The sequence below is a fragment of the Talpa europaea genome (assembly GCF_964194135.1).
Source record: "Talpa europaea genome assembly, chromosome: 5".
NCBI lineage: Eukaryota > Metazoa > Chordata > Mammalia > Eulipotyphla > Talpidae > Talpa > Talpa europaea.
In genome coordinates this window covers 70,417,051-70,528,311 of record NC_140071.1, presented here as the reverse complement: position 1 = coordinate 70,528,311, position 111,261 = coordinate 70,417,051, and the positions used below count along the sequence as shown (strand labels likewise).

Below are 111,261 nucleotides of genomic sequence, written 5' to 3'. Positions count from 1 at the left end.
CTCATGCTCATGGATTTACTGATCTTACCATTAATTCTGAAACCACAGAAGTCACAATTTGGTGAGGCCAGGCTTGATGGTACTTGTTTTGTTCATGTAACATCAAAACATGTATAACACACTCATAGTCAGAAAAAAAAATATATATACACATATATATACACCCATACACATATTACCATACATTTATCTTACCATTAACCCTGAAACCACGGAAGCAAATGATCTAATAGATTCTATTTACTACAGAGTCAAATACGTTGATAATGCAGAAACAAAACCTTAAGTACATGGATATGTCTTATAAAATAATATATATTGTAATTCGACAGTCAATACATGGTAATGTTTCTCCCATAATCAGAATTTCTAAATTTGAGACTAAAGTGGTGGAAGCAGAACTGACCTATTACACTTAAAAATGCTTTCTCAGAGTTTTTATATCCCTTTACATCAAGTTTGAGCTTGACAAAGAAGGCTTTCTTTCTAAGAGAGGAAGAATTCCTTAAGGGAAAAAATCAAATTGGTTTGAAAGTTAAGACTTGATTTACTTTCCTTGTGCCACTGAACAACAGGAAAAGCAGATAGAGATGCTCTATTTTCTCAGTGATTTCTTCTTATTACCAAAGGAGAATTGTATAATGGCTGTTTCCCTGAAGGTACAGACTAGGATTCTCTCTTGTACAGCAAGTCTTCTTTGATCTAGAAGCAATGTTAGTTCCAGTTTGCAGTTTTTCTAGGCTACTATATTCTCAGTCTCATAGAATTCACTCAGAGCAACCAGCACTAGTGGGCCAATGCTGCTTCTTTATAGATCTAGTCCCATCTCCACATGTGAGACACAAGTACCATACAAGAAACATTACTGTCCTCAGAATCCTGAATCCCAGATCCAGAAAGCATCTGTAACATTTGGACAGGATTATCTCCTCAGTTATGTGCCTCCAGCCCTTCTCCAAACTTCAAAATTTTAACAATTCCAATATTTACTCCTTGTTTTACTGATCATACATGTGGATATCTTTTGAATGAAATTTGACTGAATCACTTGTTAGTACAACCAGACAAACAAGAAACCAAACAAACAAGAAAAAGTTCAAGTACTTTTCTAGTACTTGACCTCCCCAAAAAGATATGGAAAAAGGAGCAAAGAGAAGAAAATCCACAAAATTAATACACTACAACCAGAACACTTTTAGTGTTTGACTAAAGACAAAAAAAAAAAAACCCCTACAGTACATATACATATATAAGGAAGCACATAATAACAAAATCTTTGAGGTATTAGTATCTAACTTTGCATTAGGCCCCAATCCTATAAGCAATTCAGAATTTTCATATTTAATTCTCATTGTTGGGAATAAATATGAGGTAAATTATCTTAAAATGTGCTGACATTTTTAAATTAGTATTTGTAGATATGAGTAGACAATCCAAGGGTAAAATCATATACAAAACATAGAAACAGGAAAAGGAAAAGAACAAGGACTGTTAAAAGACAGACAAATCAACAGGTGTTGAAATCAACTAAAGGACAATGGAGGCAAATGATAGAAATACTAGAGAACTCGGAAAAGTTAATCAAATAGATACAACAAAAATTAGAAAAAAAAAATGAACCAAGAAATAAAATCAATGGACAGCAGAAAGTGAAACTTTAAATAAGAAAGTAACAATTCAGGGCCTCCCCAATGGCGCAGCGGTTGAGCGCTGGGTTGCGAAGCTGCCTGCAGCCTCTGCAGTGCCAGTTCGATCCCAGGCCACTGGGTGAGGGTCCCACATGGCGCGCAGACCTCTCCTGCTGCCCGCTGCTCCCCTCAGCAGTGTGTTTTATCAGTCTGCCTGCTCTACTCTCCGCTCTGACTCTGGTGAATCCTCTTACCCTCCCACACTTCTGACTGTACCCAGTGCTTGTATAAATAAATCCTTTTTTTTTTTTTTTAAGAAAGTAACAATTCAGAGTGTAAAGAATTTGACAAATGAGATCAAGAACTCTAAAGAAATCTATGAGGTATAATAGAGTAAACAGAGGATCTCTTTGTAATCCACTACAGACCCTGGTGAAGAGAGAGAAATATTACAAAAGATAAATATGAAGAGTAAATCTGGGCACTGACACCAAGAAAAGTCAACATAAGAATATTGGGTATCCTAGAAAAGGATGAGTGAGCAATAAACAGAAAATTTATTCAAGGCAATAATAGAGGAAAATTTTCAACATCTGGAGAAAAAATTAAATATCAATTTTGTGAAGGTAAAAGAACACTTGCTTGCCTAAATGCAACAAGACCTACCACAAGACACATAGCAGTGAAACGAGCGAGTGTTCAGGACAAAGAAAGAATACTGCAGGGGGTGAGGGGGGAAAAAGCAGGTAACTTATAAAGATATTTCCATCAGACTTTCACCTGACTTCTAAGCAGAAACTCTGAGAATGGAATGATGTATTCGAAATAGTCAAAGATTAAAAAAAACTGCCAGCCAAGAGCATTATATCCTGAGACTCTCTTTCACATATGAGAACTAAATAAAGGCCTTGCAGACAAATAAAGCTCAAGTAGTTTGCTAACACTTGACTACCCCAATAAGATATGGTGAAAGGAGCACTTGTATCTATATCAAAAAGAAAATCCACAAAATTAAATCATAGAACCAGAACACTAAGGACAAACAATAAAAAAAGCAGCAAATCCCCGATATCAATAATTACCCAAAATATACATGGACTGAACTTTCCAATCAAAAAGCACACAGTAGTGTTAGAAAATAAAACCCTATATTCTGCTGTCTCCAGGAGATCCAGTTGAGCTCCAAATATAAACAAAGCCTCAAAGAAAATGGTTAAAAGTAACATTGTAAGCATATGGGACCCTCAGCCCTTCATTCTCCCCCCCCCAAAAAAAATAGGGACAGCCATACTTATACTAGATAAACTTCCAGTGGAAAAAAGGTAATGAAAAGGGGTAAAATTATAAAATGATTAAGGGGATAGTACATCAAGAAAATGTAATATTCTCAATATATGCACCAAACAATATGACAGCTATTAACAAATATAAAACCAGACATTGGCACAATAATTTGAGGGGATTTCAACATCACATTTACTTTAATGGATAGATCAATAAATAGAAAGTCAACAAGGAAACAGTGAGGAATTAGACCAGATAGGCCTATAAGACATTTATAGGGCATTATACCCCCCAAAAAAACTGAGCACACATTCAAGTACACATGGAACAGTCCTCAGGAAAAATCACACATTGGGTTACAAAACAGCTGTCAATAAATAAATGAAGATTTAAATCATATCAAATATCTTTCCTGATCATAGCAACCATACACAAGAAAAGCAGGAAAATTTCTAATATGTAGAAACTGAGCAACATAATTCTGAATGACTATTAGATAAATGAGCAAAACAGAGGAGACATTAAAATATATCCATATACAAACAAGAATGAAGGTACAAGCTACCAGAGTGTATTTACAAGCTACTGATGGGACACTGAAAAATGTAACAATAAGAGGGAAATGTATAGTAATGCAGGCCCACATCAAGAAACAAGAAATAATCCAATAAATAATCTAACCTTACACATTAAGGAACTAGAAAAAGAAGACCAAATGAAAGTAAAAGTCAGTAGAAAGAGGGAAAGAATAAGAATTGGAGCAGAAAAAGTGAAATAGAAAAGGACAATTCAAAAGATCAGTGAAATCAAAAGCAAGTTCTTTGAAAAATATAGACAAACCTCTAGATAGACTAAGGGAAAAAAGGAGAAATACTAAAAAACAGAATCTGAAGAGAAAAATGTCTGTGTTTTAGACATCTCAGAAATACAGGGGATCATGAGAGGCTGTATGAACATCTTTATACCAACAAATTGAAAAATCTAGAAGAACTGGATAAATTCTTGGAAGCATACAACATTCCAAGGCTGAATCAAGAATAGAAAAACCTGAACAGACCAATTATAAGCAAGGACACTGAAACAGTAATGAAAAGTCTCCCCCAAAAAAGTAAAAGTGTAGGACCAGATAGTTTCACTAGTGAGTTCTATCAAATCTTCAAGGACAAATTAATACCTATCCTCTCAACTTTTCCAAAAATACTGAGGATGAGGAAATAGTTCCAAACACATTTCATGAGGCTATCATTATTGTGATACCAAAAAAAGGACTTCACAATAAAAAAGAAAACCACAGACCAATCACTGATGAACATAAATGCAAAAATCCTCAACAAAATATTAACAACTGAATTCAACAGCATTTAAAGGACCATATATGATGACCAGGTGGGATTTATCCTTGGGATGCAAGAATGGCTCAACACGTAGAAACCAACCAATATAACTCACAGTATCAACAAAAGGATGAAAATCAAGTGAGCATATCAATGGATACTTAGAACACATTTGACACGATTCAACATCTATGATAAAAATTCTCAGTAAAATGACAACATAATAGAGGTTATACATCCCTAATCCACAGGTAACATCATACTCAATGGTATAAAACTGAAAGTTTTTCCTTTAAGATCAGATATACAAGGATGTCCACACTCACCATTACTACTCAACATAGTATTGAGATACCTAGTGTAGTGGCGGGAAGGCCACAGGGAAGGATCTCTATGAACCTATGCAAACGGGTAAAGGAGGAACCCTTGGTGGCTTTTTCAGGGTTTTATTGGGATTTTACCAGATACATGGCAGGCAGGGGTGGCAGGGTTGGGGGTGGGGTGGGGGCAGGGACAGGAGTCTGACAGGCCTCCTATCCCCCAGTGAATCTTTACTTTCTGGACTCTCCAGCCTTCTCTCATGGCATCTGCTTCCCTGCTGGTGCTGCTCTTGTTCTCTTCTGGTGGTTCCATTCCTCCGGCATCCCCATGATGCCGCATTTATAAGACCAGTCTCACCCAGGTATACCCACCTGTGTATGCCCACACCCCACTCCAGGTGCCCGCCATCAGGCATGCAGGCATGCAGTGATCCATCATCAACACTAGTGGTGGGAGGGCAGTAAATCCTGATAATAACTTACCCTACACCTACCTAGAGAAGTTAGGCAAGAGAAATACATACATATATATAAAATCAAAATATATACATGTATATATGTTGTAAAGGCAGGAACTGGATCACAGTGCAGGTTTTCTGATCCCATGCAGACCGGGTAAAGGAGGAGTCAGAGTCCTCAGTAGTTTTTTTACAGGTCTTTTATTGGGGTTCACCAGGCATATGCCAGGCAGGGGTGCTGGGGGGCAGGAAGGCTGGCAGGCCTCCCAGCCCCCAGCAAGTCTTCACTCTCTCTGGGCTCTCTGGCGTTCGCTCTGCTGCTTCTCGGCTTCTCTTTCTGCTTCGGCTTCAGCTTCAGCTTCTACTGCTGCTGCTGGCGTCCCCGTGATGCCGCCCTTAAAAGCACAGTCTTAGCTCAGCTGAATCCCATCTACCTATGCCCACACCCTATTCCAGGTGCCCGCCATCAGGCATGCATTCAGGACAAGGATCCATCGTCTATCCTGATGTCGGGAGGGCAGAAAAGCCTGATATTTTCTTTACCCTACATATCTAAAGGCAGGATTGACCACAGTGCAGATTTTCTGATCCCATGCAGACCGGGTAAAGGAGGAGTCAGAGTCCTCAGTGGTTTTTGCAGGTTTTTTTTATTGGGGTTCATCAGGCACATGGCAGGCAGGGGTGCTGGGGGGCTGGGAGGCTGGCAGTCCTCCCAGCCCCCAGCAAATCTTCACTCTATCTGGGCTCTCTGGCGTTCTCTGCTTCTGCTTCGGGCTTCTTCTCTTTCGGCTTCTACTGGCGTCCCCGTGACACCATCCTTAAAAGCACAGTCTTAGCCCAGGTGTACCCACTTCAGGTACCCGCCATCAGGCATGCATTCAGGATCACAGGGTTCCCTCATCTATTCTGATGGCGGGAGGGCAGAAAAGCCTGATTTTTTACCTTACCCTTCAATATATAATCAAAATAAATATATCTATAAAACCCTAAGCAAGCCACTAAAAAAGTATTAGAAATAATACATCAGTACAGTTAAGTGGCAGGCTACAAAATCAAGTGCAATCCTGTATGTAAATAACAAAGTGAAAGAGAAAGAAATCAGGAAATCAATCCCACTTACAGAAGCATCAGAATGTATTAAGTACCTAGGAATAAACCTAACAAAGGAGATTGTAGAGTCAGGACTGGACCACAGTGCAGGTTCTCTGATCCCATGCAGACCGGGTAAAGGAGGAGTCAGGGTCCTCAGTGGTTTTTTGCAGGTCTTTTATTTGGGGTTCACCAGGCATATGGCAGGCAGGGGTGCTGGGGGGCCGGAAGGCTGGCAGACCTCCCAGCCCCCAGCAAGTCTTCACTCTCTCTGGGCTCTCTGGCATTCGCTCTGCTGCTTCTCGGCTTCTCTTTCGGCTTCTGCTTTGGCTTCTGCTGCTGCTGCTTCTCCTGGCGTCCCTGTGATGCTGCCCTTAAAAAAGCACAGTCTTAGCTCAGCTGAATCCCATCTACCTATGCCCACACCCTACTCCAGGTGCCCGCCATCAGGCATGCATTCAGGACAAGGATCCGTCATCTATCCTGATGGCGGGAGGGCAGAAAAGCCTGATATTTTCTTTACCCTACAGTCCACCCCCTCAGGGTTTTCTGCCATACAGTCTATACATATATATATATACACAATTTTCTAAGCAAACAAAAAATGCAGCCATGGCCCACAAAAGCAAATACATCAAATAAAACACAATACAATATAACAAAATACAACAGAACACAAATAAGTCCAGGCAGGGCACCAACCTAGTGCAAAAGACAATTATTGGTACCAGCAGATGAGCCACCAAATCTGCTGCCGAAGGCACTGCTCATATGAGGGAGGGGAAATCACTCACGGCATCTACTATATCACACCAGGAGCCATCAGGCTTCCTGGCCTTCTCTGGCTGTAGTCAGGGCTACAAGCCACATACAGCACTAGCTCTGGGATTGGCAATTTTATTCTGTTGGGGGTAATCGCCAACCCTCAGGGTTTCTGTCTGCAGTCGCTCCAACACTCGGCCTTCACGGCCACCAGTGCGACTCACAGACCCCTGCACTCAAGCCAACCCACTGCACAAGCACATGGGTCAGGGATCCAAACTGCATTTGGCTTGGGCTCCACCCCAAGCCACGTTCCCCACCCGTCCCCCAAGGACAGGTTCCTCAGCTCCTCACCCTCACTCAAGAATGAGCAGGGCATCACGCACAGGTGATTTTACGAGACTCACAGGGCTTCAGCATACCCAGGCTGCTTAACAGCTGCTTAGGGCTTCTCAACTTAACATCAGTACCAGCTTTTGCTGCCTTAGTTGGCTTTTCTCCTCCACCTGGCTGCTGGGCATGCACAGGCTGCTTTTGGCCCACTGGCCACCCCCACATTCTCAAAAAAAAAATCACATAACCTGCCAAGGTCCTCCGTCTTCTGGCGGGATTGTCAGTCCAAGTTCATCAGTTCATCAGTCCAAGTCCATTAGGCCTCTCCCTGCATCAGCACCGGCGAGCTCTGAATCATGGTCCACTTTTCCCCGATGATTCTGCTGCCTCAGGGGTCGTTGGCCAGTCCTTTTGGGTGTCATTGGCTGGTTCTCTCGGGCGTCTCCTTCACACCAGGTCTCGTCCTTTAGCTCGTGGATGTTGTCCATCTTCTGTGCCGCCATGGCGCCTCCAGCGTCATCACAGGCAAACAGTCTGTTCTCCTTAGTCCCTCCAGGTCTTCGGAGGGCTCCAATACCCATCTGCATGGATCCTACCGACTATGCCAATTGTAGAGTCAGGACTGGACCACAGTACAGGTTCTCTGATCCCATGCAGACCAGGTAAAGGAGGAGTCAGGGTCCTCAGTGGTTTTTTGCAGGTCTTTTATTGGGATTCACCAGGCATATGGCAGACAGGGGTGCTGGGGGGCAGGAAGGCTGGCAGGCCTCCCAGCCCCCAGCAAGTCTTCACTCTCTCTGGGCTCTCTGGCGTTCGCTCTGCTGCTTCTCGGCTTCTCTTTCAGCTTCTGCTTCGGCTTCTGCCGCTGCTGCTTCTCCTGGCGTCCCTGTGACGCCGCCCTTAAAAAGCACAGTCTTAGCTCAGCTGAATCCCATCTACCTATGCCCACACCCTATTCCAGGTGCCCGCCATCAGGCATACATTCAGGACAAGGATCTATCATCTATCCTGATGGCGGAAGGGCAGAAAAGCCTGATATTTTCTTTACCCTACAGGAGATAAAGACCTTTTCTTTTTTTTCATTCCCCATAAAATTGCAACCCCCTTATTTTGACCCCAATCCCTCCCCTCCCCACCCGCCACCCCCCCATAGAGTGTCTCTGGTTCATAGTTTTTTGTTGATTTTGATTTTCACTTTCTTATAATTATTCATTTTCATGGTCCCTTATTTAAGTTTTCGAGATTCCTGCTATGAGTGAGACCATCCAGTATTTTTCTTTTTCTTTCTGGCTCATTTCGCTGAGCATGATCCCTTCCAGCGCCATCCGTGTTGCTGCAAATTGCATGTGTTTATCTTTTTTGAATGCTGAGTAGTATTCCATGGTGTATATGTACCACATCTTCTTGATCCAGTCATCTATTTTTGGGCATTTGGGTTGTTTCCAAAGCTTAGCTATTGTAAACAGTGCTGCTATAAACATAGGGGTGCAGGTGTTCTTTGGAATTGATGTTTCTGTGTCCTTTGGGTAAATACCTAGGAGTGGAATTGCTGGATCATATGGAAGCTCTATATTTAGTAGGTCAAGAAATCTCCACAAAGCTCTCCATAGGGGTTGGACCAGTTTGCACTCCCACCAACAGTGCAGGAGAGTTCCTTTTTCTCCACATCCTCGCCAACATTTGTTGTTGCTAGTTTTTTTTAATATGTGCCATTCTCACTGGTGTAAGATGGTATTTAATGGTAGTTTTGATTTGCATTTCCCTGATTACAAGTGATGTTGAACATTTTTTCATATGTCTGCTGGCCATTTGCATTTCCTCTTCAAAGAAGTTTCTTTTTAGCTCTTCTGCCCATTTTTTGACAGGATTATTTTCTTTGTTGTTGAGTCTCATCAGCTCTTTGCAGATTTTTTCAATTAAAACTATAAAACATTGTTTGGGGCCTCCCCTGGTGGCACAGCAGTTGAGCACTGGGCTGCGAGGCTGCCAGCACACTCTGCAGCACTGGTTAGTTCCCATGCCGCCTGCGAGGGTCCCACAAAAAAACAAACAAACAACAACAAAAAAAATTGTTTGAAAAAATAGAAGTCACGTAGAAATAGAAAGCTATCTTGCATTGAAAGAACTAACATTGTTGAAGGGAGATCTTACCCAAAAAACATATTCAGTGCCATCCTCATCAGTTTCAAAGGAGTTCTTTAAAGAAATAGGAGTTATACAAAGCTACTAAAGTTCCCAAATAGCCAAGGCAATCTTCACAACATTTATTTTTTGGCATGTAGCACTTTTTCATAAAGTTGTCATTAAGATGTGTTTAATTCAGTGTAAACCACTGGAAAACATTCTAAATTTTTCCTAAGTGCATTCTTTCTAATTTTAGTTCATTTAATATTTTTAGATGACAAAAAAAAGAACTAGCTCTGTTTACCATCACTTGGTTAAAATGCCCTTTTAATCCTTAATTTTCATAGGTTGTTGCTACTGACAGATGAAATGCTTAAGACTTGCTCATCATCACTTTTCCCACATACACTGGACTAGAACTGAGGTTGCCTTTACTTCTTCCTGCTGAATGAGGATGGGATTCTGGGAATCAGCAGAGGGCACTCTGGTCTAGTCATGACTGTGGCAGATGCTATCATGACTATATCCATGTATCCACAATGTAGGGTCAGGAACGGACACGGTGCAGGTTTTCTGATCCCATGCAGACCGGGAAAAGGAGGAGTCAGAGTCCTCAGTGGTTTTGCAGGTCTTTTATTGGGATTACCAGGTACATGGCAGGCAGGGGTGCTGGGGGGCCGGGAGGCTGGCAGGCCTCCCAGCCTCCAGCAAGTCTTCACTCTATCTGGGCTCTCCGGCCTTCTCTCTGCTTCTCTCTCGGCTTCTGTTCTTTTTTGGCTTCTGCTGCTTCTTTGCTTCTGCTGGCGTCCCCGTGAGGCTGCCCTTAAAAAGCACAGCCTTAGCCCAGGTGAATCCCATCTAACCTATGCCCACACCCAACTCCAGGTGCCCGCCATCAGGCATGCATTCAGGACCGCAAGGATCCACATCTACCCTGATGGCGGGAGGGCAGAAAAGCCTGACATTTTTTCCTTACCCTACACACATCCATCAAAATATTTACTGATTGTTGTGCTGATTGTTTTTGGTTTTGGTTGTTTTTATATATATATCTATATATATAATTTTTATCATAATTATATATCAATTTTTATCATATATTATATGTATCAATTATATCTGTATATATCAATTACACCAGGGGAAGAAGGGCAGGTGAGAGCAATGAAACCATTTGGTACCACCCATTAAGTTAGAGGAATTCTGGAATTTAGGCTGCTATTAAAAACCAAATTTATATAGATCACAATCAGAACTTGTCACAAATTGGCTTTAAATCTTACCTTCTATATTCTTTTCTAAGGGCCATATCAGAGCCAGTTCTAGAAGTGTTGTTTTCAAAACTCATAACTATTCAGTGATAATATAACTACCAGGCCAACAAGCAGAAAATGTTGGAGTATTTTGTACCATCTCTCATTCCTTAACATCCATGCACTTTCATTCCATGCTGAAATAGTTAACCATTGTTAAATAATACACCAAATTTCTTTAATTTAAATCATATTTAACTCATAACTCAATTTAAAAAAAAAACATCTCTAGCAGACGATGAATGGGATAGGGGGTTTTTCTTTGGTGTTATGACCATAAAACAGTGTCCATTGCCAATGTGATAGCAACGTCTGCCACATATTCCCTTCTGATATTTTCCCCATTTCATCTTCAGGTTGTGCCCATTGATCTCTTGTGCCCATTGATCTCTCATTGTGCCCAGCCCCTGGGAATCCATCATGTTTGGTCTACATTAATCATTTCTATTTATCATGATTGGCCAAATGGTAGTCAGGTGAGCCATTTCTGCTCAATGATAGTTAGGGAGAAGTCTGCTTGGGTCAGTTGAAGTTCTTCCCAATTAAAGCAATAAAACCTTCCACAGAGATATAACACTTTGCACTCCGAACCATTCTGGACATTGGCTACCAATGTCCCCTGAGAGGGGACAGCAGAGTGCAAAGGGATAAGTTTGCCTCCCTTCTTCCTTCCCTCCCTGGGATGCATTGATGAGTCCGATGTGACAAACACAAGGAGCAAAAGGTCCTGTCCTAAAAATGAAGCTGGTAAAGTGGGGAAAAGAACTTTTATTCTTTACAGCATCATTGAATAATTGAACCAATATGAACAACCTCTAGACATCTTGATATAGGACAAAATTAAGTCCTGTTTAAATCATGGTCGTTGAAATCATGGTTAGTTAGGATTTTCTCTTACTTAATCCTAAAACCATTTTTTTATGTTAATGTATTTTATGTTATATAATTCTTCCATCATTTTTCGTTTGTATACAATGTATGTATGCATTTTCATTTTGGTTATATTCCCCATATAATTGCACCCCCCTTATTTTAACCCTAATCCCTTCTCTCCTCTCCCCCACCCCGTAGTGTGTCTCTGTTTTATAGTTGCTTGTTGATTTTGATTTTTTCTTTATTATATTTAGTCTTTTTTCCTGATCCCTTATTTAGGATTTTAAATTCCTGCTATGAGTGAGACCATCCGGTAATTTTCTTTTTCTTTCTGGCTTATTTTGCTGAGCATGGTCCTTTCCAACTCCATCCATGTTGCTGCAAATTGCATGAGTTTATCTTCTTTGATTGCTGAGTAATATTCCACCGTATATATGTACCACATCTCCTTGATCCAGTCATCTATTTTGGGGCATTTGGGTTGTTTCCATAGCTTAGCTATTGTAAATAGTGCTGCTATAATCATAGGGGTACACGTGCCCTTTTGAATTAATGTTTCTGTGTCCTTTGGGTAAATAGCTAGGAGTGGAATTGCTGGATCATATGGAAGCTCCATCTGTAGCAGGTTGAGGAATCTCCACACAGCTTTCCATAGTAGTTGGACCACTTTGCAATCCCACCAGCAGTGAAGAAGAGTTCCTTTTTCTCCAAATCCTTGCTAACATTTGTTGTTGCTAGTTTTTTTTTAATACGTGCCATACTCACTAATGTAAGGTGGTATCTCATTGTGCTTTTTACTTGCATTTCCCTGATTACAAATGATGTTGAACATATTTTCATATGCCTGTTGGCCATTTGCCTTTCCTCTTTGCTCTTTGAAGAAGTTTCTTTTTAGCTCTTCTGCCCATTTTTTGACAGGATTATTTTCTTTGTTTTTGTTGAGTCTCATCATTTCTTTGTACATTTTTGTGATCAGTCCTTTACCATTAGTGTTGTGTGCAAAAGTTTTCTCTCAGTCGGTGGGGTTTCTTTTTGTTTTGGTTATTGTCCCTTTTGCTGTGCAGAACCTCTTTAATTTGATGTAGTCCCAGCTAAAACCATTTTAAATGATACAAAATTATTTCTCCTTTTAGGAGAGTGGATGTGTTTTAATTTGTATGACATATACTATTTTATTATTGTTTCAACTGTTATTGTTGGTGGGAAATTTAAATATGTTAGGAGGGTGTGTGTTGAACAGCCAAGGATGTGTGTGAACTACGGGGACATCTGTTCTACTTTTTAATTATTTATTTATTTTTACTTTCTTTCTTTCTTTCTTTTATTTATTTATTTGTTTGTTTTTGTTTATACATGCACTGGGTACAGTCAGAAGCGCGGGAGGGTGAGAGAATTCACCAGAGCCAGAGCGGGGAGCAGAGCAGGCAGAAGGACCGAAGTACACTGCTGAGGGGAGCAGCGGGCGGCAGGAGAGGTCTGCGCAGCATGTGGGACCCTCCTCCGGTGGCCGGGGAGCAGCCGGGGATCGAACCGGCGCCGCAGAGGCCGTGGGCAGCTTCGCAACCCAGCGCTCAACCGCTGCGCCACTAGGGAAGGCCCTGTTCTACTTTTTGACACCCAATACTGTACGAACATTCTTTCTTTGATTGGAAAATTTCCCACTTTGTCTCTTCAGCGGTAACAGAAACCAGAACCTCACTCTCTCCTCCTCCCTTGTAACTAAGATAAAGACATAAGCTTAGAGACTGTTCCAAATGGATGTACAGCCATGGCAATAGAATTGCAAGTCATGGATGTGGAGAAGGATGGACTGTGTGAAACCTATTCCAGCGAAAGTTGTGTGCAATACTCCCACCTTCAGAGGCACCAGGAACACCTAGCACCCAGGACCAGTGTTGGCCATGCAAGTTCCTTGGGATGATCCAGACCTGGTTCTCAAGTCACACAGGCCACAAATGGTTTGTAAAAATTCTTAATGCTCTTTAATGAATTTTTCTTCTGCTGAAAATAGTCAAAGCTGATTCTAAACACCCATATTGATACATTTCACTGCATTAATAATTTAAACATCCTTGTTCTATCACTTTGTTGTCTTATCCCCAAGTCTTCCAGCTAGCTCTAAGTGAACTCAATAGACCACTAATGCCAGCTAAGTCTGAGGTTGATTGAACACAGGTTGTGTGCACATCACTGAAATGGACTTTATAGTAAATATGGAGCTAGGGTGACAGCACAGCAGATGCAGAGCCACAGGAATGTGACTGCCATGTTGGTAGAAGAGGAGGAAACCCACCAGGATGAAGTTTTGCAGATGAGGGAAAACAGTGAGATACCCTTTCCCATATGCCTAAATTTACTCTAAGAGCATCTGGGCACTACTGTTTGTTCAGAGGGCTTGCTACACAAAATACTAGTCATCTCCTGTTATCAAAGGGGATACATTCCAAAACGCCCAGTGAAACCTCGAATACTGAACTATACATATACTCCGCTTTCTCTCTCTCTTTTTAAAATAATTTATTTATGCATGCATACAAGAACTGGGGTACAGGCCAGATTCGCAGGAGGGTGAGAGGACTCACCAGAGACAGAGTGGGGAACAAGAACAGGCAGATTGACTGAAACACGTTGCTGAGGGGAGCAGCGGGCGAGACAGTAGAGGTCTGCTGCTCACGCCACTGCCTGCACCACCACGGAGGCCCTCTGCTTTCTCTTAACTGTGATAAAGCTTAATTCATAAATGGAGCACAATAAGAGATTTAAAATGATAAGGAATGATTCTAATACACTGTAACAAAAGTTATGTGAATATGCTCTCTCCCTCCCTTTCTCCCTCTCTCTCTCCCTCCCTCCCTCCAATATCTTATCATCGCCAGGATTTTCCAGCTGCTGACTAACTGAAACCACAGAAAGTGAAACTACAGATAAGGGGGACTATAATGAAGGAAAAAAAAAATCCTTTCATTTTAAAATTTTTTTTTTTTTTAGGATTAGTATTTTTGAAAAGATGAAACTGGTTTCAAGTGATGCAAGTTGTGGTATATTTGTTGAATGGATGTTATTTCCCAGCAGGAAGAACAGTAGGTAATTTCCTTTTTTGTGCTCTGGTAAAGGGTAAAGAGATAAGCTAATGTGAGACTATGTCTCTCTTTGCCATTTAGTTTATGTGGAATCAAGTGGATTATTTCTGTTTACTGTTAAAAGAGAGCAAAACTCTCCACCCAAATATTCCTCACGCTTACTGGGAAAGCACAGGTATATGCCACACCATTTTGGTGAGGAATTTATCTGCCAAAATCTTCCCTTCCCACCACTTCCTGGAGGAGCTCCAGACTTGGCAAGTGCCAGGTGACTCAGGGCCACTTCCAAAGGTCTCCTACCTCCCAGCTCAAGTCAGCCAAGTACAGAACAGAGACTGAACCTGGAAACCACTCACTCCTCCCGAAGTGCTGACGCCAGGACTCACATCCCCGGGAAATGTGGTCAGGTCAAAGAGTGCTTGGAGGTGTCTTGAAAGGTCCAGTGATTAAAGCAGCAAACACAGTTGTAGTTCCTGAAGCTGTCTTCCAGGAGGAAGTGCAATTCTTGCCAACAACAGAGTATGTATGTATATATATATATATATATATACATATATATATATATGTATATATATATATAACACATAATAGGATATATGTCATCTGGATGGAAAGATGGTGATATATATATGCACATAGCTATGTACTTACATATGTAGTTATGTTTATATAACACATACATATACATAATTTGAAAAACTATTAAAATGTATACGTAGCAGAATCAAGTTATCCTATTTTGTCTAATTTAAAATAAGAATTATGGGGACATCCCTGGTTGTGCAAGGAATTAAGTCTCAGCACTATGAAGCTATTGGCAGCCACTGCAGCACAGGTTTGATCCCCAGCCAGGGAGGTGACCCACATGGCATAGCAGACCTCTCCTGTATTGACCACTGCTCCCTTGGCAGTATATTTCAGTAGATCTGCCTGTTCTACTGCCCGCTCTGTCTCTGGTGAATCCTCTCACCCTCCTGCACCTCTGGCCTACACCCCAGCTCTAGTACATCTTGTACATCTTTTAGAAAATAAAATTATGAATGAAAATTTAACTTCCTTTGTACCCAGTTCCAGGTCCATTTGCTCCACATCCCAGGAGGCAAAACTAGCATGAATTTAGCCATTCTTGACTTCTAATTGCCTTTTTTATTTTCACTTGGTCTCTGAATTCAAACTCTCCCCACCACCACTATCCCCTGCCACTCACTGTCAAGGGCTACATTAGCCCTGCTCTTTTCCACGCAGCCTCCCCTAGCTGCACAGAGCAGGGGTTGTGCTGTGTAGGGTTCATCACCTGGAGTAGAGGGTCAGACAACTTACTCATTTGCATTATTGTCTCCAGCAGTTTTAAAGACCCACACAGGATTTCTGAACGAATCACCAAGGAAAGCCTTCAGTATGCTGAGAGATGCACATTGTTCCAATGTGTACTTACTTCCTCACCCATTCATAACTGCATTGGGCAGTGTCCTTCCCCTCACCATCTGGTCACCATAGCAACAGGCATGAAAACTCAATCTATCTGGCTCCAACTTCCCATTGAATCAGATCATGTCCAAGGGACCAAAGCCAACACTGCCCTCGTCCCACCAGCCCATGGGGCGTGATCATCAGCTAACAAGGATCACTTGTCAATTCCTCGTCTGTCTCCACAAATTAGCCATTATACCAATCCATTTCCATCAAGAATGGAGAGGTGGTATCTGCCAAGAAAAAGAGGTGTTTTTACTCTCCCTAATTATTTTATCTCTTCATACTCATTGCTTTTCAGTTATAATCAAACCCTTTATTTAAACAAGAACAGCAGCAAAGCAGCATGAACGTGTTTCGTTATACTTCAGCATAATCTTTCACCAGGTATACTCATACATTTAGAAGCTACCTGAGACCTGCAGCAAGTACGTATTCACACATACTTGCCTTCCAAGCTTTCAGAAACTCCTGTCAAATATGCCTATTGCAACAGAAGAAGGCTTGGAAACATTTTCTCTTTGCTCTAAAAGAGAACAGAGACAAATGGTTAAGCAAACATATATAAAAGGATGAGCTCTGTATGTTTTATTACATATATGAAGAGCATAAAACAGCATCCGAGATGGTATGTGATGAAAGAATAAGTCAATGGTTGAAGGAATACAAATGTGTTGCTGTCACCTTTTGACATCAATCCACACGGTAAAGGTGAATCTAGGATGGAAACCCACTCGTCCTCCAATCACTAGCCCACTGGGCTTGCAAAATATTTACTCTACAGAGCAGGGTGTGCCCAGGAGTGAGCAAGGGCAAGAGTTATGGGATAGAGGCCAGACTTCAAAAAAGTTGTAAAATAAATGTTGTAATAAATGTCATAAAGACTAAATGTTGTAAAGACTAAAATGTAAATGGTAGCAAAATATTTTGGAAATATCCTTTCCTGATTATAACAATAAATTACCAAAAATTATCTGAGGATTATGCCATTCTTTTTTTTTTTTTTTTTTAAGTTCAGTCACCATGTATCTTTGGTATAAGCAAGCCAAATAGAAATAAAACTAAGAATCAAGTATTTATATATACCTCTTTAAGAGACATTTAGTAAAATTCAGCTGGAATTTTAAATTAGCAACTTTGGAATTGGAAATTCATCAAACAGTACAAAAATCCCTACAGAATTCTTTACATGACAAAATTTCATAATTAATCATCATAATAATAAATTTCATAAACCATAGCACAGCAATTGTGCTAATGGATTGAGAAGAGGAAAAAATTACTAAATAAATATACTAATACTTCAGTCTCTTTCATGTTAGCTTAGCTCTTGAATGTTTAGTGAAATTTTATGTTCAATTTATCTAGTAAGGCGGTTTCTTTCCTCTCAGTGGTTCTTTCTACACACTCCCTTCTCCTTCTCAAAATGGCATGTGGGTAGAGACAAAGCTTTCTATGTTGCCAGATTCTTCCTTGTCCTGCCCTCTAAGTCTGTGCCGTGAGTGTAAGCCAGCCCTCTCACTGGGCTCTGGGCTAGGCTGGTGACACTACACTGCTAAAGATCTCCACTCACTCTGCACAATGACTCTGTAGATAGACCATTGCTGCTCTACTCTCCACTTTCCATTTTCTCCAGGGTGCAGATGGAAACTTCTAGAGCTCTCCAAGACATCCCAAATCATTGAAAACTATATGTGATCTGCCTAGCTATACCACCATACAATCTCGACTCAATTGTTTCAAAGTTTGACTTAGACTTATTGGGATTCCATTCCTGAATTTAAGGCAATCACTTTCTCATTAGTTTAGAAGGAAAATATGTAAATTCAGAACTGCTGGCAGCTGCACTGCTTCAAGTTTTGATCACTTGTAATCCTCACACAAGATTCCAGCACTTAATAAGGTCTCTACGAATATCTGGTAAGTCAGGGAATTAGGAAACCTCTTAACTGAAAAGGTTAAGGTCACCTCCCAACATGGGAGACCTCTCCTGTCTCACCCGCTACTACCCTCAGAAGTATATTTCAGTCCATCTGCTTGTTCTGTTCCCCACTCTGTCTCTGGTGAATCCTCTCACCCTGCAACCACCCCCTCCTTGTGCTTCTGGCCTGCACCCCCCTCTTGTATGCATAAATAAATAAATCAATAAAAAAATCAAATGGGCAAAAATTACCATGTAACACTTTAGGCAAGACATTTCTCTCCTTTGATTAGGCAAGTTTTAAACAAATATCAGACACAGATAATTCCATTAACAGACAAATTAACTCATTTCATCTTACTCGTAAACAGCCCTAACCTAGGAATAAAATAATTCAATATTAGGAGTTTTGAATTTAAAAAAAAAAACTATACTATACCAATTAAAGAAAATAATCCTCCAATATGTTATGAAAAATCACTTGTTAGGGGCCTCCCCTGGTTGAGCACTGGGCAGCGGGGTTGCAAAGCTGCCCGCAGCCTCTGCAGCGCCTGTTGGATCCCCAGCCGCGGACAAGGATCCTCGTGACAGACCTCCTGCCGCACCCGCTGCTCCCCTCAGTAGTGTATTTTGTCGGTCTGCCTGTTCTGTTCCCCACTCTGACTCTGGTGAATTTTTTCACCCTCCCACGCTTCTGACTGTACCCAGTGCTTATATAAATAATTAAATAAATCTTTTTAAAAAAATCACTTTTTAAACCTCTGTACTTTACTTTAAGTAGTATAACTAAATTAGAATTTAGCAAAGGAAATTTCCGAGAAATTCGGAGCATACATTATTGTTCATGGTGGAACATTAAAAGCATTTCTACTCAAGGGCCTCCCCTGGTGGCACGGCGGTTGAGCGCTGGGCTGCAAGACTGCTGGCAGCCTCCACAGCGCTGGTTTGCACCCTGGCTGCTGGCAAGGGTCCCACAAAAACAAAACAAAACAAAACAAAAAAAGCATTTCTACGCAAGACCTGTTCTGCTGTATCATGAGAGATTTGTATATAAAAATCAAACAGCTTTTTCCATCACAGCAGTAACCAATTTTAGATAAAGATATATTTCACTATAGCAACAAAAATAAATTCCCAGAAATAAATTTATCCAAAAAAAAGACAATTTATTTTATTTTTTTAAAATAATAAATTTTATTTTTATATTCCCCATACAATTGCAAACCCCCCATTCTGACCCCAATCCCTCCCCTCCCGCCCCCCACCCCCCAAAAAGTGTCTCTGGTTCATAGATTTTTGTTGATTTTGATTTTCACTTTCTTAGAGTTATTCATTTTCCTTGTCCCTTATTTAAGTTTTCTAGATTCCTGCTATGAGTGAGACCATCTGGTATTTTTCTTTTTCTTTTTGGCTTATTTCGCTGAACATGATCCCTTCCAGCGCCATCCATGTTGCTGCAAATTGCATGTGTTTATCTTTTTTGAATGCTGAGTAATATTCCATGGTATATATGTACCACATCTTCTTGATCCAGTCATCTATTTTTGGGCATTTGGGCTGTTTCCAAAGCTTAGCTATTGTAAATAGTGCTGCTATAAACATAGGGGTGCAGATGTTTTTTGGAATTGATAAAAGACAATTTAAAGAAAACTTATGAAACAGAAAGTAGAGCTGATTTAACAGAGACATAATACTTCCCCTGGAGAGAAATACTACCATAATTTTCTCAAAACCAATTCTATAAATTTTGTGTAACCAAAATCAAAACAAAAATAGATATACTCACCAACAGTCAAGAAAACTTTGAAAAACATTACAAAGATTTAATCCACCAAATCTGAAAACATACCATGGAACTATAGTCACACCAATGCATTATTTAGTAGAGATACCAACAGTTCAAGAATTTAGAACAAGGGATCAGAGGAAGGGAGGGAGGAGCATGGGGGACTGAGGTGATGGTGCATGGGTGCATTGGTGAAGGAATCTCTATGGGGACTCCACCTGAGGTGGTGGGGGAAAGCAAATATTGCTTAAAAATGAACAATGATGTAAAAAAAGAAAGAAAAAAGAAAAAGAAGAAGAAAAAGAATTTAGAACATAATGAAACAGCATTTCAATTCAGTCAGTGAGACCTGGATTCACTGAACATAAACTTCAATAAATGATTCTGAATAGACTTTTGAATAAAGGTTACATCTATACTTTACACTTTTCACAAAAATCAATTGCAAATGAAGAGAGATACATGTGTGATAAATGCTAGAAAATAGGGAATTTGCTATTTTGAAATAAATCATAAAAGAATCAATTTATAAATACAAATAAAAAAAATAATTGGGCCTCCCCTGGTGGCTCAGTGGTTGAGCCCTGTGCTGCGAGGCTGCCGGCAGCCTCTGCAGCGCCAGTTCATTCCCCGGCCAATGGCGAGGGTCCCACACACACACACAAAAATACTAATCAGTTCAGTTAAAAACATTTTACCATAAGTAAAAGACAAGTGATGATAATAATATCTAAACTGTATGAAAAAGTAACAAAACTGGGCCTCCCTGGTGACACAGGGGTTTGGATACCGCACTGTGAGGCAATCCACAGCCTCTGCATCACGAATTCAATGCAGGCCGGACAGAGAGAAATCTACATGGCGAGGCAGACCTCTTCTGTCTCACCCACTGCTCCCCTCACCAGTGTATTTCAGTCAGTCTGCCTGTTCTCTTCCCCACTCCATTTCTGGTGAATCCTCTCACTCCCCACATCTCTGGCCTGTACCCCAACTCTTGTATGCATAAATAAATGGATCTTTGATTGGAGAAAAATAAAGACTCCCAGGAGACCTACAAACAGCCCAAGGCCAGCCAGTAAGCTTGTGCGGAAAAGCAGCGTGCTTGAAAAGCATACGCAGATCAGGGCTGCCCAGTCCCTGCACCTGCGACCTAGGCTTGCGGGGCGATGTGCGGGGGCCCTCACTGAGATGAATATCCCTCACTGAGTAATCAGAAGCCAGGTGCCCGGACACGGGAACTGGGTGCAAAAGGTGCCATTTCTGTGGACACTGAACTGGGCTACAGCCCATGTCCTGGAACTGAGGGCTTTGGGAACTGAGAGTTGGGGCACGAAATTTGGGGCGTGGGATCCCCACGATGGTGGGGCACAAGGCAGACACAGCATCCCCACGCCGTTGAGGCTCTCCACACCACTCCCACTCTGTTCCCCAGGACCCACGGGCTTGAAAACAGTTCCCAAAGGACTCTAGGAAAGATCTCTGGTGCCACCTAGCGACCAGAAAAAAAATCACCAACACCCTATAGTTGGAAACCAGGGATCAGAAAAACACCCTCTGGCACTGAGAAAGGGTGGGCCATGCAAACGGGGGTAAAGAGGGAAATAAGGCATGGAGCAAGACCCCATCCTGGAACTGATAGCTAGGCACAGGATCTGGGGCATGGGATGCGCCATAGGCAGCGGGCAATGCACAGGATGACAGCCAGTGTTTTGGATCTGATAAGCCCTGGAACTGAGACCTAGAGTGCAGACTTTAGGACATGGGATCCATACAGCTGCGGGCATGACACCTGGTGAACACAGGTCAGACACAGCACCTGGCTTGAATAATAGCCCTGTGTTGAGGGGCTCCCCTGAGCCTCCCCCTCTGCTACTCAGAGAACAGCTGGGAAAAAGCACAGATCAGCAAGTACGGGTCTCTGGTGCTACCTTATGACCAGAACTAAATCACCAACTAGCTGGTTCCCTGTTGGAACTGAGTAAACACAGAGGGAGGGAACTGAAAGAGACAGAGCCCAGCAACACAGCATAAACACCCTGGTGGAGTTTGGGTCTACCAGTGCTGGTCTCAGCCTGGTAAACACTTTCCAACACCCCTAAAGGAACACTCCAAAGAGATGCCCACCAACACCAGGGGCACAATGTCCCAACGCATAGAACTAATTTGAAAGCAAACAACAGGGAGAAGAAAAAATATAAATAACCAGGAAAGCCCGCAGAAGGACACACCACAACAAGAAATACAGTCACCAGAGCTCAACAATGACATGGAAGAACTTTTCAGCTTATCAGATAGAGAATTAATAATCATCCTGATTAAAAAGCAGAAAGAAAACGAAAAGGAAAAAAATGAGTTGAGACAAATAATCATTGAACTGAAGAATGAAATTGAGACCTTAAGAAAGGAAAGAAAAAACTCAGGAGATAAAAAAGATTACTAGAAGAGATAAAGAACTCTGGGAAAATCAATGAAAATAGGATCTATGAAATGGAAGAACGGATCAGTACTATAGAAGATACAGAAATAAAAAGAGCCAAAGGAGAAAAGGAGAAAGAAGTGCAAATGAAGCAGTTTGAGGATACTCTTAGACAATTATCAGACTCCTTGAAGAGAGGAAATGTAAGAGTTATAGGCATTCCAGAAGGTGAGGAGAGAGACAAAGGAACTGAGAAATTATTCAAGGACTTAATTGAAGAAAACATCACAAGCATGATAAAGGAGATGAATATATACATACAGGAAGTGAGAACTCCCAATTACCATAATGAAAAGAAAACTACAACAAGACACCTAACAGTAAAACTTGCAAGAGTCCAAGACAAGGAAAAAATAATGAAACTGGCAAGGGGAAAGAAACAGATAACTTATAAGGGAAAATCAATCAGGTTAACTTCAGACTTCTCCGAAGAAACATTACAGGCAAGAAGAGAATGGAGTAACATATTCAGCAAACTTCAAGACAGCAAATGCCAACCAAGAATACTTTACCCTGCAAAACTCTCCTTCCTCTACAAAGAAAAAATATGGACCTTCTCAGACAAAAAGAAACTCCAGAAATTCATTACAACTAAACCCCACTCCAAAAAGTTCTACAAGAAGTTCTAAAGTCAAAACCAATAGAGGAATGAACAAGAATAACAGAATAAAGCAAGGAATAAAATCACAAAAGAGACAAACAAAATGGCAAACACAGATGCCAACATATCAATATTAACTCTAAATGTAAATGATTAAACTCATCAGTAAAAAGAAACAGGCTTAAAAAAACAAAATCCAACCCTCTGCTGTCTCCAGGAAACACATTTAACCACAAAAGATAAACACAGACTGAAAGTAAAAGGTTGGAAAACAATCCTACAAGCAAATGGACCAAAAAAGAAGGCAGGAACAGCCATACTTATATCAGATGAAATAGACTTCAAATTAAAAAAAGTAAAAAAAGACATAGATGGACACTACACTATGATCAAGGGGACAATACATCAAGAAGATATAACACTCATCAACATATACTTACCAAATGAAGGGGCACCAAAATATATTAGGCAATTATTATCAGCTCTGAAAACAGATATTAAAGAAAATACATATATAGTGGGAGACTTCAACACCCCACTCTCACCAATGGACAGATCAACGAGACAAAAAATAAACAAAGACACTAGAGTCCTAAATAAAGACATAGAACTAATGGACTTAACAGACATCTATAGGACAGTGCACCCAAAAAAATCTGAGTACACATTTTTCTCAAGTGAGCATGGATCATTCTCCAGAATCGATCACATACTGGGCCACAAGACAAACATCAACAGACACACGAAAATCAAAATTATTCCAACTATCTTCTCTGATCATAAAGGTATCAAGCTAGAAATAAATCATGAAAAGAAAACAAGGAACCTTCCCGCTTCATGGAGATTGAAATCCACACTACTGGAAGACACTGGACTAATGAGGAGATCAAAGAAGAAATTAAAAAATACTTTGAGTTGAATGACAAGGAGCACACCACTTTCTAGAACGTGTGGATGCAGCAAAAGCAGTAATAAGAGGAAAATATATAGCAACAGAGGCTCACATCAACAAACAAGAAAGAACTCAAAGAAACAACATAATCTCACATCTCAAAGAACTAGAAAAAGAACAACAAAAAATCCCTAAAGCCAGTAGAAGAAAGGAAATAATAAAAAAAATCAAAGCAGAAATAAATGAATTAGAGATCAAAAAAACAATCCAAAAGATCAATGAAACCAAAAGTTGGTTCTTTGAAAAAATAAACAAAATAGACAAACCTCTAGCAAGGCTCACAAAGGAAAAAAAGGAGAAAACATATAAATAGGATTATAAATGAAAGTGGAGAAATCACAACAGACTCAGTAGAAATCAAAAGAATAATAAGAGATTACTATGAACACTTATACACAAACAAATTTAACAACCTAGAAGAGATGGACAAATTCCTAGAAGGATATAATCATCCAAAGCTGGACAAAGAAGAAATAGAACAACTAAACAGACCAATTACAAACAGTGAAATTGAAGCAGTAATCAAAGCACTCCCCAAAAATAAAAGCCCAGGCCCAGACGGCTTCACAAATGAATTCTACCAAGCGTTCAGCAGTGAATTAGTGCCTATCCTACACAAACTCTTTCAAAAAATTGAAAAAGAAGGAATACTACCAAATACATTCTACAAAGCCAACGTTACACTAATACCAAAACCCAACAAAGACAGCACAAAAAAGAAAATTACAGGCCAATCTCCCTAATGAACACTGATGCAAAAATCCTCAATAAAATCCTTGCCAACAGAATCCAACAATGCATCCACAAGATAATTCACCACAACCAAGTAGGATTTATTCCAGGGACACAAGGATGGTTCAACATCCGAAAATCAATCAATGTAATCCAACACATCAACAAAAAGAAATATAAAAACCATATGACAATATCCATAAATGCTGAGAAAGCATTCGACAAAGTACAACACCTATTTATGATAAAAGCCCTTGAAATTCTCGGGGCACAAGGAACATACCTCAACATCATAAAGGCCAACTATGACAAGCCCATAGCCAATATCATTCTCAATGGTGAAAAGCTGACAGCATTCCCATTAAGATCTAGAACAAGACAAGGATGTCCACTCTCACCACTGCTTTTCAACATAATACTGGAAGTCCTAGCCAGAGCAATAAGACAAGAGAAAGACATACAAGGAATCCAAACAGGCAAGGAAGAAGTCAAACTATCACTATTTGTGGATGATATGATAATATACATAGAGAACCCAAAACTCCACAGAAAAACTAATTCAACTAATCAATCAGTTTAGTAAAGTGGCAGGATACAAAATCAATGCACAAAAATCAGTAGCCTTCCTATACACAAACAATAAATCTGAAGAAGAAGAAATAAAGAAAACCATTCCTTTTATTATTGAAACAAAAAAAAAATCAAATACTTGGGAATAAACCTAACAAAAGAAGTAAAGGACCTATACAAAGAAAACTATAAAACACTGTTAAAAGAAATAGAAGTAGACACAAAGAAATGGAAAGACATCCCCTGCTCATGGATAGGAAGAATTAACATTATCAAAATGGTCATCCTACCAAAAGCAGTCTACAGATTCAATGCTATTCCAATTAAAATTTCAATGTCATTCTTGAAAGAAGTAGAAAAAAATATTGATGAAATTCATATGGAGCCACCAAAAACCCCGAATAGCCAAAACCCTCCTGAAAAAAAAGAAGGGAATGGAGACATCACTTGCCCAGATTTCAAACTATACTACAAAGCCATAATCATCAAAACTGCATGGTATTGGAATAAGAACAGACACACGGACCAATGGAACTGAATAGAAAACCAAGAAATAAACCCACAGATTTATGGTTAACTAATCTTTGACAAAGGAGCAAACAATATGCACTGAAGCAAAGAAAGTTTGTTCAATAAATGGTGCTGGGAAAACTGGGTTGCTACATGCAAAAGACTGAAACTTGACTACTACCTCACACCATGCACAAAAACCAACTCAAAATGGATTAAAGAACTAGACATAAGACCTGAAACCATAAAATATATAGAAGGAAATATAGGTGAAACACTAAATGACATGCATCTCAAAGACATCTTTACAGACACATCACCCAAAGCAGTGATAGTGAAGGCAAAGATAAACAGCTGGGACTACATCAAATTAAAGAGCTTCTGCACAGCAAAAGAGACAATAACAAAAACAAAGAGAAACCCCACCGACTGGGAGAACATTTTTACACGCAACACTAATGATAAAGGACTGATCACAAAAATCTACAAAGAGCTGATGAGACTCAACAACAACAAAGAAAACAATAATCCAGTCAAAAAATGGGCAGAAAAGCTAAAAAGAAACTTCTCTAAAGAGGAAATACAAATAGCCAACAGGCATATGAAAAAATGTTCAACATCACTTGTAATCAGGGAAATGCAAATCAAAACTACCATGAGATACCATCTTACACCAGTGAGAATGGCACATATTAAAAAAACTAGCAACAACAAATGTTGGCGAGGGTGTGGAGAAAAAGGAACTCTCCTGCACTGTTGGTGGGAGTGCAAACTGGTCCAGCCACTATGGAGACCTCTGTGGAGATTTCTTGACCTACTAAACATAGAGCTTCCATATGATCCAGCAATTCCACTCCTAGCTATTTACCCAAATGACACAGAAACATTAATTCCAATGGGCACCTGCACACCTGTTTATAGCAGCACTGTTTTCAATAGCTAAGCTTTGGAAACAACCCAAATACCCAAAAATAGATGACTGGATCAAAAAGATGTGGTACATATACACTCAGCATTCAAAAAAGATAAACACATGAAATGTGCAGCAACATGGATGGAGCTGGAGAGGATCATGCTCAGCAAAATAAGCCAGAGAGAAAAAGAAAAATTCCAGATGGTCTCACTCATAGCAGGAATCTAGAAAACCTAAATAAGGGACCAGGTAAAAGAATAACTATAAGAAAGAAAAATTCAAAATCAGCAAACAACTGTGAACCAGAGACACACTTGGGGGGTGGGAGACAGGGAAAGGAGGGATTAGGGTCAAAATAAGGGGGTTGCAATTGTATGGAAAATACAAAAATAAAATTTAAAAAAAATTAAAAAAAAAGCTAAATTGAAAGTCATTGGAAATTTTATGATGTTGAAAAAGTTTAATTCTGCACTGTCTAGTAGAAAGGATACTAGCCACATGTGGCTATTGATTTGTGCAACTGAGAAACTTGATTCTTCATTCCACTTAATTTTAATAAATTTAAGTTATATAAATAAAAATATAAATGGATCTTTAAAAATTCAATAATAATGGTAAAAAAATAACAAAACCATGAGATAAAAAGACAAATTATCCAATATAAAAATATAGTTAGGAAAATTCACATCAAAATAGATTAAAATATTCATATGAAAATATGCCCATCTTCACAAATATCAGGAGCATTTTAATCAAAAGAAGAAAAAAATATTTTTCATCCATTAGATTAATATAACATTTTAAGTGTAATGTCAGTAGCCCTTAACAATGAGAAGCATGCACTCTTTATTACTGAGGAGAAACTATAAATTGGTAAGTCATATTGGAAGCTAACATAAGTAACTCTTTAAAATTGTTACCTTCTGTCCCAGAAATTTAATGCCTAAGCATATACTACAGAGAAATATATTACAAAGGGTCCACAGGATGTTATTCTGTCCTCATTGTTTGTAACTAGAAAAAAAAAGAGTAACTGTCTTAAGTATCCTTTATAGGTAAATGGATTGTGGAAGTAGAGATTAGGTGTGGCTGTAACTGATATAAAGGTACCAATTAGAAAAGTTTCAAATATTTATTTATGCAAAAACTGAAGTTACACATTTCATGTAGCTATATGTAAACATTCATAGAAAAAGGTATAGATGGAAAGTTAACTGGTACATCCAGGAAGGGTGTTGAGAATGAAGGTGAGACTTATCTCATATTTTTACAAATAAAATATAACCATATAGTACCTTTGCAATTTACATTTTTTTTAATAGAGGCATATTTTATTTATTTATTATTTGTTTGTTTGTTTTTTTGTTTATACATGCACTGGGTACAGTCAGAAGCGCGGGAGGGTGAGAGAATTCACCAGAGCCTGAGCGGGAGCAGAGCAGGCAGAAGGACCGAAGTACACTGCTGAGGGGAGCAGCGGGCCGCAGGAGAGGTCTGCCCGCCATGTGGGACCCTCCTCCTCCGGTGGCCGGTGAGCAGCCGGGGATCGAACCAGTGCCCCAGAGGCCGCGGGCAGCTTTGCAACCCAGCGCTCAACCGCTGCGCCACTGGGGAGGCCCTGCAATTTACATTTATAAAAAAAGCATTATGCACAGCTTGATACACTTTAAGAAAAAATACATATACAACACTATCCTTTGTATGTTATTTTTTTAAGATTTATTTATTTATACAAGAATCAGGGCACAGGCCAGATGTGCGGGAGGGTGAGAGGATTCACCAGAGACAGAGCGGGGAGCAGAACAGGCAAACGAACAAAAAGCATTGCTGAAAGGAGCAGCGGGCGCGGCAGGAGAAATGTGTCATGTCATGTGGGTAACTGCGGCAGACCAGGATCGAGCAGGGCGGGAGTTGAACCTGGGCGGGGAGTGAACCGGCACTGCAGATGCTGGGACACCTTCACAGTGCTGCGCTCAACCGCCTGCACCACCAATGAGGCCCTCCTTTGTATTTCTTTACCCTTCCTTCTTTGATGGCAAACACACAGGAATGGTACTGGAAAAGTACCTGCCAAAACAATGCTGTGACATTATCTAAAGATATCTCCAACAAAAACAATGCTCACCTTTTGTATTCTCATTTAAAAAGAGAAGAAAATCCAGTTCAAGATGTATCAAAGCAGGGCCTCCCTGGTGGCAAAGCGGGTTGAGTGCAGCTGTGAAGCTGTCCGCAGCCTCTGCAGCACCAGCTCCATTCCTGGCGGGCCAGGTTGATTCCCACATGGCAAGCAGACCTCTCCTGTGACGCCTGCTGCTCCCTTCAGCTGCTCCCTTCGGTAGTCTGCCTGTTCTGCTCCCTGCTCTGTCTCTGGTGAATCTTCTCACCCTCCTGTGCATCTGGCCTGTACCCCGGTGCTTTTATAAATAAATCTTTAAAAAAAATCTATCAAAGCAATACAATTTCAATTTAGAAGATTTATTGTTTTAGTTATTTACAAACTTTGCATAGGACATGATTGTATATCAGAATCTTGCATTTCTTTATAGTATTTGGGGCAGAGAGAAAAAGTTTTTAGAATTAGAACTTGCCTGTTAACAATCCAGTAAATGGCTTTAAATTTATAACACTTCTAAAAGAAAAACAAAACTGAGAGTATACCAGATAATTTCCTTAGTTCACTAATTCCATTTTACACCATTAAAAACACTTCCACATTTAAAACCATCATTGATCAACTCCTTGTGAAGACTGTTCATTCTGGAGATTGTTGTGTAAAATCATCTGACCCTAATGAGCGAGGTATTGACATTTAAATACAACCATTTTATGAATGATACTACTTTTGAGTGTACAAACTAAAACTACTTCTAGATCACTACTTTTAAGAATTGCTTATTTTTAATTCATATTACTGAAGTCTTGAAACATGAGAAGATGCTTGAGAAATGATAATAGAGAAATTCCCAGAGCTATTTTGTTTCGCAATGGTGGTGAGAGAACGTATAGTCAGAAGTTTTTTCCCAAATATAAAGGTCATCATTGAGGAAGAAGAGCCTCAGAATACCATCTATGTAATTTGGAATTTCCCTCACCTCTCTTAGGTATCTAATCAATTGTCTCCTACAGCAATTTGCCTTGTAAAAGTGCCTCTCAAATTCCTAATAAAAGAACTCCCTTTATAGAAAGGCTACAACAAAGAAAGCACTAAGGCAGTGTTAAAAAATCCAGGTTGACATCAGCAGCTTCCTTCTCGGCAACAAGAGGAAGTGCCCATGTCAAACACGTAGTTAGTTCTAAGTGTCAATAACCCATGTTTTCATCAAAGGACAAAAAACAAGGGGACACACACACATCCCTTTGTGTGTGTGTGTGGTTTTCCTTTTTTTTTTTTTATTTTCTTACATTGTTGTTGATTCTTGTACAGTATTTGGTTTCTCTCTTCAAGTGTAACCCGGGGAATTCTCCCAGCACTGTATCACCCATGAACTGTCACCAGAGTCCCTTCTGTTCTTCCCTTTCCTGTTTTGATCCCTCTCTTTGCCCCTCCCTTGCTGTAGGCCTCAGATCTAAAGTGCTTGCAAGTTTTGGGGTCATTTGTTTCTCTTCAAATCATTAAAGTACTTTTCTAAGTATACTACATATCAGTTTGATCTTCGCTTTCATTCAGCAATTCCTGACACAAAATACTCAGCTTCTCAAACAACCTAATTTGGTGATGACAATTCAAAAAAAGTCATAGACAAGTAATTAAAGCAAAGAGAATAGGTAAATAATTTATTTGAGTAGATTCTTTAAATCCTAAGACAAATGAGAGGTGTAATTCCATTTGCAGAAGGGAGTTAGCATTTAAAGTGGAGAATTACTGACTAGTCAGTAATATAACATTTACTTTTTCACACTGAAACATGGAAAACAAGATATGTGTTAAATTGAACTCACTGAAAAGTTTTTTTTATTTATTTAGTGACTAATTTTATAACAAAGCACTTTTTATATAATTTAAAACACACATGTTTTGATTGAAGAGTGATTGTAAATGGATCCAGTTTTCTTCCACCTGTGGTAACAACTCTGTCATTTCTTCTAGGAGTACTGGCTCTGAAGGAAGCACTTTAAGGTGTAACTAAAAAGAAAAAAAAAAAAAAAAAAAAACATGATAGCCAAACATACAAGAAAACAAAAATTTTGTCTATTCTGGATTCAACATCTCTACCAAGGAACCTCAGAAAATATTTTCTGATAATTTTTCTTAAGTGCTGATTTAATGCCAGCTCTCATTTCCCTTTTCTCAATCAATTTTTGTTAGTATGAATTCCTTTGTGGTACTGTGACTTGCATAGTAGAACTGAAATGAAGATGACCACTTTCCTCAACCTAGGGCTGTCCTGATCCAGATTCAGAAGCAAGGTTGTAATTCTAACCTTATTCCTTATTTCTTCTTTCATTGTAACCCACTGGTAATGAACAACAAATGGGCCCTTTGTTGTATTTTCTAAAGATTTAATAAATAAATACACATTCAGGAAGTAAGTTTGGTAAATATGCAAAAGGACGCAGAAAAAACTTGATATTTGTTTTGTTAACTCTGTATGCTATTACCTAAATACAATTATATCATGAAATTCTATTCTAGGTATTAGTAGGCTAGAGGGAGAATCATATCTAATATCACTGAAAATCAGTATCAGCTACTTTCAACACACACCACACTATTAAACCATTAAATAAACATGAAGAGTACATCAGTCAGTCATAAAAGCAGCTCTGTTATTGTCCAATCACTTCAACCAGGACAAAACTACCGAGAAATACTTTGATTTCATCAGCAGAACAAAACAAAATATGTAAAATCTGACTTTCTCTTCACGATTATAAAAAAAACTGCCAAAATGTTACTTCAAAAATTAATAGTTTAGTATTCTGGATCAAATGGATGATACAGGAAAGTCAGAGGATTAAAACAAAATTGCAATGAGTTAAAAATTCACATAGCAATCATATAAGCCACATTTCAATTTCTCTGCAGCTTATGCAGCCAGTGGCTTCCACACTGAAAAGAACATTTCATTCTTTGTAGAAAGCTCTACTAGATAACACTATAATTGGGAGGCAAGCTAGAAAGTACTGTCTTACGTTAGACTTACCTTTAAAAACAATGCAAGGTATGCCTGTGCTAATTCAAAATCACGCTTTTTATCCAACATCATCCCGATCATTTTTAAGAAGCTCTGCATGATTTCTACAGACCCACCACAATCAGGAGACAAGCTTCGCAGCTCTGTTTCAATTCCTGAAGGGCCTAATTCTTTCAGAAGGTTAACAGCAGTCATATCTGCATTAAGTTTTTAAAAAGAATCCAGTTATTACCTACAATCACTACACTTGGGAAACTCTAGCTGTCATTTCATATCTTAAGCAACATGTATTTAAATTACATAGGAAATTATTTTTGAGGCTTCATTTATCCTGCTAAGTAGTAGAACAAACCCCAAATTAAATAAAAATTACTATAAAGAATGAGAGCAATTTTAAAAGCACTAAATATTTTGTATTTTCTGTGATCTAACTTTTTCCTGCTGTTAAAGCTGAAGAAAATCTAATTAATGCCTTCCATTAGATATTTAAAACACACTCATAAATCAGTAAGAAAAAAATCCAAATATAAGAATATAAAGGTGCATACCAAACTATTAACAGTAACTAACCACTGGAAATACGATGGGGTGGGGAATTTTTTCTTTTTTTTCTTATTATAAAAGTTATAGAAGTACTACATAATCAGTAAGAAACACTAACAATAGAAATATATAAGAAGGGAAAGAATCCACCATATTCTTACCTACCCTAAAATGACTTCTTTTCCTTAAATCACGCACTACTATAAGAGCATCCTACAAATACATTATCCATATACTTAACTACAATTTTTATATGACGAATTTATATTACAATGGGAATAACTGTGCTTTTGGCTTTCTGAAAAGAAACCTAACAAAAGTCTAAGAAATCTTACTTTCTATCCTCTAGTATATACTAAAAAGTGTTTTTTTCTTTGTGTCCCTCCCCCATAAATATAACAAATTCCTCCTTCTATCGTCCTGCTATTCTTTAGTCATGTACAATGGCCCAATGGCACCATTATTTCACTTTACAAAGAGATACTGGTACAAAAACAAAAGCAATTGGATCAGAAAGCTAGATAAGTTAAGCAGAAGAGTGACTGTGATTTTGTTAACTACTATTTATCATTATTGGCTAGAAACTATTTCATTATTTATAATGAATAATTTATCATTATCCATTTATTGTAATAAATGAAGAATACAGTATAGCTAAAATGATATTTTATTAGCTACAAACTACAAAAAATTTCCTTTTTTATAGAATTTGGGACTATCCAAAATTTCTTGCAAACTCTATTCATAATCAAAAAAGAAAAAAAAAATTCCATACATAAAGTGAAACGTTCTTAATAGATTGTAATATCTCTTCTGAGTATGGAGTCATTCATTTAACATACAAAAGCTAAAGTTACTTCAGAATAAAACCAAAAATTCAGTCCTTTCAATTTTACTACCTTCTTTTAGATACAGAAAAATCTTCCACTACTTCATTTGATTTCTCTTTATATAAAATAAAATAGCGAGAGATACTATGTAATTGATAATTTAACTTACATTCATTATTTACCAATCCTTCTTCAAGTTTCAAGCAGAAATCTGATTTTTGAGCCAAAAATCCAATATTTACCACTTTAGACTTAAACAACAAAAAGATAGACATTAGTCAAAGAAGACAAAAATGTTTTTTATCAAAAAAGGTTTACTTTATAATTAAAAGCAATCATTAACTTACTATAATCATTAATTTATTATAACTTCTGTAAAACTGGCTATTGGTAAAGAAAGAGAAATACACAACACAAAAATATACCAAATATACTTAGAATGTTCCAATTGGTTTTTACCTGTTGGGGATCATTATTTTGCTCAGGTGCAGCATATCTAGGCACAAGACCAGGAACCGTTGGGATAAAAAATGGTGCTGATTTGGGTACTTTGGGTGGTTCCTTTGGTTTATTCTTTTTCTGATAAAGAAAAAATGAGACAAATATTTCAAGTAAGTAATAACCTTATCGGTTTCTAATATTAAATTTCAAATCAATTTTAAAACAACACCTAAAAGTAAAAAAGGAAGGAAAGTTTTTCAGATGAGAATACAAAAATAAAATCTCATCAGACCAGTACCACAGATATCCTTAAAGTGGGCTTACCAGTGCAGCCCTCCAGAAACATTAATATTTAGTTGAAGAATTAAGTCAATCTGAACTTTTACACTTTAAATACAACTTTTCTGGGCCTCCCTGGTGGCGCAGCGGTTGAGCGCTGGGTTGTGAAGCTGCCCGCAGCTTCTGCAAAGCCGGTTCGATCCCCGGCCCCCGGGCGAGGGTTCCACATGGCGTGCAGACTTCTCCTGCCACCCGCTGCTCCCCTCAGCAGTGTACTTTGTCAGTCTGCCTGCTCTGCTCTCCGCTCTGCCTCTGGTGAATTCTCTCGCCCTCCTGCGCTTCTGACTGTACCCCATGCTTGTATAAATAAAATAAAATCTTTAAAAAAAAAAATACAACTTTTCTTTTCTTTGCAAAATGAGCTAGAAAGCAAAATTAACATAACTCCTCAACAGTTTTTCAAATTTCTTTTCTCTGAAAGAAATTTGGAGTCAGTAGACTTTGCCATTAGAAGTAAACTAGGGCCTCCCTGGTGGCAAAGGGGCTAAAGTCTCAGCGCTATCAAGCTATCACCAGCCACTGCGGCACGCGTTCAATCGCAGGCCAGGGAGCTGACCCATATGGCACAGCAGACCTCTTCTGTCTCACCCACTGCTCCTCTCAGCAGTAGATCTCAGTAGATCTGCCTGTTCTGCTCCCTACTGTCTGGTGAATACTCTCACGCCCCTCCTTGCACCTCTGGCCTACACCCCAGTCCTTGTATGCATAAATAAAATAAAATTAATCTTTAAAAAAAAAAGTAAACTAGTGAATTTTTTTTTTTTTGTGAAGCATACTGCATTTTTTTCCTTTGCATTTCTAAGAGAACACTATTGCTATTTTATAAAACATCTCAAGTTTTACTAAAATTTTATCAGGGACACCTCCACTGAAAGTTTCCTTTTCCATTCTTTAGTAGTTCTATAACCCCACGGAGATTTTATGAAAGAAAGCCAGGAATACCTGTGACTTCATGAAGGTACAGCATAAAAGACATTATATGAAAGCAAGATAAACTGCTGCCAACTGCAGCAGTGTAATCATGTCCTTTGGAATAGAAGAAACTATAAAATTTACACTGTCCTTCTAACTCACTGATCTTGAGTTTGAAGGGGAACAGTCACTGAGTTGTAAATAAAAGCATCTGGAGAAGCACCATAGGCCTCTGAAAATTATTTATATATAAAATATATAATTCCTTAATGATATAATTCCTTAATGTAAATTCCTTAATGATAAAGAGGCTGTCCCCCCCCCCCCCAAAGTTCAGAAACATTATCTAGTGCCTAGTACAGGGAAAATACGAAAATTCTAACTTCTTTCATTTAGTAGAAAATTAAAAGACTACAGGTTTTAGCAGACTTCTTTCCTAAAGATCATCCACTCAGGTTTCTATATTAAGATTTGGTGTAGAACAAACTATATTTAGCAAGAGGCAGAGTAGTCCAAAAACTTAGCTCAATTAATTTAAGGGCATTATTCTGATTGTTCCCTTCATACTCATATACTTGTATTTCTTAATGCACTGCTTTTTTTTTTTTTTTTATAAATTTTATTGTTATATTCCCCATACAATTGCAGCCCCCCATTCTGACCCCAATCCCTCCCCTCCCGCCCCCGCCCCCCTAAAAGTGTCTCTGGTTCATAGTTTTTTGTTGATTTTGATTTTCACTTTCTTATAGTTATTCATTTTCCTGGTCCCTTATTTAAGTTTTCTAGATTCCTGCTATGAGTGAGACCATCCGGTATTTTTCTTTTTCTTTTTGGCTTATTTCGCTGAGCATGATCCCTTCCAGCGCCTGCACTTTTAAAACTATTTTAGAAGTATTCGTTTCAGACCTGACAGGTCAGACAACATGATGGAGATACACTATGCTTTTAGACAGCATATCTTTTTTTTTTTTTTTTTAAAGATTTATTTATTTTTATACAAGAACCAGGATACAGGCCAGATGCACGGGAGGGTAAGAGGATTCACCGGAGACAAAGCAGGAAACAGAACAGGCAGACTAACGAAACACACTGCTGAGGGGAGCAGCAGGAGAGACAGGAGAGGTCTGCCACGCCATTCGGGATTCTCACCAGCTGGCCGGCCGGCTGGGATCGAACCCGCGCTGCAGAGGCTGCAGACAGCTTCACAGTGCAGCGCTCAACCATCTAGGGGGCCCCTAGGCAGCATATCTTTATGTTGACATCTAATCTCTCAAAAAGCAAGCAAAAAGAAGTATTTCTATGTTCTGTGAGGAAAATTAATATGCCACCTTCTTTATTCTTAACCAAGACACACATTATCTTTTCTGGTACTAAGTTTAGCTTGAGGAAACCAAAACTTACCTTACTAGAGGAAGGGATAACCTCTGAAATTGTCTAGTCTATTCCTCTCAATTGCTTTTGCTACTCACAAATGGGGATCATGAAACTTGCTTTGAAAACCACTAATTTATGCCATAATCATCCTTTTCTCATGTAAAACTGTAAATTCCTTAATGATAAAGAGGCTACTTAGAACTAGATGACTGGTGAAAGTCATCTAGTTCCCAAATGCCTAAGAATAAAAAAATCCCATATTATGGCAGCAATCCCCCCACCCTGTTTGATAAGCTTAAAAAGTAGTTCAATAGACTAGATTTGAAACATCCAATTTCTAACAGTTATGCATTACAAGCTGGACTTTTGCTTTATTTATAGGTCTGCTGAGTGCTTTCAAGGTCTCTATATAAATATAAAACAGTGATAATCACAGTTCAATTAATCACATTCAATTAAATGGTGTTCTTGCTACCCTAGTCATTAATTACGCCTCTTCTTAAGCCCTCTAAGTAGGGGAAGCTACTGCTGCTAAAGAAATGCTTCTGAAATGTATCTTTAGGGGCCAATTCTAAGTGCACTATAATATTACCTTAATAACATCCAGATTAAGAAGGTTTTTCCACCGTGACTCAGGGAGAAGTGATAATGTCACCAACTGCTCGTTGAGTTGTTCTGGGGAATCATACGTCACCATTTCATCATTTTGTTCTATAGTTTCTTCTGATAATTCTACATCTTAAAGAAAAAAAAATAAGGTAATTAATGAAAATGAGATTTTTATCATAAAAGCAATATATTAATAATTCATTTCAAATCCATTTGTATTTCATAACATGCTCACTCACTACAGTCTTATAAATTCCAGAAATATTTCCTTACCCCCTCCTTTTATACTTATTTTTTCATATACATGACAACTCCCATTCCAAGACCCAAAACAACTCTCTACTGGGATATGACTAGCTATCAATACAAAATCAGTAATATTTTTGTATAAGTTCATGAAATGTTAAAAAGTACTTTAAATGTACTTAACTTTACCTTCAGTAACAATGTTAGGTAAATGATATTACATCCAAAAATTATTTTACTATTTTTGATTACCTTGTGTTTGACAAGTACCAGGTAGTGTCACTACTGAAGGAACATAATCTACAGGAAGTGGCCGCAATGAAACAACTGAATACAGGGAAATGTTGGACCTGACAAATAAAAACATAAGCAATATTTTAATTAAAAAAGCTTTTTCAGAGACTTCAATTAGTAATAAAGTGCATAAATCTTGAATTTAACTACAAATTCTAAGCATAAGAAAAGACCTCATAGATAGATAGCATTAATTTGAAAATGCTTTAACTCATGTCACAGATGTTATCACAAGAAAGATGTACATAATAATGAGTCTTTATTTTGTATCATTTGAGAGCAAAGTAGTAGATAATACTTAAGTGAATAAGACTTCTATTAGTTCCATATAGATTATTGTTTTAACAAATGTCAACTTTCGTTCAAATAAATCATCATAAAAGATGAACTCATTAGATCTTCAGGGTGACTGAATAGTCATAGATTTCCCTTTCTCTAAAATGGTCTCCTAACTGGCCATGTTTCTATTATTTGACCCAGCATGATGGCCTTGGATGATTAAGATACAAATGCCTATCCCAAAGCTGGCTAATCAAACTGTCTCTCCCATCCAATCATGAATCTGGAATGGAAAATAAAAATTGGGAATCTCAGGTTCTAAGTTATATTACTATCAGTATTATATACTTGTGCTGCTCAGGTCCCATAGCTACTATTCTTATTTTGACCAATCCTCATGAATTCTAGGATATACTCATTTTGCTTATTAAGAGCACCAAAAGTTATTTCTCATATATTGAATCTACTTTTTTATCTTAAAAATCCAATTATAAAATTTTATAGTTAGAAAAGGATTAAATTTTTTCTCTACCTCAATAAGAGCTAAAACAATTAAGACATCTGAACTGAGGAAAGACAAAATTTTTTCTAGATCAAGAGGATATGACATTTATTTTGAATGACCACAGATTCTTACAGGCTTATCAGTGGAATTAAAACATTACCATAAATATAAAGGTATAGTCATGAATAATTATGTAATTAGAATGAATCTTAGAAAGCACTATCCTACATTTGTGCCTGATTTTATAGAAAAAGTAGGTTGAAGTTGAAAACCGACAGGCCATGATCATAAAGCAGTAAGTAGTGGGGAGATGGCAGGAAAGTCAAGGCCTGGCTATGGACTCCTCTTTTCCTTTCTGAAGCTTTAAATTCACTTACCCTTTCAGAAAACAAAAGCCAAACAAATAAAAACAAACTATGTGTTTTAGGATATGACTTGGCAAAACTAAATTGGAAAGCAGATGTTGAATCAGTCATAGACTGAATTAACTTTCAGGGTTAACTTTGACATTTCCATTTTATACATTTTTTTTTTTTTTAAAAACTTAAATGAAGACAAGCTCTCCTGCCCACCTGTGGGCATTACGCAGGTGCTTCTCTTCATCAACCTTCTCCCTTTGCAAAGCAGCAAAGGCAGCTTTCCACCCAAGACTGCCCACCTGTCACTATGCAGGCCTCTCTTTTGGCAAACCTGTCCCTTTTAGGGGGCAGCTCTTTCTGCCCACTTGTTTCTGTGCAAATGTCCTTTACCTCCCTTTCCTTTTTAAGTGAGCCTGCCCTTTTGAATATTAAAAAAAAAAAAAAGCTAAATGACTATGTCAACAACTATATCTGACAATATTATCTTCCTTCTCTTCTTTACCCAAAACAGAACTGTATGAAAACACTCACCATAGATAAATTCCAAGGTGGTCCACATGGGAAGTGGCTAGAAAGTCTCCAGTTGGGGACATAGTGACATTGAGAGGAGCAGAGTCCAATAAAAAGCTGTCAATAAGGCTATACAAAGACAGAAGGCATTTAAATTCAGAAGGTATTTAAATTCTACTGAAACTGACAGAATTTACAAAATGCATTTTTGCTGAAAGAAAAATGGATAAGACATGCAAAGTATTTGTTTTTTTAATCACTAACATCAGAAAGTAATCACTAATAGCTTTGCCAAACTAATTTACTATGTGAAAATAAATTCTCTTAATGAGAAAGTCCAGAACACTAAAATAGGCCAATTAACTGGAGAAGGCATTTCAACAACAGAAAGAATACCAGAGGAAATGGGAGAATCTGAAGACATAACACATTTTAAATAAACCTAATCATCATTACTCTGTATTGTTATTCCAATTAAAATAATAAAAGGCTTAGGCATCATAAGGAAGTAGTGAAAAAGAACAATTGTGAATAAAAACAAGAAAATAGTAATGAAGAAAACTGAGTAAATGACCTGTTTTTTCATATAAGTAACAATGCTATACATAAAACACTCAATTTCAATCTATACAACAAAACCACCAAGTGGCTTATGGAAGCAGTCCCAGAGCTTTAAAATGCTACAGGAACTGAGGAGAATAGGGGGAACACGCACATTCAGATAGAAGACTCCAGGCCATCTCAGAAAACACAAATGTTTGAGATGAGCCTTAACAAATAGACAGGATTTCAAAGCATGCTGACGGTAAAAACAAAGCATTTCTTGGCTGACAAAGATGTGGCAGGAAGGCAGGGAAAACAAACGGTCTAGCGAAGAGTACGGTTTGGTGCAAAAGCAAAATGCTGTGAACAGGGTCTTAAATAGCAATTTATTGAGATTGTTTTTATCTTTTAATCAGTGAATAGTTGCTGAAGATTTGGGGGCAGATAGTGGTATAATTTTCACTTTCCTAAGAAAATTTTTCATTAGCACACAATTGAAAAGAGGAAAAGTGAGGTTATAGTGGTTGTCATCTAAAAAGATCTGGGGCCTCCCTGGTGGCACAAGGAGTTAAGACGCAACCTACGAAGCTGTCCGCAGCCTCTGCAGCACGAGTTCGATCCCCGGCCGACCAGGGAGAACCCACATGGCGCAGCAGACGTCTCCTGACTCACACGCTGCTCTCCTCAGCAGTATACTTTGGTCATCTGCCTGTGCTGTTTCCCACTCTGTCTCTGGTGAATTCTCTCACCCCCCACACCTCTGGCCTGTACCCCAGCTCTTGTATGCATAAATAAATCTTAAATAAATAAATAAATAAATAAAAAGATCTGAACTAGGAAGTTGCTGGTAGCAAGAGAAAAAAGGTGGATTTAAGGAGAAGAGAAGAAGGTCTAACATTGACATCCTTCAGGAGAGGCCACAGGCTGGCTAAGAGTGAGAATACTCTCATTAATCTGCCTTTGGGAGGGTATAATGGTTTTAACCATAGCTGATGTGAAAACTATTTCATTCACTGACACCAATACATTATCCATGGGAAAGCACAGAAAAGAACTGAAGTACATTAAATAAAACTATTTTTTTTAAAGATTTATTTATTTATTTATACAAGTACTGGATACAGTCAGAAGCTCGGGAGGGTGAGAGAATTCACCAGAGCCAGAGTGGGGAGCAGAACAGGCAGAAGGACCAAAGTACACTGCTGAGGGGAGCAGCGGGCGGCAGAAGAGGTCTGCGCGCCATGGGACCCTCGCCCGGTGGCCGGGGATCGAACCGGTGCTGCAGAGGCTGCAGGCAACTTTGCAGCCCAGCACTCAACTGCTGCGCCACCAGGGGAGGCCCCACTAATTATTTTTTTTTTAAAACTATAATAAAATATGGTAAATTATAACTATTTTTCTGAGAGAAACATTAATAAAATTCCCATTCTAAGGGATTAGTGCTTCATAGGAAGCACTAATAGGAAGTAGGAAGTAGTCTAAACACTTTAGTCTATCAATTCACCCTCAAAACCCTCACTGGGGCAGTGTTATCCTTCTTGTATCAGAACTCAGAACACATCATATTTAAAAACGTGCTCAGGGTTAAAAGCAACGAGCCAGTACTGTCACCAGAGCAGTCTGCTCTATTAATAACTATAAACTCTAGTAAAGCCACTATGTAAAGGCACAAGAAGCAGCAGGACAGCACATACACACCCAGGGGCTGCCTACACTTCTGACTCACAGAACAAGCTCCAAGCAGACTCAGTATAAACAAAGACTCTCCAGTGGAGACAGTAGGGACTTTTCAATGATAAAACATCTATCTCAATTTGTCCATAGAGTATTAAAAATGTAAATCTTAAATAATGAGTGCCAGATAGGAAGGGAAAACTAAAACAAGGAACACTAGAAATAAACTCAGGCTAAAGTAGACTCAGAACAATGACTATTACTGAATTCCCAGTTATGGGAAAAAAGATGAGGAATAACCTGATTTCTGCTCAAACCTTCAAGCAATGGTTTCCATTGGAGAATCAAGAGATCAAGGAATTAGAAAACATTAGCTAAACACTTAAATTACTTGTATAAACTCATTTACTCCAAACCATGAAGAAACACTATCTGAATATATATACACGAAGATTAAACCTAAAACACTCATCTTTGTTTTGATCAATTTCTGTTCATCAAAAGTGTAAGTATGGGAGAAATGAAACTTCCAAACATGTTTAGTAACTGTTAAAACAGAATCTACTGCTTGGGCAAATTTACTTTACTTGATACTATAATTGTCAAGTTTATTGTGCAACTTGATTTCCACAGCTGTTGTGTGGGTAGACTAGTCTTCCATTATTTAAAAACATCAAATTGAGGAAGTTGGTTTCCACACATACAGCATATTTTATACTGTCATATTAGTTCATAGAGCATATGTATACAGGCTTAATTCCAGATTAATTACCATACAGCCTCCTGCTAATTCTATAAAATGAAAAGTCACAGGTAAATTATAATTATTTTCTGAGAGAACAGAAATAAAATTCCCATTCTCAGGAATCAGTGTGATAAGCAAAGAGCCCTACACATATAGCTAAACTCTCAGTAAGTCATTTCTGATTATGTTCTTAACAAATGCAGATAGTTTCTAAAAGTTCTATCACCAGAAATGGAATCACCTAGAGAGAAATTTTTAATGAACAGAACAACATGATGCTTTCACAATACAATGTTCTACTATAATTTTTCTCATGTAATATGCCTCAGAAAATAGGAACCAGGAGATGAGAGAATAAAATAAAAAATCAATCATCTCACTCTCAAAAAGTTCAACCTAGATTTCCAATAGATCAAAAACAACCAGAAATAAAAAATGGTGGTGGTTGTAGATGACAAAGATAACTATAGAGATAAAAAATATCAACTGTTTCTCTAAGAATCCTACAAACACAAAACAATACTTAACAATTTAAAAAAAAAAAAAAAACTTTACAGGAAACAGTTCAGTACCTATGCAATTTGTTTTAAATAGGCACAATTCCAGATGGATGCACCTGTATGTTACCACACCCAATGGTTTACTCAGAGATAGTTTCACTTTTCAGGCTCTGTAATGAGTATATTCATTCCTTAAATATTTAACATGCCATATAAATGATAAAATTGCTTACTGAAGAAGACTGAGGAATCTCCAAATTTTGCTACACTAATTATGTTTAAAAAGGGGGGCATCAAAAAACCTAAATTACTATGGTTAACTCCTCACTTCCTTAATATCTTCTATATCAAGAAAATCAATTCAACCTTAGAATATATGACACAATGTGAACAAGGCTGACATCACAACTATTGGGAACTCTACTTCTGTCTCCTATACTTATTTTTGTTTTCTATTTACAAACTATACCACCTTGAGAAAATCACTGTAAAATGGGATTAAATACAGTAATACTATCTATACCTATCAGGAAATGAGAAAAGATGAAAAGTAAAAAGTATATAGCAGCTCATGATAAATGTTACTTTAGTTGTGATTAGGCAGCAGCAGTTGTGAAATACTACTTTTCAAACTTTCACACTTATTCCACTTAAAATCTTTTTTCTTTTTAAAAGATTGATTTATTTTATACAAGAACCGGGGTACACGCCAGATGTGCAGAAGGGTGAGAGGATTCACCAGAGACAAAGCGGGGAACAGAACAGGCAGACTGATGAAATACACTGCTGAGGGGAGCAGCAGGCAAGACAGGAGAGGTCTGCCGCACCATGTGGGACCCTCGCCGGCCAGCCGGGATCGAACCAGTGCTGCAGAGGGTACAGACAGCTTCATAGCATGGCGCTTGACCGCCTGTGCCACCAGGGGAGGCCCTCCACTTAAAATCTTAACCAGAGAAGTACTAATGTTTTTCTTTGGTAAAATTTTTTTTTTCCAGTGTGTATTTTAGTTTTTTAACAACTCATTTTTAACAAGTGAGTTTTATATGAGTAATTTCTTGCTCTTGCGTTTATCCCGGCTTCAAGCTTTTCCATTCACTTAAAATTGCCTGAGTGTTCACCAAAAAATAAGATACAAGAGTTGAAAATCCATCTGATTTAAATGTTTTGCTTTTTACTAAAATAAGAAACTTAGCAAAAAGGAATAATGCTGAGTCAAAAGTCAGTGTTTTTCAATGCTACTTTCAGATCCTAATTCTTCCATTCTAAAGACAAAACTCACCATATTTTAAAAATATTTTGGCAATTTTGTATTCCTAAGTAGTAATCTCTCTCCCCCATTTAACATGAACTAAAGTACACGTAAGTGGAAAATGAAAAGGGTATTATTCGGTCAACTTTATTATTTGAAGCAACTTTCCTACTGTAAAAGCAATTCAAGCTACAATGTTCATTTTTAGAAAAAGGCAAAGATCCAAGAAGCAAGGGACTACTAATATTTCTAATGGTGCCCCTAAATTCATTTTTTATTTTTAAATTAATTGCTAACTTTTGTTGAGCTTTTTGAGGTTGAAGTACACAGCCATCACACTTTATTTTATCCACACCCGTGGACAAAAGTCCCTAGTTAAGACAGCTGGACCCAACGACAACACTCTTTGCTGTGCATATTCCAAATCTAGTATGTATGTGGGTAAGTAGGTTGGTGTGCCTCATTCCTATATCACCATTGAAGGGAAATGAATACATCAGGGTTTTTCCTTTCTAAAGGTCAAATGCTTTCAGGTATGAGCTATCCAATTTCTGAGAAAGAAGAGGAAAAATAATTGAACAAAATTAATTTAGAAATATTTCAGAGAATTAAAAAGTATTATCTTCCTTCTCATTTCTTTCACCTTGCTCTTTCCTGATGCTAAGTTTCTGTTAATTTAGATGCTTTGTTATTATCAAAACATGCATTCTTTCATGCTTTAAGTAATTCTAAGTGAAGTAATTTAAAAATGTATCTATTCCAACATAACTGAACAACAAAGCATGACTGCACTCAGGTGCAAGTGGGCCCCACATACGCTCTAGGTCTCCACTGTTCAAATGATTTAATGAATTTAGATATTGTTTTCTCATCAAGTGCTATTTTAGTAGCTAGTTTCAACAAGGGAAACATTTCTGAACACAGCTTGGTATTACCCAAATCTTAAGACACATTTTTATCACTGTATTTAAAATGTCTTCTTTCAAGATTTATGTTACAGAGAAAATAAAATTTATGCAAAGGAAAGTTAGGTTTTTGATTTTTTAAACTTTTAAAATCCAGTATGAACTAACAATAAAAATTCCTCAAAACGTAAAGTTTAGTCATAAAACCTGAACTCTATTTTGTAGCAGTAAAAAGGCAAAAGAGCCTTCTTAAGATTTATGCAATACAGTTCTATATTTCCCTTTGGCAATAAATGAAAACCTAGTAAAGACTGCATTTTCCTCACTATTATTTTTTATGGTACTGCACTCTGCTGTTTTAAAGAGATGGAAAACATTACAAGGTTAAAACAGAATTAGGTTAAAAAAATTCACAAATAGATCCATTTACAAAAATCACATAAACTATTAACTACAGGTAAAACTCACATGTAAAGACAGTGACTAAGAAATCCTCTATCATCTAAGGATTTTAAAATAAACTCACCACCCAGATGGGAGATCCCAAGTTCTAATGGAGCAATCCATTGACGCACTTATTAACCAACGACCATCAGGACTGAAAGCCTTTAAGTTAAAAAAAAAATTATATATATTTATACGCATATATTTAACAGCTTAAAGAATGCCAAAAACAGACAATGCAGGCTTAATGAAAAAAATAAATTCAACTGAATAAATTTTTGATTACCTAATTTTACATTAAAAAAATACCATTTCTTATATAACACTGATTTGTACACAAATAAGGATTAGCCTTTTACATTAAAAAAAAAAAAACTTAATAGTATCACCCAATTTTTACTCCCTAATCTATTATTTATGTCTAACAAACTGTGTTTGACCACAAATCATTTTTTTAGTGCACTTTTAAAAAATATTTATTTATTTATTTATACAAGCACTGGGCACAGTCAGAAGCACTGGAGGATGAGAGAATTCACCAGAGCCAGAGTGGGGAAGAGAACAGGCAGACTGACGAAATACACTGCTGAGGGGAGCAGCGGCCACTGCAAGAGAGGTCTGCACGCCATGTGGGACCCCTGCTGGCGGCCAGGGATCGAACCGGTGCTACAGAGGCTGCAGGCAGCTTCGCAGCCCAGCGCTCAACTGCTGCGGCACCAGGGGAGGTCCGACCACAAATCATTTTTAAACATAAAACTGCTATTCTGAGAACATTAGAAATATTTTGTTAACCTAATTTCAGATATAAAATATTTGTGAAGCAATAATAGCATCATTTCCTTGAACAAGAGTCTATAAATTCAACTGGCTTTCTCAGAATTAATCCAAAATGATTTTAAAAACAAGGAGTACAAATTTTCTTAAAATATTAAAGTCATTAAATAAAAAGTCCTTCTACTTTCACTTGTAGCTTTATTTAAAAACTCCTTGTCAAGGTCAAGAAAAAGACAAAACCTGGAAGCTGGCCATATATCTGAGACATACAGCAAGAGAAGGGAAGGGAATGGGGGGGTGAAGGTAGGGAAGGGAAGAGCACAAGGGAATATGGTGATGGGTCCTGGCTGCTACGGTGCTGAAGACTATGGGGACTACACCTGAAGGGACAAACCAATTACAGTATAGAAATGAACAACAATGCAAGAAAATAAAAAAATTCAAAAAATAGGGCCTCCCAGGTGGCACAAGGGGTTAAGTACCACACTATGAAGCAATCTACAGCCTCTGCAGCTCCAGTTAGACCCCTGGCTGGCCAGGGAGCAGCCCACATGGCGCAGCAGACCTCTCCTGACTCACCCGCTGCTCCCCTCAGCAGTGTACTTCGTCAATCTGCCTCTCCTTTCCCCACTCTGTCTCTGGTGAGTCCTCTCACCCCCCACACCTCTGGCCTGTACCCCAGCTCTTAAAAAAAAAATTAAAAAAAAAAAAATCTCATTGACTTCATTAATGTTTTATTTCTAAAATGTATTTTTAAAAACTGTAATAATCAGGTTATTTTCCTTTTTAAATTTAATTAATTTTATTATTAATTTATTTATTTAATCATTGTTCATTTTTGTACAGTTTAATTTCTCCCCTCAGATGTAATCCCCATAAAATTCCCACCACCAAATCACCACTGTCACCATAGTCTCTTGAGCTTTTACCACCCCTATTTTGACCCCTCTCACTCCTCCTACACTACTACATGTCTCAGATTTATAGTTTGCCTTCTAGTTCCCCCCCGCTCCCAACTCCTTATTTGGTTTCCCTGTATTTGTCCTTTAACTGAAATAATAATAAGATTATATTCAAAATAAATTTAAATAATAAACTATGCCACCTTGAAGCCCTATGTTTGCCAATGATAAACACTAGTGCTAATTTGCTTGTAGCACATAGGTGTTGTGAGGCTTAAGTGAGACAAAACATGAAAGAAAATACAAAAGGAAAAACCTTAGTTTTAAAAGTAGATTGTCCATTCAGAAGTCTAACCACACCATAGTTATCATCTACGACCATCAGTACTAGCAAAATAAAGTATTTGTTCAAAAAGCGGTGTGATATTGAAGTTCAAACCTCAAGTTCCCCTAGAGCTCAATTTACAGCAAGATAATGAGACAGTTAAAGGAGGGGAAAAATGACTCTCAGGAGCAAAGTCATATTATAATGATCACAGATTTAACAGAATGAATTTATTACTAAATAGGAGAAACTCCAGACATATATTAAAAATGAAGTTTGAACAGGAATGAAATAGGAAGAGCAAGTTGACACCAACAGATGTTTTCAAAAATGCCATTTCATGAAAAATACTCTACTCCCACCCTCATTTCTATAGAAGCTATCACAACAAATTCTGTTGATGGGTAATTCTGCCAATCTTCCAATTTCCTGACCAATTTTTTTCCTATTTTTAAGGAAATGGGTAAGCATTGCAAATTCTGATTTCTTGGTGTGAGAATGGATAAATAAATGTAGCTATCGGGATTACCATTAAGTAGTTAACATTTATTTTTACATCTTTCAAGTAATCCAGGTATCAGCTGATGCAAAATGACTACATACTTTAAATAGTGCTAAACTGACAAATTTATTTATCTTTCCTATATTTAAAAGCATTTTTAACAAGACATGTTTTTCCAACTAGTTTACGTCACACGATATAATAGTAGTAAGCTAACATTATTAATTAAACTCTTTTGGAGTTAAGATATACAAACTCCAAAATAAACACACACTAGAATAAACATACCAATATCCCATGTCTCCTATTAATTAATTATGCACATAGAAAAACAGAAATGAGTGTTGCTTAGTCTAATATTAATTCAAAAATTATATACTCATTCATCAATGGATCATTCATTCTTCAAAGTATATTTTGATCGTGTTTAGGCTTAAGAGAAAAGATGAGCCCTGCGAATCACTCTTTAATCTTAGGGCATCAACTCCCTAAGAAATATTATACTGCTTTTAATTCTAAACTTTCCTTTAAAATCTCGTTTGAGAAAACTACTGAACATTGATAAAAGACAGAAGACAATGAAATGGAAAGACATTCCCTATCATGGATCAGCAGAATTAACATTATTAAAATGGCCATCTTACCCAAAGCAATTTAAATATTCAATGCAGCTCCAATAAAAATCTCAATGGCATTCTTCAAAGAAATAGAGCAAATATTGGTGAAATTCATATGGACTCACAAAAAATCTCAAATTGCCAAGCTCTCCTGACTAAAACAAGAAGCATGGAGGTATTACACTCCCACTCGTCAAACAAAGCCACAAAAACAGACACACAGACCAATGGAACCAATTTGAAAACCCAGACTTACAGACACATGTATATGGTCAACTAATCTATGACAAAGGAGCAAAGAATACCCACTGGAACAAAGAGAGTCTCTTCAATAAACAGTACTGAGAAAACTGGACCACTACATGCAAAAGGATAGAACTAGACCGCTATCTCACACCATACATAAAAACCAACTCAAAATGGATTAAAAAACCAACTCAAGGGCCTCCCCGGTGGCGCAGCGGTTGAGCGCTGGGTTGCGAAGCTGCCTGCGGCCTCTGCGGCGCCGGTTCAATCCCCGGCTGCTCCCCGGCCACCGGAGGAGGATCCCACATGGTGCGCAGACCTCTCCTGCCGCCAGCTGCTCCCCTCAGCAGTGTACTTCAGTCCCTCTGCCTGCTCTGCTCCCCACTCTGGCTCTGGTGAATTCTCTCACCCTCCCGCGCTTCTGACTGTACCCAGTGCATGTATAAACAAAACAAACAAACAAATATAATAAATAAATAAAAACATGCCTCTATAAAAAAAAAAAAAGTTTAAAAAAAAATTAAAAAAAAAAAAACCAACTCAAAATGGATAAAAGACCCAAGACCCAAATATAAGACCTGAAACTATAAATATATAGAAGAAAACATAGGCAAAAAACTCCATGACATAGATCTCAGAAATACCTTTGAGGACTCATCCCCTTAAGCAAAGAAAATAAAGGGAAAGATAAACAGCTGAGACTACATCAGACTAAAAGGCTTCTACAGCAAAAGAGACAATAACCAAAATGAAGAGATACCCTAAAGACTGGGAGAAAATATCTGCACTCCATACAACTGATTAGGGACTTATATCAAAGATCTACAAAGAGCTTATACAACTCAATGAAAACAAAGTAAACAATCCAGTCAAAAAATGGACAGAAGAGCTAGAAAGACACTTTTCCAAAGAAGAAATGCAAATGGCCAATAGGCATATGAAAAAATGTTCAACATCGCTTATCATGAGGGAACTGAGTATCAAAACCACAAATGAGATACCATCTCACAACAGTAAAAAATGTTCATATTTAAAAAATTGCAAACAACAAATGCTGCTAAGGATGTAGAGGAAAAGGAACCCTCTTACACTGTTGGTGGGAATGCAAACTGATCTAACCACTATGGAAAGCTGTGTGAAGGATCCTCAAATGACTAAAAATGGATCTACCCTATGAGCCAGCAATTCCACTTCTAGGAATCTATCCAAAGGACACAAAAACTTTAGTTTGAGAGGAAACCTGCACTCCTGTGTTTACTACAACACTATTTACAATAGCTAACATATGGAAACAACAACCTAAATGCCCCAAAACATAACCTGATCAAGAAGATGTGGTACATATACACAACGGAAGCCAACTCAGCAATCAAAAAAGCTGAACTCATGCCATTTGCAGCAACATGGATGGAAGTGGAAGAGATTATGTTCAGTGAAATAAATCAGAAGGAAAAAGAAAAATATTGGATCACAAAAAAAGAAAAATGACAAAATTTATAGGCAATTACAGATCTGAGGCTAAGAGCAGGGTAGGGGGAGGGAGAGGGATCAAAACAAGAGTGGGAAGAACACACAACCATGGTGATGGTTCATGGGTGACGTGGTGGTGAGATATTAATATGGACTACACCTGAGGGAAGAAATCATACTGTACAAAAATGAACACTGTAAGAAAATTTAAAAATTTAATAAAAGGAAAAAATATATATCTTTTTTGAAATTACCTCTAGGGCCTCCCTGGCGGCACAGGAGTTAATGTCTCAGTGCTTTCGAGATATTGCCAGCCGCTGCGGTATGAGTTTGATTCCTGGCCAGAGAGCTACCCACATGGTGCAGCAGACCTCTCTGGTGTCCTCTGCTGTTCCCCTCAGTGTATTTCAGTAGATCCGCCGTTCTGCTCCACACTCTGTCTCTAGTGAACCCGCTCACCCCGTGCACCTGTGGCCTACACCCCCGTATGCATATATAAATAAAAAAATAAGTCTTAGGGCCTCCCCTGGTGGCACAGCAGTTGAGCGCTGCACTGCGAGGCTGCCCGCAGCCTCTGCAGCACTGGTTCGTTTCCCGGCCACTGGCAAAGGTCCCTCCAAAAAAAAAAAAAGTCTTAAAAAAGGAAATTAGTCCCCAAAATATAATTTTTAATAACTCCCCATGTAATGGGTTTAATGCAGCTAGCAGATACCAGTTTCACTTCTTGAATTATTTGGTCCAATTAGAAGCAGAAATCAGGCAAGTTTTGTTTAAGCATCTATGTTTATTTTACCATGTCATTTATTTGGCCTTGGTGTCCAGAAAACTCTCTGACAATTTTCCTCGTTTCTATGTCCAGAACACAAATGGAGAAGTCATCCAAAGCAAGTCCCAGAATGCCACTAGTAAGAGAAATATACCAGTTTTATTAAACAAATTTTAACTAATTAAAATCTCATTTTGTTAATCCCTTGGGGAAATTAAATGAGATGCTATTCTTTATTAAAACACTGCGATTTTTCCCACCTGACATATTATGTACTTCACCTAAATTAAGAACTTTTACTAAAAACATCAATAAGAAAATCCATTCTCATAAAAGAAAAAATTTACCTGTCTCTATGGAGCAACATTATATTTGGAGATGAACTGAGGCTCATAGAATGGATTAAAATTTTGTTTTTAAAGTTCCAGAATTTGAGTAATCCTTCACTACCAGTTGTCACCATCAACTGGTTTAGTCCATCCACTGCAATACCTCTAACGGAACCTTTATGAGCTTTAAAAGACATTAAAAGAAAAAGAGAAATCAGAACTGGTAGTGTCTCACTGAACATTAACACTGAGTGATTCCTTCATTCAAAATATCTAAGTTATCACTATTTTATCCTCTACAATCTTGAGCTTAATCTGGATTTCAGGAATTAGGGAGAAGATTATAATATTGCTCAAGTGAAAACAAAATTCATCAGGTTTATATCACAAAGTTAAAAAAAAACATTAAAATGGTCTGCATAAAGCAAGAAGAAAACAAAAATTTTAATTCACAGAATGTCTACTTTCCCTTAATTTATCCAACATGGTTTTTATAATAGGTGCAATGGTAATACCTACTATGTAGGTTGATAACAGCCTAATCCACCACTTTAACAAAATGCTCAGAACTCAAGAATTTAATAAATGTTAACAACAGTATTATTTTTAAAAAATTAAGAAAAAAGAAGTCAATACCTTGATCCATGCCAAAACTTCCTCGATGTATGCCAGACTGCATGTTGTATACATCTACAGCTCCTGATGAGAGACCAATTATAGCAAAGTTTCCACAAGAAGTTACATCCACTGCCTTAGGGGTAAAAAAAAAAATTGACTTAACATTTCTACCACTTAATGGTTCCCAAAATATTTTTATCTAAAAATTATTATCTTTTTAAAAATAAGTACATGGTAAATGAATGACTTCACTCATTTTCTTGATTAAAATGTAATTATGTTTGGGTATGTAAGAAAACTCTGCTTCATTCTATCTCCAGTCTCTAAATCTGAAGAAACGATTATTGAAGGAAATAAAATGACCAAAATTAATTCAGTTAAAATTTACAAGGTCAGAATTGTACACCAGTAGATCTTCAATATTTAATCATTCAAAACAGTACTAAAGGTAAAGCATTCCATATAATTGTTTCTACAGTTGATAAAAAACTAAACATGAAATTGGCTATATACTTGGTCATGACCAAAGACATCCCTAAGAGACAATTCAAAACTGCTGAATTTATGCCTAAAGAAGTAACATCTAAGACTGAAAAGAAAACATTGGAACACAGCAGTATTAATTTAATAAACAACTATCTGAATTGAGATATACTCCCATAGCTTTCACATAAGTATATTTAACTTACATATATTTCTCTAGATAATGCCAGCTGTGGTATTAATAATATTAGCATTATTAAACACGGAAACAGCATTTCAGATAGCAAATTACGCACTAATCTTAAAATGCATTCTATCTTTCTAAATAGAGGACAAATATGATTTTACCTTTATTTTTAAAAACTAATAAATCTTTATGCTTTATTATAACGTATGCTCTCAGGAACCAAGGAAAATACTAGACTAACTTATGAGTAATACATGTCTCTAAAGGCCTTACTCAACTTTTCAGAACTTGTGTTTATTTTAATAGGAATCATTGTTGTTAGTGGGCTGGCTTTGTGCAGTATCTTTTTCTAATTTATTCTGATCTACTAATGAAAACAGTTCAAGTAAAAATGAGTACATTGTAAGGGTTATCTTTGAATAATAAATAAACAGTACTTTAGAGCATGCATTCCCTAAGTTACTTTTCTTTATTACTTACTGGTTATTGGCACTGTTCTAGGTAGCTGACTTTGCCAGACAAACAACTCAACACCAGTTAAATTCACCGTCTATACACAAAGTAATTGTTCTATGAGTGATCACTACAGGCTCTGAGTTAAAATAGAGGTTCTAGAATGGGTAGTTCAATGTTCAAATGCCATCTTTTCCCTTTATTAGTTTTACTGAGCTTACAATGTCTTACTAGTTTCACATTTTTGTTCATACAAAGAGGTTAACAATAGATCATAACATAGAATTGTGGTGAGGAAAGCAATATTGTGTTAGGCAGAGAACCTATAAGAAAGTCAGCACACAAAAAATGTTAGTAATTCTCCTTACCGCTGTGGTTGTCATGTACCACAAATTTTTTTCTATAACAGTTACTCAAAACTGTGCAGGTAACCTTAAGAAACTTAAAATAGAATTACCATGGCTTAGGAAAACAGTACAAAATCTTAAGACTGAATTTTTTTTTTTTTAAAGATTTATTTATTTTTATTTATACAAGCACTGGGTACAGTCAGAAGCACGGGAGGGTGAGAGAATTCCCAGAGCCAGAGCAGGGAGCAGAGCAGGCAGAAGGACCGAAGTACACTGCTGAGGGGAGCAGCGGGCGGCAGCAGAGGTCTGCGCGCCATGTGGGACCCTCCTCCGGTGGCCGGGGAGCAGCCAGGGATCGAACCAGTGCCGCAGAGGCCGCAGGCAGCTTCGCAACCCAGCGCTCAACTGCTGCGCCACCGGGGAGGCCCAAGACTGAATTTTATACTATGGAGAACAGAGCACACATACTTACAAAGAAATCTGTATAAAACAAGTTCAAATTTGAAGTTATACTTTTATAATAAGCATTTTCAAAAGCAGAGGCATCCACTAAAAAAACTATTATAACTGAAAATTAAGTTCAGCAAGGTTACAAGATACAAAATCAATTATATTTTAAATAGCAATGAATAATCTAAAATGAAATTAAAAAAGCAATTCCATTGAAAAGAACAAAATACTAGGAAAAACTTTAACTGAAGAGTGAAATTTATACCTGACAACTATACAACTGCTCACAGAAATTAAAGATCTAAACAATGCAAAGACATGCAATGCTCGCAAATTAGAATATTAAGATTGCAACACTGCTCAAATTGATCTATGGAATCCATGAAATCAGTCCTTTTTAAAATCATGGCAAAACTGTACTGGCAAAACTGGCTAATCCTAAAATTCATATGGAAATACAAAAAATCAGAATAGCCAAAACAATCTCAGAAAAATAAATTTAGAGAATTCAAACTTCCTAGTTCCAAAACATACTATAAAACACCTTTTACAAAGGTACCATAATCAAGACTGTATGGGTATTAGTAATATGTTTTATAGACATATTTAGAATATAGGAAAAAACCCTCACATTCATGCCAAATAATTTTTGGCAAGGGCGTGAAGACCAAACGGTAAAGAATACTAATCTTTTGGAAAAACGATACTGAGACAAGTGGATGCATCTCTATGCAAGTGAATCCACTATGTCACATCACACACAAACATTACCTCAGAAAGGATTAAAGCCTCTAAATATAATGGGTAAAGCTATGAAACTCTTTTAAGAAATCACAGGAATAAATTTTCATGACCTTGAGTAAAGCAGTAATCTTTCAAAAATCAGAAGCAATTAAAAAAAGATTATTGGACTTCCTCATGATTAATAAATCATGCTGAAAATGATACACACGAAATTAAACAACAGCCCAAAGAATGGTAAAAATATTTGCAAATCACTTATCTAAGAAACAATCTGGGGGCCTCCCTGGTGCACAAGGGGTTAGTAGACAGGGCACAATGAAGCTATCCACAGCCACTGCAGTTCAATCCCTGCCCAGGGAGCTACCCACATGGTGCAGCAGACCTCTCTTGTCTCACCCGCTGCTCCCCTTAGCAGTTCATTTCAGTACATCTGCCTGTTCTGCTCCCCACTCTGTCTCTGGTGAATCCTCTCACCCCCCCGCATCTCTGGCCTGCACCCCAGCTCTTGTATGCATAAATAAATGGGGAATATAACCAAAAAGAAAATGCATACATTGTGCAAAAATGAAAAATGATGTAAGAATTATATAAAATAAAATAATAATTAAAAAAAAAAAGAAAATATCTGTTTCCATATCTACAAAGAGCAAACAGCCATAATATAAATAGAAATATAAAATTAAAAAGATAAATAATCCCACTAAACAAAGGGCACATGCTCTTAATAGACATTTCTCCAAAGAAGATATACAAACAGCCAGTAATTTCATGAAAACATACTCAGATGTTAAGTCATTGGGGAAACACAAATCAAACCACAATGAGATATTACTTCATGTCCACTGGGACAGAAATAATCAAAAGAACAAACCATCACAAGAGTTGGCTAGGACCTATGGAAAATGCAACCCTTATACATTGCTAATGGGAAAGTAAAATAAAGTGCAATCTTTGGAAAACAGACTGGTAGTTCCTCAAAAATGTTAAATGTAGTTGCTTTATGACCTAACAATTCTACTTTTAGGTATAAACATGAAGAAATAAAAACGTGTATACACTGTCACAGCATTAGTCAAAAAGTAGTAACAACACAAATATCTATCAAATAGTCAATGAATGGCTACACGAAATGTGGTATGTCCACAAAAGGAATAAAGTTCTGATACATACTATAACATGGATGAACTTTGAAAACATTCTAAGTGAAAGAAAAAGAAAACTGAAAGGAAGAAATCTTAAGATTGACATTCACTAAATACAGTAACATATACTCAGCATAATTCAGGTTAGAAAGAAGACATGCTGGAATCATTTTCAAAGTATATTCTAAGTAGCCCTTTATTAATTAGAAAATCGAAATATGCAATATTTGCTTACATCTGATTAAGCAAAGTTTAACTTAATTCTTTGCAATTTGGGAGAGTTAACACTAAATTTCAATTTCAAAAGAAAACACAAAATTTCAAAATAATAAACTGTTCTTTCAAACATTACCATTATTAATACACTTGAGTATGACATGATGACCGCATGGCAATCTGAGAGCTGACAACGCCCTCACCACCAAGGTCACTTACCGTAGCAGTTATGTCATCTTTCTTTAGCTCTTTCGGCTTGAGAAAGTGAGCCCCTATTGTAGATCTTTGGTAATTCCAGGTTGAGCAGGACAGCTTACCCTGATGGCAAGCAATTATACCATCCCAGTCACTCTCCCGAGCTTCCTCTAAAACACAAAGAAAATCACAAATCATAATGTTTTATATATCCTCATTCTTTTATGTATTACTTAATAAGCCATTTAATACTTCATGTTATCACTAGGCACTAGGGACACAGTGGTGAAACAGGTAATTACTTATAGCAATAAGCTTTCAATATGATAAGAGATTATGATCAGAAGAATTTAAAATACAGTTTGACACTATATTATAAGAGCACGTAGGAGATCACTAAGAGATCTGGGGAAAGTAGTCAATGACTCCAAGAAAGAAGCAGTGAAACAAGTAGAAATTAACCAAGCACAGGATACACACACACCTTCAAGAGTAATTTAAAAAAATCAAGCACAGCAAGTAAGTGAAGCATTTTCTTGAAAGCAGGCAGGCAAGGGAACTGGGGCTATTACACATTACAAAGAATCTTGAAATGTATCTTAAGGAGAGGAGATATCATCCCAAAGGTAATCAGAGGTCACTGAAAGAATTTTGAGCAGGTCAGTAACATAATTTTAGAAAGATCACTAACGCTCTTAAATAGAAAACAGATGGGAAGTTGGTCAAAATTAAAGTTAGAAACAACAAAAAAACCTCACCAGTCAGTATATTCTTATAACAACCCTGAAAAGTAAACAATGCCTATTTTGTTCCTAAGATAGCTTGCACTCATCACTTGTCTACATTTTTTGAAAGATTACTCTATTGAATGAAGCACTGCTCAAATGACATACTATATTAAGTGTATTTTCATTAAATTAGAGCTCTATGTTCACTATTCTTACCTCTTTACATTTAGTGACTTTAATTATGCCACGCTTATATAAAAGTTACAAAATGAAATATCAAATATTGTTTGTCAATAGTTTTTATGAAACAAAGACTGAAGTTAATAGACACCAAGTTCTAACTCACTTTTAGTTTTCACACAAGGTTAAAATGCAGGTGGGGTTACCTGCAAATACTTATTAATATTTCAAAAATATTTACAGAAAAGGAGAAAAGAGAGAAATATATAGTAAGAAATTAATGACAAAACAGAACTTCTCAAAATACAATATGAACTTACCAGCTACAAACTGAGTGATAGGTGGAAGTCTCACTGACATGGTATTCTGAAGTCCTTTACGTTTGACTCTCTTTTTATTTATTAATCCTGAGGAGGGAAAAAGGGAGTTTGGAAAAGCAGAACATAGCTATCAATCCTAAATGAAAAGTGAATATAAACTACACGAAATTCATCAGAAGTTTCAAGACATTACCTATTAAAGTCAGAATAGCAAAAAGAGATTGTACTACCACTATTATTTAACTGCTTATGAAGTTTAGCATATACAATTAAATAACAAATGAAACATAATAAAATGAATATAAATATCAATTTTTTTGCAAATAATATGATCTTATAGTCACATCAATCAAAAGAAACAACCAAATAATTATTAGAATAGTTCACTAAGAGCCTCTCTGGTGGTCTAGGGGTTTAGTCTCAGCACTATCACCACTTCAGTCTGAGTTAGATCCCAGACCAGGGAGCTAACCCACCTGGGGCAGTGGACCTCTCCTGTCTCGCCTACTTCTTCCCTAAGCAGTATATTTCAATAGATCCCCCTATTCTGCTCCCCACTCTGTCTCTGGTGAATCCTCTTACCCTGCACCTCTAGCCTACAGTCCAGTTCTTCTACGGAAAAAAAAAAACAAAAAACAAAAACCCACCAAAACAGTGAGTTCTCTACAATGCAGCAATATTTGATCATTAGATTTTACAATCACATATATTTTAAAAATGTATCACTGAGCATCTTAAACATGTAGGACCAAGAAGGACAACTAAAACTTCACCCAAGAACATAAAAGACAATTTGAACAATTATGTATCATATCTCTAGCAGTGAATCTTGAAGATAGAAAATTTCTCCAATTTAAGTCCAAGAGGAATTATTTTGATACTGATTTTAAAATGATCCTGGAATTTATCTGGAAGCACATACATGCATGAATAGATTGTGCCATTAGCTTACAAAGATAATGAAAACAAAATTGAAAACATGTTTTTACTTAATGAGCAAAATATTTTCAGCAGCTTTTTTTTCCGTCTTGCAAATGACCTACCATGTCCCAAGCTTTTGTTAAATTTTTCATGTAATGTGGAAAATGACTGAAGAGTTCCATCTTGACCTGTTGATATGTACAGAAAATTCTTAATCAAGCTTCATCAAACAATGGACCATTGAATCACATATCTTTCAAAACTAAGTTCTATAAAAATCGATGTTGCAGTTTGCGCACTTTAAAGAGAGCCAAACTGCAATTATATATACTTCACTGTACCATTCAACGTTGCACAGAATGCCATTTAATAAGAACAAAAGATAAAATGAGCTACCAATAATTTACAAAGTATTCAAATACAGAAAAACCATCCTTTCAGAGGCCTAGTCTATCTGTGAGGATTAGCTCTAAGGACACTTCAATAAAGATATTATCATGAACAGTGCTCCTAAAGTATTCAAAAGAATCACTTTATTTTACCAATTTTCAAGTCACTCAAAGGGATATTTGAGTCTAAAAATGGGTAAATACCAAACCTAATAACTAGGAAGCATCCTGCTCTCAATACTGCTGTAATAGACTAATAGCACAAGCCAAACACTCACTTGCACTAAGAATTTGTTGTCCATTTTGTCCATAATATCTGATTCTGGTAAGAGGAGCACTATGTCCCATTCTGAATCTCAAAAGACGTCCTTCACCTGTGGGACCATCAAATATCCATATCTGTCAAGAAAAAAAAAAGGAGTATTCTTCCATAATGTGTTAAGTGATCTGCAAGAAGACAAGTTACCTACTAGGTATGTTTGCTGATGCCAGAATGTGAGCAGAGGAACAGATAAGCTAGCTATAACTTTTACTTCATTGCAGTCATGAAGCATACTGTACCTTTTGTTTCATCTATATCAATACCTCATCTCATATTCTTCTTTTTTTTTTTATAGAGGCATGTTTAATTTATTTGTTTGTTTGTTTGTTTTGTTTACACATGCACTGGGTACAGTCAGAAGCGCGGGAGGGTGAGAGAATTCACCAGAGCCAGAGCAGGGAGCAGAGCAGGCAGAAGGACCGAAGTACACTGCTGAGGGGAGCAGCGGGCGGCAGGAGAGGTCTGAGCGCCATGTGGGACCCTCCTCCGGTGGCCGGGGAGCGGCCGGGGAGCAGCCGGGGATCGAACCGGCGCCGCAGAGGCCACGGGCAGCTTTGCAACCCTGCGCTCAACCGCTGCACCACCGGGGAGGCCCCTCATATTCTTCTTAACCTCTAGGTTCAAGGCTAATACATTAAAGCAGGCTTGTAATAATCCAAAAGGTAACTCAGCTAAGCCAGATAACAACAATAATCATTTTACCCTGAGAGCATTGTCAGCACCATTTGTAACAAGAAGTGGTTCTCTATGGAGAAATGTTAGCCCAGCAATTGCTGTAGAATGTGCATTTCTCATTTGATTAATTAATTTTTTGTCTTCTAGGTCCCAGAGTCCAATATGGCCACACGGGCTTGCAGCTGCCATTATTGGATGACCATCTGTTATTAAAACGAAACAAAACAAAACAAAAAAAACATTAAGAAAAACATGTATCACTAAACTTAACATTCTCTCCACCCCTTTAATTCATAAAATTAGAAAGACCATGTACCAAAAACTTAACCATATTACTTAATGTTTATCAACAATAAGTTAAAAGTTACCTGTGCGAAATGATATGGAAGTAATAGGTCCCCAGTCTTGACGAAATTTCATTAATGTTTCATCAAACTTAATGTTGTGAATAAAAACCTGACCTGATATAAGGCCAACAGCAACAACATCTACAACTGGTGCCTGAAAATTAAATTATCCAACTTTTAATTTTTTAAATCAAGATAGTTATAATAATTCTAATGATACACATTGTTACTTGTTACCAGTAGACATAATGGAATATCCTCCTGAAGGTGACAAAAACAGTAAATATGGCTATTCTAACATACATTAAATTTTTTGGCATTTACCTATGGAAGTATTTAGGAATGATTTTTCCAAATTACTTCCAGGTTTTAAATGCAATAGTCACCACCACCTCCCTGCACCTAAAACAGCTGACTTGGCAAGAAAACAACAATAACAGAAAAAGAATCTGATCTGGAGGCAAGTGCAGCAGCCAGGTCCTTGAGATTTAAAAAAAAAAAAAAGAATCTGATATGTTATCACTATAGATCATTGAGTGGAAACAGAAAAAGAGACAACTCTTAGAAAACATAAATGGTAACATAAGAGGTCAACTACAAAGGAAATAAAGAATTATTTATCTAAAGGAACTAAAAAATCCATAAAATTTATTAAAAGTCAAGTTTGACAATTAGTCTCTTCCATTTATACAATGGCTTGATATAACAGCCCTATTAATTTTCTGTTTTAGTACAGAAGATCAAAATCCAATACCATTACAGAACAGAAACAAGGTAAACATTTTATTGAGTTGCCATCAAGCAACTTCTAAATCTGAGACTCAGTGTAGACTCAGTGTAGAAGCTGGTGATATTAATATTAATGATACCTTGCTTCTAAAGTACCTATTCACTTGATATCTTTGGATTCTTCTAGGTAGCAAAAACAGAGCAAGGTTAATGGTAGTGACAAAAGATAAAGGACTGCATATAAACTGAGTAAGTGCAAGCACTGATTTTAGAAAGAGTACAATAGCTATACATTCATTCATTTACACAAACATATTTTGCAGACTCATATAAAAACACTATTTTCTTCAGATATTTATAAAGATAAACTAGTTTACATATTATTTAAACTTCAGGTTTAAAAGATGGCTGCGCCCCTGAAAATGAAAGATCCTACTATTAACCTTATTATTTCTTTGACTTAACTAACCTGTTGAAGAGCTGTCACTCCAACTTTCCATCCTGGAAATGTGTACAGGAGTTTACTACAAGAAGAAAAATAGTTGAAAGCTTTTCTTTGAGGAATACAAAATCAGATACATATTCAAAAGTGAAACATTAACAGGTGATATTTATGTTCTTACTTTGGCAAAGTTCTTACTTTGCCTCACACTATTATAAGTACATAAAATGACTAATTTAGTACTCAGTCTTAGTAGGTACATATTATCAACATTTCCCAGATAAAAAACCAAGATTTTCTAAGGTCATTATTATGCAAATACGGTGGTAATTAATAGAGCCCAGACAGACCAATTCTAGATCCCAAATTGCAACTAACTACTATTCTATGCTACTTTTTAAAGAAATTAGAGAACAAAGAAAAAAGATGAAACAGTGGCTTTGAGGAAAAAGTGGATTGACCTAGAGATGACTATGTTAAGTCAAGTAAGTCAAAGTAAAAGCCAGCAGATGGTTTCACTCATCTATGGAATATAAATAACAAAAAACAAACATAGCCAAAACACAGTAGGAATAAATCTTTTAACTCAGTGAAAGAATTTTCTAGTTACCAGAGGGAATAGATGGGAGGGAGGAAATGGAGACAGAGGGGGCATTGGGACAGGTGGTTTAGAGTAGATAAATGGAATATATACACATAAGATCAAAATTATAACCCCAAATTTAAAATTAAAAAAAGTAGAGGAAAAAAATAAGTAAAAAATCATTTTATAATGCAGACTACATTAGAATATAGACAGAACTTATTTTTCACTGCAATATTTCTAGAAACATAGCACAAAAAGAAATACATTGAAACTGGGCCTCCCCTGGTGGCACAGTAGTTGAGTGTGGGGCTGTGAAGCTGCCCACAGACTGTGCAGCGCCGGCTCGATACCCGGCTGCCTGCGAGGGTCCCACATGGTGCGACAGACCTCTCCTGCCAGACCCACTGCTCCCCTCAGCCTGTTCTGTTCCCTGCTCTGGCTCTGGTGAATTCTCTCACCCTCCCGCGCTCCTGAATGTACCCAGTGCTTGTATAAATAAATAAATCTTAAAAAATATATATATATTGAAACTGCAATACTACTCATATTACGTAACTTTTCTATGACAATGGTGATACTACTCTAAATTTTGGCATCAAGTCATGGAATGACAAATAGTAAGTTACTGGAGCAAAGAGAGCTATGTGAAATTTTTATGATAATATAGTAGTAAATCGTGTACTAAATTCTGTAAGGAGTCACAGATTAGTTCTGCAACATTTATGCAAGGTGTACAGCAATTCCACTCCTAGGTATTTACCCAAAGGACACAGAAACATTAATTCAAAAGGGCACCTGCACCCCTATGTTTATAGCAGCACTATTTACAATAGCTAAGCTTTGGAAATAACCCAAATGCCCAAAAATAGATGACTGGGTCAAGAAGATGATCCAGTGGTACATATACACTATGGAATATTACTCAGCATTCAAAAAAGATAAACACATGCAATTTGCAGCAACATGGATGGTGCTGGAAGGGATCATGCTCAGCGAAATAAGCCAGAAAGAAAAAGAAAAGTACCGGATGGTCTCACTCAGCAGGAATCTAGAAAACTTAAATAAGAGACCAGGAAAAAGAATAACTATAAGAAAGTTAAAATCAAAATCAACAAACAACTATGAACCAGAGACACTCTATGGGGGGTAGGGAGCAGGGAAAGGAGGGACTGGGGTCAAAATAAGGGGGTTGCGATTGTATGGGAAATATAAAAATAAAATTGAAATTAAAAAAAAAACATACAATAAAGAAAATAAACATCATATAATGACACTATGGAGATAACCTTAGGGGCAGGGCAGTATCTCAGTGATTATCCTTGAGTTTGGCACAGAGTAGGTGATCAATGACATTTGCTAAATTGAATGGAAATACTGATTTAAAACTAAGAACTAGGGTAAATATTAAATCTCCAACAATCTTATTTTCCCTTTCAAACCTATAAGAACTTTGGAATATAGACTGCTCTGTAAAGAAGTCTAAACTGTTATTTCCCCCCCACACATGAATGTTCAAATATCAAGTAGAGTTATTCAAAATCATTTATCTAGTCTTCTATCTAGGCCAATATTATGTTAGACGTTCATCATGTTTGTGGTTGATGATATAAACCTTTTACCCTAACCTTTAGTGCTAACACTAAATTAACACTGATTTGCTTGCTTTCTTACTTTTTAATTTATCAAAAATCTAAAAAGCTGCCCACTGAGAATCTCAGTTATTTTCTGACTCTATATTACTTTATTAGAGCTCTTCTATAGCTGTATGAATTCTTTATAGTACACTTTTCACAGAGCACTTATAAAGTTGCCTATGTGCAGGACCACATGCCAGCTTTCACATATATGATGCTATGAATACTTACTGAAAGCCTTCCAAGTAAACACAGAAAGACAAGAGACCTGAAAGATTTTAAGTATGCATTAAGGAATAGTAGGTGAGGATAAGTGAGGAGTCACCTAAGTCATTTTTGAAGTAAATTGCTTACTTGGACTTTACATTCCACAACTGCAGACTTCCTTGTTCACTGCCAAGAAGTATTTTATTCAAGTAGGTACTCGGATGCAAAATTGCAGAAATTTTAAATACTGATTTATCAAATGTCAACTGCAGGTATTCTTCTACAAGAATGAAAGTTATAAATAATGCATTTTTTTAATAAAAAAGTTTAAAAAGTTTTTCATATACCCATATATGTAGAATTTAAAGTAAGTTTACTGTACAAAGACTTATATACTAACATAAATCAAAGATTTATATACTAACCTATAAGCATTCCTTGAAAATTTAAACAAATATGAGATATTTGTAAATGTAATTTAGACTGTAGAAAATTTTCTAAAATTTCAAATATCAATACCATAAAAATTTTACTCTGCCAAAATTGGCTTATAGAAAAGAAAAAAATAGCATTAAAAAAGTGCCACTAGGGATTTGCCTTACTATTTTTATAATTTGATCAAGAGTCTGAGAGAATGTTGTTAAGTGAAAAACTTGTACTAAGTTCTTCCAGGGAGTGAAGGGCAAAATACCTAGAGAGCCTGCTGGAACATCAAAGATGTAAAAAGCCTGAAGCAAACCTTGATGAGACTAGTAACAGCGCTTCTGGTACATTTTAACAAAATAACCTTTAACAGGAAGGGAAAACAACTTTTAACTCTGTGGAGGGGCATGGCACAGCCAGTGATCACTTACTGTAAAATCAAAACCATTTTTAAAAATTAAACGTATAAGGCCTCCCCTGGTGGTGTAGCACTTGAGCGCTGGGCTGCGAAGCTGCCCACAGCCTCTGCAGCACTGGCTCTATCCCTGGCCGCCAGCGAGGGATCCCACGTGACGTGTCAGACCTCTCCTGCCGTGCCCACTGCTCCACTCAGGAGTGTATTTTTTCATCAGTCTGCCTGTTCTGTTCCCCACTCTTGCTCTGGTGAATTCTCTCACCCTCCTGTGCTTCTGACTGTACCCAGTGCTTGTATAAATAAATAAACAAATAAATAAATAAATCTTTGAAAAATAAAAATTAAAAAAACCTATATGTAAGTTTTCAGCCATGGTTAAAATAAATTTTCACCAAATTTGAGAATCAAAGACAGTACATTTCACTTAATCTTAAGTTTCACATATTATTTAGCAAACTGCTGCAGGCTCCCAGGGTATGTGCGTACCAGTTTAAGAAACATAAGAACAGGTGACAATTACAAATTTAAAATTTAAGAATTAGATTCTCTAACTATGATCTCCTGACATGGTGACTACTTTGGAATTCTGTTCTCTCTGCTTGACCCAAGAAAAAAATAGTGACTAATTTAACAAAAACATGAAATAACTCTCAGAGGATGAGGGGTAGAGGGAAAATCCCCAAGATTTTTATTAAAAATAAACATACTGCATTAAACACTACATTAATGAAGAGGTATAAGTTAAAGGTGTAAACTTTTATTCAGGAAAGTTGGGGCTATATAGGTTATCAATTCCTAATCTTTGAAGATAATACATAGTCCCATATACAATTTGACTTCAAAGTTATTTTAGACAATGCACTAAAATATGAAGTCATGGTTAACATTCCCAAGGAGAATAAACCAACCAGCTCAGTGTTTCAAACTTAAAGAACACTGACTCATAGCCTTAGAAACAGGTGCCTATTTTTCCTTCAGATTATATGATCTTCAAAGATTACTAATATAACCTTCATAGAAAGTTGAAAACACAAATCAAGAATTAGGCAGGTGTGACATATACCCAGTATTTTCTCCACAGAAAAAAATAACATGTCACTAGAACTATAATGGAAAAATGCACTGGTTGAGATAAACACTACAGTTAACTCAACTAGCTGACTAAAACTGCTTATCCAGGGCCTCCCTGGTGGCGCAAGGGATTAAGCACCGCACTATGAAGCAGTGTGCAGCCTCTGCAGCACGAGTCCGATCCCCAGACTGGCCAGGGAGAAACCCACATGGTAAGGCAGACCTCTCCTGTCATACCCGCTGCTCCCCTCAGCAGTGTATTTCAGTCAATCTGCCTGTTCTGTTCCCCACTCTGTCTCTGGTGGCTCCTCTCACCGACCGCAGCGCTGGCCTATACCCCAGTTCCTGTATGCATAAATCGATAAATCTCAAAAAATAAAAATAAAAAATAATAAAAATAAAACTGCTTATCCAATTTCTTCTAAAGAAGACTTTTTTTTAATAATGTTAAAAATCATTTTCTAAAAAATTATTTACACTTATATATGGCACCTCTGATATAGAAATACTTTCACACAAATATCTAATTTTACCTACATACATAGGATCCCATATTAAAGCAATAAATTAGTTTAAGTCTTACCTTCTGAATATATGTGCCAAATAATAAGAACACTGTCAATATCAACAGAAATAACATGATCCCCAAAGGGCTGCAAAAGATGAATTTCTGCCTTATGACCCTTAAAAGTATGTACCACCTATAATGTCAAAGTTCAAAAAAAATTCAAATTATTCATTATTACATAATATCATTCATATAACTCCCCTCCCGTCCCCCCAAAAAGCTAATCCTAAAGATGCTCACATTAAGAAATAAAGGTCCAATTTCTGATTATCCAAGGATGGGTTAACAAACAGCAAGGAATCAGGCATTTTCAGCTGTTCTCCCAGCCAGTTCAATAATAAGGAAGTGAAAGCCTAGACTCAGAACAGAGAAAGGAGACCTCTGAAGCTCAGTCTCACTAGCTCAGGAAGGAGGCATGCAGACTGCTGGGTACCTCACCCAATTCAAGCAATGTAACCCCTGCATCTTGGAAAAGTTATGTTCAGAAGGCTGAACTCTACAGTCTCCACCACCAGTTGTTTTCCAGATGGGATGGGTAAGAGATATAGGCTTCTTGCCAATACTTTTTGTTTTGATCCTCACCCTTCAGTAACTACAGTTCCCCATGGTTTCATTTCTCACCAGGCTTTAGTAACACATTTCTACTACTTGCCCCTTTAGCACTATGGGTTTAACAGATAGTCTCTTACTGCTGATAATCTCTTACTGCCTGATAGTCTCTTACTGCCTTCCCACCCATACTTTCTATATATAACCCTCCAAGAAACACAACAAACTGCAATATAGTGTGGAAAAATGAACATTTCCCCTAATGCTCTAAAAATTCACAAAGGCCCCATTAACACAAGTAAACTGCCTCCCTCTACCGTAGGTAGTGATGATGGAGTACTTTTGGAACACTTATCAACCCTAGTAAGTTTTCAGGCATTCCCACTATCACTTTCCCTTTCCCTGGAGCACTAGAGCTAGTTTATCCCTCAAATTAGTTGTTCCAGGACAAACTTAGAAACCAACTGACAGATTAAGACAAGAAAAAAATTCTTCCTTAGCAGTGAAGAAAACAGAAAATCTAGCTTCTATATATAAATGGAACAAGTATTTGGTTCTAGAAAAGGAACCATGAGCTGAGTTGTTCAGAACAAAAATGCCAATCTACATAAAGCAGCGGTACGTTTGTTTAGGAATCTCCCATGAAAGCATTTTCAGAATACACATAACTAAATTCTATCCCAACCAAATATACAGAGCAGACAGCTCCAGATATGAGACCAGACCAGGCATGAAAAGTTTGAAAATGCCTAATTAATCTGATGGTCATCTCTGGCAAAGAAAACTAATGTAGTTAATGTCATCCATTTTCTCTTCCTTTAGAAAACTAATATGCATTAAAAAAAAAAAAAAAAGAGTATGTCTGGAGTGTCCCAGATTAAAGATGGCAACACTAAAGTTACCTCCACTATCATGACAATTAACTACAAAAAAACAAAAAAAGACAAAAAAATTAAAATAGTTCAATGATACAAACCTCTTTATTACGAGCAAATGCAGAGAAAATGTTTCCATAAGCAGCAAATACTAGCCTTCCATCAGCTGCCATACAGCATATATCCTGTGGAACAGAGTTACCTAGGAAGAAAGAAAGATAAAATAAAAAAAAAAAGAACTTTCAAGATCCTAGAACAGACAGAAGTGTCAAATATACCTACAACATTTTTTATGGCTATAATTTAAATATAGAGAAAAGAAATATGAAAATCAGAGAATAAAATTTTGACTTCAGTTATTTCATTTTTTTTAATTTTTTTATTTTTCCAAAGTTATTTTAGACAATGCACTAGAATATGAAGTCATGTTAACTTTCCCAAGGAGAATAAATGTTTAGTATTTTCAGACATAAAAAACCGTAATTTTAAAGAAATAAAAAGCTTTTTGAGGTGATTTGTAAAAATTCCACACTTGACACACAGAACTATAGCAGATGGTCACCCAATATTCATGTAAATATCTTCAGGAACCTAAAGTTCACCAATACCTCCAGGAAATTTTTTTTAGCAAATTAAAAACCCAGATCTCTGTCCAATTCTACCTTTTGGAGTATCACACCTTGCCCCCTAACTTCACAAAACAGTTTACACTCTGATTCTTAAAATTAACAAAAAGGTTTCCACTCTATCTTAAGGTAAATACACCTTTCAGCTCTAGCCATTTCTTATGATACAAATGTCTTGTTTCCTCTCTCACTAGCATTGCCACACTGGCCTTTTCTGTTTATTTCCTGATTTGGAGGCAGGAGAGTTAGAAGATAAATAACTTTTTATGTAATTTTCATGCTACATATTCCATTTTGAGATTTCTCATTTCTAAAATATTATTTAGATTTATTACTCACTTTCATATTCTACTTAGGTTATAGTTTTTCTTTTAACTTCTAGTCTTTTAAAATAAATATTTATCAGATACGTACTGGGTTACCTATAATTCCCCTGTTTCTCTCCTACAAAGATCAAATTTAATAGTGAAATTAGAATCTCTCAGCCCTAGTAAACCTTTTACTCTATTTAACAGCCCCCCATACATATATGTTATATTACATACATACCTATACATTTTTTTTTCCCCTTTCTTTGCAGGGGGAGGGGAATAATAGAACCAGAAAATCACTATTCAGTAATCATACTAATATCTAATTCAGAAAAGAATCATCACTAATGATAAAAACAGAGAGAAACTTTGAGAAGAATATCTACATAGTCTCAATATATGTTATTACAAGAAACTTATTAATTACAAAGGGTAAAACTTTCAAATGGAGTCTCCTGATAGTTTCACCCTAATCAAATGATCAGTTTTTACTGCCAGGATCAGAACTAAGCAATGTCATGTGTCTCCTGACATGATTCACTGAGAATTCAGCACCAATTCTTTGTTATTCCAGCCTTAATACATAATCTAAGTCTAATCATAAGAAAACAGAGAAAAACTGAAAGAATTTTAAAAAAGAACTAGTATCTACTCTTCAAAAATCAATGCTGTGAAATGCAAAGTCTAAATAATTATTCCAGACACTAGAGAACGAATAAGACAGGACAACTGAATGCAATATATGTTCCTTCCTGGATTTCTTTCTTTTCTTTTTTTGGGGGTATGTAAGTTTATTAGAAATGCATAGTAGATTCCTTACATGTTCCAGAAATCTTAAATTTATGTCAAACTTTTAAAAAATTAAACATACAAAGCATGCATAAATTCAGAGTAAAGTCTATACTCACTTACTGCAACCAGACTAAGTTTCTGAACCTGTTTAAAAAAAAAAAAAGAAAATGATTAATTATATTGTCATTTAAAAAAACTGCAATAACATAACACTTGAAGATTGAGATATAACCTCATACATGAATTTGCTATGCTGTTGTTGCTAAATAAGACACTAATCCTAATTTCCATTACTAGGAAAGTTTGTATTTCCAACTATTTTATTAGGGGTGGTGATGGAAGAGATATTTTTCTATAACAGGCCATATAGTGAATATTTTAGGCTTTGCAGGCTATGTGATCTTTCTTGCAACTACTCAATATCTAATTACGTGACAGCAGTCACAAAATACCTAAGCAAAATGGAGCGGCTGTATTCCACCAAATTTATTATATGGATATAGAAACTTGATTTTCATTCATCATGAAACAGTCTTCCCCATGAAATACTCTTCTCTTGATTTTTTCCCCAACCATTTTTTTTTAAAGATTTATTTATTTATTTATTTGTTTGTTTGTTTGTTTGTACGAGCACTGGGTACAGTCAGAAGCGCAGGAGGGTGAAAGAATCCACCAGAGTGAGAGTGGGGAGCAGAGCAGGCAGAAGGACCGAAGTACACTGCTGAGGGGAGCAGCGGGTGGCAGGAGAGGTCTGCCGCACCATGTGGGACCCTCCTCCGGTGGCCAGGGAGCAGCCAGGGATCGAACTGGCGCTGCAGAGGCTGCGGGCAGCTTCGCAACCCAGCGCTCAACTACTGCGCCACCAGAGAGGTCCCCCAAACATTTTTAAAAATGTGAAAACCATCTATCTCAGAAGCACCGAGCTCAGCAAGTATAAGTGAAAATTCACCCATTAGAGATGCAAGAGTGCCAAAGACTGAAAAGGCCCTTGGAGATCAATTAAACATATTATTTCTTAAACAGAAGTAAACACATGTCTCTATACCATGCCAAAATTAATTTTATTGAATCCTACTACAAGGCAATTCTATTTGAAGGTTAAATTAGAATAAACACAAACATGCAGAGAAAAAAATTAAAATATCAAAACCATTTACAAGTCATAGGTTATTCAAAAACATGGTGAGGAAAACAGGGTCGCAGACCATAGTTTGCTGACTGCAATTTATGGTTACTGATCCAGCTATATGACCTTGAGAAAGTTACTAATCTCCTTGTGCCTTGAATTCCTCACCAGCAAATGATTAAAACAGCTATCTACTTTATAGGATTATTGTCAGGATTCAATGAGTAAAATCTGTGTAAAATAGAATGGCGTCAAATACATAACAAATGCTCAGTGTTAGCTGCACCACCACCTCCATCACCTAGCCACTGCTTGTCTTCTTTGCCCTGAAGAAAAAAGCTCCTCTCTATGAAGTTGACTAGGTATAACAATAATATTGCCATCGCCATGAGACAGAGCACTTGCAAATCAAACTAGAGACTCGAGTGCATTAATTAACATTTTTTACTCCCAAGTTATTTTCAATTTCAGCACTCACAGCCTAATACACTGGTTGGTTGAACAGTGTACAGAGCTCTTAAACAATAAGCATTTACATGCTGCTATGATTACAGTAAATTTTAGAATTAGAGAAGACCTTAAATGTCATCTTTATTAGGACTAAATTTCAATGCACAAATTAAAGGAACTTTGAAATTTAGTCCTAATAAAGATGACATTTAAGGTCTTCTCTAATTCTAAAATTTACTGTAATCATAGCAGCATATAAATGCGTATCGTCTGAGCTAAATTTCAATGCACAATTTTTTTTTTAAGATTTATCCATTTATGCATACAAGAGCTGGGGTATAGGCCAGAGGATGTGGAAGGTGAGAGGCTCCACCAGAGACAGAGTGGGGAACAGAACAGGCAGATTGACTGAAATACACTACTGAGGGGAGCATCGGGCGAGACAGGAGAGGTCTGCCTGGCCATGTGGGTTTCTTCCTGACAGGGCCGGGGATCAAACTTGTGCTGCAGAGGCTGCGGATTGCCTCATAGCGCGATGCTTAACCCCTTGCACCACCCGGGAGGCCCTCAATGCACAAATTAAAGCAACTTTGGGTCTCCCCGGTGGCGCAGAGGGTTAAGCACAGCCTCTGCAGAGTGGTTTGGCCAGGGAAATTCCCACATGGCGCGGCAGACCTCTCCTGTGTCTCCCGTTGCTCCTTCAGCAATGTATTTCAGTAGCTCTGCTTGTTCTGCTCCCCACTCTGTCGCTGGTGAATCCTCTCACCCTCCTACGACTCTGCCCTGTACCCCAGCTATTGTATAAATAAATAAATAACAAATTAAAGCAATTTTTAATTTTTAATTGTATCCTCTAACAGGGTTTCTTAGGAAGTAGACCATGGGGAAAAAGTGTGTAATATAAGTGTAATGAAAGACAGTATTTATCAAAAAAAAACACTTCAAGACCTCTTTAAGAAAACTAGAAAAACTAAGGTATATTTTAAAAAGGAAATTTTTACCAGCAAAACCAAAAGTCAGGGAACAAAGTACCCTTAGGCAGAATGCTAACAATAAATAACCTTTCAAGATGAATCTTGTCATTCTAAGCCACCTTATTTCCACCACTAACCCAGGCTTTGGAAAAACCAATTGCTCTCCACCGTGAGCAGCACCATCACTTTCCTGTTCCCTAATTAAACCAGCTCCCAACAACCCACACTTCTTGCTAAAAACCCATTTGATTCTATAATCCTTCAAGGAGACCAACTCTACAGAACAGTTTCCAGGAAAAGTGCTTAATTAACACTGATTATAATCCTCATCAAACAGATACTCCTTTCTCAAGGCACACCTTCATTTGGAGAAGATATATAAAAGAAGTAAATGGCAATAAGACTATTTCAGAAACTGATGGGATATTCAACGAGAATAACCATCACTAACAAAGTGAAAAGCCATTGGCAAGGAGTCATTTTCCTGCAATTTATTGTCTAGTTATATAAGGGTGCTAAGGAATGACACAAACCTTGCAAAGAAACTGCTGCAAAGCTCAAAGTGGCACCATGCGTGATAAACGCTCAATATTGCATGAAAATAGATGTTCAGGTAATATACAGGAAAATGATTTGTTACCAAGTGTGAACAGATCCCTAAATCGTAATTAATCTCACCCTCTCCAGTTCTCCCGCGTATTTTAGTCTGAATTTCTAACACTGTGTCGTGAACTGCGCAATAAAATTGCTTGGAAGTTTTGCCATTAAGAATATAAGGGCTGGGCCTCCCCTTGTGGCGCAGCGGTTGAGCGCTGGGCTGCGAGGCTGCAGCGCCGGTTCGTTCCCCGGGCACCGGCGATGGTCCCACAAAAAATAAATAAATAAATAAATAAATAAATAAATAAATAAATAAATAAATAAATAAAATAATACAAGGGCTGGGTCTAGTTCTAATCACGTGTATTTCAATATATATCTTCTAACAAATCGTTCTGCATTAGCACTGTGATGTTCTCTAGTACCTTCCCCCAGCAAGACTTTCTCCGACTCTCCCCAGTGAGCTGGAGGGCTAACTCAGCACATGGATGTGATGCGGTGGCGAAACCCAGCAGGATCCCGTGAAGGAAGAAGACTGTAGAGAAACCCGTTAGGTGGGGGAAGGCAGCGGGATTGCCCCAGGACACAGGGGTAGAACCGGGGCTGGGGTTCCCGGGAAGCAGCAAAGGAAGTCACTCACATCATAGGTATGGAAGCTCTTGCCCACGCAGGTCGTCACATAGAATCGACGCTTCAGCGAACTGAAGCGCACCACGTGTGGAATGTCGTTGCTAAAAAGCCCCAAGGCCCGGAAGCCCGCGAACAGCGCGCTGGCGGTGCGGCCTCCGGCTTCCGAATCCATCGCAGTGCCGAGGGGCTTGCTCTGGGTTCGAGGGCTGGTAGAAACCGCGCAACCGACCCTCTGCCAGGTCTCGTGGTTCGATCTCCAGATGGGCCTGCAGACCTCAAAGCGCTTCCGGTGTCAGCTGCCAGTCGCGTCTGCGGGAAATGCCCTTGGTGCAACTGAAAAAGAATTCCCTCCAATGCTTGAAGGGGAGCCGCCACTTCAGTTCCGTAGCCCGCAGATTCCAACTCCTTACTGACACTCCCCACAAAGGTGGGACTGCAAGAAACTCGCGGTTTTCATGCAATCTGGGGTGTGGAGAATCAGATTGCATTTGTGATGATAAAAGCCTATAAAACCATGCGATTGTCGAGAAAAATTTAACACTGACTGGAGAGTTGATGATTTAAGAAAATGCTGTTTATTTTTTATGATTGTAGTATTGCAGTTGTATGTTAAAAGATCCTTATATTTTAGAGATACGTTTCGACACATTTATTGACATATTAAATAATATACCCGGTGATTTGCTTTAAAACAGTTGGAGGTGAAATGTAGAGGTTAGATAACGAAAGTTTGATTATTGTTAAATATGGGGAATGGGTGAGTGCATTACATGATACTATCCTTAAGTTTCCAAATAAATTTGAAATTTTCCATAATCAAAGGAATACTTTTTATTGAGTTTGTGTATAGGAAGAAAATGGGATATTAAACAATTATTTTTTTTACTCCTGTATTATGGAAATACAAGTGATTTTAATTACTGGGTGTAAGGTAAATGAGTTAAACATCTGGCTATTTTTCGTTCCACTTGCTTCCACATGCTTCCACACAGTGGGCAGCCCATACCTTCAATTGTTATGTTTTCCACAATTCCGACATCTAGCAAAAAACAGATGGGCTTTGCATTTCCAACAGTGTATCTGTTGTGTAGCTATGGGCAAGTAACAGGGTAAAGGGAACTAGCAACTAGGAGTTGCTGTTCTCCCTCTCTGTATTGGAGTCTGTCTTGCTCTCTCTGCCTGCCTGTGTGTATGGTCTCCTGTCTCAAAGGACTGCAAAATCTACTGAAGACTCCAAATCCTCTTTTCCGTCTGTGAGAACTGACAATGAACCTACCCAGCATGGGATGGGATGGTTGCATGACCCAGGGTAGACATGTTTAGGAGTTTTCTAAATTGTGTATACTACAATGCAGCTTTTATGATGAGAAACAAAGACTCTGACATATTATCAGTCTGGGGATTAAATTGCAATTGAAAAAGTTTCCCCTCTAGGATTTTATAATTTACAAGTCTTTGACACCCAGCTTAATATAATCTTTAAATTAAGGCTGTGAGGTATTTAGTGAAAACTTTATATTACTATTTCACAAATTATGAAACTGGTTCACTATGTTTAGGTGGCTTGTCCAAAATTCCATAATTATTTAGTGCTGATATCCATACTAGCACAAAGTTTAGAATAGGAGTAAAAGAGGATCACTGAAGGGCAGCAGAAGAATGGGAAAAAAAAAGATCCACCAATCATTCATTCAAGATTAAACACTGGGTCACATCATGTGGATTCATATTAGATAAAGAACTTGAGATTCCCAGAGATTACTTAACTTGTCAAGGATTACTGAATTAATGATGGTGGAATAATAGGAAATTAGGCCTGTGACAATCAGATCTACATCTGGCAATGAGACAAGAGTTTGAAAATTATCATGGAAAATCTGATAGTATTATCACAACAGATATGCATGTTAGCTGTTACTCTTTTTACTAAGAGATGCCCCCAAATAATGTGGATGCAGTAGATGTCAATGTTTTAATTTGATTCAATAGATTAGGGCTTCACAATATTCAGGTAAATTATATATATATATATATATATATATATATATATATAGTGCTATCATGTCATTTCTGACTTAAAAAAAAGTTCAAATATGGTTTTCTGAATATTTAACCTGGAGGCCATTTTGTAACAGGATAGTCCCCAAGGAAAGGAAAGGTGCCAGATTCCCTGTTCCACCCAAAGAAGGGTGGAGCTGAACAGGGAAGAGAAGAAACTGGAGAGAGGAGACTGGAGGAGGAAGATTGAAAGGATAGAGAGCCAGTAGGAGACCTGCAGGAGGCACACAGAGTGGAGAGATATGTGAAAGACCTCTGCTTGCTTCTTGGTTTTGGACTGGTAGAAATAGAGGTGGACTGGTAGAAATAGAGGTAGAAAAGAGACCCATGAGGAGGTTAACAATGGCAGATTTTATCTTGATTTTGCTCTTTTTGCCCCAGATGTACTGGGCTCCTTCTGCCCTTTTCTATGAGTCGCCACCAGCAAGTGTCTTAGGCTTATGGCAGATTTTCTGGCTCAGGGGCTCTGCTTTCAGCTAACCCTGTTTGGCTGGGCATTTACCCCCAAGTGGATAGGTAATTTTCGGGTGTTTGATTTGGAAACTATACTCTTTCCCTTCTCTTTGTTACACACTAATTGTATTAAAGTTCCTTTCCATTGAAGGTCTTACACACTAGATTATGTTAGAGCGGGCAGGTTTGGGAATTCATGGGTGCCACTCTCCCTGCCCTGTAACAATTTATTCTTTGCTCTTGATTTCATGTATTAATCCTCTAAGATGGTCTTAAGTGATTCTTACTTCTTGTATTCATGCTCCTCTCACACTGAGCTGTGTAACCAGGTCATAAAAGAAGTTGAAGAATTTTACTTTTACCCTCTTGGATTATTTGCTCTGTGATAAGTCAGCTGCTATTTGTATGCATACTAAAGCAGTCCTAGAGAGTGTTTCACATGGGCAGGGAATGTGGGCCTTTTGCCAACCACCAGGACTATTTTGCCAGACTTACAAGTAAACCATTGTAAAAGCAGATTCTCCAGTCCCAGACAAAGCTTCAGATTACTGCATCCCTTACTGACATCTTGGTCGCATGAAAAACTGAGTCAGATCTGCTCTATTAAGCAACTCCTGAATTCCTGAGTCTCACTTGTATAATATAATATGTGTTTATTGCTGTTTTAGGCCACTAAGTTTTGAGATAATTTACTACACATTGCATAATCAATATGTTCATGCTTATCTTTCAAATCAAATTTGAAAATATTTATACTTCATTTTATTGTATTGACAGAAATATGTCAGAAATTTAAGGTAGTTTCAAGATCTTCCTAATCCACCCCTTTTTCATAGATGAGTGAACTATGGATTACAATTGTGTAATCAGGTGATAGAAAGCAGGTACTACATTTTAGTGTCCTCATTCTCAGTCTAAGACTCTTTCTGCCTTGGGGAATTGTTCATTCTGAATGTTTCATTTTTCCTCTGGTGGTGGAAGATATCTGAGAACATGTCTTTCAATGTCAGTGTAGTACCACTGGACAACACATTGCACAAGGATATTGCACTAAGGTAGAAATAAAAAAATTTTTTGGTTCTCCCCTGGTGGTGCAGCGGTTGAGCGCTGGGCTGTGAAGCTGCCCGCAGCCTCTGCAGCTCTGCTTCAATCCCCAGCCACTGGCAAGGGTCCCACATAGCATGACAGACCTCTTCTGCAGCGACCACTGCTCCCTTCAGCAGTGTACTTCGGTCCTTCTGCCTGTTCTGCATCCTGCTCTGGCTCTGGTGAATTCTCTTACTCTCCCACGCTTCTGACTGTACCCAGTGCTTGTATAAATAAATAAATAAATAAATCTTTTAAAAAAAAAGAATTTTTTAAAAATTAGTCAGATATATCTATCCACAGATAAACCTTTACATCACTAAACATTTACATCATTAAGATGTTGAAATGGCAATTCTGATCGCCCCTTTGGAGACTATAGAAAATGCTTGTTTTAACCAGCCTCCTTGAGAAATGTCTCTTAAACAATGCAGCATAGAGAAATCCCTTACCAGCTAACCATTTACTCAATTTTTTGCATGTAAATTTTTGTTATATCAAAATACTCTCTGCTTTTAAAGTAATAAAGGATTTAAGTTAATCTGATTCACAGCTTTGCCTTTCATCTGATATGAATTGGCTGCTTTTCTGATTTTCTACTTTGGAAACTCTGTAATAGCCACAGATCCAGTCCTAATAATTATAAATTCCTAAGACAAGAACAAATTTTACCTGATAAAACAACAGTACATTAAATGGTTGTTAAATGATACCTATGCTAGCACTTAACCTGAAAGAAGTGTAACTTCCCTGAAAAGAGTATGCTTGGGGTTTTCTATAACTATGGGCATGCATGCAACATCATCTTGTTTCATAGTTAGGCTGGAGCAATGCTGTTTATTTTAATTTCCTTTGTCAATCATACCGGGAAATCAAAGCTGAAGTACTCCATAGTAATGCTCTAGAATAATAGGATATGTGGGCTAAATGCATCAGATTACAATATTGTAGAAACAACCTATAGCATTCTGCACATATTCATGAGGATTTTCCTGACTTGGGTGACAGAAATCTAGCCTCAGCCTCCCAATGATCTGTAAAAAGTTCGTTTCCTAAAGACATTGCTCTCTATGTAACGTCTTCCTCAAATATTATACTCACACTTTCCCCTGAATGGAATATCCAGTATGAAACTAGAGCCATGTAGGCACACTGACAGTCGGTCTCTGCCTTTCTTTCCTGCTCACTTTAAAAAAAATATACCATGCTACATTGATAGCAATAGAGACTTTTCCATTCCTTACCAGACTTTGCTGCCACAAACTGTTGAAGGGTGACAAAAAAGTGGAGGGAGAGGGAATCTATAAATTACTGTAATGATTTTTACTTTGCATTGGATATTCAAAATAGAACTATCTAGAGGGCAAAAGTTGGCAGGTGTTAGCAATAGCACATGTATATAATGTGTTCAATACAACTCAAATAAAGTTAGGTACATAATAAATACACAATGAGGACATAATGATTAGAGGTGTCCACCAACTTATTAATTTCCCAGTGCCCACTGTTGCAAAAATGGTCTCCCCAGAAGCCATACTCTGACCATCAAAGTCCTCTCCCAAAATAGAAATTTGAAAGGAATAATGGATTCTTAAGGTCCTCGCCTTACCTCCTGCTATAATTATCATAAGAACATATAGCTTAGAATCCTAAATAATACGTAACTGGCTGTCTAAATTTTTGTCACTGATTCACAAGGAGAAGGGTGGACTTCAGGACTCCATTTAAACAAACTTCTCAAGTAATTTTGGTACCTGTAGTCCATAGCCCATTTTGAAATCTATTGATCATTGAGGAATGCTGTTGGATACCGGAAATGGATGAGCTCATGGAATGTGTGCTGTCCTTACATGTTTTCAGAGATTCAAATTCTTTAGCATCCGTGTAGAAAAAGGCTCACCTGAAATAGCAGTCTTACATGAAACTCATTGCATCTGCTCTGAAGTCTTCAGGCAAGTTCCAAGAAAATGAATAACAATCTTATTTAATAATTATTTACAACCCTTTAAAGTAATATTGGTGAGCCTATTATTCCACTTTTCTGAATACTCCCGCTTATTAAATTGATCTCTTTATCACTATGTAATGCTCTTTTTAATTTTTTCTTACAGACTTTAAAATCTACTTTTTCATATATAAGTATAGCTATGCCAGCTTTCATTTCCATTTTCATGGAAGATCTTTTTCTATTTTTTCACTTTTAGTCTATGTCTTCATAGCTAAAGTGGGTCTCTTATGGACAGCATATAGAGTCATTTTCTTTCAATTCATTTAGCTACTCCATGTCTTTTGATTGGATAATTGATATATTTTCTTTTAAAGGGATTGTGTTAGGTATGTATTTATTGCTATTTGGTTAATTGGGTTTTGGCTGTTTGGATAGTTCAGTGTTGTTCCTTTTTTCTTTACTTCATCTTTTCCCTTGTGGTTTGTTAACTTTCTTTAGTGTTATGACTAGACTGCTTTCTCACTTTCTTTTATGTTTCTACTATAGGCTTTTGCTTCACACTTATAAAGTTCCCACATAAATCCAGTATATAGAACATCCTATTTTAGGGCTTCCCCTGGTGGCTTAGGCGGTTGAGTGCGGCGGCGTGAAGCTGTCCGGAGCTTCCGCAGCACAGGTTCTATCCCGGCTGGTCTGTGAGAATCCCACATGGTGCAGCACACCTCTCCTGTCTCGCCTGCTGCTCCCCTCAGCAGTGTATTTCGTCAATCTGCCTGTTCTGTTCCCCACTCTGTCTCTGGTGAATCTTCTCACCCTCCCGTGCATCTGGCCTGTACCCCGGTTCTTATATGCATGAATAAATAAATCTTCAAAAAATCCTATTTTAAGTTGATAGCAACTTAATTTTGAACTTATTCTAAAACTACATTTTTGTGCTCATGCACACATTTTATATTTTTATATCACATTTTATAAAATTTGTGTGTGTGTCCAATAACTAATTATTGAGGTTTTATTTAATCTTTGGGCTAGTTTTATGAGTGGTTAATTCACTATCTTTACCAGTGAGATTTTATGTTTTATACGTTTTTCTTGTTTCAAAGTTTTGCCATTTCTTTTCAACTTGATGACATTTTAACATTTTTTGTAGTACAGGTTTAGAGTTAATGTCACATTTTAGCTTTAAAATCACTTTATTTCTCCTTCAATTCTAAGTGAAAGTTTTGCCAGGTAATATATTCTTGTTTGGAAGTTTTTATCCTTTTATCACCTTTAATATATCCTCTGCCCTTCAAAGATTTTGATGAAAAATCACTGAAAATCCCTTACATATAACATTGTTTTTTTCTTGCTGCTTTTAAGATTCTTCCTTTAACTATTGACACTTTTATTATAAAGTGTCTTGGTGTGGATCTTTTTGGGATCCTCTGATTTGGAACTCTTCCTATACATGGATGTCCTGTTTCCTGCTCCAGATTAGGGAAGCTTTTTACTTATTAATTCCTCAAATATGTTTTCTAACACCTTCTCTCTTTCTCTTCTTTCAGAAACTCTATAATGAACATTTTATTTTCCTTGATGTTATCTTATGGGTTCTTTATATAATGTTTTTATTGTTATTTTATCCTTTTTAAAAAGTTATTATTTTTCTTTCTTTGGGTGAGTCCACTGCCCTGTCTTTAAGTTTGCATACCCCTTCTGCTTTATCAGTTCTGCTGTCAAATGCCTCTATTCTATTTTTCAGTACTGTTATTGTATTCTTTAATTCTATGACTTTTGTTTGGTATATTTTTATAGTTTCTATCTCTTTTTGAGGTTCACACTTTTTTTTTTAAATTCTCCTCCCAAGTTTGGTGAACATCTTTATGGTCTTTACTCTTAATTCTTTTCTGTTTAATCTCTGTTTCATTAAGTTCTTTTGCTGAGGTTTTATCTTGTTTTTTCTTTTACAACTTATTCCTCTTTTCTTTAGTTTGCTTTACTATCTCTTTTCATTTCTATGTATTTGGCGAAACCACTGAAACTGTTACAGAGCAGCCCCGATATAAAAATGGGTTGCCTGGCTGTGGGTCCTCACCCGCCCGCTTAAAAGGGACTTATTAATACTCCACTACAGGCACACACAAAAGGTTAATAAAAGGTTTATTTACAAGGGAAAGAAAAATGAGGAAACGTACAACTCAGGGAGAAAATAGGAAAATAAAGTCTTTAACGCATCCTACCCTATCGCCAACCTGGAAACCCAAAGGCACTCCGAGATAATTCACCAGAGTCAGAGCGGAGAGCAGATCAGGCAGACTGACAAAGTACACTGCTGAGGGGAGCAGCGGGCGGCAGGAGAGGTCTGCGCGCCATGTGGGACCCTTGCCCTGTGGCCAGGGATCCAACCCGAGCTGCAGAGGCTGCGGGCAGCTTTGCAACCCAGCGCTCAGCCGCTACACCACCGGGGAGGCCTGCATCTAAAACTATTAACTACTAAAACAAAAATATTCATAACTCCATATTCACTAGCAATGTTAGTCTGGAGAATTCGCTGTCACTAATAATCAATTTATTTATTTTTTATTTTTTAATAATTAATTTTTTAAATTTTTTTACATCATTGTTCTTTTTTTTTTAAGATTTATTTATTTGTGCAAGAACCTGGGTACAGGCCAGATGCATGAGAGGGTGAGAGGATTCACCAGAGACAGAGCAGGGAACAGAACAGGCAGATTGACGAAATACACTGCTGAAGGGAGCAGCAGGTGAGACAGGAGAGGTCTGCTGTACCATGTGGGATTCTCCCAGGCGGGCTGGGATGGAACCTGTGCTGCAGAGGCTGCGGACAGCTTCACAACGCTGCACTCAACCGCCTGTGCCACCAGGGAGGCCCATCATTGTTCATTTTTAAACAATATTTGCTTCCCCCCCCACCCCTTCAGGTGACTAATAATAGATTTAAACTATAGACTCGAAATAATCACAAGAAAAATATTAGATATTTCCAGCTGTGTAACTTAATTTAAATAAAAATGTATATCTCTATTGATACAAGAACATAGCATTGCCAACAAACTACCTCCTAGTTTTTTAGTTTCTGCCAGTTTTGATAGAAATATTGAATAAGAACATAATACCTATAACTGGAGATAGACTTGTAGTCTCAAAATTTAAAATATTCACTTAAAGTAATTAGAATTGGTAAATTCTCAATTTCTCAATTCTAAGTTGCTCATTTTTTCTGCGTTTTATTTTTTTACTGATAATGAATTATCCAATTAATGTGCCTGATATAGATTGCATCGATGTGTTTAAAATGATATTATTTTCTGGTTTTAAAATTATTTTTAAAAATTTTTTAAAGATTTATTTATTTATGCATAAAAGAATGGAGGAGTAAGCAAGAGGTGTGGGGGGTGAGAGGATTCACCAGAGAGAGTGGGGAGCAGAACAGGCAGATCTACTGAAACATACTGCTGAGGGGAGCAGTGAGCAAGGCAGGAAAAGTCTGCTCAGCCATGTGGGTTGGCTGGGGATGGAACTTGTGCTGCAGTGGCTGCTGATAGCTTGATAGCGCTGTCTTTAATCCCTGCACCACCTTAAAATTATGTTTATTAAAGTGACATTGATTTACAACATTTTGTATGTTTTATGATTATAAGTTCACACCTCCACACATGTATGTTATCATACCACACTCACCAGTGAAGCCTCAATATTCCTTCAATCCAATCCATTGGGTTCCCTCTACTCTGTTCCCACTCCCTCACTTTGCTCTTCAGGTAGCTCCAGTTATGCAGTCAGATTACATGGATTTATTTTGTTTTGTTTATGTCTATTCTTTTGCTTTGTTTTTTATATTCCACATATGAGTGATGTCATTTGATATTAGTCTTTCTCCTTCTGACTTATTTTGTTTAGCACAATCCCCTCTAGTTTCATCCATGTTGTCACAAATGGCAAAATTTCATCTCTTTTAAATAACTGAGTAGTAGTTCTTTGTATGCATATACTACAAAAAATTATAGTCTTTTCTTTGATATTAAAAAAATACTTGAAAAACTATAAATGGATACTGCAACTTTCAAGGAATTGCAGAAAGACAGGTATCAAATGAAAATTCCCCAATGAAGTTTGGTATTTATTTTATTTTATTTTTAAAGATTTCTTTATTTATGCATTCAAGAGCTGGTGTACAGGCCAGAGGTAAGCGGGGTGAGAGAATTCACCAGAGACAGAGTGGGGAGCAGAACAGGTGGGATTTACTGAAATACACTTGTGAGGGGAGTAGCAGGTGAGACAGGAAAGGTCTGCTGGGCCATGTGGGTGACCCCCCCCCCCCCCGCTATGGATAGCATCATAATGCTGTGACTTAACTCTTGCACCATCAGGGAGGGTCCCAAGTTTGGTATTTATTTATTATTGTAAAATGGCATGCCCATCTTATCCTTTGACTTAACTAGCAGTTTCAGTACAGTACCATAGTTCTAAATCCAAAGATATTTTAGGAAGTTTTTTCAGTAAAGAAATAAGATCTATATCTTATTTGAATTGTCTTAATTGAATTATCACTAAATTATGTATTGATATATGACTTTCCATTTTCTAGGAATGTAGTGGTGAACAATATAGATGATGTCCTTGGTGTATAATTTAAGTGTATACTAAACAATGATCACAATAATAAAAAAAGAAATTAGATACATTATTCTAGTCTTCCTTCTCTTTGGAAGATATAATTGGGAAAGAGTGGAACATGAATAAGTAAAATAGGAGGACTATATTAACAGACCAAATATGCTGTGATGAAGTTATTGGAAATATATTCAACTCTGCAGTCAAAAGTCAATGATAGTTGACTTAATTTGGGTCAAAGGCCAAACCCCAATTATTTACATAGTTTACTGTAGGGAGACTATATGCAAATATAATGGGTAAACGTAACTCATACTTTATGGTAGAGAATAACAAAACAAAATTTATATTCATCAAGCCACAGTTCAAAGTAAGACTTAATTTCCATAAACTTCACTGTTCAGTGACAGCACAAAAATAAACAAATAAATAAATTTAAAAATGACAGGTGTTCACTGAGAAACTGGTGAACACAATTGTCATGTAGAGATTTAGCATTTGATTTTGAATTTTAAAGAAGATAAGCAAGAATTTGGAGAATTTTAATAAAAATAATGACTTTGGGTAGTTTTAGTATCCACTCACAGAGCACATATTTGTTAAATGCCCTGAAACATTTACAAAAAAATTATCAAACAGAGGTTAAAGATACAAATCTTAATGTTTTATATGTTATGCAGGAAATTACAGCCAAAAAAAAAAAAAAAAACAAACTTACATAGGCTTCACAATCAAGATGAGAGTAACATCTTTTGAAGAGGGTTTTTTTCCTTAAATTTACATTTTCCATATGTATTCTTATGATGAATATTGAGTTCTGTATTTGTTGTTATTGTATTTCTTCTTTCCGTACCTAATTAAATATCTGAATAGATCTCATAAGCATCAAAAAGGACTCAATCACTCCCCTATCTGTATTGTTAAATTTATGGGTGTGTCGTTTTATAATAACGAGTACTAAATCTACTCCTTGGTCATGACACTGTGAGTGCTTAATACAGTACTGTACTCTGGAAGGCAGAGGGGTTGGCAAAGAGATGCTGTTGGAAATTCTGCCCAAAATTGTCTAAATTAGGAAAGAAACAAGGTACCATTGTACTTATCATGTAGGTACTTACATTGACAGTCTAACTTTTCCCTGGGAATTTTAAAGATTTTAAAAGACACATGATAGCAAAATTAAAAATGGGGTTAGGGTAGAGAAAAATAATCAAGAGAGATGTCAGGAGACTAAAATAGAGACAAGATTGAGATACGGTTGATAGTAAACAAGTGTACAGGCTTCCTTCTTTACTGAATGGAAACATCAATTGAACACTTAATTTTGAGAACTGGCTTTGGTTCATATAACTTATTTTGTTGAAATTGGCTATCATTATAAGGAGTAAATGTGAATATGGAGCTAAATTTGTATGTTTGGAAATTAATTTCCTGGTCCTAAAATGGGTATCTCAGGAAAAACAAAAGAGAAAATCACCATAAACAATACCAATCAGCATTATGAAAAACCTAGTTATTTCACAACAGTTGTCTGGAAGAAAGTTTAATATATTTCTCATATGCCTTAGGAATATATTTCAAAGTTCAGTGTCAACTCTATTCTGTCAATTTCCATTCCTTTCCTCTCATTTCCAGAAAAGTGCTTCTATAGAATAACTTCCTGTTTTGCTTTTTAAAATGGATATAAAATTGCTGTAGTTTTCTTATTTTACTTTATTACACAGACATTCTTGCTTTTTATTAAAATTTTTTCTGAGTTATGAAATAGGTGATGTAATGTCAAATAATTTAAATATCTTTGGTTTAGAATATGATGATTCCAATTCTCTGAGGCAAATATGTATATGGATAGAATTAGAAGCAAATTTAAGAGTCCAGACACTTTGGTTGTATTAAATAGAAAAGAGCATATATGAGCAGTGCAAAAACCTACTGGCATTTGTGGATACAGGCAAATATGTCATGTGATGATTCTTATGAAATATCTAATGAATGTGGTTCACCTGCAGGGAATAATCTGGGTTGAGTAATGACCCTCACCTTAGGACTGAGACTTCACAGAGGGAAGAAAATAACATAGAGAAATGATTTTCTTTGTAGATCATGGAGCAAAGTAAATAAATTATTAGTAGGCAGTATAGGCTTTGCTGCTATGATGTGTCATGCCTCCCTGTCAGTGTGGCACAAGAGTGTGCCAGTATTAACCCTTCACCTCCCAAAAAATTCAGGAAGAGCTTTATTGACTGATTTTCCATTATTCCAAGCTCTTTGGGTGATCCTAAGAAATGCAGATGATGGACATAAAAATCAAAGAATAAAGGCAGTGTAGTGTAACACAGGACTAGGGGTTCCCCTTAATCTACAATTTGGCCCATATCACTTGACTTCGCTAGACTTGAGTTTTGTCTTTAACTGGTGATTTTGGCTTGGTTGCCTACAGAAAGAGACATAACTTATCCTTGGTGCAGACTTTCATAATTATAATAAAAATAATCTGAATGGACTCCCTCACTAATGTAGTGGGAGGTGGAAGCAGTATGTTTTAAATTCCTGGGTGAAAGCTATAATGGGTACTTCAGCCTTGACAAAGGGTAGTCCTCACAGACTCCCTAGTGAGTAGATGAGTAGAACCGATGACCTGGAGGAAGGAACTAGCTAATTGGGTAACTTGGAAGGTGCCTCCTGCAATGGGGGAAGAGGATGCTGGGAACAAGGATTGAGTTTAAAGTTTATCAGGACCTTGGGGTGGAATAGTACTTTTTTAGGTTTGCTGTCAAAAACAGATAGTTAAGGCCCTAAAGAGGAGCTCATCATAATGAGAAGAGGAATCTAGACAAATGTTAAGAGCTACGAAGTTGACTAATTGTGGTATAGTGAGTTGCAGAAGCTCTTCTACTTGCATGTAGTTTTGGGGAATGACCTCTGAGTTTGAAAATACACTAAAACAGCCATGACCTTAGAATCCAGGACTGAACTTCAGCATTCAAAATGACCTCTTCTTTTATGCTTTTCATTTATGAAAAAAATTGGGGCACCCTAATAATATTAAGACCAAGTGACTATATAATATGAAAAATATATGTGACCACATATATACATGACAGTGGTGATAATGTCTTGCCAATTTCATCTAATGAGCACAGGCCCGAGTAGGCCAATTCTTAGGTTTCTTGCAATTCTAAATTACTACTGTTTTATTGTGAAGATGAGATTAACTTGTCAGTTAATTTGAACATCCTGTTGAACATCTTTGTACAAGAAAATCTTGATTTATTTCATAGTACTTGGCACATAGAAGACACAAACATTTGGGGTGTTAAGGCAATTTCGAGAGCAGATGCTACAAATTGAGAGCTTGTTATTTGGTTCTTGACTTATACTTATTTGAACTCTTACTTTTAGCCTGGATTTTTCAATAACAGTGCACATTTCCAGCCATATTTTGAACATGCTTTCAGAGTGACTAAGATACTAATTATTTGTAAATACTTATTCAAATTTAAAATGAGAGGATTTCTAACTGTACTGCTTATTGATTAAGTTTACCTTAATATTTTAGTGGATAAGTTCCTTGGAGATAGGGGAGGTTTTTTGTGGGTTTTTTTTTTATTTGTTTTTGTATAACAAGCACCCAGAACAGTGCCTGGATGGAAATGGAAAGAGGTATTCAATAAATATTTGTTTTATGAAGACTATGTTTAAATATATAAAATGTTACAAATGTGAAATGTTTTTTCTTAATATCAGTCATATTCCCTCACAGAGCTATAAGCTGTGCACATTTGTTTAACATTTCAAATATTTATGTTTCATCTCTGTAAGATTTATATCTCTGCCATTTGCTTGGGCCCTGTAGCAAATCCTTTGTCGTTAGGGTGGTGTAGAGAGCTTTGGACTTGCTTTGATTATTGCAATCTGGCAAATGTTATACATGAAGTCTACAGCAGAAACTTAAAAAGTCATTCTGTGTTTCTGCCAACTTTCTTCTTCATAAATGAAAACTATATCCTAAGCAGGGGCTGCTTTTTCAGCCTCAGTCCTAGAAGGAGATGGTGTGTAAGATAGACTGAGAGCTGTCTTGCAATTGCCAAATATATTATGAATGATAATTAACTATTTTCACTGCAAGTCAATGAGCTTGCTTGGTTGCTTATTTAACCGTAACTTGAAGAAAATTGGTATGAATTTTGGAGAATTGTGGAAAGTTAGTATATAAAAATGAATTTTAAAAAGTATACCTTATTTTTCTTTAAAACAATATTAAAGTTGCATTATAGAAGGTTAAGACTGGTCACAAAGTTCACAAATAAATATTTGTTGGCACGATTTTAAGATTTTCAAGTAATTTGTGTTCTCAGCTATGTGCTCAGGGATAGCACAAAATACTCAGTGGAGGTTTGACTTCCTTGAATGACTACTTGAATTTAGTCTTGAATGACTGCAAGTTGAATTTTTGCTTTGCATTTTGGAATAAGGGGCAGTGGACACACATTGTTGGGTATTTTTGTTGTTGTTCCATCATTTATACTATGTTTCTGTCTATTTTTAGTTTATATAGGTTGAGCTAAAAGTTTTCTTTTTTAATTTGAAATTCTGAGCTTCTATTAATATTACAGGTCATAAGATACAATCACAGTTTGCACGCACAGGATGCTCAGTTCTTGGCTGCTTTACAGACTGATGCTTCAATAACTGTTTGGATGATTAGAACCAAAAACTGAATGAAGACATATATATATATTTTGTGGGACCCTCGCCGGTGGCCGGGGATCAAACTGGCACTGCACTGGTTGCACAGCCTCACAACCCAGTGCTCAATTGCTGCACCACCAGGGGAGGCCCACAAATATATATTTCTTATCACCAATCAAAATATCACCATTTTTGTTTACCTTTGCTTCCTTTATCTCCTTCAGGTGTGAAAAAAGTTTAGCAGGGGGAAAAGGAAAGATTTATAACATAAGAAAAGGATGTCTAGAACACCACCTGTTCCCACAAAATTCTGTAGATGCACCACCAGCAGGTACAAGAAAAGGATGTCTGGAAAACACCTGTTCCCACAAAATTCTGTAGATGCACCACCAGCAGGTACAAGACAAGAGGAAAGTGGTCAGTGGGCTCCAAGGATGAGAGGAAGTAATGAGCTGAAGAAAAGTATACATGATACTTGTCTCCAAAGTAAATTAAAAGGATCACTTGTAAAAATGTGTATGAGAATTATTTTATTAAGTAGTGTTAATTACAAAGCAAATTATACATTTGAAAGGACCTTACAAAATAAATTAAAATACATTCCATAAATGCAAATATGGAAGTGACAAGGCTCTTTTTTGGAATAAACTTGCATATACTATTGTCTTTTAGAAAATTTGAATTTCACAATATTTTGCTTGGAAATTATTTCAAATTGCTTCATCATATGTACAAATTATTGTGTACCCCTTTTGCTTTTATTTTCTTCCTTTTGTAAATTTTCAATGAGAAAACAGTTGTCAGTACAAATAAAGAAATGCCTGCCTTTTTAAGAGAAGTTTAAATGCTACTGAGTTTTTAACATGTTTCTTTTGTGAAGGGAAAATTTCTACTACTCTTTTAGAACCTCCTTTTATTATGTAGTTCCAAATATGAACTACTGCTATATAGCCAGGGGTCCAGGCATCAATGCTATAGAAGCCATCCCCCCATACCCCTGCACACCCCCAAATGTGAAAGATAATTCCCTCACATGTAAGATTTACATTAAACAATAAAAGTTTACAAAAATAAGTTATTAAATCTGTAATTAAAAAAATAACTATGAGTGGTCTTTTAAATATCACAGAGTTAACATTCCATCTAGCTAATAAAGATGCTTTGTTACTATAAAATAGTCATAATCAAGATTTAGCTTGTTTCCTTGAAAGTCGACTGAAATGGCGCCACAATTCTATTAAGTATGAGACTTGCTCCAGGCATTCATTGGTTGGAATTTCTCTTTTCTCTCTTCTTTTCATTGCCTGGGTCTTATTTATCTGTGGAATAAGAGAGTCATTTATCAAAATTAATTGTAATTACCTTTAACAATAGTTGAGTGGAAGGTTAGATTGTCTCTCTATGCAAATCTGTATCTCAAAGTGTGCTGATTTCTGAATGATTCTAAATGTTTTCTCCAGAGGAATGCCCTCTGTCTCTCAGTCCAAGTACTCTTGCTTTAAGGGAAACACTACCTCCTTCACAAGTACTCCATCTGCTAATTGGAAACTTTTGATTCCAATGCCAAAAATTCCAAAAGTTTCTAATTACAAACTTAGACCTTTCTTTTGTAAACTCTGCCAAAGCTTCAGAGCCTGTGTCACTTCACTTGGCTCTCACTACCATGTTTTTTTTATTGCGTCATGGGTATTCCCCATAGTGCAGAGCACAATGATTTAAAACTTTCAAAAATGGATACACTGGTGATTTCATGATCTCCCTGACAAGATCATAAGTTTCTCAAGGGTAGGACCTGTTTTGTGCTGCTATTATAGATAAAATTCAACAATCCTATTGTTTGGTTCCAAAGTGTTCCCACTCTTAACCCACCACCTAAATGTGCTTGATACCTGAAGTCTTGTTCTGAAGAGTTAGCATAAAAAAATAAATTGCAATGACCTTCTAGTGTATTCCTTCAAAAAGTACTTTTGATTATTAACAGACGGGGCCTCCTAGACAAGCAGTAGTCAGATCCAATAAAATTCACCGAGATACTTACAGTCTAACAACTGCTAAGTCACAATTAAATATTAGTGATTCTAGGTCCCTACTCTTAGCTTGTAAGGAAACTGAAATAAATTACTCCAGACTCTCCTTTTCTCACATGAAGTCGAGAACTTGATTTCACCTGTCCTCTATGCTCTTATTTGGACCAGCTGTAGATTCTCCAGAGCATTCTTATTTTATACATATAAGGATTTATTTATTTATGCATACAAGAACTGGGGTGTAGGACAGAGTTGCAGGAGTGAGAGGATTCACCAGAGAAAGAGTGGGTAATAGATCAGGCAGATCTACTGAAACACACTGCTGAGGGGAGCAGCGGGGCAAGACAGGAGAGGTGGTTTGCTCCCTGGCTGGCCGGGGGTCTCACTGTACTTTATAATGCTGTGTTTTTAACCCTTGCGCCACCAGGGAGGCCCCTCTCCAGAGCATTCTTGATAAGAAAACTGAGTCAAACAGTTTTTCGCATGGCTGTTTGGTTTTGCTTATTCAACTCAAACTAAACTCAGATAACCTGTAATGTCAGTCTTCAATCTCTAAAAGAGTGACAGCCTTGGCCACCCGTGCGCAAATTGATACAGCCCACCCAGTTAGTAGGCAGCAGTCTACATACTTCCTTCCACCTGCCCTATTTTATTCGTTCATTTGCTCTTCAAAAGGCAGAACCTGAATATAAAAATCACAAGGACTGCTGCACAAAAGTCCCACTTTAATTCAAGGTTAACGTCAAGGTATTAAAACGTCTGACGCATCTGGCTTACCTGCATTCCGGAGTACCCTTTGCACTGATGAGTGAACGTAGTCCTAGTGCGTACAGCAAAAGTTTCCTCGGCAAGGGACGAACAGCCATGGGTGGGAGTAAAGGTAACTAGTTCGATTTGAGCGAGGCAATCCGACTGCTCACAGGCCGCCAAAAAAAAAAAAAAAAAAAAAAAAAAAAAAAAAAGGCATGAGAAAAGGTGAAAACACAATGAGGTAAAGAAAAGGGAAAAGGGGGGATTAAAAAGGAGTTAACTAAGAAATGAGTGAAGGGGGCAGCAGCGGGAGCGAAGGAACGGCGGGAGGATGCTTCAGAGGCGACCGGCAAGAGGAAAGGAAGCGGGGTGCCCGCAGAGCAGCCGGGGGCTCGGAAGAAAGAACGCGAGCGGACGCCCGCTCCCCCCTCGTCGCCGGGTGGGCTCGGGCCCCGGGGCCGCGGGAGGCCGCCGCTCCGCAGGGAGTGCCCTGAACGCGGTTCCGGGGTCCGAGTTCCTGATTTGCTTCCTCCCAGGAGGGCGGGGAAAGGAGGAGCCTCTCCCGGTGCCCTCACGGCCCTGACAGACTCCTCGCCAGATTTTGGGTCCAGTGCCCTGCTGGGCCCCCACCCAGAGGTTTCCAGCGGCCGGGCGCCGGCTGCGGGGTCCCCCCTCCCTGGTCCGCGTCGCCCGGGAGCCCGTCCGCCGCCAGGGATGCCACACCGCGGGACCCGGCTCCCGGGAGCGCCCGGCGTTTCTCTGGAGAAAGCCATCTGCACTGATTAGCTACTCACCTGATCTTTGCAGTCCAAGTGGTCGAACTCGGTACTTGTCATCTAGAAGAAAGGGGGGAAAAGCTTAAGACAAGAAGGGTAAAGACTTAAATTCACAGGAGAAATCATCCCTTTCCTTTCCTCCCCACTTCGTTAGTCCCTGGTTTTAAAAGATGCTCAGAAAGTAGTTTCCACTTAGGTGCTTGTTCCTTATGCATCTCTTCTTGTTACTGACTAGGTAATGAGACATTAATCTTTAAATGGTGCCCGTTTGAAACTGGATATCAAAGACAACCCCCTCCCCATGTTCACACTTGTGTACAGGGCTACAGGGGAGAACAATAATGCTATTTTAAAAAGTATTCACATCTACTTTGTAACCATTCATGCATTTTAACCAGGCATACTCTAACTAGAATTTAGAATAATCAAAAAATGATTACTACTCTACAATTAAAAATCCAGATCTTGCCTTACCCCATAATAGCACCTTAAGACATCTAGGACACTAGAAAGAGTTGAATTGTACCTTCCCTGGAACTATCCTTACTTGTTAAGGCTTAGCTCCCAAGGATTCTGTTTCGTCCACTTGTTTTCTCAAGCTCTTGTTCAACTTTTTTTTTTTTTTTTTGTCTTTCTGTGCCTCCTAGAGCATTTTTTTTAACAGATAGACACCTTTTATGGGTAATGTGTTACCTATCATTAGCTGCTCCTCAGCAGCTTCTGCACACTTTATATGTACCACTATCTGGGTAGTCATTTCCAAAGTCAATGTATTTCAAAATCACTTATAAAAATTTTTGACAAAATTCTCCGTCATAATTTTTTCCTAATTATTTTTCTATTCTTGAAATGTAAATTATACTTTGAGCCTGTGGATGACCAGTTTTCCAAAGAGAACACATTTTTTTTAATGTTTCTTCACTTACCCCATTCATATAGTTCTTCAGGGCTGGAAAAAAGACCCTCTGATACATCTTTCTAATCATATCAAAGTCACAGTCAGTGAAATTGTAGGTTAGCACCAGCCCTACCAGTTGCAGGATGAAGATTTTCCTGAAAAAAACTGATAGAACAAATAATAACATATCAGGCGATATACTTGGAAACCAATTTCTATCCCAATTTTCACACTAAACTCTTTCCACCAGGACTAAATTGTCTTTGGATCTGTAAGACCAAGTGCCCAGGCATAAACTCTTTGCCTCTTATTCCCATTGTACAGGAAACCCATATTCACCCATGATGTTGCCTTATGTAGGAGTCTTCTTGAAGCTCCAGAGCTTTCTGGCTCCACATATATAACACCTAAACGCCTACGGGCTTTTTTTTTCTTCCCTAGGCCAATGATTTTCCTTGATGTCATTCTCTTCCTTTATAAAATACTGAATTGATGACATAAAAGAAAAAAATAGGACTAGTCAAATCCATGCAATTTTTTTTAAAGCCTGGCTAACTTTAATTAGAAATATCCCTCCTCCCCTCTCTTTTATTGAGAAATTTGTTGACATCACTATAAAAGTTTAAGGCTTACAGCAGGATAGTTTTATTTACAAATATTGTGAAATGATTATCACAATAGGTTCAGGTAATATCCATCTTCTCATACAGATATGGGATTTTAACATTGGTAAAATCATCAGAAATTTCCCTCAAAGATAAAAGGAAGCTCATTTTATCTTTGCCCTATAGCCTTGATATGTGTCTGAATGTGCTCTAGGAGCTATGCACACATCTTTCTCCCACAGCACTGTTTACATGTCCAAGCCCTTTTCTTGTCGGGGGAAAAAAAGCTCTAAACCTGCAGCCACTCTAAGGACTTGGCACTGCTCTTGGGGTGTACTATACAATCTGAACATTTCTTTTGGTCACTTTCAACTGGCGTTTTCTCTCCTCCATAGCTACTGAAAAAATCAAGTGTAACTTAAACGGATGCTTTGGAGGATGGGAGCAGCCTTAGGCCTGGACTATGCTTTCAAGTAAAGCATTAAATATGCAATAGTGACGAGAACCTTAAGCGCATTGAACGATAAGTTTAATGGGGAAAGATCTGATGAATCTCATTCCCCGAAACTCACTTTTCAAACCACCATTTTCAATTTCAGGTTAAGAAGCGGTACTGTTACAAGACTCGGGGCTCCCTAGGGGCTGTGGCTTCCTCTCCATGTTCCATAGGTGTCAGAAACCTTTAAAACCACATTATCCAGCGCCCAGCCATTAACAGTCCCACTGTTCAGACCAAATTGTAGAGAGAGGACGTCAGTCCCAAGACACGCGGCCAGAACCGGTGACGCAGTGCGCAGCTCCAAGCGCCTGGGAAAGGTGCTGTCCAGCTCTCAGCGAGCGCTGTGCGTCCCACGCGCTTAGTCCGGAGCAGTGCAGCCTCAACAACTTCCATCACCTTGAATCTGTCATCACCCCCACCCCCAAACTGGTTTTAGAGAGGGTAGAAACAAAGACATGGAGGGCTCGGATTTGCTTTCTCAAAATTTGCTAATCTAGAAAAGAGTTTTATAAAACGTCACGAAAGGAGCCGGGAGAGCGCGCGCGGGAGGATGCGTAGTCACCTTCCCGGCTTTAGCAATGCCAATAGAGTGTTGAAGAAACGAAGGTTGACACCCACCAGGCTCGGAATTGCGGGGGGCAATTCTGCCCGAGTCATGCCGCGCCACCCTGGCTCCCCTCACACTCAATTCTGTTCTCCACACGCCCCAGGCTCTGATCGCCCCTTGCGTGCCTGAGCCTGCAGAACTCAGATCCTTGGGAAGTTCCTAGGAGTCATCGCCCAGAGCCGCCCAGCAGGGCGCCCCACGTGTGTCCCAGCAAATGTCAAGGGCTACAGTTGTGAATAAGAGCAGGGGAATAAGAGAAAAGGGAGGGAGGGGGGTAGAAAGAGTAGAATCGGAAGGGGAGGGGACGGGACGGCTACTGAAGTCATAGGTGAATTTTTTTTTTTTTTTTTTAATTAGAGGCTCTCAACAGCTGTACTAGTACAGCTGGATCCTGTTCCCTTTTTAAGACCTGGGAATAAAGGTTGTAGCGCTCACAGAAATGACAGAAAACCACTGATTCACCGCTGACTTCAATTTTTTTTTTTTTTTTTCTGGAACCCTCCAAGTCTAAGGTTTATATTCTGGCAGCATCCTTTGGAAAATATGTCCAGCTGCTCCTCTACCCCATCACAAACTTTTCAGAGTGTTGTGATTCATCTTCATCTGATGCATCTGCTGTGACATCAGAGGTGTTTCTAGTAGGCAGCTGGACAGTGGATGTGCAGACAGGAGCTAGAGCCCCAGATTTCTTCAGCGGGCTGGGATATACTGATAGGGCAGGGACAAAGAAAGCCGCCCACACTGAGTTGACTTGCATTCTCTTAGATCAAATGGAGCATGGGTCTCCCTTTGTTTCTTTCTTCTTCTCCTTCTCCTTCTCCTTCTTCTTTTAACTGCCTGTCCTCTTTTCTCTTTGAAGAGATGAAACTAGCATCCTGGAAGATGTCTCTTTGCCTGTTATGTACATAGTTTAACACTTGTCCCTCAATTTCTTTCCTGTAATTGTGTGACTTCAGGCATCATTTTCATCATATTACTTTTCTGCTCAAAAACCTCTTGGGAGATTCCCAGTTACCTTGACATTTACAAATCCTCCTAGACTCCAAGCTGCCTTTCCATATTTAGGCTTTTGCCAAATAGTATCTGAAGTTAATATGCTCCAAAAATGCCCTAAACATTCTTCTTGGCCTGGCCTCTTCTGGTGTTGGTATTCTCCTGCCATTCAATACTCATTTTACAGGACATCTCCAAAAGTGATCTCTTACCTGGATGAACATAAGTCATATTAATTTTGGGCTTCCCTTTTATGACCTCCATTAATTAGGCAACATTTCACTAATATTTTCAGCCTTATCTTTTTCTAAGACTGTGAAGACTTCAGAAGCAAGTTCTATAATAATGTTTTATAATAATTTATTGGTTCAATACTGTAGGGCAGGAAGACCACAGTGCAGGTTTTCTAATATCCAGCAGACCGGGTAAAGGAGGAGTCAGAGTCCTCAGTGGTTTTTGCAGGTCTTTTATTGGGATTTACCCGGTACACAGCAGGCAGGGGTGCTGGGGGGTCGGGAGGCTGGCAGGCCTCCCAGCCCCCAGCAAATCCTCACTCTATCTGGGCTCTCCAGTGATCTCTGCTTCTGCTTCTTTGCTTCTCTCTAGGTTTCTCTTTCGGCTTCTCTTGGCTTCCCCGTGATGCCGCCTGTAAAAGCCCAGTCTCAGCCCAGGTGAATTCCATCAACTATGCCCACACCCTATTCCAGGCGCCCGCCATCAGGCATGCATTCAGGACCTCAAAGATCCATCATCTATCCTGATGGCGGGAGGGCAGAAAAGCCTGACATTTTTCCTTACCCTACAAATACCTAGTTACTTTTCCCAGAAACATATGATGTGACTTACAATAAATGCATTGGTGCTAGAAGATAAGAGAAAAAAACGTCAAAATAATGTAAAAGCAAGGAGCTAAGTAATAAATGAGATGAGGATCAAGCACAAGGAAGGCCATACAAAAGCATTATTAAGAACTGTAAAATTAAGGCAACCTCAAAATTGAGTTCTGATCAATAACCATTGCAATGGCGAGAACATGATGAACTCCTCAAGCTCATTAGAGGGAGTCAAATTCTTTTATGCTGTGGTCATTACCATAATCACTATAAAATCCTGTCTTATGTGCTGCATTTATTAGATATTCAATAAGCCCTGTAGTGGCCAGGAAGGGACACAGTGCAGGTTTTCTGATCCAGCAGATCAAGTAAAGAAGGAGTCCTAGAGAGTCCTCGGTGTCTTTTCAGGCTTTTATTGGGATTTACTGGGTACATGGCAGGTAGGGGTGCCAGGGGGCCGGGAGGCTGGCAGGCCTCCCAGCCCCCAGCAAGTCTTCATTCTTTCTGGGCTCTCCAGCGTTCTCTCGCGTTCTCTCTGCTTCTCTGCTCTCCTGCTTCTCCTTCTGCTCTCTTGGCTTCTCCTGGCATCCCCGTAATGCCTCCCTTAAAAGCCCAGTCTTAGCCCAGGTGAATCCCATCTACATATGCCAACACCCTATTCCAGGTGCCCAGCAGGCATGCATTCAGGACCTCCCTCCTAATGGCGGGAGGGCAGAAAAGCCTGATACTTTTACCTTACACTACAAGCCCTCAGTAAGTTGAAACATGTTTACCTTGTTTGAAAATCTCTGTAGAGATCTCTTTTTCTAGCTTTTTACTGCTATCCTCCTGGAATCTACATATGCCTTGCCTGGAACAACCATTCAAGTAAAAGTATCTCTGAAAATTCCTGGTGGTCTGAAAAGTTTCCTGTCTTTTTCTTTCTAGTTTAAATAATGAAGGAGTAAATAGTGTCTACTTGTGTAATTTGAGAAATCCTAGGGCTAGCTCAATAATTGTCTCATCCGAGTATTAGGTAATAGTCTCACCTGTCAAGCAGAATGCAAATTTAAATGGTTAGCCAAAGAGTTTATTAATAATCAAGGTGAGGATAGGAACCTGAGAAGTAATGTGACAGATTTTACTATTTGAGAGCTGTTCTAATAACCATAAGTTTTAATTTTGTTTATATCAGTAGGAACAATGAGTTGTTTACATAAAAATTTTAGTTATATTTGGCAGAGGACCACTGGTTCTAAGTTATTTTTCCTAAATATATGTCAATACTGTCTATGTGCAGAGGAAGGCAATGCTAAGGGTTCAATTTTTTCATTTTTAAAGAATGCATTGTGTAGATGCAAAGACTGGGTATTTATCCATTGTTTCAATCATTTTTATCAGGCTCCATTGTCATTAGTGGGAGTTGAAAAGTCTGGCATTACCTGCAAGCAGCAGATTTTGCATAGTTGTTTCACAGTCTTCAACTCAAAGATGGCTTTGTTATCTTTGCTAGAGCAGGGAGAGATTATACCCAGAACATTTTACAGTATGTTTACATGCCAATCAGATGGATCACAACTCTCTTTTTTTCCTATCCTCATTATAAGATCTATCATTTGCTATTTTCTTAATATTTTCATTTCACGTTTGTAGGGTAATTGAAGATTGCTCAGACGTTTGTGCTGTTGGCCTCTCTGGCCATCACCTGAGGCCTTGAATGCAGGAGGCACTTGGGAGCATGGGCTTGGGGACGCATGCCTGGTAGTGGACTCCTGGAGTATGATCTGGGCATGTGTAAGTGGGCACACCTGAGCCAAGAGACTGAGCACATAAAGGCAGTGTCACAGAGGATAGAGTGAGGAAGAGGACTGTGTGGCCAAGAGCAGTGGAGAGTGGTGGAGAACATCTAGGAGAGGAAAGAACTTATAGGAATTTACAGGGGGGCCCAAGTTGCTGTCTTCTGCTGGCTTGTTTCTCCTAACCTGTGGGGATGATGCCAAGGGCTCCAAGTTTCTCTTTTAAACTGTCTGAACTGACAATGAAACTGCCCGGCCTGGGAAGGTTGCAGAACAGTGCTTTTAATAGTGGATTACTTTTGCTTTCATTCCTTATTCTTTCCCTTCCTTGATTTAAATTTACTTCTTTCCTCTTTCCTTGTAACTGCCCTAAATATTTTAAAGTAGCATAGTCCTCATATAAAAATCAGTTTGTGGTGAAGAAGCAAATCCAAGTTATCAGGAAAAAAGCTGATTTCCCCCCTTTATTAAGTCACTGAATCATTTGTCTTAAAAAAATAGAAGGGATATTAGCTACACAATTGATGAAATGGGAGAGATCTCCTATGGTTTAAGAAAAGTGGATGACCCTAAACTTACCTAGGTTGTATTTTTTTAAGATTTATTTTATTTATACAAGAGCCAGAGGCACGGGAGGGTGAGAGGATTCACCAGAGACAGAGCAGGCAGCAGAACAGGCAGACGGACCAAAAGCACTGCTAAGGGGGGCAGCGGAAGAGACAGGAGAGGTCTGCTGCGCCATGTGGGTATCCTCCCTGGCAGGCTGGGAATCAAAACCACACTGCAGAGGCTGCGGACAGCTTCACAGCTCTGCATTCAACACACTGCGCCACTGGGGAGGACCTAGGTTGTATTTTAAGATGTGTTATAATGGGCTTTCCCTATTAGATGGGTGTTCATTTGGGCCTGGAAGTAAAATGAATTTCTCTAGATCTCTGCAGAATGCTGGCCATATAATACTTCCTACCCCTAATTTTTAATTTGCTTATGCAGAAAAGAAGGGCCACAGTTTGCAGAGATGAATATTTATTTTTTTCTTGATATTTTGCATTCATTGTTCATAGTCAGATAGAGTATGTAATGTCAAGTAGTCAATATATGGTTTGTGGTGACTGAAGCACATGTCCATTTTGCCCATTAATTTTGCTTTATACATTTGTACTCAAGCAGCTTCTGTTGGTTTAAACCATTGACTTGTTCTGTCAAACTCCAGGCTTCCTCTAAGATTCTTTGGAGACATTTGTAAACAAGAGAGTGTAGTGAGGGAGTTTCCTATGATAGAGGCTGGTGATATTTGCATTGTCTATGCTGAGAAGTGTTGCCACGTATGTCAATATTTTTTATTTGATTTGGTTCAGCCAATGGGAGATATTAGCAAGAGATCAAAGGGTAAGAGTGTTACAGGGCAAGGAGAGGAGCACCCCAGGCCCCGCAAAGCTGCCTGCTCTAAATAGGTTCTGCGATCCACCGCACCAACACAAAACATATGAGACTTTAATGAAAAGGAATTTTAATACAATCAGTAAACACTATAGGAAAGGCAAAGAATCTAGTTTCTAAATCAAGCACCCAAAGTCACCCATCTCCTCGTGGGCAAAAGTCCACCCAAACAGGACTGGCCCAGAGCAAGGCCTGAAACCCTGCCACAAGTCTAAAGCACATTCCAGTGGGGACCCACAGAAAATGATCAGAAACAACCAGACAAGTCTGGAAGGAAAAGAGCAAAATCAAAATCAAGGTAAAAGCTGCCATTGTTACCCTCCCCACAGGTATTTCACCCACATCTGTTTCACCCAGCACATGACCAAAAGGCAAACACAGTTTTTTCATGTGTCTCTCTGCAACATGTGCCTCATCCAGGTCTCCTTCTGGCTCTCTGTCCTGCTTCCTTCCTTCCCAGTCTCCTCTGCAGCTTCTTCTTCTTCCTACTTAGCTCCACCATCCCTTGGCAGTGCAGGAAACCTGGAACCTCCCCCCTTCCTGGGGACCACCCTGTTACAGGAGGACAGTGAAGTAGGGATTTTAATCCACCCCCTTCCTTTTTTTAAAATAATTTCTCCAAGGATAACTTTTTATTTTATTTTATTTTATTTTATATATTTTTCCTCTTGTTTTTTTTTATATGTGGAATGCTTTCCTTTCCTGAGGTCCTCAACTCCTATTAGTTGACATTCTTCTCTTATTACCTTTCTTTTTATGTCCCTGTAGGTCTGGTTGGGTAACAGCTCTTTATTCTTGCTATCCTGGGATAGACATTAACAAATCCAAATGTTACAACTTGCCTGGGCCAGACACAGTTTCGACTCTGTTCTGATACAATTGATTAACATAGCTTCCTTTTTTATCCTCAAAGTAGCACAACTTAAACAACAAATGATGTGATTATTGTTGATTTCCTTATTTATTTCCTCTAAAAATAGTTTATTAAACCCTCCTAGAATTAGCCAGTTCACTGCACCATCTGTTTCCTGCAGACACCCTGACTGATAGTCATCTACAGTTACCCTTTATATACAGCCTGTCACTTCCAAAGCTAAAAGCTAACATTCCTTTCCTTAGCTTTTGTGTCTGTCTTGTGACATCATGCTAGCTCTGTGACATTTGCACAGGAAATAGTGGTTATTGAGATATAATTAATTTCTAATTTTTAGGGGGAAGTTTCCTTATCTTAACTGTAAGAGATTAGTTATAGGAAGTTCTGCAATTTTCCTTTTTTTCCAAATGCAACCTTCCTAGTAGCATCACCCACCAGGATTTGTAAGAACACTAATCATCTACTTGACTCTATTGCATAATTTGCTTCATAGTTGAGACCTAAACATTTATGTATAAAAGAGGCTTAAGAAAGTGACCATTGTATGAGTCAGGCTATAGCCATTAGCTTCTTTTATTTATTTGGCATGTCTGAAACTCTCCAAGTGTCTTCCCTGTGGTAAATCCCACTACTATCAGTAATGAGATCTAGGTTAAGCAATCATCCTAAATATTTTCTCTCTTAAACAGAATAAGATCCTAACAACCATTTGGTGATCCTGCCTCATTAGGGCCTACTTTTTCCTCAGAGAGCCAGTCAGGGTTTCTGAGAAAGGACTGCCTGCGAATCCAGATTCATGCTGGGGGTCGGGGAGGAAGAAACAAGAAAAGAAGAGGGACCTCCCTGGTGGTGCAAGGGGTTAAGCACAGCACTGTGAAGCAATCCACAGCCTCTGCAGCATGGATTTGATCCCCCTGTGTAGGTGCAGGATGGCCTACACAGAGAAGAGAAGGTTTTCTGAGAAGGTTTTCTGATTTGGCTGAGCTGATGATTTGTAAAGAAGGAGTCCTGCAGGGGCCTTGCCTGGTGGAGCAGGCAGTTGAGCACCGCACTGTGAAGCTGTCTGCAGCCTCTGCAGCACTGGTTTGATCCCTGCCGGCCTGGTGAGGGTCCCACATGGCACAGCAGACCTCTCCTGTTGTGCCCATTGCTTCCCTCAGCAGTGTATTTCATCAGTCTGCCTATTCTGTTCCCTGTTCTGTCTCTGGTGAATCCTCTCACCCTCCTGTGCATCTGGCCTGTACCCCAGTTCTTGTATAAATAAATAAATGAATCTTAAAAAAAAAAAAAAAAAAGGAGTCCTGGAGCCACAAAAGAAAATTCCAACAGAAATTCCAGGAGTGCCAGGGGGCCAGGAGGCCAGTAGGCCTCCAAGCACCCAGCAAGTCTTCACTCTGGGCTATCTCTGGCTTCTTTCTCCTCTTCTCTATCCTGCCTCTCTACTGTTTCTCTTGCTTCTCTCCTCCTTCTGCCTCTCCTGGTGACTATCTCAATACTTCTCTCACCGCCCACAGAAGTAAACTAGTGAATTAACAACAATGTAACAACAGCAGGTACTCCATCAGGCAGGGCAATCCTAATGGTGGGAGGGCAGAAAAGCCTGAAAAACCATTTACCCTACACCCTGCTGGCCAGGGAGCTACCTACATGGCGCGGCAGACCTCTCCTGTCTCACCCGCTGCTCCCCGCAGCCGTGTAATTAATCAGTCTGCCTGTTCTGCTCTCCACTCTCTCTCTCTGGTGAATCCTCACCCCCCTCCAACACCTCTGGCCTATACCCCAGTTCTTAAATGCATAAATTAACAAATCTTTAAAAAAAAAAAAGAAGAAAGAGATTGGCAAATTGAGAATGGTAAATGGACAGAAAAGAAAGGTGGGATTAATAGTTTAACTGGAGACCTGTCCTCAAGTGGGACAATCACCTAGAAAAGATGCTGGGAGTTTAGAACATGCAGTCAACAAACTATGACCTACAGGCAAGTCTTCCATCTGCCTGTTTTTATAAAGTTTATTGGGACAAAGCCACAACCATTTGTTTATAGCATTATCTCTGGCTGTTTTTGCACTACAAAGATGGAATTTAGTAGTTGAAACAAAACATTTGGCCTGCAAACCTTAAAATATTTAGTATTTTGACTTTTACAGTAGTAGTTTATATACCTTTGATTTAGAGAATCATACCACTTAACCTTTTAGTAGTTTTGGTCACTGACACTCTATAGTGTTTACAATCTTTTTATGAAAAAGATCATCAACAGTGTATAAGAAGTCTGTGACTCCAAATCAGTCTCTTATCCATGACTTTCAATCAAGGGAATTTACCCCTGCAGCAGTGTATTTTTTTGATGTCTTACCCTTGTTCATCAAAATTTTTAGTATAGATCTCTCTAGACTTGATATTGGAATGCCATCCAGTATCAGTTCCCTTGGCAAATAAAAGAAAACAGAGGTTGAGAAGGAAAGTAGTTAAATTTGTTGACAAATTGAGGAGGACAGCAGACTCTTGTGTAATGCCAGCTTGCTTTCTCCATCATCTAATGGTCAGCAATTTTGATGTTATCTTTTCAGCAAATCTCTTTTCACTTGGACTATAAAAACAAACAAACAAACAAACAAACAAACAAACAAACAAACAAACAAAACAGGGCTTATTAATCCTAGAGGCAAAATAAAGGAAACAAGGTTGCTTATCTGGTGGGACAGAGAGAGAAATATACTTTGTTGCTGTATTAGACTTATTGTTACTAGGAATAGTGAGGGGCACCCCAGAAACCCCATGTATATATGCCTGCTTTAAATAGGTTTTGTGATCCACCCCACCAAGACAAAACACACTCTAGAGTGTAAGACCATTACTAAAAAGGAACTTTAATATCATTAGTGTGCACAAAAGAAAAGAAAAGGGACGGAATAGAGACTACAAAGTAGTTTCCAAATCAAGCATCCAAGGTTACCCATCCCCTCATGCCCAGCCAAAAAGGGTTGGCCCAAAGCAGGGCAGATAAAGCCCAAAAGCTCACCACAAGTCTAAGTCACCTTCTGGTGGGACCCTTAAAAAGGGGGGGAAGAAGGAGCCAGACAAGTCTGAAAGGAAAATAGAAAATGAAAGTTAAGATAAACATTGCCATTGTTAACCTCCCCCAAGCTCTCTCCCCTACGTCTCTTTTGAGTGTCTCCTTCCATGTCCCCTAGGTGTCTGGTGCAAGTCCAAATCCAAGAAGCAATTACAGCTTCTTCCCATGTCTCTCTTCTCCATGTGCCTCGTCCAGGTCTCCTTCTTGCTCTCCATCCTTCTTCTTTTCTCCAGTCTCCTCTTCATCTTCTTCTCCTCCTTGCTCAGCTCCACCCTTCCTTGGGTGAGGTAGAAAATCTGGAACCTCCCCTTTCCCTGGGGACCACCCTCTTGCATTATGATGGGGTTATATTCTAATAAGTCTATCACAAGTTGATTTAATACAGCTAGCTTACCAAGCATCAGTTTAGTCTAGCCTTCCTAAAATGTGCTCAGAACACTTACATTAGCTTAGAGTTGGGCAAAATCATCTAACACAAAGTCTCCTTTAATTAAAGTTTTGCATAGTTCAAGTAATTTATTGAATACCATATTTAAAGTGAAAAACAAATATGATAGCATGCAGAAACACAAAACATAACACCACAAAAATTTTTACTGGCAACTCAGTACACTGTAGAATTTTGGTTGTTTACCCTTGTGATATCATGGTGAGTAGGAGCTGTGCTTACTGCTGCTCAGCATCATAGTACACATGGTCAGCCCTGGAACAGATCAAACTTCAAAGTATAGTTTCTATTGACTATGTATTGTTTTTGTACCAATGTAAAGTAAAATGGTCCAACCACTATGGAAAGCTGTGTGGAGATTTCTAGACCTACTAAAGATAGAGCTTCCATATGATCCAGCAATTCCACTCCTAGGTATTTACCCAAAGGACACAGAAACCTTAATTCAAAAGGGCACCTGAACCCCTATGTTTATAGCAGCACTATTTACAATAGCTAAGCTTTGGAAACAGCCCAGATGCCCAAAAATAGATGACTGGATCAAGAAGATGTGGTACATATATACCATGGAATATTACTCAGCATTTAAAAAAGATAAACACGTGCAATTTGCAGCAACATGGATGGCGCTGGAAGGGATCATGCTCAGCAAATAAGCCAGAAAGAAAAAGAAAAATACCGGATGGTCTCACTCATAGAGGAATTTAGAAAACCTAAATAAAGGACCAGGAAAAAGACTAATTGCAATAAAGTAAAAATCAAAATCGACAAGCAACTACAGACCAGAGACACACTACAGTGTGGGGCAGGGGGAGGAGAAGAGGGATTAGGGTCAGAAAAAGGGGGTGGGAATTGTCTGGGGAATATAACCAAAATTAAAATGCATACATTATGCAAAAAATGAAAAATGATATAAGAATTATATAAAATAAAATAATTCATAAAAAGAAAATAGCAAGTCAAGGGCCTCCCTGGTGGCACAGACGGTTGAGCACCACAGTGTGACGCTGTCCACAGCCTCTGCAGGGTGGGTTCAATACCGGCCAGCCGGCAGGTGAGAATCCCACATGGCGCAGCAGACCACTCCTGCCTTGCCTGCTGCTCCCCTCAGCAGTGTATTTCGTCAGTCTGTTTGTTCTGTTCCCCGCTCTGGCTTTGGTGAATCCTCTCACCCTCCTGCACATCTGGCCTGTACCCTGGTTCTTGTATAAATAAATAAATCTTAAAAAAAAAAGTAATTCAAGACATTGTAATTCAGGGACTGTCTATAGAAGATGCTTAATGCATACTAAGTATCTAGATATATTGGTTAATTATACCCTCAAATTCCCAAGTCCTTCCTTAAGTACTCCTTAAGATTTTAAAAATTTAAATCTCATTTAGATAACAGTAATTCCAAAAATGTACTTGAAAAGAAGAGATGGCATTTAAAATCAAGGATATATGATAAATACTTCATGCTTGTTACTTATAAAATCACAAGCAATCTCGATTTCAGAAAATATCAACTACTCTCACCTGTTTGAAAGAAGAGATTTAGAGAATTATAGTGTGGGTATTATTCCTATTAGAGGAATGTGCCAATTTATAACTTCACTGTTATTTAATTCTTTGAAGAACATGTGCTTTTCCTCTAAACTCTCAAACTTTCCTGACTGAACAAGTTAAAATATTTTTCTCGGGCTTAATTGTAGCTTTGTAAAGTCAGAGGTTTTTTTATTGGTGACTTTCCTTCAAACAATTTCTTCTAGAGGACAATAGTGTTTTAACAATCTTGATATTTCAGATCTGGGCGTTTGAATTCATTGTGATGACTCATAATGTATTCATTATGATGCATTCTGTCTAGGGCCTTCCTCATTATCTCATTAATTTTTAATATGAATCAATTCAATTTCATTTCATATTTATTAAGCAACTCTTAGTTGCACTGATGTAAATCCAAAAATACAGAACATATCCTATGGTGTTTTGTTTATACAGAAATGATTGAAAAATAAACTGTGAGTGTAATAATTGAAACAATACAGTGGATCAGTGAGAGAATCTGGGATGAAGGCATGTGGTCCTTACTTGCACCTTGGACAATTTGTTTACAAATTCTGTTTTTCTTTATGCCTCACTGGGATGATTTAAAGAGTAGTTAACTACTATTTCGACAGTTGTGTATGTTATCAGTTTAAATGCAAAACACTGAGCCTGCAATTTCTCCTTCAGGTAGAAAAATGCCCACCACTAGGTGTCTCAGTGGAGGGATATGCACCGAGAAGCAGTGTTCCTCAGCAATTATGCAATGAGCAGTCTTAGGCATTGTCATCTCATTTCATTTTAAAAAGGGCCTGCAGTAATAAACCTTATGAGTCATTATTTTTCAGCTGAAGAGTGAGGGTAGTATTGTTCTTCATTTACGGGGCTGTTGTAACAGAAAACACATAAATTTGGTCGTTGGACAAAGATATTTCTAGTAGTTTTGAATGCCGAGAATTTCATGATCAAGATACCAGCTGATTTATTGTAATTTCTGGTGACAGGGCTTTTTCAGACTTGCAGATGACTATACCCTCACATGGTAGAGAGACAGAAATTAAGAGAAAGAGAGAGAGAGAGAGAGAGAGAGAGAATATCATCTCTTTTGTGTCTCTTCTTATAAGTACAGTAATGCCCCCACAAGGGGTTTACACTCATGACTGAATATCTACTAACCTCCCATCTCCGAAAACTAAGACAGTGAGGATTAGGATTCCAACGTATAACTTTTGGAAGCACATAAGCATTCAGTTCTCAGCACGTATATCTTTTTTATAAGTTACCATAAAAGGAAGCATTTCCCTAAGTGGAAACTGGTGAGACACATTCTACCTAGGAAGACAGGGAGAGGCCCAAAGGAGAATGAAAGTGGCAGAAGAAAAATTATAAGAAAATGGAAATTTACAGGCCCTGCATCTGTGAGCAGGAGAGAGTGTGGGTGGGGGGTAATGACCATGTGTTTTGGGCTGTGAGTACTGATCTCTAGCAAGCCCTCCACATTTTTAGCTGCCTGTGTGTTAATCCTTAGCAAGCTACCTCCCTGAGTGTGTATTCAACAAATAGAGGTCCCTTAATGAGCTATATTTGGTATTAAAAGACCCTAGAAAAGAACATTTTGGGGTACCTATTATGGTGCCTCCTCCCTATTACTGCAGGGAGTTTTTTGCTTTCCTCTCACTAAATAAACTCTCTTAAACACACTTCTCGTGAGTCCTCAATTTTCATGGCACAAGACTAGAACCTGCCAACAAACCACAATACTAGGGTCTGCCAGGAACTTTATCTTCTACTCCATTATACTCTCCATTACAGGTAAACAATATTTATTATTCATCTAATAAGTTTGTACTCTTTGAACAACCTTTTCCTTTTCACCCAACCACCATTCTGGTAACCACCAATTATAGTCTTTGTTTATATTAGTTACCTTTTTAGATCCAATATATATGTATGATAGACAGTATTTTCTATGTCTGACTTATTTCATAAATAGGCTGTTTCCATATCTTCAGTAATGCTACAATGAACATGGGAGTACAAATATCTTTATGAGATTCTAAGTGAAATTGCTGGATCATATGGTAATCTTTTTTTTTTAATTTTTTGAGGAAACTCCACAATGTTTTCCACAGTGGCTGTATCAATTTACATTCTCACCAAAGTGTACAAAAGTTCACTTCTCTACATCCTCACCAACACTTGTCATTTCCAATCTTTTTGATGAAAGCCATTCTAATAGGTCTGAGATGAAATCTCATTGTGGTTTTCATTAACATATCCCTAGTAGCAACACTGAATATCTTTTCAGGTCCAGTTGTCTATTTGTATTCTTTGTTTTCTTTGGAAAAAATAAGTATTCAATTCCTCTTCCTATTTTTAAATTGGACTATTTTTACTATTGAGTTATATGAATTCTTTATATATTTTGTATATTAAAATATATTTTGTATATATCCCTTATTATATATATGACTTGCAAATATTTTCTTCTATTCCAAAGGTTGTCTTTTTATTTTGATTATTGTTCCTGTGCTATGTAGATTGATGTAGTCCCTATGTGTTTATTTTTGCTTTTGTTGCTTTCACTTTTGATGTCAAATCTGAAAAAATCATTGCCAAGACTAATCTCATGTTTATCCTCTATGTTTCCTTCTAAGGGCTTTTTGGTTTCAGGTCTTATAGTCAAGTCCTTAACCCATTTTGAGTTGCTATTTGTGCATGGTATAATATAGGGATCCAGTTTTATTCTTTTGCATGTAACTGTCACTTTTCCCAACACCATTTTTGAAAATTCTATGCTTTCCCCACTGTATACCTTATGTCCTTGATGTAAACTTATTGAGCATATATGTGTAGGTTTATTTCTGCGCTCTTTATAATGTTCCATTGATCTTTGTGTCTACGTTTATGCCAATATCATAGTTCTTAGTTACTGTAGCTTTGTAATATAGGTTGAAATAAGCTAGCATGGAGACATGAATAAATGTAATATTGTGTGTTCACTGATTAGAATTATGATTGTTAAAATATTCACATAACCCAAAGTGATCTATAGAGTCTATGCAATCCCTTTAAAAATCTCAATGGCATTTTAAACAAAAATTTTAAAAATATATCTTAAAAATCATATGGAACCAAATATGGTTCCCAAATAGCCAAAGATCCCAAATAGCCAAAGCAATCTTAAAAAGGATAAAGCTAGAAGCATTACATTCTCAATTTCTTTCATTAGCACTTTATAGTTTTCAGTGTGCATATTTTCATATTCTTGGTTAAATTTTTCCTAGATATTGTATTCTTTTTGATGTTATTTAGAAGTTTCCATCTAAGATGGCAATTTGACATAGAAGACTCCTGAATTTTCATACTCTCATGGACACTGTTAGTGTATCGCTACATAGAGAATTATTTCTTCTAAAAGAAATCCAGAAGCTAGCTGAGTGACTCTACACATTTTGGATAACAGAAATATACACATATTGAAAAGGGTAGGAAAGACTGAGACACACTCTTATAGTTAATCCCAAACTTAGTAGAATGCCATATAATCAGAAAGGGAACACCCAACTCACAGTTTCTGAGAAGCAGAGTTTAGATTATAGTGCCCCAACTTTTAAGACTCCTCCCAAAACACCATCCCCCCTAAATAAAAATCCTGCCTATGTCTGAGGGTCCACAGGGCTTACACCTATGAGTCCCAAAAGACTACTATAAAGCAACCAAAAATCAGTATTTAATAGATTCGAGAGGACTGATTTGCTTCTCTAGCTATCCTCCCAGGACTCAGTTTAGAGAGAGGGGACAAAAAATGAGCAAATCCAAATTTCCCTTGAAAATACTCTATTTGCATACTTTTAAAGCTGCTGCTTGAGTGACAGACCTCTAATTTAGCACACATTTAAGGTATAACTACTAGCTTCCATAGATCTTGGAAGCAGATGTCTCCTTCACCTTCTCCCTGTAGGATAATCCAGATTTCCAGCATCTCCCCAGAAAGAGCTTTTACATACTTCTGTGCCTCAGTTTTTGGTGGCTGCTACCTGAGAGATAGGTCTTGGGATATCCAGGCTATGTAACCAATGGGCTTGCATTTGTGAGTCCTAAAGGGCTGCAGCAAGAAAAGAAACAAGTTATGAAGCAACCTAAGCGCCCAAAGATAGACAAGTGGATTAAAGAGATGTGGTATCTTTTCTTTTTTAAAAATATTTATTTATTTACACAAGCACTGGGTACAGTCAGAAGTGCGGGAGGGTGAGAGAATTCACCAGACCCAGAGCGGGGAGCAGAACAGGCAGACAGATGGAGGACACTGCTGAGGGGAGTAGTGGGTAGGGCAGAAGAGGTCTGAGAGACATGTGGGACCCTTGCCGGTGACCAGGGATCGAACTGGTACAGCAGAGGCTGCAGGCAGCTTCGCAGCCCAGCGCTCAACTGCTGTGCCACCAGGGAGGCCCGAGATGTGGTATCTATACACAGTGGAATACTACTCAGCTATAAAAAATGAACTCTTGTCATTTGTAACACCATGGGTGGAACTGAAGTGTATTATGCTAAGTGCAATAAACCAGAAGGAGAAAGACAATTACTAGATGACTTTGATCCTGTGGAGTATAGAGGAACAAAACAAAGGGTCAGACAAAATCAAAACAAAAACAAATTCTAGAAATCTGTAAACTTGAGGTTACCAAAGGAGGAGGGAGAGGTTGGAGAGCAAAGGTGTGTATGGTGTCCAATGGGCTATGGTGGACTATGGGGGCCTTGGGAGTGGAAGTGGTGTGTTACAATACACCTAAAGAGGTGTGATCCTTTACCTCTGAATTATATACAGTATTGTAAATCAATGTTACCTCAATAAAAATAAATAAATAAAGATGTAGTTATTAGCCAACAATCCTCCCAGGGGTTGGAATCAGAAGAAACAGAAATACCCACATACTAGTCTTCCCCTGAAAGGCTATTTACATTCTTTAACAGTTGCTGCATGAGATGAACTTCCCATTTAATAGTCATCTATCTAGTGGCTGACTGAGAACCTTTCTAATGACTAAGAAAGCATGTGAATAATTCTCCTACTCAGTCTCTCTAGTCTACTTCAGATCTTTAGTATCTCACTGGAAGGAAATGGTACACTTCTGGCACCTGAGATTTGATATCCAAGACACAAGCTCCTGGATTGCCTGGCTCCAATAGCTGATGGGACTTGCATTCAAGAGTACCCCTGAACTCTAGCAAAGAAGCAGTTTCTAATGGGCACAGGACCACCACCTCTGCATGTATGCATGCTTGGATACTCTCTTGTCAGCCTCTAAACCTCAACTAAATAGGGTCCTGAATATTAATTTTCATGATACTCAGCTGAAGACTCAGCTGAAGATGCCAACCCCCATACCAGCCAATATTGTCTGATAAAGAGAGCATGCTTTGGAGCTGTACAACCATGCATTATGGTTATAGATTTTGGCCAACTCTCTTAAATGTTCTTAACCTCAAATTTGCATTTGTAAAATGAGAATGCTGAATATTAATAATATAATAATTAATATTTATGTAAAAAATAGGAATAATCACAGATTTTGCAAGATGGAACAGAAGACAGTGTTGCTTAGGCCTAGCACAGTTTGTGACACATAAGTTTTAATGCTAACATAAAAGTAAATAGAGGTAATAAATGATTTTAATAAGATGCAATTAAATAAAATAAAGCACACTTTAATATTGTCAGAAATGGTTACTCTACAGTCAATTATATAAATGGGAGCATAAGTTTCCAATTCAGTTTCCTGCTAAAGATGTGCCAAAAAAGGTAAAAAAAAAATCAAATCAATCCTTATCTTTAAAGATTCATTAAATCTTAGAGCAATTTCTTACTTTTATCTTGAGTAAATGTAATTTTTCTGTTTCAGTTTTTTTAAATTCAATATTAAATATGTATAAAGGTATATGCATGGTTATATGTTTACATATGGTTAAATTATTTACATTACTTATATTGGTCACAAATCCAAAGATCTTTCATCATCTTCTAGCAGCCTGACCAGTTAAAGAGGAAATGTTTTTGATTAGATGTAGAATAACTTTGTGTTGGTTTGTATGAATACTTATACATTAAAAAAAACCCTTTGACGTCCAAATTAGCTGAAAAAAAATTTTTATAGCCCCTTTGTCCCCTGTCTCCCTTTTTCCATCCTCTTCAGAGATAGAGCAGGGAGCAGAACAGGCAGAAGGAACGAAATACACTGCTGAGGGGGACAGCAGGCGAGACAGGAGAGGTCTGCATGTGGGAATCTCCCCGGCCAGCCAGGAATCAAACATGAACTGCAGAGGCTGCAGACAGCTTCACAGTGTGGCACTCAACCCACTGTGCCACTGGGGAGGCCCTCTCTCCCTCTTAACTCAGAGCTCTCCCAGGGTTTATTAAGGTCTTCTAGTTTCTGTAAGTATTTTATCAAATCTACCCCTATGTAAATGTCCAGTTTTTGTCTTTGTCATTCTGACTTGCTTTACTACACATAATTCCTTCAAACCTCTAAATCATGTGGTGTCATAAACTAGTTATTGCAACAACAAAAGAAGTTACAGAGAAAAAAATAAGATAACCATGAATGATATATTTAAGAAAATATTGAAAATAGTATATAAAATATGTGACAGTGAGAATTT

The 111,261-nt window shown here is 37.9% G+C and overlaps 2 protein-coding genes across 2 annotated transcripts; both read right to left on the bottom strand.

The window, feature by feature from the left end:
- Nucleotides 1-30,451: 30,451 nt before the first annotated feature.
- On the bottom strand, nt 30,452-72,793 carry WDR36 (WD repeat domain 36; the record flags this gene model as incomplete). The annotated part of the gene is made up of 23 exons (XM_084233721.1): nt 30,452-30,652; nt 31,674-31,861; nt 33,207-33,288; nt 33,497-33,616; nt 36,696-36,841; nt 37,211-37,308; nt 38,927-39,034; nt 45,048-45,127; nt 50,595-50,703; nt 50,915-51,080; nt 51,533-51,647; nt 55,759-55,904; nt 56,963-57,049; nt 58,006-58,071; nt 58,551-58,671; nt 59,297-59,472; nt 59,638-59,770; nt 60,815-60,869; nt 63,362-63,494; nt 65,707-65,824; nt 67,217-67,317; nt 68,961-68,988; nt 72,632-72,793. 23 exons carry the CDS (start codon nt 72,791-72,793, stop codon nt 30,503-30,505), a joined length of 2,688 nt encoding a protein of 895 aa, XP_084089847.1. The 3' UTR covers nt 30,452-30,502.
- Nucleotides 72,794-88,659: 15,866 nt separating this feature from the next.
- TSLP (thymic stromal lymphopoietin) lies at nt 88,660-92,113 on the bottom strand (the record flags this gene model as incomplete). Its single annotated transcript, XM_084232952.1, has 4 exons — nt 88,660-88,794; nt 90,280-90,414; nt 91,047-91,088; nt 91,955-92,113. 4 exons carry the CDS (start codon nt 92,111-92,113, stop codon nt 88,660-88,662), a joined length of 471 nt encoding a protein of 156 aa, XP_084089078.1.
- Between the last annotated feature and the right edge of the window lie 19,148 nt (nt 92,114-111,261).